Source organism: Rattus norvegicus, chromosome 9, assembly GCF_021556685.1.
Source record: "Rattus norvegicus strain SHRSP/BbbUtx chromosome 9, alternate assembly SHRSP_T2T, whole genome shotgun sequence".
NCBI classification, from domain to species: domain Eukaryota; kingdom Metazoa; phylum Chordata; class Mammalia; order Rodentia; family Muridae; genus Rattus; species Rattus norvegicus.
In genome coordinates this window covers 8,607,998-8,752,176 of record NC_141542.1, presented here as the reverse complement: position 1 = coordinate 8,752,176, position 144,179 = coordinate 8,607,998, and the positions used below count along the sequence as shown (strand labels likewise).

The window sequence follows — 144,179 nt, the reverse complement described above, 5'->3', positions numbered from 1 at the left end:
GGTTTTATAATCTGGTTTGGTGTCTGTCAAGAGGCAGGAACAGCAGAGGACCACAGGAAGGAAGTCAGGCTTGTGTGAGCCTGGCCTTAGAGGAAGTGATGGAACTCACTTGCCACATGAGGTCAGAAGGTCACAGTGGAGAAGCCTACAGCACAGGCTACTGTACTTCTTATTTTCTGTCTCCATTAGAGTCCTGTACAAATGGTCCTCTGTACTTAAGTGGTGTTAAGGTACTACAGGGAGATAGCCTTAGATGATCTCTGAAGATCTTGTTACCATTGGAATCATGGACCCTGAGCTAGGCTGGGATAAGGGAAACCTTCCCTGCCCTGCCATCAGGCACTGGAATGCATTACCAATGGAGCCTTGGAATTGCCTTTTCCTGTGAACCTTGAGAACTGGGAAGGCAATTATCTGCCAGGAGGGTTGGGGCAGTTCCAGCCCCAAGGCAAAGGGTCATAATGAAAGACTCTGGTTGACCTGTTGATTCTCAGTGTTCAATCACTGGTGTGTGTGGTTTTTTTTTAATTTATAATTGAAATCAAATTAAATGTTTGCCAGCAGCAGCAGCTGCAGCTCCCTTACCCCCAAGTTCTTCCTAGTCTATTTTAATAGAGTTACTATTTGATCTGATACAATGAAACATTGTAGCCTTCTTCCAAATGCACATTTCTCTCCTGTGTAATTTTAGTGTACTGAAATCAAATACCTTTGTCACAGTGTATTTCTAGAACCTGGGTTGCAACATTTCACTTCACTGGCCCATTTCCCCTGCTTTGTAAATTAGGTTTCCTTTCTCTCTATCATTGAGCAGAGATCCAGGTTACTTGATCAATTATAAATGCCCTTTTCCTGATATGGTTAACTTCTTTGATTGTGTGCTTGCTGTGTTTGTGACAATTAGGAACAATTAGGAGCATGGCACAATGCAATCAAAGTACAGTCTGATATTGTACTTTAGGGTTTCAACTCACATTGCATCCAAAATAAAGTTGTTTTCTTTTCTATATACTCTAGGATCAAGGTCAGCCTTCCTCCTTCCACAGAGCACACACTGAGCCAGCTTTACCTTATCTACCCACCCATCTCTCTCCAAAGATCTTATTAGTGTGCACTGACACTTCAGCCATAAAAAAGATCCCCATTGTCTTCACTACATCTGTTTCCTTTCTAAACAGGGAGCTTAGTTCAAGGTCCTCCTTCCCTAAGCCCTTTTCTCTGTGATGGTCTGTAACATTTCCATCCAACAGTCTAGTGTGGGCTCCCTCACTTTAGGAGAGGTCAAGCCTTCTGTCCACTTTAGGTGAACGGGAAATGCACTGGCTGTGTGACTCAGCCAGATCAGAGGCATACTGCCTGGGAGTGTACATCAGAACCCTGGCAGTCAATCACTGCTTGATATGAAACAAATCCCTTAATCCTCAGGGATTTTTATTTTCCAACTTGGTCACATGAGGGATAAAAATGATGACTGAGGGCCAGTGATGTGAGTCAGAAGGTAAAGGTACTTGTGGCATAAAAAGTGGATTTCAGTCTCTAGGATACACATGGTGGAGGAAGAGGAGTAACCTCTGAACACAAACACAGACAAATGCACACACACACACACACACACACACACACACATGCTAAATGTAATAAAATGTTTCAAATAAAATAAAAAATAGTAACTACTCTTTATATTTTGCTCCCAGGGTTGATGGTGAAGCAAGTCATAAGAACGTCATGAACATGGATTTTAAAAGTAACAACATAAATACGTAAATAAATTTTCCCCAATAATCTACAGACCATTTCTGGTACACACAGGAAATCTCAGCTCCATCTCTATGTAAGGTACGTCCGTTCTCACTGTTTCACTGAAGGTTATTTTTAGGTACTATATTTTGTAATCAGCAGCCTCCTTATTTCAATTTTAATAGAATAGAATAATGTTCTATCATGGAGTATGGATATGCACTGTGTCCTATTGAAGTCCATTAACAATGGATTCCTTCTTGACCTTGGGGATTGTTTGCATATCCACTTGTGCATCCGTTTTGAGTTATTAAACCATTTCAGTCTTCTACTACAGAGTCAACTAACCTGGACTCACGGAGCTCACAGAGATTGAACCAACAACCAAAGAGCATGCAGGGGGCTAGACCTAGGCCTCCTACACATTGTAGCAGATGTGCTACTTGGTCTTCATGTGGGTCCCCGAACAATTGGAGTGGAGATCGTTGGAACTCTGTTGCCTGCTGTTGGATCTTCTTCCCCTAACTGGACGGCCTGGTTGTGCCTGGGTGGGAGAGGACGCACTTAGGCCTGCTATGACTGGATGTTCCAGGGTGGGGCAGTACCCAAGTGGGGCTTCCCATTCTGTAAGAAGAAGGGAGGAGGAGGAGGTAGTGGGGGAAGGATTTGTAAGGGTGGAACTGGGAGGAGATGGGGGATGAAGATGGGGGGTGATTGGGATATAAGTGAAAAAAGAAACAAGCAAGAAAAACAAGAATCCCTAAAAAAATAAAAGTAAAAACTGCTTTAGTCTTCTAAATCTAAGCTGATGATTCCAAACAGAGAGAACTAGAACCCTGAGAGAAACAGATGATCTCATTGAAAAGGAGAGGTGCCTGCTTAGCAAGCAGAAACTGTCTTCGAGAAATGCACTCATCAATTCTGAAAGGCAGGTAGGTGTAGCAGGGACCACAGGTTGGGATTATTCCCAGGATCAAAATGAAAGAACATATGAGAACTAGGGCTTTCCTGTGCAGCCAGCCCAGTCATCGAATGCAGGCAAGAACAGAACAGCAGAGAGGACTGAATGGTGAATTACTGGTCCTCCTGCCCTGTCCAGCTGATTCCAAGCCTCAGGTAGGACATCTAAGCATCCTGGGGTGAGTAGGGCATCAGAGACTAGTTCACATCCAGGTTGTCAGCAAAGCATGCTTACCTCCCTCTGAGCTGACACCCCTCCCTTGTGACAGAAGGAAAAACAGCATAACAAGAGCAGGAACACATTTGTTCCCATTTCACAGACAAGTTGCTGAGGCACAATTGAAATTATGCAGCTCTTCTTAAGCCAACCCCATTTGTGTCACAACTGATCAGTATCAAGGGGGAAAGGCAGGATGCATTCACTGAAGTACAGCCCAATAGAATGGGTAGTTGTAGGCAGCACCATGGTTTCCAGAACAGTGGGAACCAAACCAGTCACCTGGTCAGCTAGTCCTTTAACCAGAGCACTGAGGTTGGAGAATGCCCATCTTCTTGTTCTTTCCCCATTTTCCTCCCTGGAACCACAGGACAAAGAAATATTTCTGAATATCCAGAAACCATCACCATCTTGGTATAGCTTCAGGCTCATCCATGTAGCTCAGCGAAGAAGCAGTGAGTTTGTATCAGGCACCTGGTTTCTTTAAAGGCTTCTCAGAGTCACCTCTCTGAACTCACACAGAAATGCACATGGACTGTTACTGCTCTTTCCCCATTTTATGGAGAGAACTAAGGAGTCAGGATGATGAGTGTCGTGACAAAGAAGTGAGATCTCTCATACACTCTGGAGTAACTTAAACCCCACCCTACTCTACCAAAGACATCTCCTGTCTCTGGACTGCACAGAGAAGACTCAGCTGCCTCCTCCACTCCTCTAGAGCAGGGCTGTATTTAAAGGAGAGTGAGTCTTGAACCTCCAGGATGATGGTGGGATGTAATTAAGGCAGAAGGATTCTGGAAGAAAAAGATTAAAACCAGAGCTTCCCTTTACTCCAGCTGCTCCAAACTAAAGAACTGGTGGGGCCTGAGCTCGGTCCCATCTGGTGGACACCTGGCCTCCAGCTCCTCTGGAAGCAAAAAGGGAACATTTGACATTAAATGAAGGAGACACAGAGAGAGCTGCTCGCAGTAATTTCACCCTGGTCGGGGTGCAGGCTAACGGGAGGACTTTCTCCAAACTCCCTGCTAGAATCCTGTTTCATTTAGATGATGCAATGACTTATCTAGGAAGTCCAACGAAGTATCTCCAATCAGCCTGTGACAAAATGTACCTCAGCAAGGCCATTGACTGCACAGGGTTGGCTACATGACTCAGGACGGAGGGCTCTCTGCAAAGGGCAAGTGCTGAGATGACTAAGAATCGCAGGACACTGACAGCAGATGATCAGTCAGGAATTAAACTGAATGCTGAGAATAGGAACCTATGGGTGGGCCATACCATCCTGGAGGCATCCTCTGTAAGCACATATGGGAGCAGCAGGGGACCCTCAGAAATATGACTGCAGGTGAAGGCACTAAAATATATGACAGAATCTTTAGATAAATAGGAGAGAAAGTCCACGGCTGACAGGGGCACAGAAGTAAAGCAGACTAGACAACATATGGAGAGTATACCGAGAACAAAGGGTTAAAACATTCTCTTTAGTTACACAAACTAATTGTATATAGAGATAGACAAATGCCCTTCTGCTGAAACAAGAAACAAGAGCATGGAATCTATGACACCATATTCTCCCATTACATTTACAATTAAATAAAAAGAATAGAGTTCTACAGAGACAAGCTCACAAAAATGAAAGCCAGTGTTCCACAGTAGTCCTCTCAGAAGGAAACTGGAGGAACAACGAACACATATTAATGCTGACCCAAAATGCCTAGCATGGAAATAATGAGCCAAAACACAGTAAGAAAATAAAAACACAATTGTATAAAATAAACCAAACAAAAGTCGTATGCATTCTGACAAATCAGGACAAACTGGCAGACTATTAACCACTAAAAAACAGTAACAAGTTACTGTGATCAGCGAAAGGTTAATTTGATTTTTATTACATTTCTAGTAACACTATTCAGGACTAGGGATGCAGCCTAGTGGTAAAGGGTTTGCCCTGGGTTCAATCCCCAGTTTGCAAATGGAGGAACCAACAAAAAGCCATTATTCTGAGCTGCAAGTGTCTGACTAATTGATTTACTAGTCATGCTTTCCTGATTTTGCACAGTCATGTAATAAAAACACATAGAAAGAGAAAACATTTGGGTGAGCTAGGTGCTATTATCCCAGTACATTAGTGATGAGTTCTTCAAAAACTTTTAAAAAATAAGTCATTCCTATACTACTTAAATTGCTCTAAGATAAAGTTTTAAAGTACAGCATGCTTTCTTCAAAACAGTTTGAATTTTTTGAACCCCAACTTCATCAAAACCTGCATAACATTTTACAAGCAAAAACAAAATAGGAGGGAATCCATCCAACAGAGGAACAGTCAGGATTCTCCCTGGAGTAGAGTGTTTGTATCCGTGCACTCGATTATAAGAAATTAGCATCACACATATGGCTCCTTCTACACCAACCGCCACTAAGTACCATTTGGACATTCCATCACAATGTTCTCAAGAAGAAAGATGCAAACAAACACAAAAAGAATGAAATTTAGAATCTTTTTTATCAGGCTGGAGAGATGGCTTGGTGGTTAAGAGCGCTGCTTCTCCATTGCTCCCAAGTTCAATTCCCAGCAACCACATGGTGACCGACAACTATCTGTAGTGGGATCCAATGCCCTCTTCTGTCTGAAGCTCTCTTCAGACATGTAGGCACACTCGCAAACAGAGTGCTCATGTACATACATAAATAAATCTTTAAAAATAAAACCTTCTAATCAAGTTGATGTATCTACATCTAGAAGGTAGAAAAGGGTCACAGCAATATTAAAAATAATTCAGAAATGGTAAAGGGATGAAAGAGAGTCACAAAATTCACTGGGCAAGATGGTGTATGCCTGGAATCCCAACACTCACAAGGCTGAGGTAGGTGTATTGCCTTGAGTTCAAGGCTAGCCTAAAGTGTGAGACCTTGTATTAGAAAAGAAAACAATTGGGGAGGGAATGGAGAGAGAGGCAGAGAGACAGAGAGACAGAAGAGACAGAGAGGGAGACAGAGACAGAGAGAGACAGAGACACAGAGAGAGACCTCGATGTCATTTCTTGCACTGATGACAAGCTACTGAAGAATGTGAATGTCTCCTATCAAACACTGAGATAATGCTAATGACAGAATGGGTTTCTTATTAAGATATCATAAAATGCAGATGAAAAAGTAAAGGAATACATAATAAATAAAACAGAAACCAGACATTCGGGAAGCCTGAATTTAGAAGATTATGAATGTTTAAGTTATGAGGAGGGGATGAGATGATGTGGGGGAGAGAATAATCAGAATAAATTGTATATGTGTATGAAAATATTAACTAAGAGCAACCAATGAAAAGAGAAAAGCAGGTTTAATTTATGATAAATTGAGTTCCCATATGACACTATGTAACATTTTGTAAAGTGATTATATGAATTATCTGCAATAAAGAATCAATTGTTATTAAAGATGAGGTTGTGTTCATATTAATTTCAAATATTTAAAATTCTTTTTATTTATTTGCTTATTTATTGATTGATTTTTTTTTAAGATAGGGTTTTCCTATGTAGAACAGGTTGACCTCAGAAAAGGAGATCCACCTACCTGCCTCTGCCTCTCAAGAGCTAGGATCAATGGTGTACACTCACACATGAAATTTACATTCTTAAAGTGATAAAAATTACAGTTATCAACTTGGTACAATTATTGAACAGTGATCAACTGGATAGAAATATCAGAAACACACTTAAGGCATTAGGTTACTGTTGTCAAAAGAATCTTGAGCAGCATATATAATTCAAATTATCCAGAAGACACATTTTGAAAAAAACAAAAAAGTGGGTAAAGATAATTTAAATATTTTTAATCTATTAAACATTTTAAAGTGCATTCGATATGAAAGTTGTAAGTGATATACTTCACATTTTTGCTTATATACCATCTCCTATTTTATGTGCATTCTGCAAATATTGTCCATGTTTATTCAGGCTCTTAATATTTCCCCATGACTGATAGCATTCACAGAAATCATCTTGAGCAAACTGTATATGTTGACGTATAATAGAATTGTATTCTACACTGTATAGCATAGAAGTATGTATATATAAGTGCACTTATGTGCATATATACATATGTAAATGGCTAATGAAAATGAGTATGATTTTATCATTGTGGTATTATTTTCATCAAAATACTAAACACATTGAAATGGCATCAAATAGGGACCAGATTTGGAAAAAAAATACACAAAATAAAACTCTTATAATGAATCTAAAGATACTAGCAAAAGATACAAAAATATTAAAGTCTCAATGAAATAAAATGTCCAGATGAAATACTGTATAAAATTTTTTCAACTCTAGGATAATGTATTTTTGTACAACTATCAATAAAAGGCCTGAATTTTGAAGAATTCAAAAGTAGTGCAGTATAATTATGCAGTGGTCATTACTGTTGCATACTACTTTACATAACTGCATACACTCTACAGGAACATACTACATACTATACATATTATAGTGTACTGTTACATAGGATGGTATGTATTGCAACAATTAAATGTTCTGAAGGAGTCTTATATTAACCGTGCTTTAATGGACTTAGATTTCTCTTGCTAGAGAGAGACTTCTGTGTCTAGGACAGGACAGAAATGTTAAGTTGTGACACGCCCTGAGTGTTGTCCAGCTTTGGTGCTACAGTGCAGCTGTGCCGTGTGCACACGACTTGGGGAAATCCAGCCAGGCCTGTACCTCTCTTTGAAGTCATTTAAGCTGCAGCCACATGACGACGACGTCTTTCTCACTTGGGGTTGGTAGAAATTCAGTTTCAATTCTCTAAAATCGCCATCTGTACACTGTAACGTATAAATTCCTTCTGCGGTGTCTGGATTTCTTTAGCCATGGAGCATCCTTGGAAAACAATTGAGAAACAGTCACCCCTCTCCTTCTTGTGTTCTGTGGTCTAGAGATGAACTCAGGTAGATGTATGGGGAACCATTGCATTGTAGACTTAAAATGGATTAATTTGGGTGTGAGTAAGTCATATTTGGTAAAGTTGCTTTAAAAATAAGCCTTTGGATATTAGTACAGCAAGTAATTCTCCCTGAAGGAAAAACCAGACAGCAAGAACCTAGACCACTGCTGTCCATGAGAAATTTCTAGATGATAGAAATATTCTATATCTGCTGTGTTTCTGGCTATGGATTCTGGCTGGCTGTTTGCCTCCTGGTTTGCCTGCTGTGACTAAAGAGGCAGATTTTAGTTCTAAGTTTAGTTCATCTCAAATAGCCATGTGTGACCAGTGGGTGCCATTTGGACAGTGTAGCCACAGAAAACTGAAGCAGTGTAACCAAAGACTCACCTAGGAGTCAGTTGACCTCCTAGAAGGTGACTTGGGAAAACGTTGGCAATGATAGCCTCTTGGGGAGCTCACCTTCACCAAAAGCAAACTGTGAATCCTTTACTCTTCTGCAATAGTCAGAATGTAACTGGTCTCACACCCACCCCAACCCTCACCAAAGACACTTGAGAGGGAGCTGAACCCACTGTGTGCTTTAGATTTCAGTTTAGAAAGCACTTCCTTCAAAGTGGAGCAGACTGAGATTGCCAAGTCCTTTGCGTGGCTCCAGGGACTTGGGCCTGACCAGGGGTGAGGAGGAAATGAAGAATGACATTGGACACACATACATGGGGAAGGCTGGGTCCGTGAGCTGGAGAAAATGCAGCATCCCAGAAGTTCAGCATGTTTACTATATAGAGCTGGCCAGGAAGCAGGGTTGCTGCACAGGGCAGCAAGGAGGTGGGCATTACATGCAGATCAACAAGGAGGGGAGGACTATGCATATGTAACTGACAAGGGACAGATTTAGCTAATCTCAGTAAGGAGCAGTCTCTGCAGGGAGTAGTCTTCAGGCTGTAAATATCCAGATGGGGCCAGGGAGAAAGGTAGAGTAGACTTTTTCTGCACACACTATCAACACCATCCTGAGAAGGCTTTGGCATGTCTCTGAGCCTCAAGGGGCATGGGGGCCTTTGCCTTTTCCCCATGGATAAATGGCTTTGGGTCCATGGCATGGTCATGCTCATGTTTACAGCACACATCCACTCAGGGCTTCACTTCCTCAGGGCTTCCTCGATTCCCACAGTGAGATCTCAAAAGAAAAACAGAAACCAAACAAAAATGAGTTGAGTGAACTCGTTAATTCCCTAAAGTGTACAGATCCAGTGTCCTAAGTCTAGGACTTCCTCAAAGGCTACAGAAAATCCTGTGGACGTAAAATAAGCAAAAAAAAAAAAAAAAAAAAACAAAAAAAAACAAAAAAACAAAAAAACAAAAAAAAAAACAAAAAAAAACAAAACAAAACAAAAAAAAAAAACAAAAACAAAAACAAGACCCTTGCCCCTGCCCCCAAAATGAATGGGAGAAAAATTCTTAAAGTTTTTCATAGAAAATTGTTTAAGCAAAACACACGGGAATTGTACTTAATACAGTTAGTGTGCTGAGATGTGAGAGCCACTCACAGCATGCAGCATTTGGAAGTCTCAGACAACTTAACAGAAGAGGACTCCTAACTATTCTTTGTGACCACTCTCCACATACTACTCACAGCTTAATACTAACCTTCATAATTGAGTCGGGGACAGTATTCACCATAGCAGATAATTGAAGCATTAGTGCATGCAGACTCAGACACGGACACACACACACACACACACACTCATACACACACTCAGAAGCACACACAAGAGAAATGTATATTCTATGAAGTTTCTTGGCATATTTTTATTTGTAAGCATCAATGCTGAAGTATTCTTGGTTTTGCATAAAGTGGGGGGAAAAGTCAGGCTTCATTTTCCCCCTTTTGAAATGACAGATATCTGTGTGTTAAACATAGTCTGATGGCTGTCCAGGCTGCCTCGGCCTATTTGACAGCATCCAGGTCACCTTGGTCAGGACAATGGTTGCTCTTCTTATTGGCAACTGGTTTGCATCACAAGAGTTTTCCACATCCTTACCAATATTAGAAGTTTGGTGACACAAGCAGCTTGACAAACAGTAAAATTATTGTGGTTTTGCCTTTCTGGAGGACATTAAAATTTACATGTTTTGCATATGGCATTTTTTTCTTAGCATTTAGTCCTGCTTTAGTGCTGTTCAAATGTGGCCATGCAGCCAGCATCCCTTTGCTGTAGGCTCTCAGCACCCCATTCCCGTCACTGATCTGATGCATACTTGGTCCCAGAGATGGACAGCAGAGGGACTTGACACACAGCATCCACTCTGCTTCACTGCTTTGCTTTTTGTAAATTCTTTACAATGGCTATTTCTTGATTTATTATTACTACAAACATGATTTGTCTTGATATTTCGAGATAGGATCTTATTACACAGCCCAGGCTGGCCTTGATTTCCCAATTCTCTGGCCTTAGTCTTCCACCATTCCCTGATTCTCAGTTTGTTAGTAGAGGTAGTTGTATGGCCCCATTTCCAAATCAAATGTTCTTCTGGCTTTATTACTTTGCCCTTTCCACAGACTTTTACTAATTATGCAAAGTAGATGGTGTTTAATGTTTACATACTAGATATATTAACTCATCAGTCCCCAAGACAACTCTGTGAATTAAACACTCGTTATCATCCTCACTGTGCAGATAAGGGAATTGAGTCACACAAGGTAAAATAACTTCTCCACGGTTGAACATCTAACGGGTGTGAGAGCCAAGCTTTGAGTCCAGCTACAAAGTAGATTGGCCTATAATGGGCTGGTCTGAGCTGCTGTATATTCAAACGCTAAATTCTGTACCCTAAGGTCTGGTTACTCCAAGACAAGGAGATCCTCATGTATACCAGATTTTTGTTTGTTTGTTTCTTTGTTTGTTTGGTTGTTTGTTTTTGTCTCCTAAGTTATCCCTGATTGGTTAATAAAATCCCTACAACAAGGGCTGGGCAGAAGAGAGGGGACAGAGCAAAGTTTCCCTGGGCCTGGGGGCTCAGGCAGGGTCCATGAGGAGAAGGAAAGGACATGGAGGAGAAGGAAGGAGACAGCACCCCATAGGGTAGGTGGATCGTGAGTGTATTACCATGAGGGCCAGCCTGTCAGAACAGGAGTGGCCCAGGCAGAGCGTGGCAAGCAATACCTCGGGGTTATTGACAGGGAAGCAGAAAAAATAGCACAGAGGGTTGATGTCTGCCCAGCTCTAGTACTTTAAGGCTTATTATAAATCTAAAAGTTTTGTGTCTTTTATTTGGGAACTAAATGATCTACGGTGGGGTAGAAACCCCCTAATAATATTTACTGTAGCAATGGCCACCCAATTATTGTGGTATTTTAAATATAACAGACATTGAATTTCACAATTCAGATGCAAGGCTTTTTATATTTCCAATGTGACTGTACACCTGAGGTCATGTGTAGGTACAGAGACAGAACATGGCAGAAATACCTAGAACATTATAAGGTCACCACACCGACCACATGAAAGCCACAGGCTATACAGACTATGATGGATGAGGAGAAGGCTTAGTGCTCTCTGGGAGTCCCCTTCCCTAGTCTTGGGATAAGACTTCCAGTAAGCCAAGACCATATTCCTCTTTCATTTCTCAAGGAGCCAGGGGTAGACCCACATATATGATTTCTTTCCCTGCAGTGTTTTTTTTCCAAGCGCTGCCCTGTTTGAGGACTTGGCAAAGGTAAGCACCATCAGAGGAAGGCCAGCATATGAATTCTATGTAACTCTGCTCTGACAGCATGTAGCACAATCCTATCAAGTACTGGAAGCCTTGCTGGAAAGATTAATCAACCTCTAGGATCAAAAGGCAGCAACCCGAGGGCCACATGGCTGTAAATCAAGTCTGAAACCATAGCCCAGTATGGAAGTTCAGCCTTGGATCTTATGTCAAACAGCGATAGCATCCAAAAGAAAAACGAAAATGAAATGGCAAGGTGACGGGTAATGACCTCATGGCAAGGATATCTAAGTCATGTGGAAAGATCCCAGTGCAAAGACACATGTCCACGAAGCTTTCACCAAGAATCCCCATTCTGTGTTCTACAACATTCTGTAAACACACACACACACACACACACACACACACACACACACACACACACACACAGTGAATTCTCATTTATGGTCAGTTATGCAGATTGATTCTCTGGGAACCTGACTTTTGGATAGAGATTGATGTATAAAGGTGTTTGACAAGTGCTCTTGGGGACCATGGCTGTGACAAAGAGGAGAGAAGAGGATTGGGCAGAGAGCACTCTGGTTCTAATGCAGACATAAGAGTGTGCAGGCAGCCCTGTGTGGGGCCCAGGAGCTGGCCTGGCCCTGAAGTCTTAGCCTACAGTAGAACAAGCAGGAGGCCTCCCCTTAAAGCCCCCATTGGCTAAGGACTAGGTTCCTGTTTAGAAGACATAAGCTCAGGAGAGCGAAGGCCCTTGGATTGCATTCCCAGCAGCTGAGAGATCAGGTCCCTCAGTCCTGACAGCAGAGTGAGTTATACATGATAGTTTGTATTCCACTTCAGCTTCCACAGGCTATGTATGTGGAAGAAACACACTGCTCTTAAAATAACCCTACAGAGACAGGTCCCTGGGTTATGGAGTTCTTCCCTGTTACAAAAGGCATGGTGGAGTTATAAAACCAAGCATGGCCTTGCATACAACTCAGGATAAGCCACTTATGTCAACATAAAAAAAAAGCCTTGTCCTTGGAAGCTAGGAAGCTCGGGCTCGATCAAGAATGTTTTCCACATAAGAATGAAGAATTTTGATCTGGCATCAACATAGGTACAACCTGCCCCCACATACACATACACTCACACAGACACATAACTCATACCACATGCATACACACACACACAAATAAATAAGTCTAAAAACAAGGAGGAGAGTGATTGAGGACACCTGACTGACCTCTGACCTTTATACACATATGTACATCCACATATGAGCAAGAATGCATGCATACATCACACCACATATATTCATTAAAATAATTTTACAACCTTTTTTTCCTTTCCAGCAGTTTACAGGCTGGGTCCAAAGAAAAGATTAAGCTCATTCTCTTCATTGCTATGTGCAAACCTGGGTATGTTGGCTGTCAAGACAAGGTTCTCTTGTAAACTTACAGAGGGAAAGCAGAAGATCATAGATGATCTATACTCATGAGTCTAATGTTGGAACCATAGCTGAGCTCACTAGTAATCAGCAAACAGAAGAATTTAAATATCCTGATCAAAGCTGGCAAGATGGCTCAGTGTCTAGGGGTTTCAGCCAAGTCTGGTATCCTGACATCAATCCCTGGACCACACACAGGAAAGAGAGAACCAACCAACTCTGCTCAGTTATCTTCTAACCTGCACATTCAGATGACATATAACACATGTGTACATATGATGTGCACATATACATGTATATATGGACATATATACATATACAGATAACATGTTACACACACATACACACACTCACATACAGAGCATATATAACACACATGTACACGTCCAGCTCTAAAAAATTTCTGAGAACCAAAACAATTAGATTTAATTCAAGAAAGTACAAAAGAATAAAATAAAATTTAGAGACTTCTAAATCACACTGGAATGTACAAATTACAAGACAAAGTTCACCCTTTGTGGTAAATGGAATATTTTCATTGACCTTTTTTGTCATAACAAAAAATTGAAACCCTCAGAAAAGTTACAATATGAATAACTATGCAGTGTGTTTTCATGCATATTCTGAGCTGGAGTGAGGCAAGCCAACATTGTTTCCTACCAGCGGAGGATGTTGTCAACCTGTTCTAAGGTTACTGTAACCCTAGGTCCCTACTGTCATTTTCACCCAGGTAAAAGTGAGATTGACAATGGTTCACTGAAACTGAACAGTTCATCGAAGCTAGGTGCATAACTGAGAAAATACTGGCAACGAGATTGTTGACGTTCCCTTCAAAAGAGGGTGCTTAGGAGCCAGCGGGCAAAGTAATAACTCACCACCTTATTAAAAAACAACTAGCCAGTGTCCCCTTGTCAGTAAAGCGTTTATGAAGCACAAAACACAGCCTCTGGTCCCACTCTTCTGACTCAGGTACCTGCAGAGATCACCTCTAAACAGCGTTGCCTTGAAAAACACAAAAAGCAGGGTGTTGTGGCATAGCTCCACTCCTGTTTTGTTGGTTATAAACCACATTTATCTGCATTTTCAATAGTCTTCATTTTGGGAGATGTCTCTGCACACATAAAAGATATGCTATAAATAGACTCACCCTGTGGGTTCCTCTGACTTAAACAGTCTCATTACAGCTACACATAGAGAAAAAGTTTCAGTACCTTACTGTTTTCTACCAGGAAAATACTTAGTGCTATTGGAGTAAAATAGACCTGTAATCACCTCTATTGAAGAGTCTGTCACTGTAGCTTTATGAGTAAATGTTCATAACACTGTTTCACTTTTGAATATGAAAAGAGAAACGATGTATAAGTGTCCATGATTAGAACACCAGTGCCTGACATTGGTAGAAGTCTGTGTCTGTCAGCCCAGCTCAAGGCTACCTACCTCCTTCTGGGAAACATTTCTGAATAATGTCTACTATGACTGTCCCTGTCTGAAGTTCAATGACAACTTCCTGTTGTTCCCTGCACCTTTGCCCTCAATTATACCTGTCTTCTCTGTGAAGCTGGCACCAATCAGAGCTGAGAATCTCAGCATGCTCTTTATCAATAAAATGAACATCAATCAAACTTCCCTCAAAAGATTACTGCAAGGTTTGGTGGGCTAGCTGAGCCAAAGTATTTATCACAGGGCTGGCCTCTTAGGCTGTCTAAACTGGACAGTGAAGACTACAGTATTAAAATTGTGTTATAAAACCTAAGTTGTGGTGTGTGTGTGTGTGTGTTGTGACATAGATTATACACATATGCATACATGAACATGTTAAGGATGAGGTGACACAGTACCTATTACTGTTTCTTGCTTCCTGGTACTGAGTTTAGACCAGGCATCCAGACAAGCGCTCTACCACGATTACACTCCCAGCATCTGACTTCTAAATGGTTCATAGAAAAATATATTAAAAAGTCACAAAATTAATAACTGGTAAATGAAATGAAACAGAAATAGTATTTGATTCTAATTTGTCATTTATTTGAATGTTTAAAAACAAAACGGTAGGGAAGAGGTAAACAAGCTTATATGGTTTCCCACTTAAGTGCTAAACGGAACTTCTTTGTGCACATGCAGATTTTCATCTTTCTTCTGAGGATTCAAACACAGACACACCCAACGTGAGTGAGCACACAACAGCTCGTCACCATGGCGGCACTGTCACAGGTGTCTTGCAAGGTTTTCCATTTTACTCAGGACTTCCTGCTCTTCAAACTTAAACTCCACCCCCACCCTCTTCAAACCTGCCTCTCTCCTGACCCCCTGCCTCTGGCTCTGGCTTGCCCAGATGCTGTTTTGTGATTATGCTGATGAGAAATGTTAGAACGCAGCACTGGAATGCAGAGTTTTGGTAAAATACAAATTGCAGTCTGCCCTGAAGCACAGGAAGAAAACACAAGTCAAATTTCTCTTCACCACAGGCTCTGCTTTCTCAGACAGCCCCGTTTGATCATTTGATGACTTTTAAAAATGGTTTTCCATTCAACAAGCTTTATTTTTTTGTGTGTGTGCATGTTAAAGGCACTTTTTAAAAATCTTTTAAAGATTTATTTTAAGCGTGTGTGTGTGTGTGTGTGTGTGTGGTACATGTGTGAGTGTGTGAGTCACCAATGTGGGTGCTGGGAATTGAAATCAGGTTCTCTCCCATAACAATACGTGCTCTTCATGACTGAGCCATCTCTCCAGCCCCATATTCTCTGATCTTGCTGCATTGGATTGGACTTCTACAACAATGAAAAAAAATGGTTGGGGAAAAATCCTTAAATTACTCCTGGTTTCCCGTTAAACTTTGTTTCCATTTATTTACTGATTGGTTGATTGATTGATTGTGCAGATACACATCACAGGTCATGGGAAGTCAGATGGTCAATCTTGGCAGCATGTGCTGCCAACAACCACCCCATTTTTTTTCCCCTTAGAAATCACATTCTCAGAATTAAGTCGTGTGTCTTTGGAATGTCCTTGCCAAGATGAACTCTCATCCATTGGCATTTTATCTTCAATCAGGTAGATTTTTTTAATTCCTTAAAGAAGGACTGTCCCTTCCGCTATATTTTTTGATGACTTAGTCACTGCATTTTTACTGTTTGTGCTAAATGGCTGAAAGGGTTAATTAAAAATTATCTTTTCCAGGAAATGGATTCAATTTTTCTGCAGATCAGTCTGGGTGGGCGAGAAGTCCTCGTGATTGTTCTGGAATCGTTGCTGTTGGAGGCCAGTGCCACAAACAGAGTGTTCTCACTCACACAGTTTTGGGAACGGTGAGCTTGCTGTGGCTGATGATTCGGCAAGTGCTTTACCATAGATTTTCCCAATTAAAGAAGCCACCTGAGAAGCAGAGGAGGCACCAGCCCTGTAGGCTTAAATGACTTCTCACCACCTAGGAACAGGTCCCATCTTAAATTCCTACCTGAGCCAAGTGCATACTCAGTTATACGGTTGAAGGCCAGAGTTCACATAAGCCACCTCTTTAGGAAAGACCTATTAAGGCCATGCTAGGCCATAATGAGTATTCATCAGGGACCCTGAAAGTATTGAGTGGCGAATATGTTCACGTAACATTTAATGGCTACTCTGTACCAATCCCTATGGTATTGCTGACAATAAATCATGAAGGCTACAACCCTTCCTGGCAAAGGCTTTAATTTATATTCTTGGCTTATGTTTGTGAATGATTTTAAAATTTAATTTCAATGACCTCTAGTTTCATTGCATATCATTTAACAATGTGCTTACATTTTCAATGTGCTTATATCTTGACAAATCCAACCAGGTCTGAAGATGTAAGTTAAAGGCACATCCAATCCAGATGCTGATCAGCGTAGCCTACCTTTCCTTCTCTGTGGGTTCTTCTTTTTCCTACCCATTAACCCCTGTGTCAACCCCTGACACTAGACAGGAGAGAAACACGGATAGAGGAGAGAGAGAAATTAGGAAAATCCCTGAATCTAATTTCTTTTTGTTTCTTCTTTGACCATGCTACTAACAAGCTGCAACCAACCTCCCTAAACGACAAACATCTACCCACCCCGCCTAAAGGAGCTCTAGCATTTCTATACCCTCTGAAAAGTTCCTAGAATTCCAAACATTACACAATTGTAGAAACATCTACAGCTGGCAAAACCTTGCCTCTGCTAGAGCATGAGGCAAATCATAGTCAGTTGCTGCGGACAGTCCAAAGAGGTTCCACATCCCCACAACTGGGATTAAAATGCAAACATAGTCTTATAATATTCCTGTGTTTTTAAAAAGAAAACAAAACTGTCACTACAGATCACCATAGCTTACACCACAGTCTACTGTAGAATATCAGTTATTTATCCTGGTGGTGCCATTGGTGACTGTGAGCTGCCCCTGCCAACTGCCCAGCACTAGGAGAGAAGCACAGTTCATGTCATGAGTCAGAGAAAGTATCACCGAGAGTCAAAGTTCAAAGCATAAGACTTATGGAGATCATTTCACTTCTGCTTCTTCTTGTTGAAATGATGTACTGTGAACTGTCTGAGGTTGTTGTCAAGTGTTCATGACTGAAAGTCACCAAGCAGCAATAAAATTTATATTTGCTAAAATGCATTTAACCAGTCATAATGGAAGGGAGTCTTTCTAAAGAGCTTCCACAGTATGTCCATTCTGTTTTCTTTATTCCTGCAAAAGATAAATGCTGTGAATTATTAAACAGTGTACTCGGGGTAAGCTAAGTAACCAATCTTGGCTAACTGTGATTCACACAATCCAATGGATTAGGCAGTGCCAGCCATGAAAACTGAATGTATAGCCCCCAGGTTACTGTGAATGGAACCAAGTAATGCATATAACCTGAGTAAACTGATGGTTGCAAATTTCATAAGTACCTGAAGGCCCACTCCACTTCTTTATCATAGTCTTCTGAAATGCTCTCACGCTGAAGATTGTACATGACATGGTAATACCTAAACATCAAAAGGTCGGGATCCACTGGGCTGAAGAAAATGCAACCTGGTTTGTTTATCCAATGCTTTAGGAACAAAACTCTACAGGATTCCTAAGGTGGGTTTGGTGTCCATTAACTGCCTGCTCTTAGCCACCTTGTTCTCCCAAGTCCATGTGGTTTAGGATGCAGTAGGGTAGAACATGAGCTGCATGTTACTTAAACATTATCTCAGAGGTTGTGGAGTTGACAACTGGGAGTGTGTAGGGCAAGCCATCAGGCTGATAACTTCTCCAGGAAGGCGTGGCTTGGCTCTTAAGGTTAGCTGAGGACCAGCCAGATGTTCAAGATGATTTTTCTTTTCTTAAAGTCACCTGATGTGTACATCTGGGAAAGACCCTCACAGCAAGACTTAGATGAATATCTGGGTATTATAGCCTACCCAAGCCAACAGATAAAATCTACTGGATACAGCTACTTCAGGAACCGTGAGCTAAAACAAACCCTTCCTCCTCTGAGCGGCTTTCCCCAGTCTATTTTATAATAGAACAGACATAAAACTAAAGCAATGAGTTTTAACCAGCTTACATCTTATTTAATTTAATCAGGTTAAAATCTTACATATGATGTCAAAGGACATCATAAAGAAAGTAAAAAGATAATTGAAGGAAAATATGCCCAAATTACACATCTGGTAAGAAGCTTGCATTCAGAATATGTAAAGGATGCGTACATATCCCTTGATTTGAAGAGATAACCCAGTTTAAAGAGAGAAAGTACCATATAAAAATCTAATCAACATTATTATTCATTAGGGAAATGTAAATCAAAATCACAGTGAGATACGATCTCATCCCTGCCAAGGTGGCTGAGATAGAAACACAGAAAATAACCGGTATTGGCAGGGATGTGAGAAATTAGAGTCCCAGGAATTACTCAGAGATCCGTAAAGCTGAACAGTGTCTTTGGAAAATGGTTTTTCCAATTTCCAAAACCTCAAAGTATAATTTCACCCTGCAAATCAGTTCCCCAAAACACACACACACACACACACACACACACACACACACACACACACACACACACACCTTATAAAAGTTTTTACTTACTATCCTTCATAATAGCTAACCAGTGGAAACAGCCCAAAGGTTCGACAGGTGAATGATAAAATGTGGTATATATGCAGTGTGTTAATAAGGAATGAAGAAGAAACTATACCATGGATGGACATTAACATGTCTGTGCTAAGATGCCGTCACAGCAGTCACATGGTATATGATTGCATTTACATGAGAAATCCATGATGAAAAGATCTTTAAAGACCAGAAGTGGGTTGGTACATCAGGGGCTGTAGGGATGTGGACTGAGACTGCTATGGGCTTTCTTTGGGAAAGATGAAAGGCTTTGAAATCAGTATTGAGCACATGGCTGTTAAAGAACTAATACCCACTGAATGGCTTATAAGAACAAATTTTGTAGACATGAATTATGACTCAAATCTGTTTGGGAAAAAATGAAGTCTGCATCTTGCTGCAGTTTTATTTTTGTGATGAATTCTTATAACACTTGTGTATGTAATTTTTGACTATTTTGATATTTTTGGGTAAACACTGGAGCTAAATTAAAACAAGAAGAAATACAGGATGCTTTCAAGTATATTTTAATGATGAATTCTGTTTTGTTTTGTTTTTTTGTTTGTTTTTGTTTGTTTTAAGGAGGGATTTTTTTTCCTTTACAAAGAGTTTGATCGTGCAGTGCTCTCACTTGACACAATTACAACACGGGGAAGTTCCCAGCTTTCGAGGTTTTCTTGACTCTGCACTGAACAGACATGACTGCCTGGCACCAGGAGGAACTTGTTCATCACACCAGGATGGACTTCTCAGAAAGGATCTCTCAAAGCAGTTAAATCACCCTGTGGGAGTTCACAGGAACAGATCACACACTGTTTTTCAACCTCGTCTTTCATTTTCACCTCCCAAGAAACCATCTTTTCCTAACTATTCACTCACCCAAGAAAACTAAATTCTATGACTATAGTATAGATCCATGTATATGTTATATATGTAATGTGTATGTGTGTGTGTGTATGTTTAATGTAGAAAAAAACTGTCTCCATTCAAAAGCAGTTTTCACTTCCTTTTGCTTGCCACACCACTCCCACTGAGATGCATGGTTCTACCTCTGAATATCACGTGTGTGAATACATTTATTATTTTCTCTACTTCAAGCCAAATTCAGAACTCTCAATAAATTCAATTTATAAATTTAAATGGGAAAAATTTAATTTTTATAAATGTAACTTAGAAAGAAGCATAAATGATTTGCAAATATGCTAAAATATGAAGTGACTCTTAAAATGATCTTTGTGAGAACATTCACAGACTGGGTAGTTGGCTTATGGTATGATATTATGTGGCAGACAGCAGCCTGCAAAGCTATTTCAGCATGAGTTTTCTAAAAGTCTGTACATAAATGAGCACAAATGGCTGGAAAATACAGATTACATCAAAATATTAAGTGGTGGTTCTCTGTAGGTATAAAGTTAGTAGATGAGCTCGTGTCAATTTCGTAGGTCTATGAATGCTAAGCTTATAATGAGTTTGTATTACATATAATAATTATGGAAAACGGTTACCAACAAAAGTTAAGCTGTATCAGAGAAATCCTGTAGGGGCTGGAGAGATGGCTCAGAGATCAAGGACACTTGCTCCTCTCGAAGAAGACCTGAGTTTTTTTCCTAGCACTCATGTTGGGTGGCTCACAACCACCTCTAACTCTTACCTCCAGGGGTCCAATGACTGTGGATTCTCTCACACTTGGTTCAATTACAGGAACCCTGCAGAGCACAGTGCTAAATATCAAGGCTTAGAGTTGAGCTTCAAAGTGTGGACTCTTTCACATTCTTACTAAAATGAAGTAAGTGTTCACATACAAGCAATGCAAATGAGAAGGTTCACTGTGACACACACTGTCACCAAATGTGCATCCCTGTGCATCAGTGTCCAGTGCACTCTCACTCTATCCTATACGTTTGTCGTCTCCTTTTGATGTCAGAGTAATAGTAGGCTGGTGGCTTGGGTGCATGGTCACAGACCCATGAGGAAGGCTCCATCCTGACAATTACCCATCCCTTCCTTTCCTGTGGGCTGGCTTCTGTCTCAAAGAATAATGGGTGGTCTTCTCCAGGGTCCTCAGGCCTCCAAGAAGTGGTAGGATGAGGTGAAGGATAAGGCCAGTCTCAGACCAGACGTAGGTAGTGTATCTGTTGAGGAATCTACAAAGAAGGGTTCATTTAGCATAGCTGCATAGCCAGGATGAGGAGTGTGTAGGGAACGTGTTGCCACCATTTGCTGGCTACTGTCATGTGTCAAGTTGACACAGGCTAGAGTCATTTTGAAAGAGGGAAACTCAACCTGTGGGAAACTTGTAGTGCATTCTCTTGATTAACAATTGATGCAGGAGGCCCCGCTCACTGTGAGTGGTGCTGCCCCTGGGTTCCTAGTTCTGGCTGCTATAAGAGCAAGCCAAGAAAAGCAGGTCAGGAAACAGCCACTCCTATGCAGTCTGTGCTTTAGATTCTGCCTCCAGGCTCCAGCCCTGCCTTCCCTGGATGAAGAGCTAAGGGCCATAAGCTGGTGAAGCCTTTTCTCTTCAAGTTGCCTTCAATCGTGGTGTTTTATCACAGCAACAGACCCAGAGCTAAGACACAACCATCCCTGTTACCTGATGGCTCAGGTTCAGCCACCTGACAGAGAGTGGAGTATGGTTAAACCAGGAGCCAGACACCAACCAATCCCAGCCTGTGTTTCCTGATCACCTAACTAGATTTTTATTTTAAGAGAAAATTTGTTTAAATTAAAAAGCCATCAAAAAGATAGATGACATTATTCAGGTAAAACTTCCCACAATTCATTGCATATAAATATACACACAATGGGAAATACATTCTGGGTTTTAACCATTACCCTCCTGGCAACACATTGAATCTTCCCACAAATGTTCATGATTTGCCGTCTGCTAAACTGGCAATGATGCATGTGCAAGACTCCCAGGTCAATTGCTCTTTACGAGTAAAAGGACACATCTCCGTTCACTCTTTCATACTCTCTCTCTCTCTCTCTCTCTCTCTCTCTCTCTCTCTCTCACACACACACACACACACACACACACACACACACACACTGTGCTTAAATACAGCAGAGATGGCCTGTGAGGTGGCTCAAAATGTAAGACCTTTGTTGCCCAGAATGACAACCTCAGGTTGATCCTCAGGAGTGACAGATGAGAGGAGAGAACTGACCAGCAAGCTTCCCTCTGACCTATACGTACACTAAAATTTAATATGTGTACATAAATATAAATATATGTGTACATAAATATAAATATGTATATATGTATACATGACAGTGACTAACTATTCCTTTTATGTCACATGTGTGTGTAAAACTGATTTTGTACAAGTGTGCTAAATGTCATCTGATGGGGAAAGAATAAGTGTACTGTTTTAAGGAATGATATTGGAACAACTGGATAGCTACAGAAGGAACCAAATCTCTATCTTTACCTACACCATACCCTAAAGTTAATTCAGAATGCTTCAGAGACCAAAACATAAACAAATCTATAAACCATTTGAAGGAGGACTTCAGGAAAATAACTGCAGAATTTAGGATGGGCCATGATTTTTTTAGGAAATTGGAAGTTTGAAGCACATGTAAATCATACCATCAAAATCAAGAACATTACTTCTCAAAGAACATTATTTAAAGCAATGTAAGTTTTTTCTCAGAAGCTAGGAATTTGGTCCATACTTTTAATTCCAGCACCATCACTCGGAGGCAGAGGCAGACATATCTCTGAGTTTGAGGGCAGTTCTATTTACAAAGTGAGCCTCAGGACAGTCAGAGCTACACAGAGAAACCTTGTCTTGAAAAATGTAATAACAAAATAATAATAATGATGATAATGATGATGATGATGATAATAATAGTTGTTTGTTAAAGAAAAGGACAGTGGCAAGACCTCTACCCTCAGCACTTGGGAGATGGAGACAGGAGGAGAAAGGAGTTCAAGGCCAGCCTGAGCTACACAGTAAGTTTGGCACCAGCCTGGGCTACAAAAAATAAAACAGTGAAGGAAGAAATGGAGGGAGGGAGGGAGGAGGAGAAGGGAATCTGGGAAAAAACATCATTAGCAATCTACGTACCTGACATGGACCTTACGTTCAAACGGCATTTACAATTTAATAATAAGGAACATTAACAAAGGCTAGAAGAGCCATTCCCAAGAAAGTTAACAAACTAGAGAATAAATAAGGCACCCAAGATTACTGATCACTAAAGAGCAGCTGATTGAATCCATATGATATCATGACACACTCACTAGAATTGGTAAAATTAAAGACTAACAATACCAAACATGGATGAGGATGTGAAGAACCTGGAACTCTTGGTACATTGGCTGCCAGTAGGTAATTACTGTAGACAACAATCTGGTAGGTTGTTATGAAGTCAAGTATTACCAATAAAACACTTGGTAATTGTTATTGTAGGTATTTATCCAAGAGATGTGGAAACACGCAATCGCGGCAAGGAATGCATCTGGACATATAGAGAAGATTTTTCTTGAAAGCTCCTGCCAGGAAGCAACCCAAATGTCCATCACAGATGAGTGGACAAACAAACTAGGATAGAGACCACTCAGCCATTATAAGGAGCAAAATAAGGACCAGAGAAATTGCTCAGCAATTCTGAGAGCTTGATGCTCTTACAGAGACTTGGGTTAGGTTTCAAAAACCCAGGGGATAATTCACGATTGTCTACTCCGATTCTAGAAGTTCTGAGGTCATCTTCTGGCCTCTGCAGGTACCAGGCATGCACATCACACACACATTCATTCTCTCTCTCTGTCTCTCTCTCTCTCTCTCTCTCTCCCTCTCCCTGTCTCTCTGTCTCTCTGTCTCTGTCTCTCTCTCTGTCTCTCTGTCTCTCTGTCTCTCTCTCTCTGTCTCTCTCTCTCTCTCTCTCTCTCACACACACACACACACACACCACAAAGGGTGACTCTCACAGTCATACATTATACAGTGATTCAAAAGCACACTCACTATATAGTTCCATTCTTACAAAGTTCTAAAACTGAGAAATTTATTCATAATGGTAAAACTCAAAACAGTGCTTGCCTAGGGTAGGGAGAGGAAGTGGAAGACGTGCCTGAGAGCCATGGTGGGGAGAGTGCCACATCAGGGTTACAGCACTGATATGCAGGTATACATGTTCAGCAAATCATTAAAATAGATGTGCATCCTAAAGATAATATATGCAGCATTATGTAAGTAGCAGTCAAGAATATTCACACGCCACATTAATTAAAATGAGTTTCCCCTGGGGAACACATGGGGAAGTTGGATTTCACCTAGTTAATACATGTTCAAATAAGACCCATCTTTGTAAGACTGTAGGCTCTCTGTGTGTCACTCTGTCCCTCTCTGCCTGCATGCGTGTGTGTGTGTCTGTGTGTGTGTGTGTGTCTGGTGTCTGTGTCTGTGTGTGTGTGTCTGTATGTGTTTGTGTGTGTGTGTCTGTATGTGTTTGTGTGTGTGTGTCTGTGTGTGTGTCTGTGTGTGTTTGTGTGTGTGTCTGTGTGTGTCTGTGTGTGTGTCTGTGTGTGTCTGTGTGTGTGTGTCTGTGTGTGTGTCTGTGTGTGTTTGTGTGTGTGTGTCTGTGTGTGTGTCTGTGTGTGTGTCTGTGTGTGTGTCTGTGTGTGTTTGTGTGTGTGTCTGTGTGTGTTTGTGTGTGTGTCTGTGTGTGTTTGTGTGTGTGTGTCTGTGTGTGTGTCTGTGTGTGTGTGTCTGTGTGTGGGGGGGGATATGGGGGGGACCCTCTTTCTATGTCACCCTGTGTGCACATATGTGTTTCTTAGTCACAGCCCAGCTAATTATTACTTAAAGGTGAACTATTTCACTGACATGGAGATAAACCACACATTCATACGCTCACTGGAAAGTTTGGAAATAATTTAATGCACAGACTTGCTTCTTTTCTGGCTCTTATTCAAAGCTAAGTGTGAAATAAATAAATGAAAAAATTGAATAAACAGATATCCACCTCTTTCACTACAAAATAAACATTTCATCAGACATGAAACAAAAATTTTCCTGTCATCACATGATAGAAATGGCACCTGTGAGGAGGTGCAAAGTAACCTAGGATTTAAACAGGAGAGACCAGAGAGAAACTGTAAAACACTCCCACGCCTCTCGAAGTCACTCAGAGTTTGAGAGGTTACTCTGTTGGGTGGGACACAGAACTCAGAGCTCTGGAGCGGTAACCTACATACTATCCCTGGGCAGCCTGCTAGAAGTGTGGGCACCACAGCAGCTACATGGACCTGCAGAAAGAATCACGGCTTCCGTTTACACAATCCCAAGTGACTCCTATGTCCATTAGATTTTTAGTAGATGTGCCTTCTATCTGAGTGGATGTTAGTCCAAAAGTCACTGGAGTGAGGCATAAGACTGGGGGCCGGGGGTGGGGTAGGGTAGGGTGGGTTCGCAATATGAAGATATTTGGGTTTTCCTTTACGTAGCTGTGTTATTGGACTTTAATTCAATGATCATGAAATAGCCTGTAGATTATATATTAATAGGGAATTCTAACACGCAGTAGCACAGTGTTAGATCAGGTAAACAGGAAGCTCAGCAGTCTCTCCTCCAGGGAAGGTGGGCTCCTCTGTACTCGTCAGAGTGTCTGTTAACCCCAGTTACATGTCACATCTTCTTGCCTGCCACAGTGGCATCTCAGAACACTCAGTGAAGCTCACCTTCTCCAAGCCAGTCTTGACCTGAGTTAATCTGCACCCTGTAAATGGACATGACTAAAGTGTTAGCTAGAAGCAGTAGTTACGTAAACTTACTGTTATGACGGTTTTTGGAGGTAGAAACAAACCATATTCCCCCCACAAAGGATGCTAACCCACAAAGGGATTCCAGGAAAAATGAAATTTAAATACAATAATGGTTTTGTTTGCGTTTGATATCAAGATACAGAAATATTAAAACCTTATCAACATGATCCCTTTAAAAGTTCTTATGAGAAAACCATTACCAACCACATTAATACATAGATTTCTCCATTTCTAAATATGTGATTTGAAGATTTTCAAAAATCATACATTAAAAAATGCATGTACTTTGTTCTTTTGTGTGTGTGGGGGGGTGTTTTGGCTACACATACATACTTGTACAACCTGTGTGCCTGATGTTTGTGGGGAGCAGAAAGTGGTGTCAGATCCCCTGGAACTGAAGTTAGAGGTGGTTGCGAGCTGCCATGTGGGTAGTCAACACTGAACCCAGGGCTTCTGCAAGAGCAGCCAGTGTTCCTGACTGCTGAGTCTCCCTTCTGGTCCTCTGCCTGCCTTTCACCGAAATCCACATTTCAAACACACACACACACACACACACACACACACACACACACACACACACACACACACCCCTGTACCCACCACTCACATGAGCGAGATGAGAGCCTATCCACAAAGCCCTTCAAACTCGAACTCAAGTTTTTCTATTTTATTGGATATTATTCTGCATATTCTGTTTTAAATCATTCTATCCTTTGTGTCTGTCGGTGTTTTGTGTTTTGTGTTTTGGTGTTGGGGATCAACATATTAGGCAAGTGCGGTGTGTCTGAGCTATGTTTTTAGCCCTGTGTTATTCCACTGTCTTTCAATCCTTTGAAAATGCTTGTAACTATTCACAACATTGATCTCACCGCCTTTACAGGTAAAGACCTAGTATTTACAAAGCACTTGAAAGATAACACAGAAAATTTGAGAGAAGACACTGGTGGTTTCAGAATGGAAAAGGGGACATGTAAGACATCTAAAAGGAAAAGAGTGGGGAGTGTCACACAGAGAAAAGTGAGAAGAGAAAAATCTGGTCCCTGCCTTTTGTTTTGGCCCGCTCAGCGCCTATACTTCCGCATGCACCCCTGGCCTTCCTGCTCTGGACCTCTTTCTGATCCCACTTCCGGTTCCTGTATTCAGCTGCCTGTCATGTCTCAGTTATCTAAAGATGCCTTTTGTGCTCTGAGACCTCTAAGTCCGTCTGGAGGATGTGACCTGGTTCTTGCATGCCAGTCCTCTGTCCCTGGTATGTGCAACCTAACCATAACGCTCCTTCTTTTCCCTGTGCAGGTCCCGTCTCTGCCCATTTTGGGATTGATGGTTAAAGAATCTAAGTGCACAGCACTGTGGAGGACCAGCTATTTGGATACACTGTATGCGGTTACTGTTTCTTAGACTCCGAGGGCTTCTAGACCCTGGAAGAAATCACTGAAGTCTCTTATTGACTCTCACTGTAAAGCACTGACCTGGGCTGGAGATCTGCCTGCGGCACAGGAAAGAACTGTAGGATTCTAGGAAACAGAGTGGGTGGAAATGATCTGGTTTTAAAAGGTTTTTTAAAACCTTGACAAATTGGAGGAGATTCTGCAAGCAATGTGCTATGGAAGGACACAGGGAAAAGACTGGAAGAGCTGGAAGTTTACCAGCAGGAGGCCAGTTGGTAGACTGGATCCATGCCAGCCCTAAGCAGGAAATATTTAGACTGCCTACTGCAAAATAAATAGATAAATAAATAAATAAATAAATAAATAAATAAATAAATAAAATAAATGGTAGGCAAGAAGAGGAATTTCTCAATAAGAATCTCATGTTAGTTTCTTCATATTCTTAGCTCAGGATCATGGTAAACAGATTTGCAAAGCCATGTTAAATCCTGTTAAATCTCTTCTAAAGGAAACGCTGACATCGCTCACTACTGGTTGTGACCTCAGAGCAGATCAAAGTCGGTTTCCTCAGAGCAAAAAGAGCACAGGAGGGCTTTGGTGGCGAACCAGAGTCTGGTTCGCGTGCAGCCAGAACAGCTTGGCAACCTTGGCTTTTACAATTTTTTTTCAATTGCTAAGACAGGAAATGACGTCAGGCTCTGAACACACTATGACAGCAGGCAGCTGTTATGACAGAACTTTCTGTTTCCAGGCGCGGCACCTCAGAATATTGGCTTCTGTGTGGTGGGTTGTTGAAGACCAACTCTGGTAATGGTGTTAGGTTGAGAAGAGGTGCAGCAGAGGATGCTGGGCCACAGCTGATGGTGAAAGTGCGGCTTTGATCTTCATGCCAGTTCCCCAAGCGCAGCTTATTACCCACTCGGCCTTATCTTTTCAGACTTGAGAGAACTTGATGACCTCACCAGACTCTAAGCTGCATCCTATAAATAAAGTCCTGGCTTCCCTTCTCCTCTTTCTTCATCCTATATAAAGGTTGTGAATGATCTGTTTTCTCAACAACAATGGAAAAATGGAGAAGTAAAGAAAAAAATAAAACCACAAAAATACAGCAGTTTGCTTTTCCCACAATCAAAATGAATGAGCCACCGCCGTCCCCTTCAGTGCTTGGGAGAGGAAGTACAGTTGCAAATGTTACCCGCACTAAACCAGATTAATTTTCCATTCAAGAAGAAAAGTAAGCAGCACGGGGTAAGGGAGGCAAATTGCAGGGCCCCATGATTTAGCACGTTTGAAGTGAAAGGCAATACAGCTATTGAAGGCAGGCTGAGGAGCTCTCTCTTCCTCTCACTAATATCCGCCCACAGGTCGCCTAGCAACCAAATTACATCGTGGAGAACACTCCCAAGCAATAACTGACCCTGAATTTTAATTATTATATTGATGTTGAAGTGGACTAAATAAATAAATAAATAAACAAGCACTCTGAAAGGGCATTCATTTTGATAAGTAAGCTACACCTGCAGACTATAGGATAGCAAAGACAACATAATTTTATTTTATTTTATTTTATTGTAAATCCTTTCCCTTTTCTGGAGCGTTATGCTAAAAAGTATGAAAAGAATCTGGAGAGGCTTATTTAAAATATCATAACTGCTTTATGAAGATGAGAATGGGAATTCGACTTAACAAAATAAACCCTAAAATCTGTGAAAATACTATAAAAAATGTCGATTTTTAATGATTGCATTTCTGAACGACCTTTTAGAAAAATGAGAGCTAACAATCAATGTGAATCATAAAAGACCACACAGAACCCCAGCTCACTTCCTCACACATGTCAGAAATAATAGTTCACATGAAGACAGGAAAGGCAGCCTACCCCAGGTTTCTCCACAAAGTGCTATGCTGTGTATTTTGAGTCCAACAGTTTGAACTGAGCATATTGGAAAGGACTCCTGCCTGTCCATATTGTCACATAGGCATGTTTTTAGAAATGTGTTCTATGAGTTCAGAGTTCCTTTGCCCTGGGTCTGGACACAGCATGTTTGTCACTTCTGGGAAGACACCCTTCTAACCTAGCCTGAGGAGGAGAAGAAAATGTGGAACGCTTCTCACTTCCGTGTGTGCTAAAACTACTGTGTGAAACTTAATTCCCACCAACAGTACTGAGCATGTACCAAAGCAAACAGAGCAGAGGCTTGTTTAGTGCTTAGATCCGGATTCCTCTGATATCCAGCTCTGGAACTCTTTAGGCATCTGGCCTTTTGGCTCACTGGTAAAAAGAAACACCATTAACAATCATCCCTTTGGCCTGTGGGAGTGGCGACACATGCCATTAATCCCAGAACCCTACCTGATCTACAGAATGACAGCTTAGTTTGGGTTTTACTGTTGTGAGCAGACATCATGACCAAGGCAACTCTTATAAAAGACAACATTTGTGGGGCTGGCTTACAGGTTTAGTCCATTATCATCAAGGCAGGAGCATGGCAGGGCCCAGGCAGGCATGGTGCAGGAGGAGCTGATAGTTTTACATCTTCATCTGAAGGCCACTAGAAGACTGACTTCCAGGCAACTAAGATGAGGGTCTTAAGGGCCACACCTACAGTGACACTCTTCCTTCCACAAGGCCACACTTCCTAATAGTACCACTCCCTGAGCCAAGCATATACAAACCATCAGAAAAGTCTACACAGAGAAACCCTATCTCAAACAAACAAACAAACAAACAAATAAACAAATCCATCTGTTTGGATAGTTAAGGTCACTTAGCTCTGTGCCATCAAAGAGTAAACATACAATTTTCAATATTGTTGGTAATATTATACAGTATCATTTCTGTAGTGGGTGCTATCATGTACTTACTGGCTGGATCCCCCTTCAGGAATAAAGTGAATATTCTCTCAACTACAGGGATTGTTGAACCAAGATGACCGTCATCTGTGAGCCCTTTTAGGGATGACTTTACCAAAATGTATGCATTCTTGTAGAAACAGCCTGAAACCAATGAACCTGTGAAAACCAGTAGCAACATTCCCTCAGGGAAATTTGTTGATAATACTATTATAGTTTTGTCTTCTGATGGTCCACTGGGGACATTCCCTCTGCTACCTACAATATGGAGCAGACTATGCTATAATTGTATATCAAAGAGAGATACAAAAATTTAACATACAGAATGCTCTCGACTGTAGCAAGCTCTATGTGTGCACTGTGGGAAAACTGAAAAGCACAGAAACATTAAGGGTGTTCTTTTCTGGGTGGCAACCTCAGAAGTGATTCTTATTATCTTTGTACTTTGTATTCCCAGCTTTACAACAAGGGATAAATTGCCCTTTCTCTGGGATGTGGGGTGGCTCCCAAGGTCTGAGTGCTAATATTACTATTTCCTCCAAATATACAGTGATTATGGGAGATAATCAATGTAATATCCCACAACTACCACAGTAGTCAGCTCACTCTCACATTTCCAATGACTGAGACCTATAGACATCAAGCTTTGACTAAGGGAGCTTGAATGAGAATGCCTTACATAGGTTCATATATTTGAACGGTTTGTCTCCAGGGAGTGAAACTGTTTGGGAAGGATTAAGAGGTGTGGCCTGGTGGAGGAGGTGTGTCATGGGGAGTTGATGTTGAGTTTCAAAAACTCATACCATGTCCATTCTCTGTCTCTGTCTGTCTCTCTTTCTATGTGTCTGTTTGTCTCTCTCTCTCTCTCCTTCTCCCCGCTTCTACTCCTCTTGCTGCCTTTGAGCTAGGATATACTAAGCTCTCAGCTACCGTTTCAACATCCCATCTGTTGTCTGTTGTCTGTCTGCTTCCTGCCATGGTGTCCTTGGACTAACCTGCTACAACTCTATGCAAGGCCCTTATCCAATGATTTCTTTCATAGGAGTTGCCTTGGTCATGGTGTCTCTTCACAGCTATAGAACAGCACCTAAGACAGGGTCTTCTTCCAAACACAAGTTTTTATGGGTGTTCAACATGTAAAGCATCTATAGAAAGGACTTAATTCTAGAAGGCAAGCTGGGGATAGATAGGAGAAGAGGGAAAAGCTCTGCCTCGTAGTTAAGTCTAAAAAGGTTTTCCTCTGAAGACTTTTGGAGTTAAGATTTGGAAATGTCAAAGCCTTCACTTTCAGTTTTGTTGGTGTGATCTGAAGGGACATAAGTCTGACTCCAGTCTGGTTGAAAGCGTAAATGTGAAGTTGACAACGGGAAAGTGGTAATTCTTGTCACTGTAAACAAGTACAGAAGTGCCAAGAGATATGGTTACCAGGGAGGATGATCATGAAGGGCTGCATAGAGAAGTGGGACTTAGCTGTCCTGAAGACTAGCTGATACTTAGAAAGCAGAACACAGATCTTTAGCCAAGGGAGTGCATCCTGGATGTGGACTGTGATCAAAGCACAGGAGGGAATCCGTGTGGGAGTTTGGGGTACAGTGAGCAGTGCCCACCTTCCCTATTGGAGCTAAGGAGGCACTCAGAAAATAAAGAGGCCATGTTAAATCAACATAGTGTTAGAAGTGTCTGCACAGAAACACAGCACTAGAATCCTTGAGAGTTCCTAAGGAGCAGAAGGTGATCTATCGAATATTTTGCTATTCACAATAGAAGGAAAAATGAGGCAGAGGCACGAAGGGATGATGCCATGGCTTTAAACGAAGTGAGGCTCATACAGGCCAGCCCGGAACAGTCCCTGACAGCAGCTGAGCACTTGAACTTAAGTTCAGTAACAATAGTTTTCTGATGCTTGTGTAACGAGGTCACATCACATATGTTATCATTAGCTTGTCAACTTGTCAACACCTTGAATCACCTGGGAGTTTCTCTGTAAAGGACTCAGATCAGGTTTTCCTGTAGGATATCTGCTTGATTATTAATTGATGTGGGAAGACCCAGACCACTCTGTGTGACACCATTCCCTAGGTAGCAGATCCTAGAGGGAATTGATGCAGAGGCCACGGAGGAACACTGCTTACTTGCTTGCTCATCATGGCTTCTCAATTTCATTTTATAAATCACTCAGGACCATGTCCCCAGGAGTGGCACCACCCACATTAAGCTGGGGCCTTCCACATCAATCATTATTCAAGAAAATGCCCCAGAAACATGGCCACAGTCCAGTCTGATGGAGGTAGTTCCTCACTGAAGTGCCCTCTTCCCTTGTGATTCGAACTTATGCCGAGTTGTCAAACCCTAACAAGCAAAGGTTCAGACTAGAGCTGGTCTGTACTGTTAGTTATAGAACAGCTGTTAGATAGCTGGACAAAACTAGAGGCTCCGGTGTAGAAAGCAAGGCCTGATCAATTCCACCACTGACTTCAAATTGCCTGCGCTGGAGCCAAATAGATTCTTATGTACCAAGTGGCATCAGAAGTGACTCGGAGAGGTGCCTGATGGGACTCAATGGTATCATTTGGAACAGCCATCTCCAAAGTTCCAAATCAACAGGTATTTTTGAATCTCATACACTCCAAGTAGGCATTTCATCTTTATGTGCATTCCTGTCAAAACAGCTCCAAACTGCCAGATTTGTCTCTCGTCCCTTTGCTTCACCCAACTCTTTTAATTGACATCTTTTAAGTCTTCATCATTTCTTAGACTTTTCTCACACCTGTGGAATGGTATACCTATAGAGTTGGCTAACTCATCCTGACCAATTTGCTTGGAAATCCTCTTTCCTGCTTCCTGCCTACTCCACCAATTTCTACCTCCTTAACCATACTCAGCAGGTGTCTCCCATCATGTCAAAGTCAGGTCAAGCATCACCTTCTTATCAAACTTATGCTTGTCAGAGGACACTTCATTAGGATTTCCTCGAACGCCTACCCTGTGGACTCTCAGTAAATCTTATTTCTGTGTGGGGCTGAGGTCAACAAGGTACCATTTGGTAAGGACAGGATTGTGTGGCAAAGGTAGGGCAGCCACCGTCCTTGAGTCATTTTCAGCCTCTACACTGGAGCCTCTCCCCTACACCAGGGAGCCACTGGCAATTGGGCAAAAAAATGAGTATAAACGTTGACAGGAGTGGGTGGAATATGTGTCTGAGAATCATCCACTGAACCTCCCAAATCCCTTCCTCTCTGGGAAATATCAACAGGCTATAGACCTGCTCCTGATGGCCTCGTATTGGCAGCACAGTTGCTCAGATGAAGATGGTGGACAGTTTGGCTTCGAGGATAGTAGTAGGGAGCAAATGTGTGCACCAACCCTTTGGGGCAGGTATCTTATTTTTCATCCCATTATCACAGAAGAGGACATTGAAACACAAAGAGGTTAGAGAGGGATGTCCTGCAGAGTACAGCTACAGCCAGGGTTTGCACCGAAGCTCTCCAGCTACAGCATCTAGCGCCTGCACTATGAGCCACTTTGCTGACAGTCCAAGGTCTTCATATCAGTGTTCACTCACGTCACAGTCACTGTACAATAAGCCACAAAGCTAAGGGTATCAGGACCCATGATAGCGGTGAAGTGAAAATAATGAAATTTCAGTGACCGTAGAGTTTGGAATATAGCAAAGAATTTAATTATACATTCTCTTAACCTACCTTTAGTCGCCCAAGAGCCTTTCCTTGTTCACATCTGTATTAGTTCGAATGTCCTGTAAACAAGTTAGAAACAAACATCACCAATAACAAAAACTCTTTGGAATATATTAACTAACCAAACCCTACTCTCCACCAAGGCTAAGAATGCTATTAGACAGCAGCTAAGGCCCAAATTGAGACTTCCCCATCTTGCTATGACTGTCTTCCCTGATATTTCCACCTGTGTATTTTTTAAATGTCTTGATTTATAATTTTCTTTGTTCTGTTACCCTAAAACCTCCATGAAACTGCATCCTCGGTGGAGCTTGTATTGGGGGGACCTAAACGTCAGGGCTTTCAAGGTTGGTCACACTTTATCTCTGGAATAGACCCTTACTCCCTTTGACTTGAGAGCTCAATTTTTGGATTAACAGTTATGGCTTCACAATGTGATTCTCCAAGTATAATCTACTTTCCATAGAAGGAGTCACCTGCATAGAAGAGAAGCATCTGCAGGAATTCACTGATGCTAGGCTATCTGTATTAAGACATAAAAAAACCCACAAATAAGCAGCCTACTTTTAATTAAAATTTAAAAAATGTTAATTGATCTATAACCAAATAATAGAAGTGATAATTATATGACCAATAATAATAGTTAGAAAACATACATGTACATTAAATTTTTTAGAGTTTTTACCAAACTAAAGATAAATTCTAAACCCCCATTCTTGTCTCTTTTGAGTAGCACTGACAGAAAACAATAGACGTTTTCTCTACCCATCCATACCATGGAGTCCATCTGTCCTAAGCCCATCTCTTACCTCCAAGAAAGGGGTCAGGGTTTCAATGACAGTCCCCACCCCCAACTACTTAGCTGAGGCAGAGAGAGAGGGAGGGAGGGTAAAACAGAGGGAGGAAGGAAGGAGAGGCAGAGACAGAGAGAAGGGGGGATAGAAAGAGACACACAGAGACTGAGAGAGAGGCAGAGAGACAGACAGAGACAGGGAGAGAAAAGTACAGATTCCCTATGCCTACAGGACAAACTTTGCCCTCTGAACTTTTGTGTTGCTAAGCCCTTCTCACATCCTAAATAGATAGAGAAATTTACCTTTTTCTTGAAGGGGGTATGCTTAGGTTTCATGTATCTGTGTCATAAATGCCTAGAATAATTTTTTTCACATATTTCTGGTTGTTTTCATATTGTTGTTTGGATCAAAGCAAATCAACAAGCTGCAGCCACTTCAACTTTTATTAAATTCATTTTTGCTATGTGCTAAAATTATCATTGCTATTTTGCATGCCCAGTTAACCCTGCATGGCTTGCATGGAAAATGCATGATTGGACACTTGGGTCCCTAGGTAGATGCTTAGGAGCCTAAAGAACATATTTACATCCTTGCTTGTTTTTCAAATATACCACATCTAAAATAAATAAGTTCATTTGCACAATTTAAAAAGGAAAAAGTCTCAACTCTGTCTGCCCTAACAACCTGAGCTAACTCATCCAACCCATGGAGCAAAGTAAGGGTGAGAGGCAGACGTGTATTTCACCAGCAAGTTACGTGACCACCGAGGGCTGCAGAATGAGGGTGCCTGAAAAATGGACCTAGATCCTTCTTTGGGAAACTTAGCATGAGACTTTGAATTTAATTTTTTAAATAACTTTTTAAGGATATGTTATGCATATCATATAGTTGTAGTCAAATGTATCTCTTTGATTTATGCATCACTTCTGGCTTTACAACATACTCCCTATTGCTTGAGGATATAAATTAATTTTAAGGGGTGATTACTCTTATTCCAGGATACAGTTTTTCCTGTTGGCTAATTGTCCTCTGAGATACTTAACTGTTTATTCCAAGGATTAAGAGGATAAATTGTGTCTTTGCTATGGTTTGTATGTGTGTGAGGGTGCATAAGAACATAAACACTTAAAAGACTTTAAGGATTTTCCCCACTATTACCTCTTTATAAACAAACGAACGAACGAACCTGCTTCCCAAGTTCCATACCTTAGCTATAACTCTGTAAAAACAGCTCTGAACATTTTTCCAATTGATATTTTAAGTCCTATCTCAAAGGCTTACAAAGACATCTTAACGTTTCCATAGACTCTCAATGTGCTGCATCATAATGACATAGTTGGGACTGAAATTCATCTTTATTTTTAGGGTTTTTTTTTTTAGACAAAACAGAGACTGGAGAGATGGCTCAGCAGTTAAGAGCACTGGCTGTTCTTCCAGAGAATCTGGATTCACATCCCAGCATGCGGCTCACAAACACACCCGCAACTCCAGTTCTAGGGGATCCAGTTCCCTCCTCAGGCCTTGCCAGCAGCTTCATGCACATGGTGCACAGAAGCTCATGCAAGCATAACTCATACACATGAAAAGAAATGTCTGTTAAAAAGGAAATAAAAAGTTTAGGGAAACATATTAAATGATTAAAATACTTTATACAAAGATAAACAGGTGACTCAAAAGGAATAAAGTCATAAATGTCAAACTTTGTCCTGCTTGAATGCCTCACAACCTGACATGAAAGCTAATGCTTTTCTTTCTAACAAAAACTATTTATGTATTTTACCTGCATTGAGATCTGAAAAACCATTTTTTCTGTACTTTACATACAGCCTCCTGTATCTCTATCAGTTAACATTAACTCATTAAAATTGTTTTTAATATTCAACAATAACAACAACAATATTAAGATTGAAGTGTATTCTAAGAAGTTAATAAAAGTCAAACTTAAGGCTGGACTCTGAGACCACAGTTTTGCTCAGTTAACTCTCTTATCCTCTTCGAGTTGAGAACTTCATTTCTGAGTTGACAGCTAGCTTCTACACTATATGAAAATGAGGGCATGACTGCTCCAAGGGATGGATGAGGAGAAGGTTTTTATTGTAGATATGAGGCAGAGTATAGCCAGAGGCAACTGGAACAGTCCAGACTTAACTAGGCCATGAGAGGGAGTGGGAGAGAGGGAGAGAAAAAGAGAGGGAAGGAGGGAGGGAGGGAGGGAGGGAGGGAGGGAGGGAGGGGGGAAGGGATGAGAGAAAAGGGCAGGCAGGCAGACCAAAAGAGAGACAGACTCAAGGGATGAGATAGAGGAGAGAGAGAGAGAGAGAGAGAGAGAGAGAGAGAGAGAGAGAGAGAGAGAAGGAAAGGGAGTGATAGAGTGACAGACAGAGACAGAGAACCACATGAACACTTGGCTGAAGTGGCAGGGTTATATAGCCAAGCCCTTGGGCTAGAGAAAGTAAGGACAGGGGCATCGTGAGAAGAGCTGAGAGGAGCCACAGGTACTGAGGAAGCCTAGGGACCCTGCAGGCACTTTGGTAAGCTAACAGGTACCACAGTTACCCATTTATCCTGTTTCTTTAAGACTTGAAAGATACTAGGTTTGCCCCGGCGACCTTACTATCTACATGATGGGAAAAGTTTACTAAAGAAATAAAAAACCATTAAGAACAGGTTGGGTGAGTAATAGCCTGGGTCTCAGAGGGATGGGTAAGACACTGACACTCTCAACAGAGTAAAGTAGGAAGCTGTGTCACAGCACAAGATAGGAATCCTAGCACTCAGGAAGCTGAAGCTAGTCTGAGTCAAATAGAAAGACTACTTGAAGAAAGAAAAGGAAAAGGCACAGGCAGGGGCAGGTGGAAATAGGGGATACGGGGCTCCAGGTAACCATACAGACTTAACCTTTCACCTCCTAGAGTCACACTGTGACCACCCTCTTCTCTCTCTCCTTCCTCTCTCTCATGCTCTCCTTTCTACCTTCTTCTTAGACTGCCTAGAGCAGGGACTTCACTACTTGCAAGGTGGACCTCAGCCCAGCAGCCTTAGCATCCCCTGGGAGCTTGAAGGAGCACAGGTTCTCAAGTCTACCCAAACCAACTGACATAGGCCTGCATGGTCAATAGACCTTTCTGGGTGGGTAATTGGCAGGCCTATGGAGCCAGAAGCTCTGCAGTGAGACACATCTCAGTACTGTCACCTCCTTGAGCCTAGGTGAAGTTCCTACACAGTGAGCAGCATCAGGGTTGGGCCTGTAACTACCACAGCTCACCAAGCACTAAAGTAGGTTTGTGGGTCTAGAGTACCTGGTCCCCTTCTCTCTGTTTGCCCCACCCCACCCCACTGTTTGCAGCAGAGTTAGACGGGAGAATAAATTCTCTGAACACAGAACTTTAGTCTTCATGTCTGAGCAAGGCTTGGGTGCTCTGAGTCTCCTGCTTTTAGTCATCTCATGACACAAGCATGTAGGAGAGTCCCAGCAAACTAGAGCAGGCCTCTGCTGCTTACACAACCATTTCAACAAAAGCCGAGTGCTTCCTGTAGGGGCCCAGGCTTGTGCCTGGCCTCAGTCTCCCCAGAAGGCTCCCCACCACCTTCCCTTGGCTGCCTGTGCTGGCTCTCAGTGCTGCAGTGGGGGCAGCTACAGAGACTCAGCACTCGCCCTGCAGGCCTGGTGAGTCCTCAGGGTCTACACACAGAGGGCTGACTGGTCAGGGTCTAGTCTCTTGTCAGAGCAGCACCCTGGCTGGTACAGGCTCCCCTGCCTTGCTACACCAACACTAGGTTGGGTAAGGCCTTCAGCATTGCCAACTCTGTTGATTACTTTTTCACCTGTAACGAATGTGACCAGAGATGCTGCCACATGAGTCATGTGATTCCTGTGCCACAGTGGAGAGGGAGTCCCATCTCTTATTTCTCTGTGACCATTGGTCTTAGCCTTTTCCTTTTCCTGTCAAGTTGACTGAGCTGTGAGGTCTAAAGAGACCATGAAGCCTAAAGAGGAAAATGCCCACCTATAAAAAGGGTTAGAACAGCAAGTACTTTTTTAATTTTAAAAAGATCTTTCAGAAAGTGTTTTTTATAAATGCAACTGGTCTTTATGCTAGATGCAGAAAACTGAAAAATACAGAGAAGCATTCATTACCCGTGATGCCTCTATGAAGAGTAAAGCATCCATCACCCATGATACCACTGTGAAGAGAAAGCACCTTTCACATTTTGGTAAATCTCTCACTGAATTTCATAAACCCAAAGACTGAGAGTAAGTGAATTTTCTGTATGACTGGAGATGTCTGTGGAAGTCAATGCAAATACACTTTCCTCTTGCCGGTGGAACCCTCCTATCAAAGCCGTCAGAAACAGAGCTACTTACTACGAACGGCTGGAAAGGCTACCTCTAACACTACCTGGCACTTTGTTAGTGACGGCTTTAAATTGAATTCCAAAAGTAAGACATACTTATCTCAGGCCAGTGCCCACATCGTGGTACTTAACCTCAGATTCTTTTCTGAGTGAGCGGGAGGAGAAAGACCAGTTGGCAGCCGTGCTCAGACTCCGGGTGCAAGCTTCAGAACAACCTGTCTCCTCACAGCCTGCTGGATCGCTTGAGCCAGCACCAGGCGATGAGAATTTAGGACCAGAGAGGCAAAAGCCAGTCCTTCTCACAGGGATCTAGCCACAGGGCATCTGACATTCCTAGATTCAAAGTCAGACATTGTGAACTTCAGACTGGGTGCCTCTGGTTGCAAAGCACACAAATTCCTTTAGAGAGAGGGGAGGTGATTGGAGACTACCAAAAGCTTATGTTCTGAAAGTGTCAAATGACCCTGGTGATGGGCAAGGCACCTGTGGAGGTTAATCATCAACAGGTCTGGATTTAGACTTAGGCAAGAGACACCTCTGCACCTGAAAGGCTCTTTGCAGAGAATGTCAGCTGAGGAGGGAAGACCCACCCAGAATGTGGACTTTACCATCTAGGATCTGGAGCTCTACACTGAATAAAGGAAGAAAAAAGAGCCAGCCATTGTGCCAGCATTCCCTTCTGCTGCTTCCTGGCCCTCTGGATTCTTAGGCAGCAAGGACACCCCACCACAGGCTTCTACCACCGTGAAGCTGCCTGGACTACACCTCTGTACCACAGTGGGCTGTCGCCCTTGAATGAAGAGTCAAGATTAATTCTTTCTTTAAGTTGCTTCTGACAGATGCCACAGCATTGAGGGGTCAACAGTGCCTTGTTCATCGTTGTCTCCAGTGTAAAATACCTGCCTTCAGGAAAGGAGCTCTATTTCCCTGTGAGTTCTGTGAAGAAGAAAGGATCCAGGACACAGAATCTGCCTGGATCCTTCACCTCTGAGGTCAGAGATTACCCAGCCCCCAACTATGATTCCCCAAAAGGACCAAAGAAGGAAAAGTGCTCCAACTTCTACTGGGAAATGGTGAAGGCACTGAGCTTGGCTGGCCCTTGTGGTGCCAAGGAATAGTTTATAGAGAGCAGCATCTGCCATTCAATGATTAACAACAACAGAAATTACTGTGAAAGTAATTTTCAAGCACAAAGAGAGATTGGCACAGATCTTGCAAAGAGTTCTGAGTATCAACTCAGTAAAACTTCAAGTATCAAACTCAGTATTCTCCCCACAGGCCTTCACTGCTGTGAGTTCAGGCTACTCAATACCCACAATGCATCTCTTAACTTAAACTCTTCTCTTCAAATGAGTATTTAACTTATTCAGGGCTTCACTTCTAGTGCTGACTTAACTTCTGGGAGGCACTAATCCTTGAAGCCACACTAATTTGTAGACTGATTTACTGTAGTGCGTGCTCTCTCTATGTAAGTATCTAGAGAGTTATGAAAATATTCATCCCTCTGAGTTCCTAAATTGGTTTTCTTGTTTATGTTTTGCAAAAGAATGCAGTGTTCATTGTCAGAGAGAGACCAAGTACACACCTGTTACTGAATCCTAATCAGGCAAGGGAAGCTCTGTGTGTGTGTGTCTGTGTGTGTCTGTGTGTGTGTGTGTGTGTGTGTGTGTGTGTGTACAGCCCCCATGACAACACTGCTAATTCATTCCCAATGCCATCTGAACAGGAATCAGCTGGACTGTTTAGGCATCCAGCTTGTTCACAGAGAAGGCTGAAAGAGACTTCTCTTGCCTGAGTTAAGCAAATGTTAGCCATGCTATCAGGATCTGAAGATGCCAGATGGCAGCTGCCACACCTTGCCCATTACCAATCAGCAACAAACAGTTGGGCCTGACCAAACAACTGTCCTAGGCTCTGGCTCCTAATCATCTGTTGATTATAAATAGAAGCTTGGTGCCATGAAAAAGGACAAAGCACTCAATCCAGCTATCCAGGAAGTCTGGCCGAATACAGCAGAACCGTGAGCACTGGGATGGAGCTTGAGAGTGGAAAAACACTAAGTCTGAGAAGAAGAGAGAGTGTGCCAGCAGGAGACATCTGCAGCCAGAAGCAACAGGTGTTTTCATGAATTCTAGAATTAGCTCTGGACTGAAGAGGAAGGCGTGTGGAGGGCTGAAGCTCTCAAAATGTAAAGTCCTCTAGGTTTGACAGGTAACTACTGTTAGTTTCCTTAAGAAAATAGAACAGCAGATCCAAAACATGGTGCCAAGCTTTTCCATACCAAACTCAATGCTAGTGCATGATCCTGCTTTTATGTAAGGTAACCACTACCATATTCCCCATTAGAGACAACCCGAGTTATCCTGTTCTTTGCTGTGCCCTGAGCTATCCCCAAATGTAGCCTTTGGAAGAGATTTGACTTGTGTCCCGGTGCCCGATACCCATAATCATCACCTGAAGACAGAGGGCAGGAGCAGGAAACAAAACTGGGATTATGGGTAGTCTACTGTTGTAGGAGACTCTGGGTCCATTTATACACTCTGGATAAAATGCAAAGAAGCCAACAGGAAAGGAATGAGCAACAAAATAGAACAAAAACACAAGCTGAGCTGAGTGTAAGCACCAGAGAGTTACCTGTCCTGTTGTTACCCAGGGCACACTCAGAGGCTGAGGCACAAATACAAGCAGGCCCAAGAGCCTCTCCCATGTGAGTCTCCTTTCACCAGAGACAGCCGGGCACGTCCTTCATTGCTGACAACTGGAACAGGAGGAATGCAGGGACAGAACCAGCAGCACTGTGGACTTGGTGAGGCTCCAGGGAGCTGTGTGTTTGCGTATGTGTGTCTCTAACACAGCTCCTTCCTTCCAGGGAAATCTGACTGGTGCTCAGCTCACATGCTCTAAAAGCCACTCTTGATATGCATGTAGTTATTATACTTTGAGACTTGAGAGATTGAAAACCACTAGTGAATTTAGTAAGACTTGTATTTGGTCCCTTACCAACCCATCTGGGTAGTTTCAAATCCTATGAAATCTGCAAGACAAGTAGAACACTGGATAGGGATTCTGGGTCATACACTCTTGCTTCAAAGCTCAGCACTCTGATTAGAAGCCCATCTTCTCTCTAGCACTCTGGACACATTGGAGATTTGAAGCACTTCAGTGGTGGCCTTTTCCTTGTTTTATGAATAATAACTTTATCAACATTTTCCTGTGTGGATACATTCATTAAAGAATTTCTTGGTTGTTTTTCTTTTTTCTATTTTTTGCAGGACATGTTATTTGTTTGAGGGAATTTTTGTTGTTGTTGCTGCTGCTGTTGGTTTTTAAATGGGGTCTCATGTAGGCCTGACTGGCCTTGATTTCCTTGATCTTTCTGCCTCCACCTTCCAAGTGCTAGGATTAGGGGAATGAGCCCTGCCTTACCTCTCTTGGTTGCTTTTCATTCTTCAAATTAATGTCCATCAAAGTTAGGCCTCTTGCTAAACCCTTACGGAACCCTCTTCCCTTTCTCTGTTTTCTAGCAGGTTTATAACTTTGACCTCATGGCTCAGGTCAGTACTCTCTGAGAGGTTCTGAGAAAACCAATATTATCTCAGTAAGGAAGGTGTATTCTCTCACAATCTGGTACTTGGAAAGCAGATGGAGAAAGTGTGATAAACAGTACTTGGCAGAATTTTCCAATCGCACAAATGTGTCTCAGAAGATAGCACAACAAAATTATAGGAAAATGGGTGGGCCTCCAATAAGGCTAACTTTCCACAATACAGGTTCTCAGAAGAGCCCACTGGAAGCTTTGATCAAACAGTTTTTTTTCTATTCTAGAAGACCTTCTAACTACTAGTAGAAGTTGATAGATCCATCAAAGAAAATCTTAAGAGTGACGACATTCAGAGGGGAAAAAAAACCCTGGAGAAATCCATTCCTCCATTTTTATACACAAGGAGATGGTTTGCTGGCCCCACCCCTATACAGGTGTTCTTTTTCAAATAATTTCTGGCCTGTACTCCCGACATCTAGACAGGAGATTCCAGTCACTTGCACAGCTTAGGTTTTGCTTTGTCAATTGAGTCATGACTTCCTTGGAACTACCATCAAGACTCCTGGCCTTCCAGTGGCTTACCCAACCAGGGCCAACATGGCATATCCTCTGAGTTCCTTACCCTGGGTACCAGCTCCATTTCCCACCCATTCCCAGACACCACAAAGTCACCTAAAATGATGAACCCTTCCTCAGTCAACATAGTATGTTGGGTGACCATTGACATTCAGCTAATAGCTGACAAAGAGGGACCAAAACCAGATGTGGATGATGCCATCCATCAAGGAGGACCTTTCACTTGGGTTATCAGAAGCAGCAGGAGAGACACTGAAAATCACTGCCCATACGTGTCCGTGTGACTGTGGGGCCTGGAAGAACATATTTGACTCTATGGGCATGAGCTACAAGCTGTAGACTGTAGGACATTTTTGTCTTCAGGGGAATCCTCAACTCTGCCTTTTGTGCTTTTGGATCAGGGACACGCAGATCACTGAGGGACCTCTTACTGATCAGGGACTTGAGATGCACACACAGAACATCCCTCTGCTATACTTGGGCAGGTTATCGAATGTTTTGTGACTGTTCCATTACTCGAAGTAACACAGGAAGCTGACCACCACAGAGGAACATGGGATTGTCTTATTTTGATTAAGAAAGGGTCTTGCCTAAAATTTAATATGCAGCTGAGAGTGACCTGGAACTCTTGATTCTTCTTCCTGCCTCCCGAGTGCTAGGATTCCATGCCTCTATCACCAGTGTGGGACACCTCTCTTGATTTCCTATGGGGATAGTTCCATACTGAAGAGGCCTCATGGTCTCAACTATTTTTATCACAGCATCAAACAGAAAATGGACAAAAGAATATTTACTGCGTATATCAGATCAGGACATGATTGTGGATAGGATACAAGATGTGAACTCGGCTCTCTGCAGAGAGTAGGACGCAGGCAGAGCCCAGGGAGTGTGTGAGTGATTGCTAAGTTTGGGGCTGGGATGCACACTGTGGCTCACCAACTTTATCCAAGCAAAAGAAGTTAACTTTTAGCAAGGGCCTCATGGAAGGGAAGGGTACATGTGGAGCAGTGGGAAGTTTGGCAAGAGGAAGGCTTTGAGGCGGGACAGCCAGTCTTCCTTCACAGTCTCCCTTGCCAAAGCTCTGTACCAGCAACCCTAACCGCAGCCAAAATGAGAAAAGTGAGAATCAGCAGCCACAACCAGAGTGTACAGGGTGGGGCTGGTGAGCCTCAGACACCAGAGTGCTGTCTACAGGACTTGGGAGGAAGTATTCTCTTCCCATGTGATCTCCTGCTCAGCAAACCACTGTGCTAGTCTCGAAGCCTCTGGACCACAGAAAAAGCTTACTGTGAGTGGAGCTGAACCCTCAGGGTACTCCACACACAGGAGATGTCCATAGCTCAAGTCATCTTACAGAGATGAGGAAGGAAACCCCACTGGGCCTTGGCAAAACTAACGGGGATAGATAGCCAGCATGGGGTGCTGGGCCATCCACTCCAGTGATCCCTGCACCTTTAGCAACTGACGGGGTGAGATGCTTTGCCACATAGTATTTCAACAATATTGGCACACATATTATCCCAAAGTCCTCCAGAGTACTAGAGCAGAAGATGCAGAGATGAGTAAGAAGCTCTTGTATCACTCCCCGGGGGCCAACTGTGCCCTGCCAGGGTGAACATTCTGCCAACACCAGCCCTTCGTATTGATGCTCTCGAAGTATTCTATTAATCAAGATAAAGTGGGGAGAACAGCAGATTTGCTGGCTGAATGCTGCGAATCTTCCCCATCTCCCTCGGCCCCACCATTTTTGTCTAGATCCCACACAACAGTTTCTGGCCAGCAAGAAGGCTAGAATGTAGTTGATTAGGCAGGATAAAAAGAGAACAAACAAACAAACAAACAAACAAAAAACCAGGCAGGAACATCACAAGGGAGCTTAGCCAAGGCTCCTCTTTCCAAACAGCTGCCAGATCTTCCCAGCTCAATGTAGACTTCATGTTTTTGCCCCCATTTATGAGGAGAAGCATGGGAGAGGCCAGCCCAGTTTATTACTATTTGACCATTGCCTCCACTAATGCAAGAGACTGAGTCCAACCACAGTGGCTTTTCCTAGACATGAGGGTCTGGGATAACTGCTGTTATAGGATACCATTGTGATGGGAAGGGATAAATATGTAGTACCAGCCACCTTACCCTCCAGGAAGTCAACAATGACAAGGAAAACCACCACTGGGAGGACTGGTCTATTACCAGATATCCTTATCCAAATGGACCAGCACTGTGATCTGCAGTGAGTAGAAAATATGACCTGCTAAGGGACGTTGATGCTTGCTGCCCCAAACATGTTTATCTCAAAGCTGCTGAGATGGATCACTGGGTGAAGCTGTTTGCTACCAATGCTGACAACCAGAGTTTGATATCTGGGGCCTGGAAAAGAAACAACTCCCTCAAGTTGTGCACATACGCATGCATGCACGCACACATACACTCACGCACACAAACAAACAAACAAACTTTAGAATCTTCCACAGGTTAGGGAATCCATATAGCTTTGAGTGTAAGAACACAGAAGACTGGAGGGACATATACCTTTGGCATCCATCCCTTCTCTACTCACCTCTCACTACACAACAAGGTTACATGGCCATAAATAGTTGTATGGAAGTTACTTAGAAGCAGAGGAGAACATGGGTATTTGGAAGTCTCCTCTATCTTTGCCCCCTTGGGAACCCCATGAGCAATGTGGCTGTGGCAACTGTTTATCTGATGATTGATTCAATAAAACCTTAAAATTTTGTTTCTTGGTTTTCTTTTCTTTTCCTCTTTTCTTTTTTCTCTTCCCTTCCCTTCCCTTCCCTTCCCTTCCCTTCCCTTCCCTTCCCTTCCCCTCCCCTCCCCTCCCCTCCCCTTCCCTTCTCCTTCCTTTCCCTTCCCTTCCCTTCCCCTCCCCTCCCCTCCCCTCCCCTCCCCTCCCTTCCCTTCCCTTCCCTTCCCTTCCCTTCCCTTCCCTTCCCTTCCCTTCCCTTCCCTTCCCTTCCCTTTCTTTTGTAGTCCAGATTAAGGCTGAGATCGTCCCACCTCAGCAGGCTGAGCACTGGAACTACAGGCATGTGCCAACACAATGGAGTCCTTTTATGACAAGTCCTGTCCCACACTCAAGAGGTACAGCGTCAAATACAATGGTTCCCAAGTGTCCTGTCTCATTTGTCCAAGTTCGTTTGACCACAGAAGCAAACAGTGATCCTCTGACCTGGACACCTCTTTGGCACTCTGCCCTTTAAGTCTATCCACAGGATGGCTGCAAGGTACTTTATAAAATGGAATCAGCATGTTCTGATGGTTCTGCTCTATGTTCTCAGCCTTGCACAGGCTGTTCCTTCACCCGGCAAATGTGAAATGCTAGGCTGGTGGAGCAGTCTCCACAACACACATGGAGCTGGCTGTGGCCCTCAGGGCCTCCTTCCCTACTGTTTCTGCCTCGTGGTCCTCAATGCTGCTCTTCACTAAACACCAAAGTCACCCTGTCATAGGAACACTGTTCTCATGATTTCTCTCCCCGGACCTTCCAACTACCCAGATGGCTCCCTCCCTTCCCTCCCTCCTGAAGGTTTCATTTGAAATAAGTGTCACTCTACATTCCACACAGGACTCCTCCCTTGAAAGAGCCCCCCTCATACCCATCCTCAATGCTGTCATTTCTTCCAAGTTGCTGGCACTTTCTGCAGATGTGGCTTTCTCTTCACTCCCTCCTGCACGTCAATTTGCTCTTTTTCTTCTTCTTTCCTTTCTTGTAGTATTTTCTTATATATGATTCCCATACCACACAATCCATCCCTTTAAAGCCCACAAACCAATGATTGAAAACATAGTTTTGTGCACCCACCACCATGATCAATTTCAGAACATTTTCATTACCTCACAAGGAAATCATGTCTCTTTACTCCTGTCAGCCCTAAGAAACTTAGCAGTCTACTTTGTATTTTCTTCAAATGCACTTACTCTGCACAGTTCAAATGCACCACGTCATAAAACACATGGTCTTCTCTTACTTGTTATTAAAAATTTTAGCATATTTTCAACATTATTTCAACATGTTTTATGCCTGCATACCATTTTATTGAGTAGACCATCACATTTTTTACCAACTGATGGACATTGCATTACCCCCGTCTTTGGGTTATCATGAGTAACATTGACATGAATACTAATGTTCATTTCACTCAAGTATACTTATGGGAGCAGAGTGAGGGATAGATTAGTAACTGTACGTTTAGTCATTTGAAAATGTTCTAGCATGGCCGTGCCATATTATACTTGCACTCCTAACATGGCATTGGCCATTTCTTATAACATCATCAACACTAATTATTATTGGATTTTTGATTTTAAGTAACCTGGAAAATGTAATATAGCATTGTGGTTTCTTTTGTTTTGTTTCTCTATTGGCTATGTCTTTTGTCTTTAAAGAAACACTCATTTAGATCCATTCCTAATTTTTGACTGTGGTACTTGTCATGTTATCTGCAGTAAGAGTTCTTAATTGTGATTACAGTTATCAAATTATAAGTCAAAGGCATATTTAATAGACCACCCCTACTAAACATCAAACACGGTAACTTAGCAACTCGGCAGAGAGCTAGTCTTCCTGTGGTTGCATGGCCAGCTGGATGCTGTTTCTAACGACCATCACCCCAAGCAGACAACAAAACTCAAAATCAGAAGCAGAGTTTCCACTGAAGTTATCATTTTCACCATCATAAAGTCTAAAAACCTTGAGTTTGAGTCATCATGAATCAGATAGCATATGCACACTGAGTAAAGCCCTCAGACCTACAGTCTGTTCCACTCCTATCACAGCTTAGCCCTTTCTCCATGGTGTTCTTCAAAACCAGAATATAACAAAACCTAATTATTGTTTTAATCCTCCAGAGACTAGGCCAGGAAGACTTTAGTGTTTTCTTCTACATATTTGCACTTCTGACTCCTTAGGAGTTAATATCCCCATTGGATGAGAGGTGGCGGTCCACATTCACTCTCTAACTCTGACTGTCCACTTGACAAATTTACCCCTGGACAGTACTACTAGCCAGCCAGCTGTGAGTCCTCCAGCTGTGAGTCCTCCAGTGTTATTTCATGTTTTGCCAAATTATTATTTATCTGTTTGGTGTCCCTTTGCAGCTCAATCTGAATTCTTGTATATTTGAACAGAGGAATCCTCTGGGACTCTGTCAAAGATTGCTTTGAGATCAGTACTGGGAATACGGTCATGTGAACAATATATCTTCTAAGCCATGAGTGGGGGGAGGACTCAGTTTTAACTTTATTTGGATCTTCTGTAATTTTTAAGTAATATCTTGTAATTTTCATAGAATATATTTTGTGGTTCTCTTGTTAAATTCACTGTCAAGTGTTTTATTCCACTTGGTGACGTCGGAAATGAAGTCCTTTAGTTCCATGGACTTATTTATCATGGCAAGTATCCAGAGGCAGAGCTGAGGTTTGTATGCAGATCTTTCCACCTTCATCACTGCTGAGCAGCTTATGTGGTGCCTGAGAAGACGCTTCAGGATTTCTTATACACAGGATCTTGTACCGGGTAGAGGGAGGTCTATGTTTTCTTTACAACAGGATACTTTCCCCCTTTTCTTGTGCATATGCATATAACGCCTAACCTCTCCAACCACATTTTCTTTCTCTTTATATCGCTACCACTAATTATTCTATTAAAAATAACTCATGTGAAACCAACCCTGCTGGCATATAACCCCTGAAGCCTGGTGCTTTTTCTACTCTGATCACAGTCTTTCAGGTTCTAGACTCTTGGCACACATAGATAGGTGTTCAGTGAATCCCTAGGTTCTCTGTCAATGTTCAGGATGAGCTTTCCAAAAGGACATTGTCCTGGCTCTAGCATTTTGTCAACACCTATGCCTGGCTGGAGTGGCCACAGCAGCAGGCATCCAGACCTACTGGGTCAGGGGGCTGGCTTTTTCAGAAGCCAGCACAGGACAGTCATGAACGCAAACAGTACCAACAAATTCTTCTCTGTTTCTCTTTATGTTTTTAAAATAAACTTTATTTTTTTAAAAGTACAAATTAACAAAGATATCACACACCAACATATAACCAGAGTCAACAATCTATACAACTTAATGAATTTATACCCAGTTAGAATTGGCATTTTTAGCAGAAGCTATGAAGTATCCTATTGAATTTTATACTTTCAGAGTCAAGTATATTTTAGGCACTTATCTATCATCTAAAACTAAATGACCCAAATCGGTGACATAATTAGAACTAGAAAATCCATTAGCTTTATTTCCTCTCATGTCTTGGGTCTGTTTCCTGTACTCAGTCCTTCCTCATCTCCTGTCCTCTCCTCTGCATGCTATACTATACCCACATGTACATTTGTTTGCCTAGATGTATATTTTATTATCCTCATTCCACACATGAGAGAAAAATGTTGTTTCTTCCTAAGACTGTGTGACATCATATAATCATATATATTCTAAGTCTTTTTCTGTAACTTTTTAAATTTTTATTTTTTTTCGGAGCTGGGGACCGAACCCAGGGCCTTGCGCTTGCTAGGCAAGTACTCTACCACTGAGCTAAATCCCCAACCCCTTTCTGTAACTTTTTAAACTTAACTTTTCTTTAGACCTGTGGAATACACACACACACACACACACACACACACACACACACACACACACACACACCAAACTTTTTGTAATCCATTTGTCTGTTGATAGACAACTAGGTAGATTACAATTCTTTGCTGCAGTGTAGGAAGCAACAACAAATATGGACGTGCAAACATCTCCATGGTGGCGTACAGGGTTCTCTGGGTATATACCCAGGAATGAAATACCTGGGTCACATGGTAGTTCTATTCTTAGTTATTGAAGAAATTTCCAAACTGACTGCCACAAGGGCTGTATTAATTTGAACCCCCTCTGATAATAAATAAGAGTTTCTCTCTCTCTCTCCATAGGCTTTCCATCACTGGCTATCAGAATTGTTGATGAGATCTAACTACCAGTAGCAACTCACATTGCAACCCAGGTTCTGGGGGAACCTCCAAGATCCTGTACGCTCCCCATAACCCTGGTGACTGCACCCCCTTGTGGTCACAAGACACTAAGGGGCTTTAACAGTCAGTGAGCTCCAGGATGAGGACACATGTAGAGTTGTCATGGCTAAAGCACTGCACAGCTTCCACCTACCAAAGCCACGTTCCACCTGGGCTCTCTCCTGCCAACAGCTTCTCCCTGTCCAGCCCCTGATGCTCAGTAGAGCAATCTTTTGCCACTGTAAAAAGATTAATGGTCAGAACAATGAAGGTGTAATGGGGAGAGGCCTCTGCCAGATAAGAAGAGCCAGAGACAAGCCAGTCTGGGTCAAGGAAGGAGTGGTTTGGGCTCCTGAATACAATTAAGATCTAGGGAGTACAGACAGGCTACCCACCAGGAAAATGAGCAGCTCATAAAATTGTATCCCCTTCCTCATCCATCCAACTGGGGCAACCAAGAGAAAGAAAGATATTAAGGGATGGCCCTTTGACTGTTCTCCCATTCATTAAAATTAAAAAGGTAGTTTCAAATTATCCAACAAAGCAAAGTCAAGATTATTGGATAAAGTACAAGAAGGGTCTTCAAAGATTTAGGATTTGGCAAAGAAGATTGGGTATGGAAACTCATCTGGGACTCTGGCTTCCTTTGACTCAGAGGAAGGTTAGGAAAGTAGGGGAAACTCCAATCTATAAATAAGGAGAAAAAATAAGGGAAGCCCAAGATTTTCCAGAGAAGGCTAGGTGGAGAAGAACCCAGTGGGTGAGCGATCAAAGCCTTTATTGGGTAATTCCCAGGCTGCCTGCCTTGCAGATCCCTTGGTAAGGGAATAAAATACTGTGGATGAATATTCTCTCATTAAAACTATCTGGAATGTTCTTACATTCAAAACATCCGCCTCAAGTTTTATGGTCCCGAGAAGAGACTTAAATAACAGCAGAGCCCAGCATATGCACGGTACCTGCTATTTACTCAAGAACTCTTCCTGGGTATCTCGGAAACAGGCAGGGCTACTGACCCCCTTTGTAGATGGGGACATTTTGAGACAAGTAATGCTATAAGCAGGCTGCACAAAGACTAGTCTGACAAAGCCGGGACTTAGGTCATCTGACTAAGAATTAACACTTCATTCTCTCTGCCATCTCCAGTTTGTGATTCTATTCTGTCTGAAAACTCCTGCCATGGAACTGTATCAGTCATCAGATAGAGAAGTTACAACCAGTGTCTTGGGCTACGAGGTGATAAAAAATTATCCACTTAATAAACCCATACACAGCCCAAGGTATATGTCCCAGATGTGTCTGTCAAAAATCTGGTTTTGCTTTTTTATAATACCAAAATCTTAAAACTGCTCAAGTATCCAGTAATAAAAGATTGCTTACATAAATTATGATTTTCAGATGAAGGTGGGAATATATGACAGACACTGAAAAGACTTAGCAAGATCAATTTATGGCAGCGTTTCATCAAGCTGCGACCCTTTAATGCAATTCCTCATGTTGTGGGGACCCACAACTATAAGTTATTTCCACTGCTACTTCATAACTGTAACTTTTCCATTGTTATGAACAATGGAAATATCTGTGTTTTTCACTGGTCTTAGAATGACTGTAAAGGGGTAATCAATTCCAAAAGGGGTCATGACCCACAATTGAGAACCACTGATATGTAGTGCTGTGGCAGCTTCGAAGGATATGGAAAACTACAATTGTAATAATAATAGTGTACTTCTAACCTGAGAAAGGACACATAAGACTGTAACTCTGGCCAACACTGGGGTCACAATAATGTGAACTGAATGTTTAATATGCATGTATTGAATAATTAAATAATAAACAATAATGTGAACTGAATGTTTAATATGCACTGTATGCTCAAAATTATTAAGATAGTATGTTTTATGCTTCATGTATGTCACCACCTTGAATAAAGGGTGAAAGCAGGGGTGGGGAAATGGTTCATTGAGGAAGAGCACTTGCTTCATAAGCAGGAGGACCAGAGTTTGAATCCCCAGTGCTCACATAAAACCTCGGTGGAGCCCTGTGTGCCCGTAACACCAGTGTTAGAAGCAGAGACAGGCAGATCCTGTGCACGCTGGCAGGGTAGCCTAGCAGAAATGGTGAGCTTCAGGCTTGCTGAGAGATCCTGCCCCTAGGGAAGAAGACAGAGAGCATGAAAGGGGAGGGCATCCCACGCCTTCCTCTGTCCTCGGAGCACACACACCTATGCACATACACAACTATGTGCATATACCACACACCAACCCCTCTGCCCTCCAAAAATGTAAAAATCAAAATTTTAAATGGAAAGAGGAAGACAGTGACTTCGCATTCCCTAACTCCCTGTTCTATTTGATGCTGGTACACACTGAGGGTTTGCTTTTGCATCTAGCTCAACAAAAGTAAAACGAATGCCTAAAGCTCTGTGGTGATATTGCAATCATTTGCACTCAGGTGAATGTTCATGAGTGTCCTATTCAAGGAGACCTGGAGGTCAACAATGCTTTCTCTATACCATTAGAAAGGATCTCAAGAAGGAACCCAGATTCCAGAAAACTTCACACTCACCGAGAGAGAGAGAGAGAGAGAGAGAGAGAGAGAGAGAGAGAGAGACAGACAGACAGACAAACAGACAAACAGACAGACAGACACAGAGAGACAGAGACAGAGAGAGCGCCTCATTGAACATTCCTGTGAACTGCCTGTTTAAGAAATCATCTGACACATTTTCTTTTCCTGGAATTTATTTCACATAATCTTGTTTTGATGAACAGGTAGTTCTTGTGTCATTCCGGATTAGATGTCAGAGAACACATTATCCGAGGCTCCTCTCTCCCTCTCTCTCCTTGAAAACGCAATGTCTTCATCCTCTTTTATGGACTTTGTCTCTGCTCATGACTTCAAAATGTGGGCCAGAATATAAAAATGCGCAGAGCGTATGCCAAAGGCTATAAAGTGTGCGTCAAGAGTAAAGTTAAAACCTAGGCAAATAGCGAAGAGAAAACCTCACCATTCTCTGTTTACTTACACCCTATCTTTCTTTATAGGAAAACACAGACTGAGCCTGAATCTCTAAGACTTGCTCCTGGCCACAAAGTTTTCAAGATCACATGAAGAAAGGAATCTCAGCTCCTGGCAGAGACTTTGGACCTGACTCCCAATGTCTGCCTGACAGAAGATGGAAATGGTGACCTTGGATGTGGTGAGAAACCTGGGGGGAGCCCACCCGACCTGGATCAGCTGCTCTCAGCTCCAGCTGGTGGATTAAGGAACAGTACTACAAGAGCAGCTCTTAACAGGCTTCCCAAACCTCCAAATATGCATCTGTACACAAACGCTTCCAATGTTCATATACCAGCAATTATGCAAAAAAAATATAGAAAGCATTATGAGAGCCATACAAAACATGTCTCTTGGCTGAACTGAGAGGTGGCCTCAAGTGGAATCCAACTTTCTTGACTTTAGAGAGAAGGCTGGGAGAGAAGTAGGATCATTTTGTATAGGTTTCATGGCCAGGGTCAAAAGAGTAATTTGGGCAAGACCCAGTTCCCCTTTGAGCTTGCCCTCTTTCCCCAGCTTGGTAACAGACATCTGACACAGGAGCTGCTTGCTTCAGACCTGGGATATGCACACCTGTCAATCATCCTGGGAGGGAGCAACTGAGCCACAGCTACAAATAGAAGGCTCAGCTTCCAAGATCCACTGCCTTCCCTTCACCTCGGCTACAGCCAAGCGCTCCACTTCGCTTGGATGGATACTGGGGCGGGGGGGGGGGAGGTGGGAATGTTTACCCTTGGGAGTCCTAGGAGAAGTGGGAAAGTCATCACTTTCCAGGGGAATATTTTTGCAAACTTTTGCCTGGGAAGGCTGCTTATGGGGTTTCCCAGGAGGCACTAAGGGCTGCCACAAAGAGGCCCCCACCACTGCTTTACAGGCTGGGCCTTTGCCACGAACTCCTGTTTCCCATGATCCAGGAGGAGATTAGTCTGCTGGCTAAGAGTGTAGGCTCTGGAGCCAAATCCTGGGTTCCCAATAGCTCCTTGAAACCTGTTCAGCAAGCGATCTCAGACAGGAGTCAGAAATTCACTGTGCCACTGCCTCTTCAACTATTTAGTGGCAAGGGATGATGCTAGCACCTGTCTTGTGAGACTGTTGTGAGGTCCCCGTGAGTTTCTGTACAGAAGGCTCCTGGAAGGCAGCCTATATGCCACCTGCACCTTGCAGTCCCCTAGAGAGCATTCTGAATTCCAGTACTATCAATACTATCTTCTCCCACATTTGCCTCTGTAATAGGACATGTAGGTAGGTGGTCCTTAGAGTCTCGGATTCAGCTGCACGGTGGTAGGCAAAAGGCAAGAACTATCACGAGGTGATGGTGTTTTTCAATCCACATACGCTTCAGTTAGTGGAATGAGCTTGTGTAAGTGTAACTATGTCAGTACCAGGAGAGGTGACTCCTCCACTCCCCGACTCCACCCTCGACCCCACCCCTGGCTCCAGCCCCTTTATAATTCCAGGACCCGGGCTGATAGGGGAACAGGAGCTTCCTGTGTGATTCTCCAGCATCAAAAGATGGGGTCACTGAAGTCACCTCCTCTAAGATGCTGGCAGATTACATTTTAAAGGTCGCCAATAGTGAGCTGTTATGAACTGAATTACTTCCTACAAGCGTATTAACAGTGCTGCCCATGTGAATACTGCTCAGTATGCAGGTAAATGAAAACAGAGCCACTTGGGTTTTACTCTGTCGTCATAGCTGTGATCTCAAGTGTCCCATCCAAATGTCCCTGCTGATGATCAGAAGTGCTAGTATCACTGGAGATAGGGCGATGAGAAGCAGACAGGTAAGGTAGGTGAGGAGCTCACAGGATGGAAGGTCTGCCCTGAAATGGGAAGTTGTGAGGAAAGGCTTTTAAGCCAACCGAAGCCTTGCAAGAGGCATTTACTGCGGTATATCTGCTGCTTTCTCATTATCCTCTGAGCATTCCCTGGGTGGGAATGTTAGCAAGCATTCTATGCAACAAACACTTCTGTTCTCATGGTAGAAATGTGAGTCCCAAGGAGCACTTAGAAAATGTGTGGAACTTGTCAGTAGGAAGGGAAAAGTCAGTTGACAAAAAGTAGATTCCTTTTTTGCATGTGCCTTCCTGAGGCATTGTGCCTTCCTCTGGACTCCAGCCACCAGGTTGTAGGACTGGTACTGAAAGGTCCGGGCCACCAGCCAACATTCTCCCCTTTCTCTATTCTGGGCCATCAAGATTGCTGGCAACAGTCCTGATTGTATGAGCTATCTGTTAGTCAACCCAGAAACAAAGGACACGATGATAATACCGTCCCCAGGTGGGGAAGGGGAAAAGAAGCTCAACACACATAAAGTTTCAGAGTGCCATGCAATAGAGCGTTTATCATTGACAATACAGTTTTGTGCACTTCAAAGCTATCAGTGGGCTAGTGTCTTAGTTAGGGTTTTACTGCTGTGAACAGACACCATGACCAAGGCAACTCTTATAAAGAATGACATTTAATTGGCGCTGACTTACAGGTTCAGAGGTTCAGCCCATTATTATCAAAGTAAGAGCATGGCAGCATCCAGGCAGATGTGGGGCTTGAGGAGCTCAGAGTTCTGTCTCTTGTTCTGAAGGCAGCTAGCAGAAGACTGGCTTCCAGGCAGCTGGACAAGGGTCTTAAAGCCCACACTCACCTACTCCAGCAAGGTCATACCTACTCCAGCAAGGCCACAACTACTCCAACAAGGCAACACCTCCTAATAGTGTCACTCCCTGGACCAAGCATGTATAAAGCCTCACAGCTAAACTAGGTCTTACCACATGAGGAAAATAAAAATACAGGAAGAGCCTAGACCGTGGCTTTGTGGTAGGATGCTTGCCTCCGTTTGTGCATGTTCAAACTCCCAACACACAACAGTGACAAACAAACAAACAACAAAAAGCAAAAAAACCAAACAACAACAAACACCACTCAGAGACACAAGAATACATGGAAAGGTATTAGATAAGATGCACTTATTACCTTGATTTTGAGCACAATGCTAGTTTCACAAAAAATTGCCTATGTTCAATCTCGAATTGTGTACATGAAATATGTGTTCAGTTCTCTTTTTTTTTTTTCTTTTTTTTTCGGGGCTGGGGACCGAACCCAGGGCCTTGTGCTTGCTAGGCAAGCGCTCTACTGCTGAACTAAATCCCCAACCCCGTGTTCAGTTCTCTTACCTCAACTGCGACTCAGTAAAGCTGTTAATGAATACCTCTGCCATTGCAGAAGAACTAAGAACAGGAGCTATACTAGCAATGCTAGGAGGCACATAAGAACTCTGTGAGGAAACAAGACAGAGAGGTTATACTCTGTGCTCATGTTTCAGGGTGCAGTTTCCATAGCATCTCCTAAAAGAAATCTGCTATGATAGTGCCTCTGAATACTCTGTTCCCACTCTCTAGTACCCTCAAACACAGCTGCTCTGCCAGAATCATGGGTTCCCGGGTCCTCATTTTCAATTTGCCCTGTTACTACTTCTAAAACCAGACTACACCAAGCACCACTCTAACTCTGTCTGTCTCTCCATCTGTCTGTCTGTCTCTGTCTCTCTCTCTGTCTCTCTGTCTCTGTCTCTCTTTCTTTCTCTGTCTCTCTGTCTGTCTCTTTCAACGTGCGTGCGTGTTTGTGTGTGTGTATGTGTGTCTGTGTGTTGTACACATGCATCCACGCGCATTCTGAATCTCCTTACAGATGAAGCCTGGAGCTTCAGAATTCACCTAAAGCCATACACTTAGGAAAGGCCAAGGCTGAAGTCTGAAGTCAGGTCTGGCATTCCACTGAGTTCCCATCTTAAGCATCATGAGATACATCTGCTTGACCAACTGTGTTCTCCCTCAAGCTAACACAAAGAAGTGTGCTCTGAACACCTCATGGGGGTTTCAGAGTGGCAGAGATGACAGATGACAGCACGGCAGGGTCCCTGGTGCTTCCTTGGTATCTGGCCCCAGAATCATCACCCCTTCACAATGAGAAAGCAGGCCGAGCCACTGGCCCAGATGCCTGAGTGGAAACTGCAGTTCTGAGAAGCAACCCCAGGAAGCCTGGCTCCACAGCCCACGTTCAGAAGCCTATCTCCCAGGGCATGCTCATCACCCTGGCCCGTCACACAGCACATGGAATGGGAATTTAATACATTTGTGCCCGATGTCAGGAACTGATCTGTGACACTCAGCCACATGTCCTGCTCTGAGGAAGAGCAGGTCAGAGGCTAAGAGGTCAGTGGCAACATCCACAGACAGCCTGAAAGCAAGCATCAGGGACCCGAGCAATACCTCCCTGTCCAGATCCCTGCTGCATCCAAGCTCAGTGCCACAGAGGCCTGTTGAGGTGGCTCTGGACTCTTGGCTGCCCTTCTGTGACCTCCTTAGGGTGAAATCCAGAGTTCTGCTGGCTCCCAGCCTGTTGCCAGCTTGGTCTCTGTATCAGAAACACCAGTGCAAAGTTTTATGCTGAATTCTGGGAGCATCTGCCAATGAGTCCACACAGATACACTCCCTGATGACCTGCAAATAACTACATAGTCAGGATTCCCGCTTTCTGGGAACCACCTACATAGTTTGCTATTCACACCTTAAGAAATAGAGAGTATATGCAAGGGAGGGAACAAGAGGCATAAAGAAAGACCCCAGCCTAGTTCTTGTCTCAGATTCCCTAGTCATGCTTGTCCCAGATCCCCACCCATGCCTGTCCCAGACCCCTAGCCATGCTTGTCCCAGATCCCCACCCATGCCTGTCCCAGACCCCTAGCCATGCTTGTCCCAGATCCCCACCCATGCCTGTCCCAGACCCCCACCCATGCCTGTCCCAGACCCCTAGCCATGCTTGTCCCAGATCCCCACCCATGCCTGTCCCAGACCCCTAGCCATGCTTGTTCCAGATCTCCACCCATGCTTGTCCCAGACCCCTAGCCATGCTTGTCCCAGAACCCCACACAGTGATTGTCTCAGGCTCCCCCACTCAGTGCTTGTTCCAAACCCCCACTCAGTACTTGTCCCAGAAACCCACTCAGTGCTGGTCTCAGTAACCCCCTACTCAGTGCTTGTCCCAGACCCCACTGTGAGGACAAATCCTCACAGTCCTAGCTCTCTCTAATGAGCACAAACACTGCTGATACAGAGAAGCATCTTGTTCTTTCCTTATCAGAGCACTTGTCAGTCTCCACTTTAATTGCTCTTCCAACATCCTGGCAGAACTCTCCCTAAAAAGAGCCATGGCTACTTGGTCACCTCCAGATGCCCAGGGCTTGCTGCTGTGCCTTGTAATGTATTCAAGTGTCTGTTGCATGAACACATGAGGAAGGGCATAAGTTATTGTGTCAACAGTCTCTTGAATGTTCTTTTTCCAGAATTTTTTTAGTTCTCCTACTGGAATTGCATGACTTGTTTTGGCCAATAAGCCATGAATGGAAATTATATAATTTATGGTCTAGTGTGTTAGCTGTTGGTATAGGAGCCACAGTTTTCTCGTGCTGTTGCAGGGTGTTTGGCATTTCCAGATGGAGAGTCTCTTCTCAGTCTGCCTCCAATACTGGACATGTTATGTAAGCAAAGAGCCAACCTTTTTTTGACAGTAGTAATATAGTGTGGTTGTTACTACAGCAACACCTAACCTATCCTCATAATTATCTGAGCCTACAGACCAGAAGGGCCTGAGAAAGCTATTCTCTAGGGTCATCCAACAGAACTTTCTGTGAATATGAAAATGGTCTATGGAATACTGTAACGAAAGCTACCAATTCACCACATTTTAGAACACTCTTACATTTTGTTCAACTCTGTAATAATGACTTGTATTTCCCCAGTTTTTGTTCATCTTTACCTCTGCAATAGGTTAGAGGGACAGGTGTTAGCTATCAAAGGCAGGCTACACAGTCACTTATACCCTACCCTTGCCTTTGCTTTAAAAATGTAAACGAAAGACAGATATTATCCTTATTAAATGCCATTAAAACATAGGCCTCAGTTTCCGTCAGCTTTAGGAAAAAATACAGTTATCTCTGTGTCGTATTCTGAGAGCAAGCTGAATGCTCCAAGGCTCTACATTGCATTGCTGTCTATGAACTTCAAACATTCCAGTGGTGCTAAGTCTCCCATTCAAGCCTCTGCCTCACGGGCTCCCAGTGGATGGGGACTAGCTTTTGACTCCTATGACCTAATTTGCCATGTAAAATTTCTCTCTCCCCTCCTCATTAGTTTTGGCTCTCCTGGAGATCAGTTTTGATGAAGAGAAAGTCCTGCAGAAATGCCAGCTTCAGGGGAGAGCCTGGTCAGAAAGAGCATAGAGGATCACAGCTACCATGTAATTCATTGTTCTCTGTAAGGGCACAGAACATCCTGATGCTGTTAGAATATCCAAACATGTGTTCTCATGAACTGAAACCATCAGTCTCTACAGGCCAGTTGGACCACAACTGTACTGTGTTTTTGTTGTTAAGTGTTTTACTGTTGTTCTTTTGTTTGTGGAGACAGGTTCTTACCATGCAGCCATGCTGGCCTCAAACTCATGATCCTTCTGCCTCAGCTTTCCAAGTACTGGGGTCATAGTACATCCTCACAATGCACAGAGATTTTAACAGCAGAATCTGATCTCAAGGGATAGAGACCTTTAGATATTTTTGTAGCTGAAACAAATGGAGAACCAGAGATCATGAGGTCCAGAGAACGAGCAGTTTCCAGATCTGACTCTGATTGACACCAACTGCAATTGTTCTTCCTCCATCTCTTGTATCTCTTCAGGGTCTGTGTCACCTCCATAGCTCTTTGGACAAAACAGGAAGAACATCAAAGCATAAGAATTCTACATTAAACAAAATGCTTTGGGAGAAGCATGAAGGAGGGGAATGAGCACTGGCTTAGGATGCAAAAATATGGGATGTTCACAGACCTCAGCTCAGCCTCAGCGTCTACAAAATGGAATGGTTTAATGGGATCCACCCTCTGGTCTCAAGCAACCCAGCACTGTTCCAGGACTGGGCATGACCACCAAGGCCACTACTGTTGCCTCCACCTTTTTGGAAAATCACCTCCAGGTCAGACTTTGTTTTCAAGGACAGGGCTGGGATGATTTTGTCAGAACCAGTCTGAGTCAGATACACAGCCTGCCTAGGGGTCTAACACACACACACACACACACACACACACACACACACACACACACACACACACACACTCTCTCTCTCTCTCTCTCTCTCTCTCTCTCTCTCTCTCTCCATCAGTCTCTCCTATTCTTACTCCTCTTCCTCCTTCTTCAACATCCTACTTTAGAACTGTGTGCTGGTCAGTTATTTGTCAATTCGACACACATGAGGGTTATCTCTGAGAACTAATGATTGATGTGGGAGGAACCAGCTCAGTGTGGTGGTGCCACCTGGGAACACGGTCTTGTGTTGTGTAAGAAAGCAGCTGAGCAAGCCACAGGGAGCAAACCAGTAAGCAATAGTCTTCTCTGCCCTCTGTTTCAGTTTCTGCCTTCTGATTCCTGTCTGTGAGTTATAAAATAGAACAAACCCTCTTGTTTTTGGTTATGGTGTTTATCACAGCTATTGAAAGGGAGCTATGACAAATGATTTCAAGGAATCTTGCAAGGGTGGTGTAGAGTCGTCACGTACCTCACGCCCGGATTCTTCCATTCACAATGTCTTCTACTATTACCAGGAAGTATTTGTTCAACTAATAATTCAAGAAGGACACATTTTATACTAAACCACTAACTTAGTTTAATTCCTTTGTTTTAACCTCTTTTATCGTGACTTCATTTGGGACACCATATTAGCACTTAGTAGTCATGCTATCTTAGGCTTTTCCAGGCTGTGACAGTTCCTCTAACTTTTCTTGGTTTGACAATGGAAGTTTTGGGAAGCACTTGTCATGTACTGGTTCTTCAGTCCACGATGATACAGTTTTTCTCACAGTTGGACAGACCCGCTTAGGGGTGAAGAAGTCTAAAGACGAGAACCATCCTCCTCACATTGCTGGGGTGCACATCACCAATGCCCCAACGCCAGTAAGAGCAGCCTTCTCCATGGGGAATTACATTTTCCTCTGATTCTGCGTGTACTTTGGAAAGGTAGTCCTGGGTACAAAAGATTGGGTTTTATCCAACCTCTTTGATGGAGCACATTCAGTTTTATAAAACACAACTGTGCAAGCAACGCCTGCTGGAAAACAGGTTTCAGCTTTGGACCTGACTGCCCCAAAATAAGCTGTGTCAAGGAATTGGTTTCCCATATCCAGCCTTTGAAAGGGACATTTCCTCACAGTGCCATCACGCCAAGCTTCTCTATGAATCTGTGTTCAGCAGTGACCAGGCTCAGCAGAGCTGATTCTGACTCCTGTGCAGAGAAGACTTGTTTATTGACCACAACATTGACTCCCACCTTTACAAATCCAGTGCAGCTAAATATCACATACAAAGAGCTCTTAGAAATCAATAAGGAAAGGTATGGTTCACCTTTTCAAATGAGCACAGGACACGAAAAAGAAGGTCACATAATAAATGTGAAGTGTATATTATAGCCACATGCATACATAAATGCTGAGTCTAGAGTGGTTAGTGCTAAGAGATTACAGGGTACTCTCACTTCCTGCTTTACACACTTCTAGAAAACTTTACAACTATTTTTTTGGGGGGAAGCAATTACATTTTCTTACAAGAAAATTATAAGCATTCAAATAGGTGTAAAATAAGATAGGTGTGAGTTCTTCTGGTCTGACACGCCCACTCTCTTTGACTCTCACTTTAACTGTTTCATGCAGGGAAGTAGAAGCCCAGGCTTATGGAATGGTTGCCATTTGGGAAACCAGATGGGATCACTTATTTGTATCTCTTAATTAAAAATTTGGCATTTGAGGTTGCCCTGCCTTGTGTGTTTACGTGAGAAAATACAGGTATCATTTTTCTCTGTTGGGTTTATGAGATTTGGCAATTTACCTGACAACATGGGAAATTCATTGTTTGACAGATAATTTCAGCTCTACCTGGGAAAAACTAGTCATGTGTGTAATGTCTGAGGAGTGTTAGTATTACTTGGCACACTATCATTTTGGTTATTAAATAAATATGTTTAGACAACATCTGAATGTGGGAATTATTAAAGCATAGGCCATTTTGACAGGAGGTCATTTAAACAAATCTGTCAACTATGTGTAAGCTGTACGAGAACAATTCAGTTGGCTGTGGTAGCAATGCCTACCATCTTTACACTCAGGAGCCTGAGGCAGGGGGAGAAGGAGCTGGAGGTCTAGACAAGAGAATCTGTTCTGACAATAACAATAGCAAGACAAGAAGAGAGACTCAAGAATTGCTGGACCCAGAGGCTGGGAACGTTGCTCAGTGGGTAAAGCACTTTCCAAGCCAGCAAGAGAACCTGAGTTTGATTCCCCAGAAATCATGTAAACTAAACTGGGTGGCATGGTGCACACTGCCATCCCAGCACTGGTGAGGTAGAGGTAGGCAATAGATGCCTAGGCTTCCAGGCAGCCTTGTCCATCAACCTGCCCCATGCTTTAGTGAAACCTTGTTTCAGAAGCAAGGCAGACAGCTCCTCAGATACAACAGACACTTCTGGTACATACATGTGAGCACACACATATGCACAGTGAACACACGCACACACACACACACACACACACACACACACACACACACACACACACACACCATGATTGGCTAAGTCCAAAAGAAATTTCTGTTCCAGAAGTGATTATTCTCAAATGAAATCACTTATATTTTAGGGCTTGTAAATGACAAGAAAACAAACTTATTTAAATACAACATTTTGCTGGTGAGCATTAAACACATGACAGAGCATGATGTTGACATGTTGAGATGCTGCAGGAGACAGTGACAGAGCCATTACCTAGGGATGGGCAGCTCCTCCAGGGATGCTCCTCAGAGAAGGAGCTTGGGGAGCAAGAGAAACAGATGGCCACTTACTTAAGACATGATTCTGTATGTGGAACAGTTGCTCATGGGTGTGCTATGCTCCTGTCTGATGAAGGCAGTGGAGCAGTCGCAGACCTAACCTATGAGGATGGTTTGCTTTGACAGCACTATTCAGGCCTGTGGATAATTCTAGATGTGCACACGACCGAGTAGCTGAAGAAAATGCATCCTCGTCATAAAGAACCTCCTCTGTCACCAAGTTTTACTTCACTGTCAGATGGGACATTAGCATGACTTCACAAATAGTGAGAAGGCCAAGCAAGTACATTATTGAGGCTTGAGGGAAGCATGTGACTTAAGCCACCTTGGATATGAGGCATATGAGGCACTTATGAGCATTCTTTCAGTGAATCCTATCTGGGAAATGGTTTGGAGCCTTTCGTTTTTAGACACAATACAAATTCCAGTTGAAATGTTTAACTATTTTTTTGGATGATGTGTTTCAACAAAAGATTGATTTTTATTAATGTGAAACCTTCAAATGTCATTGAAATATTTTCTTGGATATCTACATAGCAACATTGTATAGTTTGGTCACAATTAGTCTCTTTGCTATACAGGGCTGTCAGATTAAAAAACAGACATAGGTGTGTGTGTGTGTGTGTGTGTGTGTGTGTTATGTGTGTTTGTGTGTGTGTTTGTGTGTGTGTTTGTGAATGTGTGGTGTGTGTGGTATGTGTGTTTAGGAATGTGTAGTGTGTGTTTGTGGGTGTATGGTATATGTGTTTGTGTGTTTGTGAGAGTGTATATGTGTTTATCTGTGGTATGTGTGTGTGTTTGTGAATGTGTAGTGTGTATGTTTGTGTGTTTGTGAGTGTATGGTATGTGAGTGTTGGTGTGTGTTGGTGTGTGTGGTATGTGTGTTTGTGAATGTGTAGTAGGTTGTGTTTGTGGATATATGGTGTGTGTTTGTGTGTTTTTGAGTGTGTATGTGTGTGGTGTGTGTGTGTGGCAAGTGTGTGTATGTGTGGTATGAGTATGGTATGTGTGTTTGTATGTATGTGTCGTATATAATATGGTAGAGACTAAATGAAAAATAAATTCTATAAAGGGTCGTAAGTAGACTTCTATAATTGCTCAAGTTCAGACTCACTACAAGAACACATCTAAGAAGCCAGAGGTGGGGTTAGGGGTGTGTGGACACTTAGAAACTCAGCACTTGGAAGGTGAAGGCAGAAGCATCAAGGGTTCAAGGTCACACTTAACTTGGTTCAAGGCTGCATGAGATCCCATCTCAAACACACACTCACACAAAGGCCCAGTCTAAGAGGTGTCTCAATTGGCTTTAGCAGTCAGGTAGCCATTCTGAAGTATCATCCTTGAAGAAAAATTTCTTGTAAACAATGTTCATCTGATTTCATTCCCTAATTTCTTGTACCAAATTTGACCAGAAAATGGTTTTAATAGGCTAAGCTAGGGAGATCAGGTCCTAGGTGCACTTTGATGTATTTTCAGTCTATTTTGAGTTTACTGAGATGTAAATGAATTGTAAATTAAGCAACAACTTTAGCTCAAATGTGTGTCTGAAACTTCTGTTTTATCTCACCACCAAAATCTCTCATATACTCTAAAACCTACTAGTAGATGAACACCAGTATTTGGACATAATCTATAAAATAAGAAATTGTATATGACTCTACTTAATATTAATTTTTCTTCAGCTTGAATAACTTTCAAACCTGAAATTAAGTTGGCAACTGTCCCTTTGGATATTTATCCACAGGAAGTGAAAACGTATGTCTATCAGATGCCACACAGTGATGTGTTTATCAGCTATTTGCTTCATTTCCCACATGATCTTAGGGAGGTCTACCCAGGCAATGGCATACCACTCCTCTCTAAAAACTATCAAGCCAAGGAAAGACATAAAGGAGGAAAAAAATATATATGTATGTATATTGTGTGTGTGTATGTGAGTGTGTGAAAGAAACCAGAAGCCAAAGTCAATTTAAAAAGATGCCATACTGTATGATTCCAACTGTATGACAATACAGGAAAGGCAAAACTATAGAAATAATAAAGAAGTCAGTGGCCACCAGAGATATGAAGGCTTAAGATGAACCCAGAAGTTCTTAGAGCAGTAAAAGCTAGTCTTTTATGATACTCCAGTGGTATCCTTCCTCTTATGTGCAACCATGCAATTCTACAGTCTTCTTTGCAAGCCCATGCAATGCACAATTCCCAACAAGAAGCCCTGATGCAAAATCTTTCCTTTGAGTGATAAAGATGTGTTAAAGGGGGTCTGCTCATGGACTATAAGATGGGCACTATGCTGGTGTGAGATGTTTCTAAGGAGGAGGTCATGAAATGAGTGTGGGCAGGGGAGGTATGGGAAACGCTTCTCTTATGACTGTGAACCTAAAACTTCTCTAAAATAAATAAAATCTGGGGATATAGCCTAGTGGATGTAGCACTTGTCTTACATGGATATTCTGATCTGATCCCTCTCCAGCATCATATAAATCAGGAGTGATGGGGGGTAGTGGGTGCCTGTGGAGGCAAGGGAGTCAGAAAGTCAAGATCATCCTTGGATACATAGCAAGTTCAGGACTCTCTCTCTCTCTCTCTCTCTCTCTCTCTCTCTCTCTCTCTGTGCATGTGTGTGTGTGTGTGTGTGTGTGTGTGTGTGTGTGTGCGTGTGTGATATCTTATACTTACACTGGTGCTACTGTACTCCATAAGTATATTACAATGTTATGTCTGCAAAGGAAGCTCCATCACTTCCTTCCTTTTGTATAGGCTCATGCTTTGTCCCAAGATTGTGCACCTTCCCCCCGTCCCCGTTAAATAAAGCTGGCCTGTGATTTTTCTCTGAATGTCAGGGATGAGCTGTAAGCCCTGCTACAGGAGGTTTGCTGGGTTGCCCTTGGCTCTCTGAAGGAAACCACCTGGTGAGAAATCTGCCCTTGTCTTCTGTCTCTCCAAAGTTGCATTCCTTAACACTTTGGGAACCCCACCCTGACATTTTGGGCTTCCTTAGTCTTTCCCTGCCATTTGTCTGACCTCTGTGCCAGCTGAAATCGCATAATGTCTCCTTCTCTTCTCTATTCTCCTCCTCAAGCAGCAGCTCAGGTCTGACAGCTATCCTGTGGTTTTTCTTATAGACTCTAATAAAATTGTTTTTGTGATTCCATTTAAAAAATAACTTATTAAGAACAACAGAAGAAGACCCTGATTTCCCCTTTACTGTTACCAACTCTGAAGCTCTGGGTCAATTATGACTAGGGTAGATTGTCTTACAAATTGGTAGCCCTCAGCTAACCTAGGAGTTATATCTTCTGCAGCCTCCTCTACTATCTTTGGCTTGACCATGTGGCTTGCTTTGGCCAATGGGATATAAGTATTAATACAAATCATATGGGAGGCCACACCATTCTATCTGCAGTTACAGATACAGCCTCAGGGAGAGCAAGACTATTGACATGTCCCGGCAAAAGTGGTAGTTAGTGATACGAACACAGAGACTTCACAATGGACTCTACACACTCTATATATGAGGTTCCCATTGCTGCAATAAAACACCATGACCAAAATCAACTAGGGGATGAAGGTTTTATTTCAGCTACAGCTTGTAGTCCATCATCCAGAGAGTCAGGGCAGGAGCTCAGGCAGGAACTGAAGCGGACGCCATGGAGGAGCGCTCCTTACCAGCTGTTCTTTATGGGTTACTCTTCCTGCTTTCTTATAGCACCCAGGACTACCAGCCCAGGGGTGATACTGAACAGGAGAATTGGACCCTCCCACATCAATCATCAATCAAGAAAATGTAGCATAAGCTTGACTACATATATGATGGGGGCATTTTCTCAATTGAGGTTTCTTCTTCTAAAAACGCTGGAACTTATGCTGTTGACATAAAAATGTCCAGCACAGTTGGTGAGCCAAAGAATTAAAATCCAAACACCCTGACCCTCCAAGATGTCAGCTGACCACCAGCTTTCGATTTCCAAGGCTCTGTTCTTTCACAGGACTTGTCAGCAAAGCAGACTTTGCCACGTGCATTCAAATAAGCCAATCAGACTCATCTGAGTTTGATGCCTAATTTACATATGGGACCACAATGGCACATTCCCAAGATGTAAAAACCGTTTCAGCGTGCTAAATAGGTAACTTGAATAGGTAACTCACCTTCACGTCTCCCCTCTGGCTACAGGGAGATGTTTCTTCTCAGTAAAATCTGCTTGCTTCCCTTTGTGTATTGTCCTTGCTTGGCAATCTCTCATGACAGCCTTCTAAGTTTCTGAGTAGAAACTTCCTTGGTTTAAAAGCACATGGAGAGACTTTGTCTGCATATAAACGTTTACAGAGCTGGGTTCCTGGCATCTATGCCATATTCAGGGTCTATTTCAAGGTGAGGGCCACTCAATTTGACCAGAAGCTTGGGGTACAAACAGGTTCCTCCCAAGTCCTTGAGTAGCTGCCAGAACCAGGGTACCATCCTCATCAAAGCCTGTCTGACTGACATCAGGCCTCGGCCACAACTATGAAGCCCTGGAAAGGAAACATGGAAGAAGGACTTAAGTAACTGCAATGAAGCTCCAGCCCTCGAAAATCAATGTGTTTCTTAAGAATAAACTAGTCCACAGCTAAAAACTCATCACAGGGAAAGTCAGGTGTTAACAATGCCAGGATAAATTAAACAGCAGGTAGTCGTGGAAGAAAACTGGGGAGGCTGAACTCAGGTGAACATAGCTTTGGCAGCTTTGGAACCCAGAGGAGAGGGCATTGGAGGTGAGGTTACCCCAGAGAAGGCTATGGCAGCCCTAGTGATGACGGTGCAGAGGGGGACTATGGGTGGAGGGTAGTCTGAATAGACAGACCAAGACGCATTGACCAGAGACTACTGTACCTCTTAGAGTCACCTGTTTAAAACATAGGTAGATTCTCATTGAATAAGTATGTATCGGGCATAGAGAGGAGTGTCTTTTCCATAGAGTATTTGAGGGTGAAAAGTTCTGCTGGAAAGCCTAGGAGGTAAGAATAGATTTCAAGAACTAATCAAGGAATGGAATCATAGGCCATGCCTGAGATACTTCAGCAAGAGTCCTTAGGTGGTATAAGGATCCTGGACCAATTTAAACCTAGAAGTGGCATCTTTCACTCCAATGGATCCTGAGGACCACCCAGCTCCTGGGAGATGGTGGAAGTTGTGGAAACTTCCTTCACTGACCTGGGTCAGGACCAGCGTCTGTACTCCTCCAAACAGGTCCTTGGCTGAACAGTGACTTTCCTTGTCTCCCTTCCCTTCCCCCTCCCCCCTCCTAGAATTTGATCAGAAACCCTCACAACAAATCCTGTTGAACAGGGAAATCCTCCCTTAGCACCCACAGAGACTGAAGACTCACTGTGTTCCTCCAAAGGCAACCACCACCAGCTCACAGGGTTGTGTGTCTTGCATAGTCTGTGGACCTAGCAAAGCGTCAGGCTACAGGCCAAGGCCATTTACAGTTGCAAGAGTCAAGGAGGGCTGAAACAAGTGCTCCTAACCTTGGCAGACCCCCCACCATCCCCTCTGTTATTCTGGGAGCAGTGAGCTTTGGTTGAAGCACAATCTGGTGAGTGATAAGGCTCTCTGGCCCTGGGCCAAAGGAGGGCCTCTCAGACCTGGGCCCCAATTAAACAAGGGCAGGCTGTCCTGTGGATTGGGGGGGATCCAGAGCCCTTGAACTTTAGGGGCAGGAACTACAGTCCAAGGTGGGACACCTGGGAAACCTTCTCAGAGAAGTTGTTCTAGGAGATCTAAAGAACAGAGAAGCAACATTATAAGCTTAAAGCACTTCCAACAGCACCTGGCCAAACTCAGCTCAATTGGAAACATTCATTTGCATTAGAATAGTCATGAATATTCAAAAGCCAGCAGCTTTCAGATCCATTGTCTATGCCTGCACTTTCATCTCCCCCTGAAAAGCAGATCATGGGTTTTCAAGAAAGGTGGGCTGGACTAGTCTTTGCACTGCCTGGCAGCAAAGGTGATCATTTTGTTTCTAAATATTAAAAAAGAAAGAGGCTCAGTCAGTGTGAAATCTTTTCTTTTTGTGCTAGTCAGGCTGAGGATCTCCTCTCCAACCTGACCTAGAGATGTCATGCTACATCTGCTGAGCAGAGCTCTGGCTTACAACTTCTGCCTGCTTCTCTGTCATTTGGATTTCAGAAGTCCTTAGACACTAACTACTGAGGAGACCCCTGGCCAGCAGATGACAGGAAAAAGAACCACAGATAACAAAGGAGACAAACCTCTGGCTTCTTCCTCACCTTCCTGAAAGACAAAGGTCTTGTGGGTTTTGACACCCACCAGAAGGGATCCTCTTCTGGCTGACTGGTCCCTGCTGTTCAGATATGTTCAAAATCCATTCTGGCTACATTTACCACAGCTGTGGGCCAATCAGCTCTCTTCTTCTTTGTCTAAGTTGACCAAAGCAAAATCATTGAAAGGAAATTTGCTCTATACCACCAAACCCATTGGACTTCACTCTCTGCTCGTTGGGACACTTTTCTCTCAATGTACAATGTACAATGTGCTTTGTTCTCTGTCTCTGATCTCTCTCTCTCTCTCTCTCTCTCTCTCTCTCTCTCTGTGTGTGTGTGTGTGTGTGTGTGTGTTTCTTTATGTGTAATAAAGTCTGTTGCTGCCTGCTGTGTCTGAGGTTTCTCTTGCATTTTAGTTCTTTAATTGGCAGAGAAAATGTACCAGATAAAGACCCCTAAACAGTAATCCTATTGTGGACATGACTGTGCTCCATGAACTGTATACAACATAGGGTTTAGGGAACCCTGCCACAGTTCTAGGACCCTAGGTAAGCATCCTTTGGCCAAGTCATTGGCCGTCACATCAGTACCTTCACATCCAACAACTATATTAATATTCTGCACTCCCACTTGTCAAAGAGACTTGTGTACATCCCTCTTCCTCTCTTAAATGAAAGGTCCTTGACTTCCTGTAGGGAAAAATCAGAGCTGTGGCCAAATCCGGGGCTGCATACCAAAGTCTTCATCACTAGAAAGCAATAAAATCTTTTGATTCTCAGAAGATGATCTTAGGCTGTCTTTTTGTAATAAGAACAAACACCATCTCTGTAAATTCACAAAAGGAGGCTCACCGGTCTGCCACTGACTGAGGTGACTGACTCTAGCTTCTTTTACTGAAGTTCACTTTCTCCAACATTTCTTCCTTATGCTCCAAACTGGTCCACCTGTCTACAACGGTGGCAATTCAGCAGTGAAGTCATGGTTATGTCCTTAGTTTGAAAAAAAAAAAAAGTAACTTTATGGCAAGTCTCTTACCTATTCATTCTGGGAGTTACTTCTGTCTTCACTTGCAAGATAAAAGATGAACACCCTCCCACCTACTCTGGGTACTGGGTAATCTCCCTGTTTACTCTGAGGTATCTTCAGAGTTGTCCTAGAATCCTAACAAAAGATCCTTGAATGTGGGCTCTGGGCAAGGGCTTTAGAGGTCTCCTACCCTAGAGAATCCATCCACCCAAGAGACAGGGCTATTTAAACAAATGTTTATATTAACAAGGAATTTGAAAACAAAGCAGAACATACTTTGCTACAGGTGCTGCAAGTGGAATTAAAGGGAAAAATCCAAGATGAGGCAAGCATGGGACTGACACCTTGCCCCATGGGAAGACAGAAGATAACCTGTGGTGGCTAAAGTTATTTCTAGGTTTGAATTATTGTACTTAAGAGATCAATAAAACACAAATGCCTCCAACCTAAAAGCCCCACTTGCCCAAGGACAGAGAACTGTGGCAATGCTGGGGGTTACTGTTGGTGTGAAGCCATATGTTTCACTAGTACAAACAAGCTCGCCTGCCCCAACTGCCCGTGATGCGTTTGATTACCCATAGGCAGGAAGTATGTTAGGATGCATGGCTGACCCTGATTGGACAGAGACAGGAAGTCAATAGTCTTGTTTTGCCTTTAGCCTATGACTAAAGTAGTTTAGGACATACTCTGGGTATCCTCGGTCTAGACCTGACCAGTGGCCATCGTCCTGGCTGATATTTAATAAGCCTTGTTTCAGATTTGGCTTAGAAATTGCAGTAGTGGTCTTGTTCTCACCTGGCAGAACTAACAGTTTCTGGAGTTCCAGTGAGATCAGACCACCCACTCAAATTGTAAAGCTGAAACTTTACTCTGGGACTCTAGGGTTAGAGGGCCAGGTAATGAGCCTTTTAGACATGTAAAAATAGCTTAGCCAGGATCCCCACCACACCCAAGGCTGCCCCAGATAACCAGCACTCAGTTATGTTACTTGCTCAAGATTACCAGATGCAGCCCTAGAAGCCCATGATGCCCACTGCATAGTATATCTGCAGAGACCACGGGCAATGCTCTGGAGAGGTGCCAGCTTCATCTGCTCAGTGGCTGAAGACTGTCCCCCGGATCTCGACCCTAGAAGCAGAGACTTTTGTTAGAGACTGGACCTTGGGGAGATAGGCTTAGGACTGTAGTTAAGCATTTAGAGTGTGAACCGCATGTGATGACCTTTGGCATAATAAAATATAACCTGTTATACTAACTGTTTTTATCTAGGTTCTTCCCTGTGGCAGGCCACCTCTGGAGGTGCACACCATGAGACATTTGAGGCTCTGTGGCATGCTTTTGGTTCTGCGCACTATATTCAGAATGAATTGTTGTTCAGAGAAAACCACTAAGCATCTACAGAGGCTGGCCCTGGTAGGTCATGGTAACTTTCCGTGATATCTAGTCTGTTGGAATCCTGATCTGGGATGTAGAGCAGTTCAATAGAACCCAATACTGTCCTGTCTGACTAGTTCTGGTTGTTTGGAAAATTTTGTCTGCCTGTTCTGTGTGTGCAGACGGGTCTGTGTTTTCTGGTGTGTCCATAAGTTTTGTTGCAAACCTGAGAGCTGAGATGGAAACAGGTTAGGCTCAGCTGGATATATGAATGATGGTGGCCACCAAGTGTTTTGTTTCAGACTGGTCTCCTTTGAATGTGCGAGGTTTCGGTGTTCTGTGTTTATTGATTGTGTTTCTATTATCTCAGCCACTGCCAGCCACTACTGCTAACCATGGAAGCTTACCACGGGACTTTGACCACCAGGGTTCAGAATTTATCTCTGGTCTTTCTAGTCACTTTACTTAATTTAGCAGGGATTCAAATACCTTCTGGGTATGGATAATATCAAATTTGTCTTATGCTGATTTACTTTATTGAAAAGTTGCATCTGAAGCTGGGTCATGGGTCTCCCTTCTCTTGACCCAACCATGCTTATTTAAAAGCCTTCTCTCTGACCTATGTTGGGTGAGCGACCTGACTCTGTGACAGGGAAAAGAGAGCAAAACAAAAACAAAATAGCTAAAAAATATATTCTATTTGTTTTATTTAGCTGTCTAAACTTCAGCTAAGATCTAAACATTACCTCAAGATTTGTAAGACTGCTGTGTGAACTTTCTGTCCCTTAAATTTTGTAAGTTTATGGTTAAACTCTGTAAAATCATTAACAAAAAATATTAACTTCAAACTTGTAACATGGCGGGGTAGGGTGGGGTGGTGTTGATTGTTAAAAATCTATACATCGGTAATCCTAAAGGAACCATGTGGTGTGACACCCTCTTCAGAGGCAAGCAACATGTGCCTTGGTCCCATCTTAGCTGCTCCCCTCCATGGGGATGGAGGCATCCACATGGGTTGGAGAAGATGGATGTCACATGACTTCACCACCATCTTGATTAAAAATGGTATAAACCAACCAAGGAAGCAATAATGGGTCTCCAAGACATTTTGGATGTTAATTGTTCAGAATACAAAGCCATACAAACTAGGTTTATGAAGGAAAGGATTTCAAAACAATACTTATTTAATAAGGTCCTGAAGCTACAGCTCCATGCACTTATATACAAGAATGGACCTTGTGCTGGTGCCTAACATGTAATGTAAAGCCAGGTGGTTCTGGCTTTAAAGGCATGAAGAGGTCATGGTGGGAAACTGAGGCTTGGAACTGTGTGGCAAGGCTGGAGTTCCTATACAACCCAGGAGAGGCTACTGGTGAAAATGCAGCCCAGTTGCAGTGGAGAACCCCAGTAGTTTTGATGATGCCAGTGCCATATGATAGCCACCAGGAACAACAGCCAAAATGAGACAGAGCTGTGTGGGGCCTAATGACAGGCTGTGTGTGTGTGTGTGTGTGTGTGTGTGTGCATGAGACCTGAGCTCACTGGGGAAGCACGGAGGATCTCAGATATTGAACATTTGTAGGGAGCCATTCTGAGCTATACAGTCACAAAGGATGTGGGGAGCGGGTGTGGCAGCAGTACCAAGATGGTGCCCGGGACTGCAGCTAATTCTCATGACTAGCACCTGACTTCCTCACACACCTGAAACTAGCCACGTCCATTGTGAGAGCTGCGCAGGCATACCATAATGCAAGATCAGGCCATGTGACGTGGACCTATGAACTGAGACTACGCAGTCTGGACTGAGGAGGTGGAGTTGAGGGAGTATATAAGGAAGTGTGCTTGGGGGCTGAGGGGGAGAGGGAAGAAAAGAGAGATTCCTGTTTGCATGTTGTAAGGTTCCTGAATAAACTGCTTTGAGAAGAACGTCATGGTGTCGCTCCTTTCCTGCTGGTCGAGGTTGGTCACAACAAGTGGTGGCCCATACGGAGAACATTTGTTCAGAACTCATCGCAGTCAGGGTGGCTAGCCGGTAAGTTCCCAGGTAAGTGGGACGAGAGTTAAGTTCTCGGATTGAGACAATAAGGTTCCCAGCTTTGGGACGAGGGTTAAGTTCCCGGTTTTGGGACAAGTCGCACAGTTTCTGCCGCCGCAGCCATTGCTGTGGCCATATCCCTTACCTCTGTAGTACAGACTGCGGCAGCTGTAAGTAATTTATCCGCAGCTGTAAGTAATCTATCCGCAGGTGTTGCAGAAGCTTTAGATATTCAGGGTAATATTAATAGTCAGTTGAAAACGGGAATTTTGCTGCTGTATCAAAGGGTCGATTTGCTCCGGGAACAAGCGGATATTATGATGGGTGTGACTCTGAGTTTTATGGTTATATTTTTACTCTGGGAGAGAGTACAAGATACAAGGTTTTCTGGTTTCAGACTAAGGAACACAGTATTTTGGGAGAAAGATTTTGTCTTTGTGTTTTTAAAAGGTGTGATTAGGGTCTGGAAACCTCACAGAGTCATACTGATCAGATTTGATAGAGGTAGACCGCCTGAAAAATTTATTCAGGAGAATCAAACAAAAAGATATCTCGACTCGAAACTTTTGTCTTGAGAATTGTACAGAATTGCCTACTTGGATTCCTGGTCTCAAGGACTTTCAGCTGGGACCAGTCAGGACACATCAACTACAGCATTTTTTTTTTCATTTTTCCTACCCCCTACCCCCAAGGACATCTCAACGCCCATGCACAGCTTGATGGAGTTAATGTAATTGGGTTGTGAGTGGAAATATTCAGGACTGTGTGTCACTTCCATACCATTTGTTAATGTCAGTTGTGCTGCTCAGATATCCCGTAATATATGTCAGTATCTTACAGGAATTTGGTCTCAACACTTTGATGAACTAGTCCAGGAATTGAGACAATCCATCATCCATATCAACTCCACTCGAGTGGATGGTCACCGTGGAAGTGGTGGGAAAGGGGAAATCCTACCTCTCTGCTGGCTCCTATTGGAATCTGGGTCCCTTCGGTGGGACACCATCTAGTTTTTCCCCTCTATGTCTATTGTCTGTCCTTGGTGCACCAAGCTGTCCATGTCTGTCAGTTTATGTCTGTGGTTTTTGTTTCTCATTGCTTAAATGTTTTATGTTTCATGTTCAAAAGAGAAAATGGTAAAAACTTTATCTGCTGGTCGTTCACACCTTGATTTGATTTTAACTCGTTTCAAAAAAGGAACAAATGAATAAAAAGCAGTTTCAATCGGCCCTTGGAGCCTTGCACCTGTAGCAAGGAGCCTAGGTCAGCTGGAGAAGCTACCCGGGGATGAGTGTCTGCATGAGCTGATTATTAGATTTAGCAGGTGACAAGGTGCTTCTCTTACAATCACAGCTAGAAAAGTCATAATGGTGTTTGGTGTAAATATTGAAGATATGTGTAGCCACTTCAATTTTGTTTCTGACTGGTTCTAAATGTATAATTATTTTCTGCATGCCTTGATTATGGACTATTGGCTTTTATGTTATTGGATATGGTAAAAAAAAAGTAAATTGGTAACAAAGTTGACATAAAACTGGTAATTTGGATGGAGTTATTCTAGACAACATGTGGCATGAGCCAATCTAGGGAAACAGGTCTAAATTGGGATAATATTTTTATGGAACTCTTATCCTAGAAACCAGGCTTCTAAAAGATTTTAAGGCAATGTCTCTTTGTTGAGGAATTGGAGACCGCACCATCATGCGTTCATACGTAAGAATTGACAGTCGAACCTTGTATAGACTCGGTGTCTTGGAGACTGGATTTTGGAGACTAGATTGTTTGCTGGAGGTTGAGTTTTGCTTTCCAAAGTTGTTTGTCCTGAAGTTATCTGTATTTTGATGCTAATTCCACTGCCTCAAGGACAGCTGCCTAGTCACGTACTCAGAACTCTGGTTCCTAACAGCTGAAGCTTCCAGACTCACAGGTGAACAAGACGAGATGCCCACCACATACTGAGAAAGGCTCAACTTCCCCAATGTCCTAAAGTAAAGCCATCTGGCCCCTACCCTTTCATCCCTGGGCTTTTTGGAGGAATGGTAAGATGACCCAAGGTAGCCATCTCAATGACGGGCAACTTCCTCTAGCCCCTGACCAACCTAAGACATGGGGCCTTGAGGATGACAAGGTGACCCTACGATGGGTAAGGCTGGGGTTGAGAGGTCGATCCTAAGACAGAGATGGCTACACCTCTTTCGGTCATTTGCTCCTCTGCCCAGTTTCTCCCCGGAAATCTTAATGGTCTTCTATAAAAGAAAAAAAAGGGGGAGATGTAGGGAGCCATTCTGAGCTATACAGTCACAAAGGATGTGGGGAGCGGGTGTGGCGGCAGTACCAAGATGGTGCCCGGGACTGCAGCTAATTCTCATGACTAGCACCTGACTTCCTCACACACCTGAAACTAGCCACGTCCATTGTGAGAGCTGCGCAGGTGCACCATGATGCAAGATCAGGCCATGTGACATGGACCTATGAACTGAGACTATGCAGTCTGGACTGAGGAGGTGGAGTTAAGGGAGGATATAAAGAAGTGTGCTTGGGGGCTGAGGGGGAGAGGGAAGAAAAGTGAGATTCCTGTTTGCATGTTGTAAGGTTCCTGAATAAACTGCTTTGAGAAGAACGTCATGGTGTCGCTCCTTTCCTGCTGGTCGGGGTTGGTCGCAACAAACATTGAGGTGTTTGCACTGTTGGAGTTTGGTTTAACCTTATCCCTAATGTGATTGTGCCCCATTTTTCTATCTTGATGTAAAAAAGGGGCAACCCTAGTTTTGATAATGAAGGAGCCCACAGTTGAGAGATTTTAAACTTCTTTAACAGGAAATTTTGGAATTTTTAGAAAATTTAAATTAAAAAATGGATTTTTTTTAAAGGAACAGCTTTTAAGATATTTAAATTTATAAGGATGTGGTACATTTTCAGTTATTATGACATATTAATATGTAATCTTAACTAAGTAACTAACTAACTAAATAAATAAGTAAATGGCTAAGGAGTTAGGGCCACAGCCATGAGCACAAAATACTAAACACCAGAAACTGGGAAATTCCTGTGTTATGGTGCAGCAAAACAGTGGCCTAATCAGTCTGTCCAAAGTCCGTAGAGTGGTAGAATGTCTTTCCCAAAGAGTGGTGGAGTGTCTCTCCTGACCCAAGGCGTATGTAGGTGAAAAAATACTGACTTAGGAATGCATGTCTAACCTCTCTATCTTGATAACTCTATTAAACTTTAGTTATTTTGATAAAGTTAGTCGTATGAGAAACTGTGATATTCTGTAATGTTGTACTGTAAAAAGGCCACGAAAATAGAGTTGCCTTTCTCCCCATGAACTTTATTTATGACTTAAAGTTTTATTTTGATACTAAAAGAGCTTCAATTCAGAAATTGTTATTTTTTAAGGCTCAAACTTAGCAGGGATAAAGCTGTAAAATTCTAATCTTATAAGAGTTACTAACTTGTGTAAACTGTTTAAGAGGATTAAGACATGCAAATTAACAGTCAACCACCTCATAAAGGATTAAATTCTCTAATGTGTTCAGATCTATGCTTGTGTCATGGTAAGTTCAAATGTAACTTACAATGAAAAGCCTTTTCTCAGCCCACTGTATATACTTTCAAGGTTAACCCAAAAGCTAGTAACTAAAAATGAGTTTTGTTTGGCTCAGATATCCTTAACAAATTATGGTCCTCAAACTCATCAGAGATTCCTGAATACAGACGGCATTTAAAACATTTAATGAACACAGTTTCCCATGGTAGACAGAAATGCCAGCTCCCAGTGGTGACTCTAAGGTCATTAAAGAAGCATATGGGGCAGATGAGGATGCTGGGATTGTGGCTACTGGACAAAACTTTTCCATGTCTCACCTGCAGCAGGACCCTGTACAAACTGTGGACAGGGACGCTGGAGAGTTGGCTGCCCCACTTTGTCTAGACAAGGCAGTCAGTCCTCCAGGTTCCTCCTCCACAATAGTCTCTCAGATCTTCTGGGCCTGCTGGCCTAAGAGTGACAGTACACTGGGACCTCTGCCCAACTACAGCCACAGGAGCTATCTAGGCAGTGGACTAGGACTGTCATTTTCCTTGATATCTGACCCATTTGGGTTGTATATCCTTCTATGATTTCTCCTTCGCAGATCTCTGATGGCTTTGATGACCAGGGCTGTCTGTAGCTGTGGAAGTTTCACAGAGGCAAGCAACCAGCTCTTTCCCCAAAATCACAGCTACTTTCTTAGTTCATTTCATATACAAAAACCAGGCCTTGTTTTTTTCTAGAGCTACTAGATCTCTTGTTCAGAACAGGTAGACAGGTGCTTCATGCATGCTAAAGACAAACAGGTTTCAGATGTAACTTTTTACTATTCCTTTATTTAAAGAAATAATAAATTATTGTCAGACTGTCTCAACCTGCCAGCCTCAACCCACCAGATTCCAATAATGACACAGAGACTTACTATTATTTTTTAAGGTTAGGCCTTATAGTTTAGGTTCATCCCAACTAGCTCATATAACTTAATTAACCCATTTATTCTAATCTACATTCTGCCACGGGGCCTGATATCTCACCTTCAGTCCTGGCACCCGTTTGTTCCTCTGTGTCTGGATGGTGAATACCACACACACACACACACACACACACACAGAGAGAGAGAGAGAGAGAGAGAGACATACACACACAGAAACACACAGAAACACACACACACACACACACACACACACACACACACACACACACACACACTATTCTGTCCCAGAGTTTCTCTCTCTGCTCAGATGTTCCCCTTTCCTCTCCTGCCCTGCCGTAGGCTGTCAGCTCTTTATTAAAGCAAACACTGAGACAAGTGAAATGATACCAATGTCCAGACAGTACTCAGCACTGCTGGCACAGAAATCAACATTTGAACAACACAAAGAAACCTTTACACAATGCACAAGAAGATTATCCCCACAGTAAAGGACTGCTCTCAGCAATCAACCGCTGTGTCTTACGGAAAATGGTTAAAGAGGGAAAAAAAAGGTTTACAGTTTATGTAATGTTTGAGAGTCAAAGAAAGTAATTTCTGGAGATACGAAAGCTTAAGTAAGTTTAAAGGTATGAAGAGGAAATGATTTAAGGCATATGAAAAGTGAGAAATGTTAGGATTTCTTTCTCCTTCTATGTGCCTGGAATGCTGGGGGATGTTGGTCATGTAAGATAACAGGCCACATGTTCTTGCTTCTGTAAGCAAGCTTAGTTGCCCCAATTGCACAGGATGTGCTTGATCACACATAGGCAGAAGGTACATCATGATGTATGCTTGCCCCTGATTGGACAAAGACAGAAATTACATGGCCTTGTGGGTTTTGACTCTAGAAGCCTCTGAATAAAGTAGTTCTGGCATACTCTGGGAATCCTGGATTTGGACCTGACCATTGTGCATTGTCCTAGATAGTATTTAAGGATTAAATGTGGCTTGAAATTTGTGGTTATGGTCTTATGCTGGCCTGGTGCAATTAACAAAACATGTTCCTCAAGGGAGAAGTCCCCAGGAAGGCAGCCCTCATGTTATACAATGCACAAGAGCAACCTGCTTATTATCTTTCTTTCTTCTTCTGATTCCCCTCCTGTTGTGACTCAGAGGTGAAATGTCCTGCACAGCACCTTGTGTTTGAAGACTTGCTCTTCATCTGGAGGCTCTCTAAGGAAGGTTGGGAAATCTGCAGAAGGTGGTGGCTTGGAGGAGGAAGTGGGTTCAAGTGGGGGATCGCCTCAAGGTTTATTAGCCTGTTTACCCCTATGGAGTGACGATTGGAATCACAGGGAGGAATGGCTACTCCTAAGGATCTCCCAGGAGCCCCATGAATCCACCCTTCCCTGGAGAGCATGCTAACAGGGCACATGAGAGTCTTTGTGAGTTAAGATACTTAATCAAGATGGCAACGGCTATATCCGACACAGAGGAGACAGTTACGCAGTACTGTAGATTAAACTACAATGCACAGCCCAGTCCACACAAGAATTTCCAGGCCTCAGTTGCCAATCATACCTAAGAGTGGGAGATCCTGACTTAATGCACCTGAGGCTCATGGCTCATAACCTCAACTCAACACATTGCCTTAGAAATCAGGTAAATATCAATTTTGGAGAACAAGCTCACATAGGTGATAATCCAGACCGCTTCAGTTTCTGCTCTGTTACAATTCAGTTGTAATTATTGAGGGGGGTGGGGTGTCATGGTGAGCCAGCCCTTAGCTACATGTGAGGGGAAACGGCAATGGGAAAGGGGACACACTTGCTGCTAGCTTAGGACAGGATGAAGCATGATTGGCAATGCCAGCAGGAACAGGGAGGTCCCAATGGCAGGGCACCAGTCATGAAGATTCTCACACAGTCATATTTTAACCACCGAAGTACAACTACATGTGTGCATTAGGAGGCTGGAGAAAAAGCTCAATGCTTGAAAAAGTCCTTGCTTTGAGGACCTGAGGTCTCTCTTTGGAACCCAGGGCAAGCACAGCGATGTACACAGAGGAGTGGAGACAAGTCTATCTCTAGGGTATATCTAATTAGTTAGCTCCAGGCTAAAAGGAAACCTTGACTCAAACAAAGTGCATCCTGAGAAAGACACCTGAGGTAGTCCTCTGACCCTTGTACAGTTAGGACACATACAAAACGAATAAGGTGAGTAGAACAATGTGGTTTATTGCCTTGGTTACCTGTGATAACACACCCTGTCTAAAGCAACTGAAGGAGGGAAGGTCTTATTTTGGCTTATACTTCCGGAACACATCAACGGGAATTGAAGGGATGGGCAGGAGCAGGAGGCTTACTGTCTCCTTTCAGCTACACTCAGGGAGCAGAGCACAGCAAAGAGCCAAGTGAGCCAAGGCTATAGCATCTCAAGGCTCACCTCCACCAACCCATTTTCTCTAGTGAGGAGCTACCTCAAAAGGTTAGCAACCTTCCCAAAGAGGCCACTAGCTGCGGACCCAGTGTTCAATACACTTAGGGTGGGTATTTCATATTCTAATGAAAATTGTGCTATTTTAACACAACCTATCTGTACTGGTGGCTTTTCTCTTGCTGTTATAAAATACCATGGCATGAGGATTGCTATTTATCCTCTGCTTCCAGAGCTTGGATAGGATCGGCGTGGCCTTGAGCGCCCCTGCGCCTACCTTCAAAAACACGTGGTACTAATTACAATGCTGTGATGGTTAATTTCGGTTTTCAGGCCTTAGGATCATCTAGGAAACAAACTTCTGAGTGCGTATGTAAGGACATTTGCAGGGAAGCTTGATGGGTGGGACATGCGCTGTGGGGGTGGGTGGAATAATTCCATGAACGGTCCATGACTTCCCCACCATGGTGGACGATATCCTCAATATACAGGCAAAATAAAAGGGCCTTCCCTCTGCAAGTCACCTTTGTCAATTTTTCTTTCTCACAGCAATAAAAGTAACTAATACAGAAATATTGTTACTAAGCAGTGGGCTGACCCTCTGTTAACCTGATGCTATAGATCATAGGCTGACCCTCTGTTAACCTGACCCTATAGATCATAGGCTGAACCTCTGTTAACCTGAACCTATAGATCGTAGGCTTGCAGAACTGGAAGGGATGAAGAAACGTGAAAAGCTTATTGTCATTCATGGAGGATTTGGAGGCCAGGATGCCTAAGAAGCACAAGCAATGGAGACCCAGCTCATGAGGTTTCAGACAAGAACAAGAAAATGGGCTAGGTGGCCTTTGTGTCACATGTATGCCAAGAACATAGCTGAGAGTTCTTGAGAACGTAAGTGAAGCTGACTTCAAAAGTAACAGACTAATTGGCGGAGGCACTTCCAAGGCAGGAGAGTAATCAGACTGCTCGCTGTCTGTAGCCAGGTCTACAGAGAACAAACAGGGAGCAGAAAGAGAGGAACATATGGGGTTTAGCTAAGTTTCAAACACGGTGAGGGCACACAAAACAGCTGCAGTTGTTATAGACATTGGCATAAAGAGAAACTTGGCTTTGCACCAGGGCAACTAAAATGCAAATTCATTTGAAAAGAGAGGGCCTGTATGAGAATCCCACCTAAGGTAAAACAACAGCCTACAGGATGTTTTCTCAGACACAGCACCAAAGGCACACAGAAGCTGCTTCACTTCTGGACCAAGGGATCTCATCTCCAGTGGCCAGTGGAATTTAGCAATGCAGCCCATAAATGGTGCTGTTTTTGCACACATGGGGCAAGAGACGAATGTGAGGGAGTCAAGGAGGCTTGAGCTGAGTTTCTAGAAATCCACTAAGTCAAGCAAGTGTCTGTCAAGGCCAACTTGCCAGGTTGTCATGGAGACTCCTGAGATTGACAATACCAGGACCATGGGACACTGGCAAAGGAAAGGGTGGGATCAGGCCCAGACATAGGTTATGTGTGTGCATGAGGAAGAGCTGGAGCAACAGTGCTGCTAAGGATGTTGGGAGTCCGGATGATCCGTCTTGACGCTAGATATGAAACTGCAGGGTTTGGCATTTGCTTTCCTTGCCTTGGGTCTCAATTTGGTTCAATCTGTGCTCCAGTCCTCCCTTATAAATGGCAACACTTACTCTGCGTCACCATATATTAGAAGTGTGTAAATTTTATTCTTAAATAGCTCATAGTTAAGAGATTGTTTCAGAAGACACTATACACTTACATTTTTTTAAACAAGAAATGGAAATTGGAAACTATAAGTACTCATGGAAACGGACTAAATAGGGATAGCAGAATGGCTCAGCAGAGGTGGGCACTTGCTGCCAAGCCTGACAATCATGACGTTGATTCCTGAGACCCACATGTTTGAAGAAGAAAACCGACTGCCACAGGTTATTCTCTGACCTCTCTGTGCATGCTTGGTGCCCACACAATAAACAAACACATGAACAAGCAAATTGTTAAAAATGAGAAAGATGGCTCAATGCACTCTACATTATGTGATGAACATGAGGCTTCAGGGCCAACAGTGTAATGCTGTGATTTGAAGAGATGTGTTTGAGTGTGCCGTTGACAGGAAGTAGACTTGTGATGACTATTCTAGATCATCAGTTTGACAGAACACAGAAGCACATAGGAAGCAAACCTCTTAAAGTATCTGTGAAGATATTGTAGCAGGGTCTTGCTGATGGAAATGCCTGCCCTGTGTATGGGTGGCGCCATCCATGGGCTGGGGCATCAGGCTGAATAAAAAAGAGAAGATTGGAGGACTCACCTCTCTCTGCTTCCAGACTGGACACAATATGACCAGTTGCTTCCTGTTCTTGCTGCTATGACTTTCCTGAAGGTGGCTTTCCTCTCAAACTGAGAAAGAAAAAAAATGCTTCTGTCCTTAAGTTGCCTCTGTCAAGTGTTTCGTCTCAGCGAGGAGCAAAGTAATGAATACACAGTTTCATAATTAGTTGAAAAGCAATTATGAATTATATAATTAGCTGTAAGTCTCCTTTCTCTTTCAGAAATGCCCCCATGCATTTTGTTCTGCTTCCAGATAAATTCTAGAATCAGCCTCTAATTTTGTGAAAACTCCTGCTGATGTTTTGCTTGAAAGGCTCTCAGTATATAGATCAACTTGGGAGACGTTAGCCCCCCACCTCTCTTGCACACACAAAGACAGAGTATCTACACTGTTCTGGATCCAGGATGAGCAAAGACAGCACACAAGCTACTCAGCTTACGTCTGTTTTTAACTTCCTGTTTTTCTACAAGGTTTCTGCTTGTTCTTGAGACTTTGAGTCAATTCCAGAGCCCAACTTTCTCCTCCTCCTTAAAAAAACCAAGAATCTTCATTTTCTTTTATGTGAATGAATACTTTGCCTGTACATATGAACCTGCACCGCATGTACCTCATTCCTGGAAACATCAGAAGAGGGCATCGCACCCCCTTGAATTAAAGTTACAGATGGTTGCATAGCATTATGTGGATGCTGGAAGTGGAACCCAGGTCCCCTGCAAGAGCAACAAGTGCTTCTAACCACTGAGCCATCTCTCTAGCACTTCCAACTTTAATTTTTAATCTGCCTAAATATATTTACTATTTTTCATTTATGTCTTTATATATTCCTATAATGATTATATATTATTATTATTATTATTATTACAATCAAATGAATACATAGTTTCTTTATTCCCTTGGCATTAGCTTCAGATCAGCACATCATGTTTCTACCGACATCTTTACCAAGTCCTCATGCACTCAACAGACATTGAAATCAGTGACAGGCCTTGGCCTAAGTGTGGTCTGAAGTCCTTTCATGTTGTAGCACCTGATGTGATTCTAAATTCTACAGTCCCTACACTGGAATGGTTAATCTTAATTTCAATCTGATTGGCTTTAGAAATGCCCAGAAGGTTAGTAAGGAACAAGTAAGTCTGCATTGAAGGGTGCTTCTAGGGATGAAATCTCAGTGGTTCTGACCCCTCGATGGCGTCATAGTATGACAGGGAAAGTTGGGGAGAGACTACTTGGAGAACTCAGTAACTGCAGAGTCTTTGGACCCTGCATCTTGCCTCTGCCTCTTCCTGTATTCCTTTTATCTCCTTCCTAGTAACTCTTAACTGACCTTCTAGTCACTGCCTCTCACTGTGGACAGACATCTCTGAAACTACAAGTCCCCAAACAAATTCCTCTCTTTATTTCTGTCTCGTATTTGGTCACATCAAAGAAAAACTGGCGGTGGTGGTGATGGTGCATGCCTTTGATCCCAGTATTTGACAGGAGGCAGAAGCAGGTAGGTCTTTGTGAGTTCAGCCTGGTTTACATAGAAAATACAGTAATGTCAAGTAACTAAGGCTTCCTTCATATCAAGCATTGAGCTAGTACTGGACTGTGTTTGGTGTTCATGTATCCTGTGGTGCTGAGGAAGAAACTTACTTGTCTGAGGCCATGTGGCAAATCCACAGAGGGGACCCTAATCCAAAGCTTACATCAGTGAAAGCTGTCTACACTCTGTTCACATCCCTGTTTGGTTCAGATACAGCTGAGGGTATGTGCTGGAACTTGGTCACCACTGTGGCAGAGGTGAGATGGTGCCCGGTGATGTACTCTCTTATCTGCAGAGGGCCCTGATCTCATGGACTGAGTTTTGCAAGAGTGAATTCTTCCAATGTAAGACCAGTACATGTGCTTGGCCATCTCTTTAGGTAGCAATTTCCTTTTCTGTTTCTCTCTTACACTGTTCTGAAGCAGGCCAAACAGACTAGACCACCTGATATTGGGATTCAGTCTCTAAACATGAGCTGGACAAACCTCTTTAATAGGCGACCAGTATTGCGGCTTATTACAGTCACACAAAGTAGATTAACACACCCATCACATTTACTGGTCTCAGTTTCCCTTGGCAAGCATCATTCCCCTGCCGAGGGCTTTCTCTTCTCCTAGAAGACCCAAAAGCAGAAGAAAGGCAGTGTCCCTGGCAGCGCCTCACATCTGGTGACAGATGGGCATGGGTGTTGGAGGAGACAAGCTAGCACCCTCACTCTTGCTTGGGGTGACTCTGAGGTGTGTGTTTCCCATTCCTGTCTTGTTTCTTCTCTTCCCCCACTGTCACTTTCAGAGACACTGCTGCCACCTCAGGATTTCCTGAACTCCCATTCTTGTCTGGGGATCATTTCCCTGGATCTTAAACCACAACAGTCCAGCTCTAGGCAATGCTGTCATAAAATTGGACTTGAGTGGTAGAAAAAGCTAACTCAAGTTTTGTTTCTAGGTCCTTCTGTTTTTGTTTTGTTTTTCTACTTTGTTGTGTATAAGCCTGGTATCCTGTGGTCTGTTCTTTTAAAGAGCTTAGATAGGCTCTGGGGTATCCAGAGCTCCGCTGGCTTCAGAGAGAACTACAGACTCTCACAGCACCTGAGTAACCTGCCCATGGTAAGTGATGGATTGCCAAAGACTGTCTGTGATCACCAAGCTCTGAGGTTCTGCTTCCAGGATTTCAGATCTTGCAGTCCAGATAATCCCTGCAGACTGCCTGAGTGAACTGTGTTAGTTTGTAGTAAATAACTAAGGGGGTGGGGGCAGGCAGCTGGTGTGTGTGTGGGGGCCATTAAAGGCCTGAAAAGGTTCTTAACAGGGAAACCTTTATTTATGTATTCATCTGATTTTAATTTAAACATTTTCTTTCTCTCTCTGTCTCTCTGTGACTGTCTCTGTCTATCTGTCTCCCTCCCTCTGTCCTTCTTTCCCCTCTTTCTTCCTTTTTTCTTTGTGTGTGGACTTAGGTAGCTTCTTCAGTCACGCCACCAGTTTGCTAAAAACAGGGTCTCTAAATTAACCTGAATTCCATCAGTTCAGCAAGACTGGCTGGCCAATAGTTTTCAGAGATCAGCCAGTCTCTGATCCTCACCTCTACTCCAGGGCCATTTACAAATATATGCTACCAAGATATGTGCATGGCAGATGTATGCCCATGCGTGAGTGCTGTGGCCATGAACCCAGTCCTTGACCCCTCATACAGTGGATACTCAGCCATCCCCCCAACTCGTAATCACTTCTGTTTAGAATCACTGTGTTTTAGCATCAGGGACCTTACAAAATGCCCTGTATTGGTGGTAGGAAGCATTTATCTACACAAAGGGAAAGGTCCCTCTTAGCTCTTAGGACAACTCAAAGAGAGCCAGCATTTTGCTCTCCTCCACTGATGTCCTCTGCGACTGTTGCCTGCCGTCAGGCCTGGCTTCACGTTAATTTTTTCCATCTGCTTTGGCTGCAGGTAATTTGGAGACACTGACGTCATGGACCATCTGTTGGGTAAAGCCACAGCAATGCTTTTCTCCTGAGCTGTTTATGCCTTGACAGCTACTTTGGGCTATTTTAATGTACTCTGGGCAGGGACCCCACACTGTTTCAACTAGTTCTTTACCCTTGCATCAGAGTCAGAACGGAAGTTAATTTTTGTTTTGTAATCATTTAAAAAATCCAGTTATGAATAGAAATGCTAACATTCATGGCTAATCACAAAACAAGAAAAGCAATGGATCACAAATGTGTTTGAGTATTAGTGGTCACAGGAACATACAATGTGTTTTTTTTCTCTCTTCCTGGTGACTTCTGACAGACTAACTTTCCCATCTGATCACTCCAGCTGTGCCTGGGGCCTAGCACAAGGGAGGTGCTGAGTAAATTTGATAGCATGGAAAGATGAGGGTTTCCTTTTCCTGAGTATACCTTACAGACTGTGGTACCTGCCCTTGGTTGTCAACCTAATATTGGGAATGAACTAACACGAAAATGGCTAGACAGACCTGTCAGGGCATTTTTCTTACTTAAATCATTTGAAGTGGGAGGGCCCACATTTACTTAATCCAGATCTTTGAGTTTGGAAGATCTCCATCTGGGCCATACCTTCTACTGGAATCCTATATAAGGATAAGACAAGAGGAAACCTTTGCTCTTTGCCTTCTGGCAAGTCCAGTCCTTACTGGCAGGAGAGCTGACTTCAGGTTTCCAGTGTACGCTGAAGACCAGCTTAGATATGCAGTCCCACGGACTCAGGAACTACTGCATACGTGAGCCTACTGTTGGTAGATGGCTGTGGTGGGCTAGCTGGACCACCGCCTGTGAGCCAATCTAATAAATCCCCTTTCTGTATACACATATAGAGTCATTCTGTAAGTCCTGTTTCTCTGAGAACACTGTCTAATATGTATATCTGTATACTTTCCAGTCTGTCATCTTCCTGGGCCCCCAAACAGCAGGGAGCTATGTTTACTTCTTCCCTAAGGGAGATTCCAGGAGACTGCACAGAGATGGAGTTCTCACCCCTTAAAACCCATGGATATAGAGCACCCACCACATTTCCTAGAGGGCTAGAGATGCCTCCAGATTGGAGCAAATATTTGCTGTGTGATAAAGTTGTCCTGGGAAGATGCCACACAAATGTCTCTCCACCCCACATAGGGAACCCACAATAGACAAAAGTATGGACGCCACCAAAGTCCAATTTGGTGAGGCAATGAGTTTTATTGGGACTACTTATAGGCATATATATATATATGTATATATATATATATATATATATATATATATATATATATATATATATATATATATATATGGGGTTGCTTGCAAGAGCAGAAATCACTCAAAGACAGCTGCATCATTAAGGCCCACGCCGCATGAGTGACAGCTCGGAACCTGGAGCACACTGCACAGGTTGGAGAGTGACCATTCCAGGTGCCTCTGGTCTAAACATCTTGCAGGCACCCAGCTGCTTTCTGCTTTTTCCAGGCAGCTGGTGTGGTGTCACCAGTTTTATTTGCAGGTCCCCTTAGTAGGTCTGAGAAGGAATCTCAGCTTCTATTGCTCACTCTGGCAGGGAGGGGCCTGGTGAATCCGGTCAGTTTCAGGGATTTCCTAAATCTACTTTGAGTTGTTTACCTGCCTGTTTTAGAAGCCTCCTGTAGGATAGAGTGTCCCAATAGCAGAGGAAGCTGCTATGCCACAAAATTCCTTCTGAATTCCAACACGTGACACTGATAGTAAGTATTAAACCGAGAGCCCATCAGACTTAGTTGTGGGACACAATGCACCACAAATCCGAGTGTTTGCTTTCTAAAACAGATCTTAAGACAGAATAGTACAGGGGACCTGAGTGACTATGAGGTCCCTGCTTTGACTAACTACTGTGTGCTGAAGCCCCACCTCCCTCGTTCTGCCTAGATGCTACTCTTAGTTTCCATATTAAAAAGAGCAGAGGACTTGATCCAATTTGAGCTTGCACTGAGCTTGTGCTTGCTGTCATAACCACTGTGAATGTGTTTGTCCAGTTGCCGTGTTGTGTCTGGAGGACACAGCTGCTTGCATTCATTCGCTGCCTCTGGCTCTTACAATCTTTCTGGCCATCCTCAACAATGCCCCAGGAAGAAGGGTAGAGTACAGATGTTCCAGCTAAGGCTCCAGCAGGTGCTCAAGGCTCTGACTCGATCCACATTTGTGAGTTGTAGCCACTGGGAGAGGGACAGTAAGCTTTCTTTATTTTTTCTTTTATTTTATATATTTTTATTTACATTTTAAATGTTACTCCTTTCCCAGTTCCCCTCCAGAACCCCACTGTCCCATCCTCCTTCCCCCTGCTTCTATGAGGTTGCTCCCTCTCCCACTCACCCATTCCCTCCTACCTCCCCATCCTGACATTCCCCTACCCTGGGGCATCTAGCCTTCACAGGACAAAGGGCTTCTCCTCCCACAGATGCCCAACAAGGCCATCATCTGCTACATATGCGGTTGGAGCCATAGGTTCGACTTGTGTACTCTTGGTATGATGGTTTAGTCCCTGGGAGCTCTGGGGGCTCTGGTTGGTTGATACTGTTGTTCTTCTTATGGGGTTGCAAACCCCTTCAGCTATTTAAGTCCTTTCTCTAACTCCTCCATTGAGGAACCCATTCTCAGTTCAATGGTTGGCTGCGAGCATCCATCTCTGTATTTGTCAGGCTCTGACAGAGCCTCTCAGGAGACAGCTATATCAGGTTCTGTCAGCATGCACTTCTTGGCATCTGCAATATTGTCTGGGTTTGGTGTCTGTATATGGGATAGATCCCCCAGGTGGGGCGGGCGGTCTCTGCTCCATATTTTGTCTCCATATTTCCTCCTGTGAGTATTTTTGTTCCCTCTTCTAAGAAGGTCTGAAGCACCCACACTTATTAAGCACTGTGGTGGTTTGTATATAATTGGCCCATTAGGCAACATTAGGAGGTGTGCCATTGTTAAAGTAGGTGTGACCTTGTTGGAGGAAGTGTGTCACTGTGGGTGTGGTCTTGTCCTAGCCACCTGGAAGCCAGTCTTCTCCTATTTGCCCTCAAAATAGGGTGAAGAACCATCAGCTTCTCCTGCACCATGCAGGCCTGGGCACTGCCATGCTCCTACCTTGATGATAATGGACTGAATCTCTGAAGCTGTAAGCAGCTCCAATTAAATGTTGTCTTTATAAGAGTTGCCATGGTCATGGTGTCTGTTCACAGCAGTAAAATCCTAACCAAGACAACCACTGATAGGTCAACTAAACTCCAATGGAAGGCCACACATCCATGAAAATATGGGCACTGCAAATAGGACATGATGAGAGAGGTGGGGTTCATGTTGAGAGGGTAGGGAAAGAGGATGGATCTAGGAGAAGTTGGGAGAAAGAAATTCATTGTATGATATTCTCAAAGAACTCCTAAATAAACCCCATGAGTTTAAAAGTGAAAATTAAAAAGGCAAACATCTTAGTTACATTCCTATTCTTCCCCACACAGTCTTCCCAGACCAACCCTCACCTTAGTCCTGAATTTGGGCTCTGTGACTAGGTCCAGAACCCTTCCATTTTATTTCATTTGCTCTGCTGTTAATTTAGATCAAGCTGCACTCACCCCAAATTTGGAGGCCACTGGTCTTTTTCATGATCTCTTGATTTTCTAATGTGTTGTCTATACGTTATGATATGTATTTCTTGTCTATACATTATGACATATATTTGGTGATAATTTTTCAATGCCTAGGACCTTTGTTGGCACAGCACTGTTTTCAGCGTGAATCTTCCAATCTTTTATACTCTGTGCAGAGCTTGGCACGGTTGTCCCCTGTCTGCCTACTTAGATCATCATGTGTCACATACCTTTCTTCTCTGTACTTGGACATCAGAGTTTTTAAAAAGTCCTTCTAACCAACTGCCTCCTCTCTGCCATTCTGTATGACGTTTCTTCTTTCTGGTTATTTTTCCTTACTTCATGCCTATCCAGTTTTCAGATCTCTACTATATTTTAAGTTTCTTCTTAACCCACCATTCCTTGTTGGTGTTTGCTTTTGTTTTTTTGTTTTTTTAACAACACTGTGTTTACAGTGTGTTTTGTCTACATGCTATGCACATATGTGAAAACTGAACACTTTCCTTTGTGTTTGGCAGATGCCATGCCTGGTACACAGCCACTCACTCTTGTCTTATTTGGTAACAGAATCCCCTGTTTAACAAGATGCACGACTTATTTGTGTCTCAGCGCTAAATACAATGTGAGGTTAACTAATGGCCAAAGACATAAAAATGAGAGTATGTCCATTCACAAAAATGTCCTCCTTCAGCCATTTCTCCTTCCTCAGATAGAATGCCAGACTCTACGGCTAGACACCTAGCTGTCAGTCTGGACCATGAAGTGGAGACTGCAGCCTGGGGACAGTTGCACAGTATGTGAGATAGCAGAGGAGTGCTGCGGCTCCAGGGACTGTATGATGGTAGATGATCTACACTGACATCAGAATGACTTCTGTAAGGCATGAGACCTCTTCACTTTGCTTTATTTATTGTATCTTGTCCGTGAAACTCATCTAAACTGATTCTGTGTAACTAGTGTCTCCTCCATCAGACCAGGAACTGTAATGAGGACAGGGACCATCTGCTTGGATGGTCTCTATTTGGTTTTGTTTGTTTGTTTTGTTTTTGACACCAGAACTCACTGTGTAGCCTTGGCTACCTCAAACTTCTAGGGCCCAACAGAATGCCAAATATCAGATCAACACTTACATGAATATTTCTAGAAAGAAAAGGGGGGGGGATGAAGAAGATAGCCTCAGGGAATATTGTAGTAATATAGGAGTCCCTTTTAATAATGCATCTGGCAGCCTTGCTCCATAATCCACACCCACTGTGCACCCATACACCCTCTCTGAACAGTGCACATAGGACTCCTCTTTGCATCTCACTGTGCATACACCCCTCTCTAAACAATAGTCTAAGTTATTGTTCCCCTAACAATGACTAAATCTAGATAATTCCCATTCAAATATTCGATGTAGCCAGTGTAGCCAGTATGTAGGATATAAAGACTGACCTGGTTTGGATTGGTTGGAAAAATATGCCCAGTATGTGAAACTGTGTCCTTCATGGCAATTTTTAGGGAGAATCCTCTGTTTACTCTGTCTTAGTCAGTTTCTATTGCTATGATATAAGACCATGGCTGAAAGCAACCTAGGGAAAAAAGGGTTTATTTTAACTCACATATCCAGATCATGGTCCATAATGGATTGAAGTCGGGGCAGGAACTGGAGGCTGGAACTTGGAGGTGGGAACTGCAGCAGAAGTCATAGAGAGGTGCTGCTTACTGGTTTGCCAGTTGTGGCTTGTTTAGTCTTCTTCTTATTAGAACCCAGAACAACTGCCAGGGGATGGCACTGCCCATAGTAGGTCGGATGCTTTTACAGCAATCACTGGTCAGAAAACATGTCCTATAGACTTGTCTACAAGTATTATGGGGGCATTTTCTCAATTTAGATATCCTCTTCCCAGATATGAAACTAGCCAGTACACCACGATTAAAGTCAGATACATTATGTAAAATCAATTACATTAATTTAGGACATTTTATTAAGTCCTATAATGAATATAGGACAATCTGTCAATCACAATAGAGATCTGCCTTCTCTATGTGTCTTAATAATTAAACTCCCCTTGAACCCTATAAAATGCAGCCCTCAGCAATAATTGAGTAACTGCATTCACTTGGCCACCGTCAGTCTTGATCATGTTTCCCTCTTTTCAATCTGTAGTGCTATCTCACTCCAAATAAATCTTTCTTGCTACATTTGCAAGTCTGGGGGAGCCCTTATTTTCAGTTCTCTGAGTGAGAGGCCAAGAGCCTGGACATACTTGATTCTACCCCTGACCACGAGTAATGGAGGGATAGAAAGGAAAACATAGAAGACACCTTTGTGTTTTAGAATTTAAGAAAATTTTTACACAATCCCTGTTAAATGACATAGCTAGTCCTCAGCCCTTTGGATTGAACTGACAATACTGATTACATCTTTCTCCATGTGCAGAAAGAGAACGCAAATAGAGCACGAGGAAACAATCCGTCTGTTCGCTGTGGATACCCTCACCGCGGCGCATTTCAGTCCAGCCTGACAGGTACATCCATCAACATTTACTCTGGCGCTGCTCAAGGTAAGTCCACAAATGAGATAGAATAAAACATGTCGAGATCAATAACATTTAGGGCAAACTAACATTTTAAAATGCTCCTTTCATTCCTAAGTTATTAATTAGAACCACTCTAACTTTTGATAAAACGTAGATGTCAACATCTAGAGATGTTGTAACTCTTGTTGGATGTTGAATCAATTCACTATAAACAAGTGGTCCTGATGGTGTTCTTGACAGCCATGGATTCCTTTCTATTTCCAGGAGGGACACTGAGGATTCCCAACAAACTGATTCAAGTCGGCTTGCCTAACGATCCTGACACACCAGTCTGTGCTGTGTGTGAATATACAGTAGTGCCACCAAGGCCATGCCCTTCACATGTTCATGGTCAGGAGAGGAAGAAGATACTTAGTCAAAAACAAAACAAACAAAAAACCACCACCTCATTTCTTTATTTAGAAAAGATTTATATATATATATGTATGTGTATGTGTGTATGTATAATATGTATATGTGTGTATCTATATATGTATGTGTTGTGTGTATGTATTTGTATATGTATATGTGTGTATATGTAGAATATGTATGTGTGTATCTATATATATATGTGTATATTTAAGTTGTATATATGTGTGTGATTCTGTATGTGTGTATGTCTATACATACATGTATATTTTTATACATACATTTATAACATATGTACATATATGTATATATGCAGGTATATGTGTGTATGACACTATGTGTGTATGTCTATATATACATGTGTATGTGTGTCTATGTATATATATGTGTGTGTGAGTCAGTATATCACATATATGCATATATATGTGTGTGTGATTGTGTGTGTGTGTGTGTGTGTGTGTGTGTGTGTGTGTGTTATATGTGCAGTTGATTGCCCAAAGTACAGCAGGGAATCAAAAGACAAGCCCACATATTAGTCATGTAGGAATGGCTGAGTAGAGTCTGTCTACATTAACGTTAGCCTGAGTCAATACTATATCAAATTATAGAGAAGAATAAGCTTCCCTTTGCTTAAGTAAGTTACAGTGGAGCATTCTGTTACCTGCAAACCCAGGTACTCCTAAATCCTAAAAATATCTCTCAAATAGACTACTTGAGATATTTTCAAAACTGTAAGTTTAATTCTGTAGTAACAAGGACTAATTGGAGGTATCAAAGATCAATAAAACATTGGTTAATTAGAACTAAGTTTTCAGAAGACTCACAGTTCAGTTAGATTTGCTGTAGAAAGAAAGCACAGTAAGGAACTGATTCCCTAATTAGGAAGAACTGTAGGTTGAATGGCTGTGGCTCTGTGTGCAATAATCCAGTTTGGATTTGATTTCAGAGAACACTCTCAGATCATCCTAGTCTCCACCGCACTCATCTGCATGTGAAATATGTCTCTCAGCTACTTTCTTGTTGCTGCAGTAAAACATGTTGACAATAGTGACTGAAGAGAGAAAGGCTCTTTTTGTTCTGCAGTTTCACAGGGATATAGCCCATAACTGCAGGGAAGACCCAGCAGCAGCCAGAAAGGCATGGTGGAAGGAGCAGAAGGCTGGCTGGTCACATGCATCTATGTTCAGAGAACAAGGAGTAATCAGTAAGCAGGGCTGGACTCTAATACCTCAGGGCCCACCTCAGTGAGCCACTTGCTTGAGAGAAGTCCTACCTCCTAAGAGCTCACAACTTTCCCAAAGAGTGCCACCAGCTGGGGACCAAGTGTTCCTGAGGGGAACTGTCACATTCAAATCACAGCATACATGTTTATTCTGACTGTAGCATATATGGACACATAAAATACCTAAGCGAGGCAGAGATACATGTAAAAGAAAGACTCATGCACACTCTAAGTTTTCTTCACACATTCCTTTAGAACTACGTGGTAACCTTGGAGTATAAGTAGCTCATAGTCTATTCGACCACCCTCCTACAGCAGAGGACTGTGTGCTAATTGATCCCAAATCCCTTTAAAGCCACAGACCCTAACACCTAAGGATGTAACCATGTTTGCCTTTACTGAGGTGGTCAAGTTCACTGAGGCCATAATAGCAAGGTCCAATCCAGTATATCTTGTGTCTTTACAAGAGGGAAAGACCTTGTGAGGACAGACATGTAGATTGTTGTCTTTATGCAGATGAGGGCTGGCACAAGATAAGGCAAGGCCTGTGATTGGGCAGTGAAAAAGTAAGGCAGGGACAGAGTTTTTATAAGGCGAGAGAGAGGAAAAGGAGAGGAACCAAGGTAGAGGCAGAGAAGGTCAGCCCAGATCCATGTGGCCTTAAATGACCACAGGTAGTCATGAATATTTCTTAACAGATGGACTTTTATAGGACAATTTGCCTTATCTAGGTGGGCAGTTTATATCATTGGTTGTGAATTTATTATGTGGAAGTTTTGTGGATTGAGGATTTAAGATACAAGTCTGATTGCTAAATTACAAGGTTATTGATGAGTTGTGACTGTAGCCACAGCGGGAAGATACAGGGAATGTGAGCAGGGTCTGCAGCAAGAGAGTTACAAGAGGGCGGCTGCTTTGCTGACTGAGATGAAAATACCCCTTAGGTGCCATGTGGCCCTCCGGTGCCAGCTATAGCACGGGATGGAAGAGATTCTTTTTTAATATTCACTGCAACACAGGAAGATGAAACCAACCCTGCTGATATCGTGGGTTCCAGCTAGAACAACTTGAGGATAAGTGACCGCCCTTCAGGCCAACCCATTACCACTGTTTTGTTCTGTCATCCTGGCAGGATGATGTCAGCAGCACGGAGGTAGTTGCCAATATGTCCCTATTTTAATTAGTGCTGTAATGAGGAGTCCTGGAAAAACATTGTTTCTGGTTTTTTTACAGTTTTTTTTTTTTTGTGGTGGTGGGGGATAAATGGCCAATATGGGATTGCTGGGTCAAAGGTTAAGTGCACAGTACAGCTGTTGCATTAGACATTGATAGATTGTCCTCCCAGGGACCTGCCCTCTCTGTGGTTCTACAGTTCTGCATTCCAGAGCCCAGTGGCTTCCCAGTCTAATCAATGAATCAGGGTAAAGTCCTGCCCCTTTGATAATCTGGTAGTGGAGTCTGTTTCAGCACAGTTTGGGTTATGTATCCTGTAAGACAAGGAAAGGTTAACAGGGTTTCAAAGTGTGTGGGCCATCAATAATTCTCTCCCCCTTTAACTGTCTGCACATTAGTTTCCAACTTTCAATTGCGTTTCTAGGAAATGCCCCCCTGCAGCTGCTCAGTTTCATTTTGGTCTTGGGAGACAGGGTCTCCTCACGTAGCCCAGGCTGGCCTGGAATTCCTAACCCTCACCCACAAGTGCAGGCGGACATGTGTAGGCCGCCACGCCACTCTTTATTTTGTAAAAGCACATTGTGCGTATGTACTAATATGAAGCAGGGGATATGCAGTCTCCTTATATCAAATGTTATGTCCTAATATACCTGCTCAGTCTTTAGGTGTCTTTTTGTTGTTATTTATTTGTTGTTTTACTTTATTGCAATCGTTTCTACTTCAAAAACATTTTAAACCTGCAAACGTGGCCTCAATAGTATAAATATTTGCTTCACATTCTCAACCCAAATTTACCAACTCAGTTACTGACTTCAATTTTTTTCCTTTTCTCCTCCTCCTCCTCTTCTAATTCCTTTTTCACCACCACCTCCTCCTCCTCCTCCTCTTCTTCCTCCTCCTCCTCCTCTTCCTCCTCTTCCTCTTCCTCCTCCCGCCCATTTTTCTTCCTTGTCCCATTTCCTTTCTCCCTCTCTACATCTCTAATTTGAACATGTTGGGTTCTTTCCTTTATTATCATAAATACCAATTATCTTCAATACCAAATCCTCAATTTCATCAGATAACAAAATCTTAAATGTATATGCTACTCCTTCATCTACAGGTTTAATCAAACTTTGCACTTATGTCAGTAATGCCTTTGGCAGATTACTTTCCTTCTCTCTTATTCAATCCAGGAAGTGCTTGCATTTAGTTCTGGTAATGCTTTCTCCTGACACCAGGGATAGAACCCAGGACTCTGCATATGATAGGCAAGTGCTTTACCACTAAGCTATATCCCTAGTCCTTGTTTCTGTGGCTCTCTCTGTAGCTCTCCTGTCTTTAACAATACAATTTCCTCATCACAGTAGAAGTTTGGAAAAGCAGAAGCCACAAATTCTTCTGAGTGCCTGCTGTGGGTGTGTGTCCCTTGGGGTAGACTCAGGCCTGCACAGTAGGAACACCACAGAGTAATTGATATTGATCCTTTATTGGTAATACTGACTTTAATCATCTGATTCAAGATACCTATACATTTTTAGCTATTTTCACACTAGTGAATGTATTTATTATTTGTAGCATTGGTATAATAAAATATCCTGACAAAAGCAGCTCAAAGGAGAACTTCACTCACAGTTCGTGGGCACAGTTCATCGAAGTCATGGAAGGCCCTGTGGCAGAAGCTTGAGGCTGAAGGGACCTGTCTCCACTGACTGGGACAAAAAGGAATAGGGAGAGGAAAAAGGGGGAGGTCTGCGTTAGAGTGAACTAGGATGGGATGGTAAATTCAGATCGGGCATGCTAGAGTAGGTAAATGGCAATTTTTGATTGCCGAGCTTTGATGTTTTAATAGTTGGACCTTGGGGACCAGTCTCGGGAATGAATCAGGCATAAAAAAATGGCCAAGTCCTGGAGTAGACCTGGGTGGCCAGCTTTAGGAAAATAATCTAACGGTTTAGCAGGGCAGAGGGGGAGGGTAAATCCTGCTGGTACCATGTTTGCTTTGCTTTGGCCTGGTAGCGCCCTCCAGAGGCAGCTGGTTGCATCGCACCTGGAGAGGAATGTGAATGAGTGTGGTCAGCTTGTTTTCTTTTTAGCCAGTCTATGTTAACTTCCCTGCTTAGTTAGCGCCATGAAGAGAATAAGTCCCCTAGGGTAATGTCCATAGGACTGTCTCCTATGTAGTTTTAGATCCTGTCAAGTTGATGATATTAACTGTCACAGTCAAAATTAATTATCACAGTAGCTCATAAGTAATTTATTGATGAGACTTTGAGACCTATGTTATTCCTTAGTAAATTTTTACAAACACATTTTGCATCCTTAAATTGCCCTTAAATTAATAGCAGGATGTCTTCAAAGTAGAGGTTTTATGATTCCATCATTCCTTCTGTAGCTATTGTTTTTCTGTTATAAGTCTGCCTGTCTGTCTCTCTCCTTCCCTCTCTGTCACTACATCTATTAATCTCCTTATCTGTTTATTTAAAGTCTACAGAAATTCATAAACTTTTATTTTATCCATAAATTCTATTCCATTGTTTACTTTGATGTCTATTCAATATTTGTTATTTCAAAGAATTCATTCTCATTCTCAGTTGCCTTTTCTTTTGCAAATGTCCCCTCAGTGATTTAAAAAGTGGATTATTCTTAAATGTTAACGTCTACTGTAAGTTTCTTTTCCTTTTCCTTGCATCTCTCTCTCTCTTGCAATTTGCTTTTTGTAAATACCTGGAAGCTGTAACTTGTCACATTGGAACACATCAAGGAGTGGGCAGACTCATGCTATTGGCTGACCGTTTCCTCTTCAGGCTGTGTGTGCTTTTCCATTGGGTGGCCATTTGATCTTCAGTGCAGAGGTGCTTTTCCATTGGCTGGCCTTTGGTCTTCGGTGATGTAGGTGCTTTTCCATTGGCTGGCCTTTTGCTCTTCAGGCTGTGCGTGCCTTGAGGCTTTTCCCTAGACTTTACTGCATATAGCTGTCAAATATGAGACTGGAATGCTGGAGGCTGCTGTGCTTCCGGATGCATTGCATAGTCTCTAGATTGACACATTCCCTTCAGGAGGGACTTGGGAGGCTCACATGACTCAGGAAGGCCCTGAAAACTCAAGTATCCTTAGACCCCCCTGTGAGGTATATAAACTGAACAATTGCTGGAGATCCGAGACTCTTCGGTAGAGCTGTCGGAAAGGTGGAACCAGAGCTCCAGGACTGCAACTTTCTATTATGCTGGGTTGGGCTTTCCCACAATACATCTGTCAGAGTTACCTATGCTCCTTAAAGGAACCCCAGTCTATTCCCTGCTTCACCAGGTCAGACCAGGGGATGTAATTGTTTCTTTCTTCTGTTACTGTTCTACCTGGAATAAGTAAGTATTCAATCACATCTCTCTAGAAAAAGTCATACTAAAGCATGTGAGACTGGCAGCCCGGCCTCCCCACCCTTCTGAAGAACCAGAACATGTGCCTCAGGGCTTCATCTCTCCACCGTGGAATCTTCTACTTTTTCCCCAGACAGCCATCCTGACACAGTATCTTCAGAAGCTCTCAGCTGTTGGCTTTGAGCTAAGCTCATGGTTGCCAGGCCCAGGACTAGAGGAATTTCTATGCACTGGAGGAAGAGGTGATTGGGAGTCAGCACAGCTTTGCACAAGGTAGTATTCTCTACCCAGACACCAGTTCCCTCTGTCTGAGGACTGTAGTTGTTGGTTTCCCTGGAGCTCTGCTGAGTGGCAGCCTTAATGCTGTCATGGTGGGCTCCTCTGTTTAACTGTGACTATGTTCCCCTTTAAAGTCTGCCAGCCAGACATTTATGGGTAACTCTCAGGTAGATAAGTTAGGCCCTCTCTCCACAGTGCCAGGGATCCTTCCTCTGCAGTCTTGTGTATTTCCAACAGAGTTTGAAGGCAGGAATATGAGCATGTGGACCTTGACTTTTATATAGATGCTGTGTCTAGGAGCTGGTCAGAGAATCAGGGCTTAAGTCTTTGTTCTAAAGTCATCACATCATCTACATCCTCTTGCCTTCCGTAGCTTCTTAAACTCCAACACTCCCGTGATCTCCAGGGGCTGCTTTCCCGAATTGCTGACTGTGAACCTCATCCCTGGCATTTCCCCCCAGACATTCCATCTCATGGCAAGTGAACTCTAGGGCCACCCTTTCTCTTCTTGCAAGTATTTTAAGCAGGAGAAGAATCACAAGCAAAGTTCAGGGAGAAACGAAAGCTGTAAACTTTCAAACCAATCCCAAGCCGGTTACTCCCTTTCTACTTTCCATTCTCCTGCTAAATACAGATGCCAACCTCTCCTAAGAACCGTTCTTTTGAGAGACACAATGATTAGGCTTGTGAAGCAGCAGGAGGAAAGCCAACTAGTACAGAAAGGTGGTGACGGAGACTGTGTCCATTCAAAAAAGGGCCCAAGGACACTTAAGGCCTAGCACTGCCCTCAGGAGCCTGCAGTTTTATCCATCAGGTTTTCAATTATGAGGTCAAATTGGAAGGCAGTCCACTGTTTACCACTACACATAAACGTAATGATGCGGGAGAGTCTACTTTGTGGGGCCAATGGACACAGGCACACAGCCTGTCACTGTGGAAAAACCTGACAAGGCCTGGAGTGCAAGATGTAGATATCAAGAACAAGCACATGGCACTGAGCTGACAGGTCATGGAGATGGAAGTATGCCAGCCTGGCACCCTGTCTTAGTTAGGGTTCCACTGCTGTGAAGAGACACCATGACCAAGGCAGCTCTTATAAGGAAAACATTTCACTGAGGCTGGCTTACAGTTTCAGAGGGTTAGTCCATTATCATCATGACAGGGAGCATGGCATCATGCAGGTAAACCTGGTGCTGGAGAAACCAAGAGTTCTACATCTTGATTTGAAAGCAGCCAGGAGAAGCTGTCTCTTCTACACTGGGTATAGCTTGAGCACTGGGAACCCTTAAAGCTCACCTCCAGAGTGATACACGTACTCCAACAAGGCCACACCTATTCCAACAAGGACACACCTCCTAATAGTGTCATTCCCTGTGAGCCAAACATTCAAACACAGGAGTCTAGAGGGACCAACCCTATTCATAGGCATTAGAGGACAGATAGATGAGAATGAAGTCCATGTCTCACCTCACCTACACTATTCGCCCATGCAGAGGGGCTGTAAGATTATTCAGAACTGGTGGAACACTTGTTGGAAGACAGCCTGCTATTTATAATGGCAGACAGAAAAGCTAATAGTGCTTTACTTAAGCCAGATTTAGCATTTGACTCAATTACCTCTTGCCAGAGCCAGGCAGCTTAAACAGTTTCATTGTCTGTTCTAATGATGCATTTGACTGAATACTTCCTAAATTTCACCTCAGATGTAATTGCTTGGTCACCTCAGTGTCATTAGTCTTCTGGTATGTGAGCTGCTCTGTGGCATCTGAGAGCTTCACTCACACCTGATCCTATGAGTCGAGTGGAAAGCTGGGACAAGCTGGGGCTGACAATAGGAATAGGACATGTGTGTCATTTCACCTTGGCAATCTCAGCAGCGTAGGACTCATCTAAGGTGGCTCAGGGCTCAAAGAGAAAGCATAGAAACAGACAGAACATATGACATAAGACCTGAGCTGCAGCACCCTTCTCCTGCACTTCATGAAGTCACCAGATTCTCCACTCAAGGCAAGGGAGAACAGATCCTACTTCCTGAAACAAATGGTAGCCACCTTGTACCACCATAGTATTAAGGAGCACAGTAAAAAGGACAGTGCTGCATTATCTGACTCACAGGGTGACTGTGTAAGTCAGGATTCTTCAGAGAGACAAAATCTGTGGAAAATAGTTGTCTTATTTACTTTTCTATTGCTGTGATAAAAACACCATGACCAGCCAGGCAGTGGTAACACATGCTTTAATCCCAGCACTCCTGAGGCTGAGGCAGGCAGATCTCTGTGAGTCTGAGGTCAGCCTGGTCTACAGAATGAGCTCAGGGATAACTAGTGCTACACAGGAAACCAAACAACAACAACAACAACAACAACAACAACAACAACAACAACAACAACAACAACAAAAACCAAACCCAAAACACCATGACCAAGGTTAACATAAAAAAGAAAGCTCTTAATTTAGGGCTTGTGTTTCAGAGGGTTAGAACCATGGCAAAAACATGGTGGCAGGAACATTTGAAAGCTCACTTCTTGAGCCACATGCAGGAGACAGAAAGCACACTGGAGATGGCACAAATCTTCTGAAACATAAGCATACCACCAAGCAACACACTTCTTCCAAAAAAAGCCATACCTCCTAAACCTTCCCAAACAGTTCCTCCAACTTGGGACCAAGTGTTTAAGTATATGAGCCTATGGAGGCCATCCTCACTTAAACCACCACAATAGTATAGAGATAGAAGATAGGTAGATGGATTGATGGATGGATGGATGGGTGGATAGACGATAGATAGATAGTGAAAGACCCCCAGAGCAGGGAGGCCCTCACTCAAGTCTCGGGATGATGCGACCCCCCCAAGAACTCACGTAAGACTGTCCTTGCTGTAATCACATGAGGTTTATTGATAGGAACCAGTGCACTGGGGTCGAGACTTGTATCCCAGGCAGGGGCAGAGGAGTTCGACCACGAGTAGCTGAGAGAAGGAGTATTTAAAGGAAAAAGCCACAACCCAAGGGGGTAGGGATGGCATCATTGGAAAATGTGGAGAATACCAGTGAAAAATCACAAGGAGAAGCTTCCTGTCTCTCAAGATTGCTTTTAAGATTGTAATATAACTTTATAGTCAGCTAGTTCCTGGGAGAAGCTTTCTGTTATCTTTACTAGGCCGGGATCAAGTACTTAGTGCCTTATCTTAAGCCCTTTAATCTAGTTCCTGGGAGAGCAGGTTCAAGAAATGTGACCTTTTACCTACTCATAGGTAGAGAGCGGGGTCTGGAATCTGAGGTATTTAGGGCTTCTTTGGGTGAGATAGCATTTCTAAACTTCTGACTTCTTGGCTATACTTTTTATTCTTTCAATAGATAGATAGATAGATAGATAGATAGATAGATAGATAGATAGATAGATAGACAGACAGACAGACAGACAGACAGACCAAGGCACATGAGAGGTAACTTAATAAGGGAGTTATTCACATGATCATAGAGGCTGAGACGTTCCACAACAGATTTCTGCAAAGCAGAGACACAGAGATGCTCAATCTAAACTTAAAATCTTGAAAGCCCAGGGGTCATGGGGCTACTGGACTCTAAGGGAAACTGGGAGTAGAGTTCCAATATAGAGGCAGGAGGGTAAGAAGAGATCCCAGCTACAAGAGGAAAAAACCATCTAACCTCTCTGTGCTCTGTCTGTGCCACCCCCACCACTGTTGCTACAATAGCAACCAGGCATGTAAAGGATGTATCTCGCCTACTAAGTGTGCAAGGATTCATGACAGTCTATACTCCAGAGTAATGGTTTACCAGTTTTCTGAGTATTCCTAAGTCCAGTCAGACTGATACCCAGAACTAACCATCATGGTAATGAGTTCTTTCTAGTTTTCTCAGGACTGAGCAGTTTCTGGGGACTTTAACCAAGACCTTCCTAGATAAATAGGTTCTGTTAGTCACCCTTTCTTGGTTCCTCTTTTGTGTCACTGGGACTTGATTGGGCAGAAGGGTTCCTCTTACTTTGGTTTGCTGGGGCACTCTTGTAAGGAAATGTCTTTTCAGTGGGTATGGGGTTCTAACAGGTGGTTCAGAAAACAGCTCTCAGAGAGTCAGCAAACTAGTCCTTGGAAGAAAGGAGAAGAAAGGGGAAATCATGGGAAGAGCAACTGTCAGAGCACACTAATACTCTCACACAGTTGGTTTTATCTACTCTTCCCCAAGCCCCCTGAGCTGATGTCCATAGCTACCCAAATAGCTCAGTGAGTAGAGAATAGAAATCAAGTTCAAGTTTATCCTTTGTCACTCCTATTGCTTAAGTGACTGTGTAGACCCCTAAATCTTTCTGAGTCGTAGTTTTGCTTTACCTCAAAAGCAAGTATGAGTTTACCAATTCACCTACTTAAAAATTATTTTTCCAGCATTCATGTTGAATCCAGGACCTTGCTAAGTAAGTACTCTACCACTAATCTATATCTCTGACCCTTTAAGATTTATTCTTTATTTTAGGAGATGGCTCTGTGGGTTTCTTTCCCAATACGGAAGTGTGGCAAAGTGGTTCATGTCTATAACACCAATGCCAGAGAAGGCAAGCAATGGCAGCGCCCCAGAGCTCATTGACCTGCTAGTCTTGCCATCAGTAAACTCTAGGTTCAGTTAGAGATCCTGTTTATAAACAAACAGAGTAGTTATTGATAGAAGGCACCCAAGGTTGATGGCTTATACAGGTGCACACATATGTGCACATATGCATACATATTACTTACACATGTATACACATCAACAGGATCGTGGTTTGAATGAGAATGGCCCCCATAGACTCACATAATTGGATGCTTGGTCTCTAGTTGAAGGAACTACTTGAGAAGGATCAAGAGGTGGTGTGGTCTTATTCAAGGAGGTGTGTCGCTTTGAGATTTCAAAGTCCCAAGTCATCCTGTTAGCTTTCTGCCTCATACTTGTGCATCAGGTGTAAGCTCTCAGCCATTTCTCCCTGCCTGCTGCCATGTTTCTTGCCATGACATTCATGAACTCTAACCCTTTGGGACTGGGAGATCCAAATTAAATGCTTTCTTGTGCAAGTTGCTTTGGTCATGGCATTTTGTAACAATAACAGAATAGTAACTAAGTGATGTGTTACCTTCTTTCTACTCATATAACAGTTATATCTAATTCATGTCATATAATTATGTAATTCACAATGTTATTCAGTAAGACTTTTTGCTTTAATAAGGTTCCTTATTCTGTCATGTGTCCCATCATTGAGGAGACATGGCAGAGTCCTGTAGTGATAGATAACTTAGAAATGGAAGCTTGGGAAATGAAAATAACTTACACAAGATCATCTAAGATGATTAGAATTCAATAGGCCCCTGGTTCACAAGTTGACAAACAATAGCTCCTGGGTCAAACCCAGCTCACTTCCTGGTTTGTAAATGAAGACATTCATTTACAACTACATATGGTTTCTTCTGTGGCAGCTGCATCAAATACTTACTATAGAAAATCCATGGTCCACAAAGCCAAAGAACCATCTGATGGGAGCTTAGAGTCAATGCTCCCTCTGTCTTAGGCCATTGCTTTTTTTTCTTTTTTCTTTTTTGTCTTTTCCTAATTCTTAAAATTTTCACTTTTATTTATGTAATTTACATACAGTCACAACATCCTCGCACATATAGCTTATCACTTAGATGTCATTCATGAACGTATGAGGAGTTTTTCATTGCATAATTGAGAAGATAAGGTCTAGGAAGAACAAGATTCCTCTAACAGTTCGTTGGCTGGATGCTAATTTAGGAGTTGGTACTTAGGACAGCCTGGTTTCCTGTAGGGTGGTCCTAACCAGAGGTGAGGTGCTTACTCTCATGGTTTTCTTTCTGTTCCAATTCAAGCTGCCCTATGGCTGTAGCACAAGGAGACCTGAGAATTCAAGACCACAGTCATACCCTCATCTGATGTAAATAGTAGTTCTCAAAAGCATAGACTAGTGAGCTAGAGTGCATGCTGCTCCTCGGGCTTGAACCTACATTTTTTTTTTTTATTGTAAGTACCCACTGAATCAGTACTACATGATTTGGTGAACTCACTGCTTCTGTATGGCTTAGGCGATTTCAGCTGCATGTTTCCCCTGTTTTCTGTTTGCCATCAACTCAACAGGATTGCTAGTCCAATATAAATGATAGGAATCTAGGACCACTCTTGGCTGTTGCAGAAGTATCAAAAGATCATGATCTTTTCTAAATGTTTTCCCAATGACTGTCTCTTAAATATATAAATTACCTTCTTCTGTGATGCTGACTAGTAACTCGTAACCATTGACAAGCACCCAGCTTCATTTTCCAATATGCACTCACTGACCTCGTGTGCTCCGAGGAAGTCCCCTTCTGCCTCCTCAGCGACCGTCCTGATGACTTCCTTATTTCCCTTCTACAAGCAGAACTGAACACAGTGCTGTTGCCAAGGAGGATTTTGTTTTCTTGATAATCTCTGCCTGCCAAAAATGCTGCTTCTCGTTTTAAAAATCATCCCTCTAGGAATGGTGTGCCACCGTGCTTGGCTCCCCCATGTTACTCTGAGCACTCACTAGATAGAGTGACATCTATCAGTCACAGCACAAAGAGGACCATTTACCATGGATGTGCTGGGCAGGGTCACCCCCTCTTTGAGATCTAGACTGAAAGCAGACTCATCCACTGGGTGGCGTCAGTGCAGCCTCCACACTACCTGTCCCTGCCACTACCCTCGGAACTCCTCTTCTCCACAAGCCCAATACCTAAGGTGAGAAGCCGGCTCCGCCCACTGACTGCTGCTCTTCCTCCTCCATCAGATACGTCACGAAGCCAGGACGTGTACTGATTTGACAGACAGCTTGCAGGGAAATCTAATGTCCCCATTGACTCAGAAGTCCCTTAAAGCTTCTAAGAATAGTCGACACAGGCGTTCTCATCACCGGAAGAGACAGCTGTGTATTTAAGAGCATACTAATCCCGTCTGAAGTGTTAACTGCTGAACTACACGTGGAGGTGGTACATTTAGATGGGTAAAATCTTAGCCTTGACTCCTGATTTGTGTTTAGACGTTGATGACTAAATTTCTCTAGAAGACAAGTTATTTTGGGAACAGCGTGGAATAGGACTGGCTTCATTTCAAATGCAAGCTTACCGTTTTGTACAATTCGCCTCCACATTCTCTCTTCTTGACTTCCAGAGCCAGGGTTCCCCAAGGGCAGAGAGCGCAATACATAAATGGTGCTTTAAAACCTGGGAAGAAAAAATTCCATTTTGTAATCCATTTTTAAAAGATTTAAAAAGCAGTAAACGTTAAAGATGCAAATCAGACGTCATTAAGTTAAAATCTTGAACAAATGCCAAGAGTCCTACGCTTTGTCAAATGTGAGGCTCCGGTTCCTCAGCCCATCAAAGCCTCGGATGATGGGGAAACTGAAATTCACAGCTTTGACAACAGCCTACAGCTCTGCATCTCTACATTCTGGAAGTTTCAGGGCCATCACAGGGAGTATGCGAAAGGTCAGCTGCCTTCTGCCTGGCCTTCCCACTTTGCATTGATTCTGACCGCTGATGTTTACACATCGAGATAGCAAAAACTGATTCCCCACCGCCTCCACTGTTTTTAAGAAGTTGTTGGGTTCAGGTGTGACCTTCACTTTCACCCCAGTACATGACTAGCACTTACAAAAGAGGTATTTTTTCTTTCAAAGTAACATGAAAAATTATGCATAAAATGAACCCTCTGCCAATTCAGAAGCAGAAGTGCCTGATTTTTTTTTTTTTTCTATTTTGACACGCCACTTTAGGGGAAAAAAACCAGGTGTCTACTGCACACACGTGTCTAAAGCAGCTTTTGGAGCACAGCACCACCCAGAGTCCTCCAGCCACCACGAGGGTCCTTCTTCCTCTGTGTCTATAGGCTGGGTCGGCAGATACAACACTGGTCTTCAGCCACAGCAAGACTCTGGCTGTCCAGGACAGGGTAAACGCTCTGGGGGCATGCTGTCCTTACCAAGGCAGGGGACGAAAGCAGGGCATTTAAGGAAGACTTTGAATGTGAAGTGAAACTTTCATTCAGTGACATTGAGAAAACTAAACTGCGTCATTACAAGAAATCATTCTATTTGAAAGCTTATTAGTTGATTTCATAAGACTTGAACTTTTTTTCAATTCCAAATCCCCACATCCTGTCATTTTTTCCTTTGGTTTTTCTTTTTCCTTTAAAACTTAACTAATAGCATTGAGGGTTGCATGGCAGACAGTGACCAGATGAAGAAGCACTAAAGAATTGTCTGAAACCTCCTATATGAGGCCATGAGCTTCTGAATACATTGCTGTGGTCCACGGAGGCTGGAGAAGAATAGAGGAGTTCCTGGATCAGCTATGGGAGACTTTGAAATTGTTTCTAGGCAGATCATTTTATTTTTGTTTAATCAAATAAACAGTGAGCTTTCCCATGGAGTAGAGGCAACTTAATAAGAAACTAATTAGTCTAATGCTGGGGATACAGGCATGAACCAAACCAAGACCCTGATTCATAGGACTTAGAGGCTTGGAGGTGAAGGTGAAGCAGAACAAAGTGAACCAGTAGGTAAATAACTCGCACTTTCAATTGTCATAGATGCTACAAAGCAGAAGAATTAGCGATATTAGATATTAGATATGAAGACATTCATGGTGACAGAGCATCTACTCCAGGGTTCCTAAATCTCAGCAGTAAGTGCATGTGCAAAGGTGGGATGGAGTCCTCCACGTTAGAGAAAAGGAAAACAAAACAAAGGTTAGAAGCAACACGAATCACCCGTGAGGAAGGGGGAGAGCAAGCTATATCTGGTTGACCAAGACTTCATTGAGCAGTGAGTTCACATTTTATCCAAAAGTATGTCCAACTCCTATTTGTCTCTACTACCTGTATTATCTCAACCAACCTTAGCAACGGAACTCTCAGATTCTAGACAGGGACATGGCTGCCTTCGGTAGAAACTACATTTCCCAGAATCCTATCTGATTTGGTTCTGCCCAATGAGACATAAACAGAAGTACTAGAAGCAAGTTGGGGGAAGTATCTTTAAAGCAGAGGCTGCGTTGGGGATTTAGCTCAGTGGTAGAGCGCTTGCCTAGGAAGCGCAAGGCCCTGGGTTCGGTCCCCAGCTCCAAAAAAAAAAAAAAAAGAACCAAAAATAAATAAATAAATAAAGCAGAGGCTGCATTCTTCCACTTCCCAGTTGATAGGAATGCTGACAAGATGGTAGGATTTTGCCCCTGAGGTGTGGTGAAGGAGCCACATTTCTGAGGAGAGCAGCACTAGATCCCTGTCACCATGGCAGGGGACATAGGAGTTCTGGGTAGAGACCTGGACTTCTTCATGAGAGAAAATTACACTTAGATTTAAATTTGAGGCTTTTGTCCCTCTCTGCTAAGCCAATTCTAAATCAATGGTAACATTTAAAGACTTTTCAAAAAAAAAAAAAGTTAAAGACCTGTGTTAAAGACCTGTGTTGTGACTGTTAAACTCAAACATAATTTCAACAGTTTTTATAAGGTTCCTGACTAGATACTTAGCATAAGTGTAGTGGTAAATATTATAAAAGAATCTACCAACCCACACTAGTGCCAGCTCCAGCGGGCCACATGGCATCTTAGTCAACAAAGCATCTCAACCCAACTTGCTAAGTTTCCAGTTCCCATCCCAAGCTGCCAACCACTCTTCTCTGGCCAGTGCAGCAGCCACCATCTTGGGACTCTGCCGTGAACTCTGTTCACACTTCCAGCATCTGCCCCTGTGCCACAACTTCCAATAACCTGTTAACATCAAAGCTCAATAAGCTTGTAAATTATCAACCAGATTTATATCAGTAAATCCTCACCCAACAAACTGTCCATACAATAAACTCTGAACTAATTAATATTATTATAAACTGCCCACCTAGATAAGACAAAGTGTCCTGTAAAAAAACCCATCCCTTATGAAATATTCGTAACTACCTGCGTCCCCTCAAGGCCACACAGATTTGGGCTGTCCTTCTCCTCCTCCATCTTGGCTCTCCTCTCTCTCTCTCTCTCTCTCTCTCTCTCTCTCTCTCTCTCTCTCTCTCTCTCTCTCCTCTCTTCAAATCTCTGTGCCCACCTTACGTTTTCACTGCCCAATCACAGGCCTTGCCTTACCTTGTGCCTGCCCTCACCTGCGTATAGACATCAGTCCACCCATAAGAACCAGACGCTGGGAATATTGTTTACATTTTGTTTGTCCTCTCATTAGCATAGTCAATTGGTAAGGTGTTGTTTGCAAAGCGCATTTGATATTATAGAAGACAAAAGTCACCAACAATTAATGCGTCCTTTAAAAGTCATCACTAGCAAACCGCAGGTCACTAATGAAGGCTTTCTCATTAGTGACTCTGAGAAAGCGGATGTCGCTAACATAAGGCAAAACCTTGTTTAAAGCTTCTTCTCTGGTCCAGGCACAGTGGGAAGCACTAAGGCTCAAAGCTCCAGCCCAGCAAAAACTTTACAGAAAGCTTTTATTTGTTCAATTCAACAATTAATCGGTCTCTGCTGACCAGACCAAGCAAAGCAAACAGGCAGAAATCACTCCCTTGTTTGAAATCAGGAATTAGCCAGGAAATCTCAGGCCCTGGGCTTCAGACACCTGCTGATGAAAGCTGCTTTTGCTATGATATTGCTGAAGCTGTCCCCAGGGCTGCAGAGATCTTACAAATGCACGCCACCTCCCTGCAGGAGAGAAACCCAGAACTGTGCCAGGAAAGGAAAAGTGCAAAGCCTTAGTAAGCAACCCTCTGTCCATTTGCAAGCACAGATGAAGCAGGCTGAGGAGAACCAGGACAAAGGATGTCAGAAAATCTCTGAGTCAGATGGCGAGCGTACGATCCCCAGGACTCACACAGAAGTAAGAACTGACTCCTGCAGACACCAGAGCGAACGTGTACATGCATGGGTAATCATGAGCATGGATGTGCACACATGCAAACACACGCACAATAAATAATCTCAGGAGACAGCTGTACCAGGACAGACAGGCTATTTTGAGAATCTCTGAGCCAGAGGGTGTATGCCAGTGAGTAAAAAAGGAGCAGAGGCGTGGGTATGTTGTGATGTGTATGAAGAAAGGCACTCACACGCATAAGCAAAGTGACATGCCTTCAGAGACACTGAGGGGACTGACAGCATCCAAGAGGGTCTGCCTCAAGTGGAACAAGGAGACTTGGGGGTGTCAGCAGTGTTCAGACTGTCATCGTGAGTACATCTGGTTTGTATGACTTGAAATTTTCTTTTCTTGAAAAGCAGGAAACTGATACAAGTGGCTACAAAAATTAAATAAGAGATTAGAAAAACACTGAAGAACTTGCTCTTGGGAGGGTGTAGCAGGTAGCTTTTAAACACTCATTTCTTATGTGATGATTCCCATTTCTGAGCTGAACTGTCTTAGTTAGGGTTTTACTGCTGTGAACAGACACCATGACCAAGGCAACTCTTATAAGAGTAACATTTAATTGAGGCTGCCTTATAGTTTCAGAGGTTCAGGCCATTATCCTCAAGGCAGGAACATGGCAGCGTCCAGACAGACATGGAGCTGGAGGAGCTGAGAGTTCTCCATCTTCATCTGAAGGCTGCTAGAAGAAGACTTGCTTTGCCTAGGGTATTAAATCCCACAGCCTCAGTGACACACCTACTCCAACAAGGCCACACCTCCCAATAGTGCCACTCCCTGGGCTAAGCATCTACAAAACATGGTACCAACACAACTTTGAGCAAAAATGGAATGAAAGCAATTCTTGTGCTCAACTAATGTTAGAGGTTATAACCAGTAGATGGCAAAGAAATGAAAGCGTAAGAGTAGGGTACGGTAGAACAAAATAGTCGCTCATTTAAAATTGGTGTGAAGTCTATGTGGTCAGATCAAAGAGCCAGAGAGTTCACACAAAAATGTGAGTGAAAGAGCTGAGGAAGTTCACTACATTAAAAAGAAGGAGGAGAGGGAGGGAGGGAGACAAAACATAGGCCAGGCATGGTGGCATAGGTCTTTAATCCCAGAACTTGGAAGGCAGAGGCAGGCAGGCCTCTGTGATTTTTGAGGGTAGCCTGGTCTCTACAGCAAGTCCAGGCCAGGCAGAGATTTATACTGAGAACCTCCCCCTTCCCCCATCTCAAAAACAAACAAAAAAGATAAGACCCAAAGAAATATGAAAAAGCTAAATGGATCTCCCCACATTAGCACAAGTAGAACACACAATTCTTAAGAGGCACCATTTTTAAAAGTCTAGAAATCACTTGGCACCTAGAGATAAATCTACTGAAGGCAAGCAACGCCAGATGGAGAGAACCTCCAAACTTCTGTGAAATGGATTTACAAGATAAAACTATGATGGCTCATGATTTGTGGGATGCCAGGTGACTCAATGTTGTGAAAATGTCTGTTCTCTCTCTGCTACACTAGAATGGCTTTGATACAAATTATAATAAGCTTTTGTTTCATGTCAACAATTTTGTTCTGAAAAATGTATGTGGAAGGCTGAAGGTAAGAAATGGTCATGAGGTTGTGATTGGGAGACAGGCACTTACCTCAGCCTGTAGTTGGTCTATGGTGGAGTGCAAAGGAGGTCTCAAAAGGAAACAAAGGGGGAGGGGCTTATTACCAGATAAATCTATTCATCAATAGTGATACAAGTGTTAAGTCAGCATGATATACACAAAAGAATATGCAAATGTCAGTAGAACAGAAAGAAGAAACTAGAGAGAGAGCTGCACATACTAGGAGCTAGATAGATGTAAGGCCTAAGTCAAAAACCAAACCAGGGAGCTACAGATGGGATTGTGGGTAATCTATACTGTAACAAACATGTTCCCCTGTACACAATGAAATCAATTCTACATCAAGCAAATATGTAAACATGAAAGACAAGGATTTAAACAATTTAGGAGATGATTTGGGACTATAGATTCATAACCCTGAAGTAAGGAGAAAAATTAAGATACAAAGGGTCCCAAATCAAATACCGTGATAATAGACTTAGTTCTATTAAAAGTAACAATTTCTTTTCATCAACAAGTAATATAAGAAATAATCTTTCCTAACAAATGCAAGGTCTCTCTCCTTCAGGGAAAGACTGTTTGCAGAAGAGAAAACGTCTACCCAAAACAATTCCAGAGAACTGAGAGGAAATAAGGGCTCAGAGAAGCTGGAAAGTTAACAATCACTTCTCCACAGTTGGTGTTTAATCCACCTATCTTTTCTCTGTTTATTTATGGCAGAATTCCTCAGTTCCCTTTATACAAAGTTCACTATAGCATCATCAACTCTCAAATTTCCTGCCACTGTCAAACTTCTTTCTACACAGCTCCTGGCCACACATCAGTTAATCTTTTATTAAGGCAGCCATCAACATACACAGTGCCTGCTGCTTTCCCTGAGAAAGAAGAGCTTTCATTAACCCTTTGCTATTGTTAAATTGGTAAAGGCCACCTGCCAATTCTGACTGAGGACCTCATGGTGAGTATCAAAATGTGATGCATGGGGAGACGAATGATATATCTTGTTTAAGGAAGCAGCAGCAAAGAGACAGGGAAGGAGAAAAGAAGAGGAAGGGGGAGGAGGATGGAGAGGGGAGGGGAGGGAACTCAGGTGAAGCCAAACTCAGGCTTTTATACCAACTCTGTCTATACATCAATGGGACTTTTGAGAAAAAGATCTTATTCTTGGGTTATTCCCCCAGTGACTTAAAGACCTTCCACTAGAGCCCCACACCAAACACTCTATCTCCCACAGTGCCACCCTTGAGAGCTAATGGGATTCATAATTGATCTTTGTGGGTAACACATATCCAGAGTAAAGTATGATAAGTCAGCGTTACCTGAGTAGGTCTCCATGAAGTAGTCGACTACATCCAAGAGTCAAGGGATTGCCTTTCCTGGAGCTGTGAGGTGGATGGGTTCTCTAAAGAAAGGTCTGGGCAGGGAGTAAATGATACGCATTTCTCCAGCACTACAGGAGAATGAGGAGTAAATACTAGCATGCTATGAAATAATCTACAGCCAGGAAATCATCCTTTCCATGGATGTCTAACACCATCCAACAATGGGGCTCAGAAGGCTGGATCTACCATAGGCAAAAGAGTGAAGCTGGACCCTTTTCTCTTATCATATAGCAATGTATGCAATAAAACTCAAAATGGAGATAAAACTTAGAATACAGACGCACAAGTCTCCTTGACTTAACATTTGTAATTTCGTATGGCAATTTCTTATATGGCAACAAAAGGATAAGGCAGTGGAATGAAAAAGTCAGAGACAGCCGTTGTGGCACATGACTGTTTTCTTTAAACACACAAGAGGCAAAGGCAGGAGGACCACTACCAGTTTGAGACAAGCCTAGTCTACTTATTGGGGCCCTGCTTAAATGAAAGAATGAATGAGTTGGACTTACCCCAAATGGAAAGGGTTGTGATGCACTGTGTCCGCACACTGAAATATTATCCAGTCTTTAGGGGGCAGAGTTTAGACCACATGAGGACCTCCAGAATCAGCTGCAGTGAGACAAATCAACTGTATTGGAGTGGCCAAGGGCTGTATAGATCTTGGGGAGTGGGTAGGGATTTCCAGGGTAGGTCTATGTTATTGGCTAGGGCTGGGATGCTTCATTTACATGAAGAGGAATTCCAAACACCAACTGGCAAGTTCTTCTCAGGCAAAAGGAAGCCGAACCTGTAATCTGGCCACAGGCTGTGTGACTTTCCTCAGAGGTTTTCTGGGGGGTGGGTTGGGTAGGTGGGGTTTACAGGCAGGAAAGGCTGATTGGTCATAACACAGTATCTAATTATTATATGGTGGAAAGAGCTGAGTGGGACGTCTGTGCAGTGGGACCATGCAGCACGTGCAGGAAGCTTTGTGCAGTGAGGACTCACTTGTACCACTAGGTCAATTATCTTAAAGTAAGAACAGGTATTAGCTCATTAGTCTGCAATTTGTCTGTCAGCTCCATCAGGTCACTGGAGAAGGTCTAAGTCTAGAGGGTAAGAGCAACCTGTGCTCCTCTCAGGTCAGCAGCTGACCCTGGCTGACTGCCATTAAGGTGGACCTCAGCTGGAACTATCTGCTAAACAGCCATGTATGACCTCTCCATGTAGCCACTTAGATTCCTTACAGCATCGTACTAGGTCAAGGAATTTTGGGAGAGTCAGGAAGATGCTATCCCTTCTCATATCACCTAGCTTTGAAAGTTACCTAATATCCTTCCGAAGGTCATTTAAAGCCAGGAGGAACCATGAATCACAAGGGTGGGTTGAAGGAAGACACTCTGGCTGAGACCCTTGGGACCAACCCTCCAGCTCCTTTCCCACTCAGCTGTCACATTGTCATATTTTGAGAGAGTAGGAAATAAGGTAGAAACGAACTACATCCTTCTGTTATCGGAAGATGGCATGGAAAAATGTTACCATCCTGGGAGAAAGGGATTGCTCCTTCAGTGAAACGCACATGTGGACAATGCAAGATGGGTGACAGCAGTGGGTGTGGCCTAGTGCTCTGTCACTAACACTTTTCCTAATGCTCCTCTTATTTCTTAACCATATAAGTACTTGGCCACACTTTCACCACTTTAAACTATCTTTGTGAAAGAATGGACAAGTACACATCAAGATATGGGGTCTCTCATAAACACACACACACATTATCACATACCTTAAATACAAAGTAAGAAAGGAAACAAGGAAATATGTAATGGTTTATATTAAGCATCATCAGTATTCCTAATTAAAAAATAAGGTCTAGTTATAAAATGGGAACAAAAGAATCCAAATATTGATTTCTCTGTTGTTAAATGAAAATTAATCAAAGAATTGTTATAAAATCTCCTGAGAGTTAATCTTGGTAAAACCTTTGCTCACAAAAAAGAGAAAAGTATGAGTGTGTGTGTGTGTGTGTGTGTGTGTGTGTGTGACAATTGTTTCTAGGACAGCATTGACTGTTGTTTCTCAGGAGCCATTTACCAAATGTTTTCTCATTTGTTTGGAAATCCAGAATTAGCTAGTCTGGTGGCTAGTGGAATGTGGGATGGTAAACAACGCCAGGAAGTTTGCTGAGGTAGAGCAGGTTGAGAGCCGGAGAGTTGGTGGGCACACACCTGAGACTTAGGTGGCAGATTCCTGGCCTGGAACATGTGCCTCACTCCGCACACAAGGAAACATGGTCCGTGGTCTTGTAGGCCCAGAACAGAGTTCTCCGTGTTGATGAGGTACCTATAGGCCCTGAGGACTTAGCCAATAAGCTTCCCTTCCACATGTTCCTCCGTTCAAAAGGTATTTAATCTTGAGTCCACCCTGAGAAGTAGGACATGGATCCATTTTTCTGCCATGAACAATGAATAAACAGTTTAGAACTATGGACTGTCTTTCATCAAGATCCACCAGGGCAGCCTGGGAAAGGGCTATAGAACCACACTAAATCTCCTGAAGAAGGCTCACCTGCACTCCGAGACAACCACCAACAAGCTAAGGACAATCCCTGCAGCTAAGCCGGAAACCCCCTTCCCCCATCCCAACCCACCCTCCTGCCCCAGGCTAGATGCTGTCCTCAGCCTGCAGGACCCCTGACTCCATTCTAGGCTGTTCCAAGACTCCCAGCAGCATCTGGATGTTGGAGTATCAGAGAAACCCCTCAGTCCCACCCTCATTGTGTCTTCCCTGAAGCACAGCACCCAACTGGCTATGACTGGATAAGTACAGTCAACACTCCCCCTTCCCCAAGACATTTTGCCACCTGAGCTGCCATCCCTGCCCTGAGGTGAGCAGATCGTAGACCAGCAGTGGCATGCAGTGATTCTCTTGCCTCCCTTTCCCTATCCTGGTGTTAAAAGCATGCACCACCACATCTGACTTTATTATGTGAATTTAAGGAATCAAAATCAGGTTGTCTTCATTCTTGTAAGGTAAGCAGTCTACCAACTGAACTATCTCTCTCATCCAAGAAAAAGAATGATCTTCTTTTTAAAGTATATGACTTGAATAGGTTTTGAAAAGTCATGAGGAAATACTTGTTAGAAGTAAAATATCATAGCCAAAGTATTTATAAACCCATGAGTCGTTTAAGGAAGTTTGGAGATGCCTAGCAAACATCTATAGCATTTGCACATGATAATAAAGTATAAATGGATATTGGAAAAGAAAGGTTTGTGACTCACCCGCATTAGGTGGCTGAGTGGGCTGAGTCAATGAACAATTCTATTCAAGTTTTCCTCCCTAGAGGGAATGAGAGACCCAGGAAGCTGGGACATGATTTTTGTGTTAAAATAAAAGATTCACAGGAGACAGGTTACCTCTATATTGCCCAACTTCTACCAGGCAAAAATTATTTTAGGGAACATAATAATTGGCCCAAGTCATGTGGTCTCAGCTGTAGAAATTATGAAATGTTCTGTTTGTTCTATAGGAGCATGAATATTACAGACTGGTTTTCAAGATAAAAATAAATGCAAAAAAAAAAAAAAGAAAAGAAATCATCTATCTTGGTGGCTTTTCCTTTTGCTATGGTAAAAATACCCAACAAAAGCAACTTAAGGGTCCAGAGTTCAAGGTTATGTCCATGATTAGAGAAGGCTCAGCAGCAGGGGCTTAGAGCAGCTGGCCACATCACAGCCGCAGTCAGGAAACAGAGAGCGAAGACACAGGACATCAGCTCTTTTACACCTCTTCATGTGCTCCACGATCTGTTCTAGACATGATGCACAATCACAGAATCCTCCACAGGCACCGCCCAGGGGCAATCTCCCAGGTGATTCTGCGTTTATCAGGTTGACAACTGAGATTAACCATCATACCACCTCATGGAAAAGCGCACCATAATCATTTCCACTCCACACCCCCCACAGAAATATTAAACACAGAAATTACCAGCAATTCTATTTCTACATTTATGCCAAGGAGAACTGAACACAGGACCTTAAGGGTTTACAGCCCATCAGGTAAGGGCATCTACTGCTAAGCATGACAGTCCGAATTTGATCCCTGATACCCACGTGGTAGAAAGAGGAGGCTAACTCTCTTTAGTTGTCTTCTGATATACACACATACACACATGTACACACACCACACAGACCCAGACACACAAACACCGGCACATAGAGTAAATACGTAAAAACATAATTAAGATATTTGTTAACTAATGCTCATAACTAATGTAATGAAACCACAACATGGGTAAATAAGTGATATAAGTTAGATACAGAACAAATGTTTCATGATTCCACATGTATGAGTGACTACAACAGGCAAATCCATAAAAGGTAAGTGAGTGGATCAGGAGCTCTGGAGGAAAGGCACTGAGTTACTCTTTAACTAATAGAAAGTCTGTGTTGGAGGTGGTGCACATTTTAGGGATGATGGTGGTGATGGTTTCACAGTAGCATTTAGTCGCTTGATACCACTGTATCCTTAAAATAGTTAACATTGTGACATCTGTGTTTCCTGAATTTCACCACAGATCAGCTTTAACAGTCCACCTCTCTGACCTCCTTCTCTTCCATGTACTTTGTGAGAGACAGACACACCTGTTTCTTTCCTACCCACTACTGAGGTCCTGAGGCAGGCTCTGCTCACTGCAGTCATTAATTAACAAACTGAATGTAAGAACATCTAAATCCAAAATTAGGGATAGAGGGATGAGAAATATTTTGAAATATTCATGGTATTATTTTCCCTATCTCCAAGGTCAACAATCTTCATCTAAGAATCAGACTTAAAGTGTCAACAATGGGTGCTGAGTACCTGGAAGAGAATGGGGGACAAGAGACGAGAAGAAGGACGCCAAGACAAGAGTCTGATCAAGGTGACAATTTTATTTTTTCCCAAGGCTGAATTTATACCATAACAGGGGTAACAGAGGGAGGGGGGGGGGAGTGTGAAACATTTACACAGGCCAAGGACACAGTATTGGTGTGGTCAGATGATGTCAACAGGATGTCAGAAATGTTACAGGTTTGTCATATCTATTAGTCAGCAGGATGTTGGTTTTTCAGAAATGTTCCAGTCATCACATTGGGCATCTTGACATCAGATGTATTTCTCAGCAAGGTCAGAGCTTTATCATATCATTATTCATCTTGACCACCACATTTGTATTAGTCTTCTGCAGCTGGCTGGGGATTTCCCATGAACTCAGTCATACTTAATGCTAACCATAATAGTAACACCAATAATGGAGGGTTTCAAGGGCATCACTTCCAACATTAAGGGATTCAGAATCAGATCTTGCCCAGTAGACTCAGACAATATCTCTATTTTCCTCTGGGCCAAATTTCCCCATAAAATAGAACTATAAGAACAGTATTCCATGCTTGACTACAGGTCCCAGGAGTACATGAACCTAACTGGGTAGACTTCATTCTGTGATGAGCAGGATAAAGAGTCAGGTGACTTGTGGATGACAGCCTGGAGACCACCTGGCTCTCCCTGTCTTGGCAACTGTAGATTTTCCTTTTCTAGTCCTCCTATCTTGGAAAGAAGAGAAACACTGGGTTGGATCCCTGAATTTGCTTGTATGGTTAGATTTTTACTATTTTAATGATTCCCTCTATGCCTTTACTGGGCTTCTGTATCATTTTTTAAAATAGTATCCTACCACCTACCAGTAACAGCACCCACAAGTAAGACCCAAAATTATACTTCCTTAGTTGGTGGAGGAGCACATCATGGCCCAAGGGACTTAGTTTCTACAGTTGAAGAAGGACTCTAATTAGCATGTTGACATTATATTTCAAGAAATGTATTTTTCACTCTTAAACAGTTGGTTTTGCAATGAAGGTGTTCTGCAAATACACTGTCAGTTACAAAGAATGAGTAGGTGTGAGGATACTCTAACTGATATTTTTTATTTGTGCATGAAACCCAGCTAGAGAGACATTGGTTTTGTTTGTATAGTTTGGTTTTTACCCTGGATATATAGATCTGCAATATAACAGAGGTGGGGGAAGGTATTAAACTTTTCACTCTTGAAAATGAAAACTGGAAATGTACTTGTTGGAGGGGCAGGAGACTGCCCATGGACTGTAGGTTCTTTAAAGCTGTCCTGGTGTTTACATACTGACCTATTGCTGCCCAACTCCCACATTAGCTGTGACAAAATAGCTCTAGATCTTGTTCGATGTATCTGGAGGAAAATGATTGCCCTAGTAGAGACACACTGCTCTTTCACAATCATATAAACCACAAGGTGGACAGTGGGTGTGCTTGCCGACTGTTCTCTACAGTGGTGGTTGCATCCTACAATGAAACATTCCCCAAGGTAGTAGTAGAGAATGAAAGAAAGAAAGAAAGAAAGAGAGGAAGAAAGAAAGAAGGAAAGAAAGAAAGAGATAAACAAAAAACAGAAAAGGAGGAAGTCCGCAATTGTCACTCCCTCCCAAACTGTGACTTAGCTCCACTCTTGGCTCAGGCTGCTCCACCTTTGTATCCATGGTTACACTACAGACAAAGCCACAGGAAACAACTAGTATCTCCATTATGCAATCAATAGAAAGAGCTAGGGTGAGCTTGGGTATACCGTGATCTCCTGTTATTCTTGCTTATATCTGAATGAAACCTAATTGTTTCAAATAGTTTAAATGGATTTAGTTTTTTTGAATATGTGGACTCCTATTATGCAACTTGGTCTAGTAACATGATTCTCCAGCCTTCTTACTACTTACCCTGCTCATCACAGGGTGAGGTGTGCCCTAGTTAGAAGGCTCATGTACTCTTGGGATCTGGTGGTCCCTTGACTCTTTCCCTAACACCAACAACTAACCTAATTTGCTTAGAGCCTTTCAGTATGGAGACCTGGAAGGCGGCCTCTGTCTAGCTGGCTTCTAAGGTATAGCACTGTGGCTTTGATTTTGGCCTCAGTCATGTTTCTTTATGCATCCCATTTATTAATAATGTCCTTTGACCTTGCCTGGATGATTTTTACCATTAATTTTCCTCTTTGCTTATCCTATGCTTCTTCACAATGGGTTGAACAGAGCATTTTTCTTTGGAACAGGCCCTGAAGTTCTTAGACCAGAACGGGCCTAAGGTTGGCCAATATGAAGACTTACATTGACCCTTCTTTCTCTTAGTTTAATTTCAACTGTGTCCTTTGTTAGGATGTTCCACAAGCTAATGGACCAATAGACATGCTAATATGGACGTGGGAAACCTTACAAGGCACCAACCTTAGACAAGGAACTACAGACAGCTAAGGAATGCTGAGAGTGGGAGAAAAAGTCCTCCTCATTGACAAGAACCCTAATTGGTGGTTATCCAATACCAGGTGGTCATCCCTGAAAACATTCATACAAGTAACAGAAAACAATTCTGCTGCTTGTACTTATATATTTATGTGTGTTCTATGCATCATATATGCATATATATCATCTATGACATAACATATGATACATATGATTATAATATTATGATATATATGATATATCATATATATATGATAATCTCGATTAAAGAGATGGAGGGTATGAATTTGAGAGGGACCAAGTGGGCATGTGAGGAGCTGGAGGAAGGAAAGGGAAGGGAAGGGGTGATGTAATATTTTAACTAAAATGTACATAAAACTAGCTAGAGACTAAGGCTTAGCCAGCATCAGCATTGACCCTAGCATTTTCCTTTAAATCCACCAGCTATGACAGATAAAACTATCTAAGAGACTGTACATCCCATTTCTTTCTTTTTCCTCTTCATTTCCTTCGCAGGCAATGAGATAGCTCCTTAGGAATATGGTGTATCATTTCCAAATTGCCCTGGAAATCTCTCCTAGTAACTGACACAGAAAACTGTACCTCCACATAACAAGTAACTCTGCATCCACCCAGAAATCAAAGTTTCCCAAACCAGCCTGGTCGTGTATCTTTTTCCCACTAGCGTGCTCTAACAAGTCAGGGTTGGGCCCACAAATCCTGCTTCTGCCACCACCTGTCGTCTTTCAAAGCCAACTACAAGATTAGAAAGAACAAGACCCATGAGACACCTAACTTCTGGTACCTCCTACAAGTTCAGAGTCTTCCCCCAATCCACCTCCCACATTCACAACTTGCTATCTTACAATTCACTATAATCACTGAATCACAGTGTTTATCATGGAGAAAGTGTGCAGATCCAGCCGAAGCAGGAACCATAGGACAGCCTTCCTGAGGAGGTTCCAAAGACGTTTTTGCTGCTTCTTCCTGTAAATGCACATGCCCACCTCCAGGCACTAATGAGCGACAATCACAGAGCACACACAGGCAAGAGCGTAACCTCCTGTTTTCAGAGTCTGTACTAAGTTTTTATTACACGCACAAGGCTGACTAATTGGTCAAATGGCGGAAGCTGGTCTCTACATCAACTGAACCATATGGCTTGTGCTCCCCGGCCTGGTTTACGTGGTTGTTTGTCTGCAATGGTCAGACTCCGCTTGGAACCACATGATTAGCCTTTTTAGTGTGGTCAGCTTCTACTGAAATACGAGACTCCCATTATAGATGGCACAGACTACCAACCTGAGAGAAGACGCCATCTTTTTGGATGAAGTCAACTTGCTTACTGTGCAAACCTATACTTCACATTTTAAACAAATAATTAACTTAGAACAAGTAATTGAGTCAAAGTTTAAGAGCTAAAGTTATGGGCTGGAGAGATGGCTCAGTGGTTAGAGCACCGACTGCTCTTCCAGAGGCCCTGAGTTCAATCCCAGCAGCCACATGGTGGCTCACAACCATCTGTAATGGGATCCGATGCCCTCTTCTGGTGTGTCTGAGGACAGCTACAGTGTGCTCATGAAATAAATACATCTTTTTATAAGTTATAAAAAGTAAAGAACTAACATTATAAAAAGCACGAATTAAAACATAGGTGTAAATTTTCATGACATTATATGTGGCAACTTTCCTATCTCTGACTCCAAAAGTGCAGTATCAAAAGCAAAATAGATAAACAAGACTTGGCTGTATTCATGTTTAAAATAAAGTTCAATGTCAGGTCCAAAGGAAACTCCAATTTCCCTGACTCCAAAAGGCAGTCCAAATATCCAAGCACGAGCTCAGCTTGGACTGTAGGAGGGTTTCTTGTGGTTAGATAATGGTCAGCATTCCTCAGGAAGTGTGAAACTGATCGCTGTCTATCAAAGGCAGAGGGACAAGTGGCTACCTGTAGTATCTGTCAGCACACCAACGTCCTGCTGGCCTTCAGGCTCCTTCAGTATAGTACTCATCACACATTTCCCAGTCCATGCTAGCACACTAGCCCTTCCCACCTCCTCCGCTGCCCTAACTCTCTATAGATACTAATTCTCCTTTTAATCCTGCTATTCTCCACCTCCTTCTCCCCCACTCCATCTCCTCCGCCTTGATCTTAGCCAAAAGGCCAAGAATCGATCTCTTGTCCCTGTCATAGCTGCGATAAAAACCTTCTGCTTTAATTGTACCATGAAGTGTAGTCCATTCATACATTCAAAGACAATCTATAGAATGCGAAGCACTATTTATACTTAAAGAATATGAAGAATTCCCATACCAACAACAATAACAAAGCAAACTAAATTTAAAATGTACTAAGGATTTGGATAGATATTTTTCCCAAAGACATATAAGTGGCCAATCAGTTCCAGAAAAAATGGTTCACACCACTAGTCGGAAGTGGAAACCTCTAGTTCTTTGGAAAGTCAGTTATGTCAAATGATGTTTTGCTGGGGCACACAGGTGAACGGATGTCTTTCTAAAGCAGACATTTGAAAGTCTGTTTTCGTGAAGCTGACACATAATGGTGTTTGTATATAGCAGACACGTGAAAGGCGCTTGATAAGAGTTATATGACCCCACAGACAATGGGAGATGAGCACTGAGCATGAGTTTGGTTTGTTCTACCTCCTTATCTTTTGCTAATGACAGTCATGAGGTACTTTGCCACTTCCAGGGCCTCACCTCAGGCTGGCTGGCCAACCTGGAGTTTTCTTGATCGAACTGCAGCTGCCTGGTGTCTGCCTGCTTGGAGGACTGGTCTGCAGCTGCTGTATCATATTTGGTGTTTGCTATGGGACTGAACAGCTGCCCAAGAAGATCAAGCTCACCCCCAAAGAACTATTGCTGGACAAGCCCACTTCACCTATGTTCTAATAACTTTTCTCTTCCACACCTCTGCTGGGTAGTGGGCTGGGGAGAGGTCGAACCCTTATTTAAAGTAGGTTGCAAAAAATTTAAACCTACACTAGTCACTAGAAAAATGAAATCAAATGTATAGCAAAAGGCCCGGGATGAAGTTCAGTGGTAGAGCATTTGCCTAACATTTGTGAAGCCCTGGGTTCCATCCCCAGCACCACAACAAAAAAATTCATACAGACATATACACATGCCAGACGCCATAACATCCCTCAGAAAATGGCCAAAATAATAGACAGTAACAATATTGGTAAGGATGTATAAAACTGAGAAATGACTAATAGGAATATAAATGAACTTAGATGCTCTGGAAACGTTTGGTATTTCCCTCGTAGAAAAACAGATAGGGAGAGGGCCATGACTGAGTAGTAAGGGGGGTATTCCAAAATGGTCAGCTTCCTCCTCTCTCCAGACTTAAGACAAAAGCCTGGCAGCTTCAGACAAAGGCTTTGCAGTCTTTTGTCTCCTACCAGCAGAACCCCTGCTGATGGACTTTCTCAACAAGTTCAAGGCCAGATAGGAGCCTGTTAAACAACAATTGCAGGCCAATAAACTGACCAACCTTAAATTAGGGGAGGAAAACTTTTCAGAGACTTGAAAACACCGTAGAAGAGATTGGCTTTTTCAGCTTCCAGAGTCCCTTCTCTGCTTTGTAAAGGGTCTTTTTTCTCTTTGTACCTGCTGTGTTACACACACACACACACACACACACACACACACACACACACACACACACCCTCAACATAAACACCATTCTTCAATTGCTGACTTTGTCTGCAGTGTTTTCGATTTCTACATCCAATAGTCATTTGTTGCCCTTGAGATTTTCCCTGCCTTTTAATTCTTCAACTGGCATAGAAAATTACCTCAATCAAGACCCCAAGACTCTTAACATTTTGGAACTCATCTGGATTTCTTTTGAAGACCACTGATACATCAAAGTAAGAAATCATTCTAAACCCTAAAAGGGTTGAAAGGTATGTCCATTAAGCTGGCAGACAATTCTTCTTCGCCCTACTCCTTACCTTTTATTTTATTTTTTCATTAATGTATTTATTCACCTTAGTGAATCACTGATCACATACTGATCACAGTCCCTCTCCCTCCTTTCCTCTCAGCCCCACCTTTAAAAATCCCTCCCCCATCATTCCCCTTCTCATTAGGGGAGACAAGCCCCACTTGGGTGCCATCCAGCTCTGGGACATCGAGTCCCACAGGACTAAACACATCCTTTCCCACTGAGGCCCAACCAGGCAGTCCAGTTAGGAGAAGAGGATTCAATGGTAGGCAACAAAGTCAGAGACAGCCCCTGCTCCAATTGTTAGGGGATCCACATTGAAGATTAAGCTGTACTTCTGCTCCAAATGTGTAGGGGCCTCGGTTCAGTCCATGCATGCTCTTTAGTTGGTGGTCCAGTCTCTGTGAGCTCCCATGGGCCCAGGTTAGTTGACTCTATACCTTCTTGTGGCATCCTTGACCCCTCAGGCTCACTCAATTCTATCCAACTCTTCTACACATTCCCTGAGCTCTGCCTGAGGTTAGGCTGTGAGTCTCTGTATCTGTCTCCATCTGCTGGCAGACAGTTCTTAATTGTAATACTATCTTTCATGTGTTCTGTAAACAACAAGAAAAGCTCTGTGAAATCCCCAAGTCCAGCTTTTCTTTTACTTGTAGGATCACCCAGATCTCCTTAGAGATAGTAGTCCTTACTACAGACAGACCCACAGGCTCTAGGGTCGGGTGTGCCTAATGGAGGTTTTTTTTTTTGTTGTTGTTATTTTTGTTTTTTTTGTTAAAGTGTGTAATATCTGCTCAAAGTTTACCTAAACATTACCAATAAATTATAAATAACAAACTGGTACAACTGATGCTCTGGCTACTCAAAAACTATACTTGAAGACTTATAATAATGTGCTCACAGGAACTAAAGGAGAAATATTCTCCCCCTTGTCCTCCAAGTTCAACTAAGTCCCAAGGAGCTGTGGGCCATCTCTAAATGTCCTGTAAGTGTGAAAAGTCAACCATGCTCTTGTTCAGGGAGGCCACAGAGATGCCACTGGGTGGACTCCAACCAGGGTCCAATCTGTAGGACAAAGGTCAACAAAGAGGTAAGAAATTCCTCTACATTTCCAAATAAAACAATGGTCAAACAAGACCTTTGACTTAACCTCACATAGATGGACTAAATGGTAAAAAGCAAAACAAACACCCCAACAAAATCCTAGAATAGCCAGAATCTCTTCTCAATCCCAAATAACCCCTGAGGACAAATCTTCAACTGGCCTAGACAGAAGGAAAAAGAAAGATCAATTTCAGTCACCTACATTGTGTTAAACACCCGAGGGAAAGTATGACCAGCATTAAAATGATCAATATATATGCTCTTTAACAGTCATCAGATTATATACTTAATCTTATAAGATGGCATTTGGACAACTATTTCTCATTAATGAGTCACTTCCTGGTAACACTATCTTTCTAGAATAGTACTTCTCATGTCTGTCATATGTCATATGTCATAACCACTCATGTTCCCTGATTAAAGAAGACCACCAAATACCCTGTGGTCAAACTGACAAGCTTAGAGAATTATTCAGGATATCAAAATGACATCCTGGGACATTCTGGACAATCAATCATATGATATTTCTCTTTTCCGTAGTCAATCATATGCTGATGTCTGGCTATGAGTTTAACAAATGGATCCTTGATTTCACTCAGGTTTTGATAGCTTCCTGATGGAAGACAGCACTCTTCCTTCGCATACTATGGAAATTCATGTACACACATTTCTGCCCCTCTAAGAGACACATCCATCCTTCCTCTAGGTGACAAGATGCCCCTTTGCATTGAATAAGCATGGTTCTGTCTAAGGTCAGAACAAGACTCTTTCTGCCCCTTGCTCTTCAAAGCTGCTTTTCAAATTATCTAACACATGAGGCTGAAGAACCAGCAGAGGAAATCTGAGCCTACTGGTGGGTGAAACCCACCCACGGACCAGCCTCCTTGGCTCTCACATGCTCCCCACCCCAGGCCCAAAAGGGCCCCCAGCAGGGCCTCCCATTTCCCTCCTGCAGCCTCTTCTTTTCACCCGTCGGAGCCCACTGGAGCTCTCTTAAGGCCCACTCGGCCAAAGGCTCTGGAGACTTTCCACTGGTTTTGAGTTATTCCTTCAGCTGAAAGCTCTGACAGTCTCCACTGGCCCTTCCTCAACCCTAGAATGGAATAGGTTGGGGACGGCCCCTCCCCCGACCCCCTTACATTCCAGGTGCAGTTGGTCATTCTAGACATAGATGGCGCTCAACAAAACAGGATCTTGAACTCTGAACCCAGCCATGGGTTCCAAATTTTCTGTACCAAAAGAAACTCCTCTGGCTGTTTGAGGGCTAACTTAAAGGAGCTCAAATAAGGATCACTGAGACTGATGACTCCTCCACCTTTCAGTTCAAATTTGGTCTCAATATTTGGACAAATGGCAACTGCTAGCCCAAATATAGACATTTTTATTCTACTACATGATCTGGCTTAGTAAGTCCAAAAGACAGAATGGCAGCATGGTCTGGGGTCTCGCCCCAACAAAACTCCTAACTCACTAAAATCTCTCTTGCTCAGGACATGGGCTTACAACCATGCTCAGGGCAGGAATGGCATCTGCTGGGCTTCTAAGTGCAGCTTCATAAAACTTGTTTGTTTCAGGTTCGGGGCCTATCTGTGTTTCTGCTTCTCCACACCTGGAAAACCCTGCTTGTACCTGCAACAGCTAACTGAGCAGTAGGAGTTCTTTGACTGCCTGCTTTATTCATCTTCCTTCAATCGGCTTGCTTTGCTCAGCAGCATTGCGCTCCTCTCCCATGCAGTCCCTAAGCCTACAAGTCCAAGTACTCATTGCTCCAGTCATGAGCATCTGTCCAACTGGACATCTGCGGTCCAAGCATACCATCCGATTCTTTTCTGGGAGCTTGTATCTTATATGCAGTTTCAGGGAAGTCGAAGCTCTCTCTTCGCTTAACCATGATTCCTGATGACGTCAGATCTTAGAGAGCTGCAGTCAGCCTTTCCCACTTTCCCACCAACTGCAGGGAGCCCAGATAGGGCCAGAATATAAGTGAGAATAAAACCAGTGCAGGAAAACCACTTAGGAAAGGACTAAGGGGAGATTGTCCCCAATCCCTCTGGCCACTGTCCTGCCTGAGGCCAACCCTGGATTCATCTTTATGGTAAAACACATTCCCCTTTTGAGCAGGGCTTTTCACTCTGCCAAGAGAAATTGTTAATAGCAGCCTGAGTCACTTTACACCCAGTGTCAGAGCCAGGTTTCCCATGGGCAGGCTAGGCGACATCACTTTCCCATAGGCGTTGATGAAGAAAGGCACCACGTGATCACCACCCAGCAGGCTACACAGCCACAGTGAAGCATTATGGCTGCTGAAGACAGCTTCACCGATTTCCCTGCAACCTCTCTCTCTCTTCTCCTTCCTCACACACGCACAGCATTTGTGACATCTTTTCAAGGTTGACCCTTAGTGTGTGTGTTTAGGAGGTGAAAAACAAGAGAGCAAAGAAACACACAATAAGTTTGGAGTAAGTTTTATACTCCAAAGCTTATGATCATGGGCTTGTGTTGGCCTACCTTAAGGATTCAAAAAGTTCGCTCTCAGGTAGTGACCAGCAAGGAATTTTGCTCTGGTGTTAAGATTTTTGCAAATGTGTGCCTAACTACTTTTATAAAAAAAATAGTCACACCTGCATAGCTGGCTTGTCCACCATGTGAAACATTATAAGCTAAATTACTCAAATGACAGAAATTTATTCTCTTATAGTTATTTCTTAGAGCTCTTGGAAAGAAAGCCAAGGTTGAGCCATGACAGGGCAAGGCACTGCAGGGGTTCCTCCATCTTGTATCCTTGCTGGGGCCATTGTAGGTTTAACTAGCGTTTGATCTTGATAGAGAATCCTGAGGAAAATTACCCAACTCTATTTTGGACCCAAGGTGAAATTGTCCCAGCTAACTATCTTAGTTTTTGTTAAACCGTCTGATTATGCAAACCTCCCTGTGAAATTGTAGAGCGAGATAGCAGGATGTAGTCTTGCCTTTTAAAGTTCCTTGTTCTAAATGCTCAGGGCTACAATTGAGTCCCAAACACCTGGGTATAGTCCCAGGCAGCTGAAATAATGACTTTCATTGGCTATAGACTGTGTCGGAGTGGTCATCTCTGGTGGACTCCTGTAACAGAGCTTCTAGTTCACGTAGTTTCTGGCAAGGTCTCTCTCTCTGGCTTACAGAGGACTGTGCTCTCTGTGGGCCTTCCCCCATCTCTCTCTCTCTCTCTCTCTCTCTCTCTCTCTCTCTCTCTCTCTCTCTGTGTGTGTGTGTGTGTGTGTGTGTGTGTATAGAGTATTTTGTGGAGTGTATATGTGTTTATATGTGGTGAGTGTAAATGGGTCCTGTATGATATGTATAAATGTATAGAGTATGGTATATATAAATGTGTGAAGTATGTATGGTATACATAAATATACAATGTGTAGTATGTATGTGTATGTGTGTGGTATATGTATAAATGTACAGTGTGGGTGTTTGGTATGGTTTGTGTGTGTAGTATGTTCACAATCTCTATTTTATTGTATTTTAACTATTTTTATACAATATACTTTGATCATGTTTCCCCTCCCTAGATCCTCTCCACCTTCCTACTCACCCAACTTTGTATTCTCTCTCTCTCTCTCTCTCTCTCTCTCTCTGAAAAACAAAAAGAAACACCCAAAAAGATGAAAATCAAAACAAACAAAACCAAGACAAAAATTGCCAAAATAAAACAGGAACTATGGAAACATTGAGTTTGTTTTGTGTTGGACAACTACTCTGAACCTGCTCTTAAGTGTGGTTGACATGCCCAGTGACACTCCACTGGAGAAACCTGAATTTCCCTTTGACAGTGGGCATTAATTACAAACAGCTTCTTGGTTAAGCATAGAGCTGGAAAGATAGTTCAGCTGTGAAAGGCTAGGTTCACAAAGAAATATATATTTAAAATCAGGCCACTAGTCCCACCATGAGATCTCAGAGCCCCACCCTCTTTACCTTGTCAACTTTCCCTCAAATGACCTCACACCAGGGATTACAACCTTAGCCATGTAAATGCTGGGAAAGACAGCACCTGGTCTTCCCACTATTCAAGGAAGCTTTCTTCTGGTCCAGCCACACCCACCCCAGGGTGCATTCTGGGCTGGCTTCCCAGCACAGTGGCTTGGGGCATCAGCTCAAAGAGAAGCCCAGGAAGGACTAGGAGTGGGTTCCACATTGCTGCTGACCTCCAAGCGATGGGGAAGAGGTCAAAGAGAGTAGAAGAGCTGGACCACAAGTTCTATACTTACCATAGGAGGACCAGAGATGAAGATGGGTATAGTGAGTGAGCCTGTGAATGGACAGCTGGACAGACAGGGACAGCCTGCAGCCTGCTCTGTGTCTTCAGGGCAGAGTGGGAAGGACACAATAACCTATGTGCTTACAGAGTTGATCACAAGGAGAGGAAAAGAGACACTGCTATTCATGTATCACACACACACACACACACATGCACAGACACACAAACACACACACAGACACAAGCATACAAGCACACATGCACACATATAGACACACACATATATACACATGGACACCTGCACACACACCACATACATATACACATACACAAGAATACATGTAGACATGTACACATACACATGCACACATATACACACACATAGGCACACACAAACACATGCACACACATGCGCACACACATATAAACAGATTCACACATACGCACCAGTCCACAATAATTCTTGAATATCACAAAAAAGATTTTCCATGTTTGTAATTTACAGGAAGTTTGCACCAGCCATGTGCTGTGACAGATTATATTCATTATAACATTTAATCACAAAGTTAAGGGATTTGCATAGGGTCACATAATCGGACCAGTGCCCCTCCCACCTCTGGACCAACTTGCCTGGTCTACCAATCTCCAGGTCTTTACATAGTTCTCTCAGTCACCTGCTGTATTTGAGCCACAGAAACACCAGCCATGTGCTGTGGATGCTGTTGTCTGGCAGCACCCAAGGTCCCTGTCTCTATTCAAGAGTAGATTACATCAACGTCAGTAGATAGGCAGTAGAACAAACATGACATCATACCAGGACAGCAAAAATGCAATGGTAAGGCTGACTTCATTGTCCTTCTCTGACACTATCACACTAACATCTCAGTCCACCCAGTGACTTGCTCAGGCCAGCTGCCCGTGACCCTAGATGCTCCCATACCCAGCACATCACTGTCTCTAAGAGACTACCTACCTCTAAAACAGGACTGGAGTCTGTGTCATTTGTCCATCTTCAGGTCACTGCCTCCTATGGCAGCATCCTACTTCACCAAGCTGGCCCCAAACTCAGAGATCTGCCTGCCTCTGCCTCCAAGTGCTAAGGTTAAGGGCATGAGCCAACACACCCAGCTCCCGACCCCCTATGGTCCCCAATAAAACTTGGACATGCAGTTCAATGTGAGTTTGCAAACCTGACTATGCACCCTGGGATTTTGTAATTCCTGCATCTCTGTGTCTTGCTGCCTCTAATCTCCACAGTTGAATAGTAATTATCAACATTGGGTCTCTTGCTCTTGCGGGAGGAGGGGAGCCATTTTCTTAAACATCATAACCTGGAAAGAACCGAGTTGTTGGGTATCAAGTGTCTCGTGTACACAGAGTCTAGGTGAAGTGTAATCTTTCTCTGGGTCCAGGCTTGCCACAACAGCAAATACCCCCAGTCTTCATCCCACAGGCTCTAAGCAGTTCTCCTTTGGTAGAACAGAATACTTGGAACTCTTGTTTCACCCTTGGTAGAGGGAGACATCCCCTTGTCTCCCCTGGGTTTGGAAGAGAGACCTTCCTAAGGAGATGCTGGCCTACAGTTGTCTACCCGACCCCAGGCTTTGCAGCTCTGAGAGCCATCCTCCAGGTACATTCTTGTCAGTCATGAAAGCAGTCTGTTTATTCCCAACTTTTTGACTACTGTGCCAGTCAGTCTCTCAGCTATTTTTAAACTGAGGGAGCTGCTGGGGGTACAAGATAGGGGGAATGTTAATTTTAATCTCCTAAACTTGAGTAGCCTCCACTACATTTGACATTCATGTATTGTATTTGTGTTTGCTTACCTATCTGATTAACGTGTAGGGATCATGGCCAATCTATTCACGGTTCCATTCCCTGTGTTTACCACAGCGCTGGGCATGAAAGAAGGTAGACCTCTGGGACAGATAGCAGTAATCCACTATGCCAGAATGATTGAATGGGCGAGTGAAAAAATGAATGGACAGATGAATGAATAATACATTACATTTTTATATTGATGCTTCTCATATTCTCAATATATAAATTTAAATCTTCTACTCCAGCAATGTAAGACTTGAACATAGGCAAATAGTATTTGTTGCCTGCCCGAGTGTCACTAACACATGAGTTTGAGCCCTCTGGGCTAGTGACTGTGTTCTAATGCAGCAACTGCCCTGAGAAATTTGCTGGGACCAGACTCATGTAAGCAATGCCCAGTGCTCAACTGCTGTCTTCGGTGAGCACTGTAGGACTGCTTAAACAAGTGTGCTCCCCTTGGCTTAGAGACATCTAGGACTCACCTGGGGCCACACTGTCTACATGGGAAGAGAGCTGCCCTACTGGATGTCCAGCAACACGCCACACTCCTTCAGGGAAGCAAGCCTTCAAAGTAAAGTGGCTCCTGACTTCCTTCCTGTCCCATTGGATCCAATCGTCACAGGACTTGAGAGGGATGATGTCACAGGCCATAAAGTTTGTTACAGTGGAAGAAAACCAGGCACACAATGGCACTAAGTCAGCCAAATCGGAAGTAAGATCTTTCAAGAGACAGGCCATCATTTAGCTGTCATTCACAGATTCTTGAAGCTGGGTCTCCAGCCTCATCCTTGGAGAGACCCTACCCTAATGTTGTGGGGTTCCCCCACTTTCTGGGTTCTGCTTGCATCAACTCAAAGCAAGAATATTGCTTTGGTTTTGAGCTTCCCATATTTTTGGGGTGTATGTTTTGGTGTGGGAGAAAAGATACATTGTGTGTAGCTCCAGTCACCATAGTCAGTCCTCAGTTCCCTTTCTGAGTCCTCTCCGACTCACAGTGCTTCCCTTGCCCCATCTCTTCACAGCCTTAGCTGTGCTGCTGTCTCCTCCTTCCTTTCCTCCCTGCACACACTCCAGGGCCTGGCCTTTGTCTTTCTGACCTAGGTTGTCATGGGTCCCAGACGAGGGTTCCTCCCAGCACAATGGCTAGTGGTTTTCCACCTTGAGGAATTTTGCAAACTCTAGTGTCAGGCAGCATCCAGATGGGTCACATGAGGACATACGAAAACTCACCAGCTGGTTCCAGAAAGGCAAAGAGAACAGTCCCAGCTGCAGCCCCACGTGACATTTACAAGTCATTACACAGGGAATGGAACTACACCACTCTGTCCATAGCAAACTCCACTACTGACCTTAGGAAACCTTGAAAGAATCAGAATGTGCTAGGTTAGGGATCAGAAAGGCATCCAGCTAGAAAGAAGGTAGACCTCTGGACAGATAGCAGTAATCCACTTAACTTGACCCCAGCTTTCCCAAATTTATGTAAGGACACCTATTAACCCACTCAGGGAACCTTCTTGTAAAATTTGACCTATTTGACCAAGTGCTAGAGGTTAATGGGCTTAAATTTCCAATATTTATACATACTACCCTGTGTGAGTATCTGCATTAGTAACAGCTGGATTCTGGAGCTTTAAGTGCCAAGAACTTCACACCTCTAATGCCCTTCTTCCCATAAGACATGATTAAGGCTCAAACTTCCTAAAGTGACAATACCAAGCACCACTGTGGATTGAATACTAGCCACACGGTTAAATAAAGTACTTTAAATATTTTTTTTAAAAAAATCAATCCAAAAAATGATGATTGACTGCCCCCTGGAATCACATCCTCATGCACGTTTCTCAGGAGTTGCCAGGACACAGGAATAGCAGAGGCAGAAGTTGGTGCCTGAGGAGCACCGGCCAGGGCCCAGTAGCTGGCCGTTCTCACAGAAACCTTTGGTGTCATCAGCAGGCCCTTCTCACCCTGAAGCTGAGCCACAGAGAAGTAATATTGCCCAAGTCTTGACTAGCCACAGATGGGGAAGGTTCTCAGGGAACTGACGGCTCACTGCCCCTCTGTACCATGGGCTACACAGCACAGGGGTCTGGTCAAGTAGTGAGGGCCCCTGTGTGTTTAATGTGCTGGGGTTGGGATGGAGTGGGGTTCCTTGAGCCTCTTGCTTTGATGAGCATAATGGCTGTTATTGGTGGTCAACTTGACGACATCCAGAGTGAACTATAATCCAGACATGGAGGGTACATCTATGGGAGATTTTTTGCTTGGTTTGAAGTGGGTGAGTATACTTCTAGTCCAGACCTTTGAGGAAGAAACACATCTTTAATGCAGATCTTGAGATGGGAAAACCTTTAATCTGGGCCAAACCTTCTGCTGGAAGTCTACATAAAAGACAGAGACAGAGTAGGCTTCTGCTCTTTGGTTGCTTGCCCTCACCTTGCTAGCTTACCCATTCCTTCACTGGTATTGGAACCTCCTTCCTCAGGATTGCAGTGTATACTGAAGACCAGATATGATGAGACATCCAGCCTTGTGGACTAAGCAACAACTGGATTCTTGGACATTCTGTTCACAGCCAGCTGTTGTTGGATTAGCTGGACTGTAGCCTGTAAGTAATTCTGATAAATCATATATATGCAATATATACATATAATATATGCATATGATATACATGTATAATATATATGCACACACATATGATATAATACATGTGTATATTATAACACACATATAATATACATAAAATACATATATATGCATAGATAATTATATATAACAATATATACATATATAATGATATGTGTATTATACATATATGTATGCATATACATACATATATATGATAGATAGATAGATAGATAGATAGATAGATAGATAGATAGAAAGATGATAGATGATAAAGACTCTCTCTATGATTCTGTTACTCTAGAGAACCATAACTCATACAGGAAGCCTCTGTTTAAAGGTGCTACTTACACACTGTACCACCGAGCACAAGCCAGTTCACCTGCTGAGACAGGGATCTGTTGCCATGTAGTATCAAAATGACAGTGTGGCTTTCTAAAGAAGTTCGAGCCTCTAGCATGCTGGCCCCAGCAGCGCCAAGGAAGAATTACAGGGCAGCTTTAGCCACTCTTGCTGTTTTTCTGAGCTGTCATTGAATTTCCATTTAAGATGTCTATGGCTGGCTAGGGTATAGCTCAGTTGATAAACTGCTCTGAAACCCAGGAACTCTAAAATCAGGTGTGCCTGAAATCCCAGGGGAAGAGGCAGGAAGGATCAGAAACTCAAGGCTACCCATGAGATCTTCCTGGTTTTATGAGACCCTGTTTCAAAACAAAACAACAAAACAAATCCTAAAAGTCACATGGTACTGGGTACTAAGTATGTAAACCTAGCCATTACTCTTGCGTGGACTTTCTGTTAGCCTGTTATCAGAATCCTTCTTTGCTAACACGACTCTTTAGGCATTTCTGTTTGTGCTTGTGTTTGTGTTTTCAGGGCAGTGTCTATTCAGCTACCATTATTACCCAGCAGTTGTGTTAAAGGCAGGGGGAGTGGTGGTCTTAACTGGGTGAAGCCAAGGGTGCAGTGGGCAGTGGGTCTCCGTCTCTACCTTCCTATCCTAGCTCCTGTGAGGACAGCTCCTGGGTCTGGGCCTCTTGGTGATTCCAGGAACTTCCTGGACACAATTCAGTTTCCCTGCTGTATGGGACAAAGAACACTGGTCTTGGGCCTAAATCTCCTGCTTCTGTGCCCAGCACCAATCACTAGCAACATTGGATTTTTACATTTAAGTCCAGTCAAAGTTAAAACAAAAACAAAAACAAAAACAAAAAACAAAAAACAAAAAAAAAAACAAAAAACAAAAACTAAAATCAAATTTTCATTTCTAGGCCACAGAGCCACATTTCAAGTGCTCAGTAGCCACAGAGCCAGCAGAAGACAAAACTGGGAAGTGGAATGTTCCATGGAATTGCAGACACAGTTAGGGACGTGTGCTGCTTCTGGGATCTGTCCCACATGCCTTGTGAAACCTCTGTCCTCACACACTGTGATCCCATTTCTTCTCAGGCCCTCACAGACCTCTCAGATCTTGCCCCAGGCCAAGCTCTTCTTTGTTATGAGAACCCAACATGAAAGCGCCGTGTCTTTGTCCTCTGGGCCTTGGCCCAGTGGCACAGAACATGAGTGTGGCTCGAGGGGTCCTCCTGTCTTCCCACTCGTTAACCTGGGCAAACCCAGCAGTGACTCTGTCCATTTGCACTGTGTGTGTCCCTCCAGCCTTGTCGTAGCCCTTCCAAGCAGGACCGAAGAGGGAGCCTCCTTGTCCTCGACCATCTCATTCCTCTTTCTGTCAGAAAGACCAGCAACAGCTGCAACATTTCTTATCTCAAAATCACACAAAGAACACACACCCCTGAGCTCAAGGATATCTGAGGCAGGGACACAATGGGCCTGACCCAGGCCAGAGAGGGCTCCAAGAAGCCCATCCTCAGTGAAAACCTAGAAACCCCTCACTTCTCCACCAGTCCTTACTCTTGGACTGCGTGTTCCCACGGGCTCTCAGAGCCTACTGTTGGCTGTGACCCATAGAACAGCCCGACTCCTTCTTCAGAAATATACTTTGAATCCTGAATCTCATCCCTTCAGACCCACCCATTACCCTCTTCCTTCTGCACAGGAAACTACTTTGGATAGCACCCAGCCTCCACGTCAGGCAACCCACTGCCTCCAGACCTCAGCTCCTCCAGTGTGGTGCTCACTGCTCAGCTCAGCCTGCTCTATAGCTGGCCTCTTGTTCTTCCAGGAAGAACAGTGGCTGCCAGGACTTTGGGCTTAACCTCACACTGCCTGCTGGGTTTGCCTCATAAAACCCTTGATTTCTCTCTTCTTTCCAGCTGCAATCAAATGCTGCTTAGCTGAGAGATGTTTCCTGTCCACCTGTCCCAAGTATCAATCCCACCTCCACTGCTCTACCCTGACACCCTTTCCTTACTCCACACCTACACCAAGGTTACCCCTCCTTTGCTGCCTCTTTCTCTTCTTAGCACACAAGCCAAGGCCTCTGTCATGCTGCACATTTACACATTACTGTGACACTCTCACTAGAATATTGATGCATAAAGAAGAAACATTTTCTATCTACTTGAACGTACTGAAATATCAGTGCCATACCTAGGGAGAGACCTTTGAGCTGGGAAGCTAAGGGTAAGCATCATTATCAGGAGGAGGGACAGAAGTAGTGCTCTTGTTTCTGGAAGATGCATATGCAAAGGCCCTGTGGTCACAACTGAATTCTGTGCTCATTGTGGCAGAGCACAGAGATGGGGAAGTATTAAGAGGTCAAGGGAAGCAGCAAGTAGGTCTTCCAGGCTTTGTGGGCAGTGGTAGGTGGCAATGGACAAAGGTAGATTATTAAGGTGGGTGGGTGAGTCAGTCGAAAGTTGAGAGCTCATTTTGAAAGTTCTGGAAAGTGGGAAGGGAGGGAGGGACACTAGAAACACCAAGGAACAATTCTGGAACATCCAAGGGAGACAAGGTGTAACTGGAAATTGGGATTCCCATGGCTAACAGGTCCTTTGTGCTGCGCACTCTGTTTCATGAGCAATCTCATATTAAAAAACAAAACAAAAGAAAACAAACAAACAAACAAAAAACAGAAAAAATGCCTGTGTAAGTATTAGATATTGTAGCCATCCTTATAGTACTACAGTTACATTTTCTGTCTAAAAGAATCTGTAATGAACTCAGATAACTAAGGTATGTGAGGTAGGATTCACATGAATATAAATATTCACAAAATGGCTGCACCTTGGGTAACCTGTATCTGAGAACAAATTTCTTGATTTGTGTCTTTGGTCTTCAAATTTCTATTCATTATGACATCTAAAACCTCCTTGAAGATAATACAAGCTTTATTCACAGAACAGACCTGGATTATCCGTGTAACTGAGGCTCACACGACCAGAATGTAGTCTTGCTTACAGATGTGAAGCACTGACTGTTTGACCATCTCCTGTGCTTTTTCAGATTTAAATAAAAATCATGGTTTAAAAGGATATTCATGGAATCTCTGGTGCTGGGCTGTGGCTCCTCCAAGGTCCTGTCCACCCTTAGGACGCCCGCAGCTCCATGTCACCCTCCAACTGCTGCCCACGTGACCCCCATCCCTGGCCCATGGCCAAGTGGCCTGCAGCTGAGCCGCTCAAGTTCCACGTGCCTTGAAAGCCACTCTGCTTAGCGACTTCCCTCTGGGTCCCCCTGTCTGGGGCGACTCGGCCCCTCAAGGGCCAGGAGACGCGGGAACCATGGCGGAGCCTGTGTCTTGGCCCCATAAGCAACATGGTGATGGGGATGACAGACAGAAGCCGCAGGGCTGTGACCTGGAGCCCAGAGAGCCACCCCTGGGGAGCAGGGCGATCCCTGCCTGGGTCAACTGGGCCTTGGGCAGTGGCAACAGGGTAGAGAGCGAGGGCAGCCCGCTGGGAGCCGACAGGTGCACAGCCAGCACAATGAAGACTTAGCAGTAGAATGCCTTCCAGTATTGGAGGAACCCTCTACCACCTATTGATCTGGCAGCTCTGGGAGATATGAGTGAAACTGCCTGACAGAAACCCTTGAGGACAAGAATGAAGGAGTTGAGATTGACATCGTGTCCTGACAGAAGGATCTGAAGGAATGGGATTCATTGAATTGGAAGAGACCTATGGAAAAGTTCTTTTCCATACTTGACATGATACTCTTTTCAAACCTGAAAATGAGGAAGAGTTTTTGGATAAATAACTAATTACTACTGAAGCTCCTAATGGAGAGTTGAAAAGGATATGGTACAGCTGCTCACAAAATACTTTGTGTATGCATTTTTAATGAAAAAAGGTTTGTTCATGCTCTTGACTTTGAAGATGCTTTCCTTAGAAAAGGAGGTTTTGGACACTCTTAGAGGAAGCACTCGAGTCTTCTGCACTTGTTCTGTCAAATGTTCCTTTGTACCAGAGAGTTTATTTGTGGTACGTGGAACGAATTCATTCACACAGCAGATGCTAATAAATTCTTTCTAGTTCTTCTTATTGTCTCCCTTTGGTTGAACAAATAGGAGACGAGTATGCAAAATTGGAAAGTGAGATTGTTTCTGAAAGCTAGCCTTGTTTTAAGAGTGTAAATTTAAACTAGCGAGAACTTCCGTTTGGGTAGCTTGTTTTAACTTTCACTATTTGCTGTTTATTAAAACAGTACAGGCAACGAGTACAGCCAAACGATGGATAAAGAGCAGTAGGAAGCAGATGCCTGCCTCTCCTCTTGCGAGATGAAATGAATGATCTGGTCAGTGTACTGATTTGGCGTGAGGACATTTTTTATACAGTGGATTACTTCAGACCTGTAGTTCTCAACACCTACAACACTTTAACCATCTCTGCTTGAGCCCTGGTCCTAGAGAACTCTCATTCAACTATTTGAAGGTGGCTTTGCACGGAGGTTTCTGTTTTATTTATTTGTTTATTTTTGCACCGATTGTATATTCCTGTATGTGCAGATGAGGCCAGAACCACTAGATGAGCAGCGTTTCCTGTTTACAGGACATCACTAGTGCAGGCTGCAGCAACACCTCTTCATTAGTTTTGTCTGTATCTTGTCATGCTGTTTGATTTGTCATTACTAAGTTATTGTGTTACAATTTTATTTTTTAATAAAGTCCATTGCTTATATTTGAGCTATGTATCCGTGACTAAGTTTTGCACTGGATGCAGACTTTCGGCTTTGTTACTGAATAATTTTGTTTACATTTCTGTATTTCGGACATTAAATCCAATCCAAAATCCAGAAAAGATAGTTGATGTCTATGAGAGGAAAACAGGAAATAATAAATAGTATCTACCTCAAGAAAAGAAAGGAGAAAAGGATATTCATTTTTAGAAGGTAAATGCTCTCTTTTTGTTATGAGGAGATACTAAAGCATTTTTTCAAAATTATTTTTTTCAATACTGAGAGTAACTTATGTATACTACTTGTTTATTTAAATAAAAGGAGCTATAATTACAGAGGGTACAGTGTAGCTTGGAGATAGAACTCTGGCCTGACATGTTCAAGGCACTGAGGTTTTATCACTGGATTCTCATCGCTCCTCCTGCTTTACACACTATTACTAACCTCACTCCCTCAGAGCATCCCAGGCTCACCCAGAGCCTCACATAGGAGGGCACAACATATGTGTATATGTACATCCTGCCCAACCAGTCAACCCCCTCACTGATTGACTCCTGGCCTCTTTCCCTGACAGAAAGCTACTCATTTCTCTGTCTACCAGCACAGACATTTCCACATTTCCCCCTCAGGGACTGCTAGTCTTCAGTGTGTCGCCTGCAGCCACTCTCCCCTGCTCTGCTTTTGTCATGGCCTTGGAATGATGTCCTGAGATCCTCAGCGGCTCCATTGTGCTCCAAAAGACAGCTGGAGAACTAGAAAAAGATGGGATTCTAGAATCAGGATTCCACATCGATAATACAGTCATGTGACCCCTGGTAAGTATCCAGTATTCATTGGTAGAATCTGGGCATCCTTGAACCTATGGTACCAGCTTCCTGTGAGATGTATCTAGAACAGGATATGCAAAGCACCCAGGAAAAGGGTGTGTGTGCATGAGTGTGTGCATATGTGTGTACATGTGTGTGTAAACGAACTTCAGGATCACTAACACTATTTGGTGTTGTAGCTGGATCTCAACACTGTGGTTGAGCCAAGGCCCTCCACCCTCTGTGCATTGTCCTGGAGTTTTTCTTTCTGTAGCTTACCTCCTTCCCCTGTTTCAACCTCTTGCAGAGGATTGTGAGTTTTCTCATTCTTGGCATCCTTCAGAGTCACACTGCTTTCATGAGCCCAGTCCCTGGCTCTCACCTGCACCTCGCAGGAGTCGGGTCCTACAGTCTCCAGTTAAGTAAGAAACAACTCATTTTCCTCACAGACTTTGTGGTTTTGGTTTACTTTTAAAGCTTGAGCATACAATTGAACTCAGCTGAGAGAACCCCATCACGGACAGTTCCTGGAGGAGCCTTAATGTGATCTGAGTGTATCTTATTATTTATCTATTTTACTTGGACATTCTTTCGTTTATCCCCTATTTTCAATCTCTTGTTCCCTTCCACCTGAACCTTTGTTCTTAAGATCTGCCCATATTGGGGGTTGGGGATTTAGCTCAGTGGTAGAACGCTTGCCTAGGAAGCGCAAGGCCCTGGGTTCGGTCCCCAGCTCTGAAAAAAAGAACCAAAAAAAAAAAAAAGATCTGCCCATATTGATAGCTGGACACATGAATAGTTTATTTCTTATGATAATTGAATAAAGCATTTTATTCATTTTATTTCTCTAGGACCTCACACAAGGGCATTAATATTGCTGCAAGTACTTTATTGTAGTGAAAAGTTCTGCAATGAAGCTGTTGGCTTAGATCTGAGTCTATTCTTTCCTTCATTCAGCATAGATTTACCAGATACCTATCTGTGCTAAATACGAGGATGGGAATAGGGTGTAATCAAAAATAATCAGCCTCCCATTGCTTTAGCAAGGGGAGAAAGGACACTATAAATATATAATGATCTATATAAAGCAAAGAAGAGAATAAGTCAAGATAGGAAGGCAGAGACTGGTGGGGTTTCTATTTAGATGGAGGGCTCAGCAGGAGACTCTCTGAGAATGGAGTAACATTTGAACAGAGATGAGATTAAGGGAGAGTAGCCATGTGGATATCTGGAATGGAATATTCTGGGTAGGAATCAGCTGAGCCCTGAGATGGGAAACGGAAGGCAGTTCTGGAAATGGCATTGAGGAGCTGAGAGAAGAAGGAGGGAAGGAGGAGGAAACAGGAAACAAGAGGGAGCCGGAGCCACTAGATGGGATTTTCTCTACCATGCAAAAACTTTGGGTTCTATTTTGAGTGGGAAGGATTTTAAAGAAAAGAACAAGATCTGACTCAGAGCTTTTACTATTGATATTTTAAAGATCCCGCTCACTAGCAGTCCAGTAGAGAGAAACTTCCAGAAAAACAAGGAGAAGAGGGAGTGGCCAGACAGGATGCAATGACAGTGGCCCTGCTGCAAATGGAAGAAGGAATATGTGTCCATGCAGAACTGCTAGAGGGGCTGGGGCCTCAGGCCAAACAAACATGAGGTGTCTGGAAAGGTTGGGAAGTAGCTGAATGTAGAGTGTAGGCCATGTGGGAAGACTCAAGCAAGAGACTCAGAAGCTTTCCAAGGGCTACAAGAAGGATGACATCAGTTGATGCTGATGGGCCCATCACGAAGGCAGAATACAAACAACTCCCTGGAGATATGCTGCTGTAAATGAGCTATAGAAAGAGAAGTTCAAAACAAGGACATTTTCTTTCCTTTATTTGTTCCTACGTCCCTCCCTCTCACCTTCCCTTTTTTCTCGAGTTGGATGACAACACTTGTTGATGTGAGTGATACTACAGAGTAGGAGAGATGGGCAGCACAGAGGCAACCTAGACTATTGCTCTTGAAGAGAGCAGACAGGCGAGGAAGCTGTATAGGGTGTGGAGGGCACAGCATACACTGAGGACTGCCTCTCTGACAGACAGGAACACATGCACTTTGTTTTCCTTTCACATTCTCAATTCAGTAAGAGGCGTGGCCAACTGAATGCAAGCAGGAAAAGAATGGATTACAGGAGAAAGGTTCAAAAGGAGAAGGGAGGGGAGCGGGGAGCTGGTCAGGGTAGGAAAGCCACCAAAGGCCTTGAAGAACAGCTTGTTCAGCTGTCAGGTGGAATGGAGTTGAGAGTGAGTGGGGACTGCTGACCCTGGAGTCTGTGCTTAGATGTCAGGGCACCGTGTTGGGTGACATATTCATAGAACTACAACATTAGTTTCTCCACCTCCTCCCAGTGCCTTAGACAGTCCACAGTTCTAGTCTGTGGATCCTACTCAGGCAGTACAGTGGTTGCCTGGGACACTGAAGTCCCGGGATCAATCCCTATAGTAAACCACGTGAACCTGGTACTGTGGAGTCTGCCTGCAGAGTAGTCACAGCTATGAAGTGGAAGTTTCTGGTTGTGTCATGTGATACAGACTCATGTGGTGTTTTGCTTAGGCAAGACCTGCAGGTGATGTTTGGAGAGAGTAAACACAGGACTCAACAGACAGTGATGGGGTGCTTGCATAGCTAGCCTTGCAATGTTTCGGTGGTCTTCAGTCTTCACTGATCTTCACTTCATGAGAGAGGCATGGCAGAGAGTTTCTCCTGGCACCCCGGCTGGTTCTGGTCACTCCCATGGTGGAGGACTGGCTGTTTCTGCTGGATCAAACCTCCACTGCTGATCTATATTTGATATCCTAACACTACTGAATTGGACTTCTGGTATCTTGACAACAAAGACTGGAATCAACCCCAAAGACCTACTTCTATTCTGGTCCACATCCCCTTCTCCGATTTACCATTTTTCTCCCCTACCTTTGGACAGTGGACTAGAAGGGGAGCGGGTCGAAGCATTTGAGGATTCTTATTAAAGTAGATTTTGAAAAGCCTAAGCCTACACAACTCACTGCAGGGACAGAGCTGCTGTGATTTCTTAGAGTGGCTTGCAGTCTGTAGTTCAGAGCCCAGCAATGGCTGTGTAGGGCTGGAGTCCCAGATTTTTGGGTTTTAGCTGATTCTAGACATAGTTGAGCCAATAGTCAAGAATGGCCATCATAGCCTTAAACCAGCATTCAGGAACTGGAAGCATGAGCATCTGAAGTTTGAGGTCAGAGCCAGTCTAAGGCTGACCTTATCTCAAAACACAACCATACTTAAAAATTTTTTTTTGCCAATCTTTGAGGCAAAATGGTGATTCCCTCTGTAGTTTGAATATATCTGAGCACTGAAGTTGATCCTCTGTCCCTAGGCCTGTTGGTCTCTCCTGTTCCCCCTTCTGTGAAATGTGTATTTATAATCTGTCCTAATTTGGGTCCCCTGAAAATTCTCAGATTCAGGCTAGTCTATAGGTCATTTATTCAGAAGCACAAGGGAGTGAGGACATCAGGAAAACAAAAGGGAGGCAGCCAGCTCTCCTAATTTGCATGCTGCTTAAATAGAACTTGTCTACAGTAACATGCATCTGGTAAGGATCCTAATCTCAGACCCATGCCTCCCTGCCCTGCCTGGTCCCACCCTAGCCCCCTGGTTGAGCCTCAGAAGGAAATGGCAAAACCTTCGGGGGTGGGGGGGAGTGTGAGGGTGGAGGGTGTGGGGGGAATCTGGGTGTTGATAATGTATACAGAAAATGTGCAACATGGCATTCTCCTCTGGATATTTATAGCCTAAAGACTTACCCTACAGAGACTCTTCCTACTGAAATTAACTAAGCCAGGGGCAAAATTCTTAAGAAAACTGGCTCAGCTCTTCCAGCAGCTACCACTCGCCAAGAGTTTCTTGGCTAAGGGTGAGACTTCATGGCTGCCTCCCTTCTCCATGATGGATTTGGTCTGCCTTGAGTGAGCCCAGGGCATGTGCAAATGTCAGAACCGCTGTGAATTCATATGAACTTGTGGGAAAAGTGGACCGTGCCACCAGAACCGTTGAGCCAGTTTCCAGTTTCCTAGGGAAGTCTCAAATTTCAGAACAGTAGGCCAGCTCCTTGCCAAACTACCTGATCTGGAACGCATAATCAGAGGACTTCACGTAGAGGACCAGGGTCATGTAGCATAAAAACCTAGAGTTCTCCATGCTAATGAGGTATCTAGATAGACCCTAAGTGTTTAGCCAATGAGCTTCCTTTCCTGGGCA

At 43.2% G+C, this 144,179-nt stretch overlaps 4 long non-coding RNA genes and 1 pseudogene across 5 annotated transcripts; 3 read left to right on the top strand and 2 right to left on the bottom strand.

Moving 5' to 3' along the window:
- Positions 1–19,595: 19,595 nt before the first annotated feature.
- Positions 19,596–41,745, bottom strand: LOC120094621 (uncharacterized). Its single transcript, NR_199579.1, is given in 4 exon segments — positions 19,596–19,867; positions 20,737–21,229; positions 33,803–33,855; positions 41,581–41,745. It is a non-coding gene; the product is annotated as an uncharacterized LOC120094621 (long non-coding RNA).
- LOC120094622 (uncharacterized) lies at positions 36,964–55,932 on the top strand. 2 transcript variants are annotated; one of them, XR_015629310.1, is made up of 5 exons: positions 36,964–37,121; positions 41,600–41,752; positions 46,055–46,308; positions 50,001–50,096; positions 53,123–53,475. It is a non-coding gene; the product is annotated as an uncharacterized LOC120094622 (long non-coding RNA). The 2 variants fall into 2 exon arrangements; XR_015629309.1 differs by lacking the exons at positions 36,964–37,121; positions 50,001–50,096 and having other exon boundaries at positions 41,663–41,752; positions 53,123–55,932.
- Positions 55,933–59,555: 3,623 nt separating this feature from the next.
- Positions 59,556–106,559, bottom strand: LOC102554555 (uncharacterized). Its single transcript, XR_015629307.1, has 9 exons — positions 106,429–106,559; positions 106,211–106,308; positions 82,961–83,049; positions 71,346–71,471; positions 70,169–70,306; positions 69,908–70,065; positions 69,324–69,473; positions 67,200–67,562; positions 59,556–59,885 (listed from the first exon to the last, which is right to left on the bottom strand). It is a non-coding gene; the product is annotated as an uncharacterized LOC102554555 (long non-coding RNA).
- A 3,643-nt stretch (positions 106,560–110,202) lies between these two features.
- Positions 110,203–125,082, top strand: LOC148003298 (uncharacterized). The gene is made up of 4 exons (XR_015629308.1): positions 110,203–110,323; positions 112,413–112,564; positions 117,774–117,891; positions 122,982–125,082. It is a non-coding gene; the product is annotated as an uncharacterized LOC148003298 (long non-coding RNA).
- A 12,504-nt stretch (positions 125,083–137,586) lies between these two features.
- On the top strand, positions 137,587–138,070 carry C1h9orf40-ps1 (similar to human chromosome 9 open reading frame 40, pseudogene 1; annotated as a pseudogene).
- Positions 138,071–144,179: the final 6,109 nt, after the last annotated feature.